Here is a 106,135-nt window from a genome sequence, read left to right as displayed (position 1 = left end):
AAATATTTTTGTGGGGTGGGGTAAGGGGGAAGGTTTAGAGGTCACTGGTTTCCGCTCTCTTAGGAGAGTAGAATTGAGTGAGCGATTACTTCAGAAATACGCACTTGAATCAGCCATTTTCAAAATCACGTTCAGTTGCATAAGTCCAGTCAATTTTAACGGCTTCATTGACCAAAGTATATGAAAAAACAAAATTGATAACCTTATCCTTTAAAAAATTATATTCAAGTTCTTACTCTGACAAATAAAAAATTGAAAAATAAGATCAAAGTCCCGCTCTGATTCGCACAGACGGTTGTTTAAAGATGAAATTCACATAACATAAAGCAAGTTCGTCAGTGATAAATATCTTATTATTTGTCAAGTTTTTTTTTAAGTGTTAGTAACGTTTCTTGGAAATATAAAAGCTCTTGTGATTTAAGATTAACGTTTAAGGATTAGTCCAACAATTTTAGTGGTTACGTACGTATATCAGATCTATGACGTATAGGCTTTGAGACACGTTTCGCGCGCTTTTTATTTTTTATGACCCTCTCGGTAAAGTAGACAATCCGATCTAGTGGACGAATTTCCCCTAGTAAGAGAGAGAGAGAGAGAGAGAGAGAGAGAGAGAGAGAGAGAGAGAGAGAGAGAGAGAGAGAGAGAGAGAGAGAGAGAGAGAGTGTTGGACTATAGTCTTACGATTCAGACTTTAGTTATGTGTATATATATACATATCTGTATTACATGTATGTATCTGAGAGCGTAATGGTTTACGTAGGTGCATGTGTGCAATAATGCGTGCATGCATTAACGATAAAACTAAAACAAAAATGGACCCCAAGATCTCACTGATTTCACGGAGTAGGCCTACTACATCACATGAAGTCGACAGTTTTTGCATACGTTTCAGTATCGCGTAGGCCTATGTGTTTATCCGTATACAATATCTCTTGACTTATTCATATTTCATCGTTGTTCAGCGCTTGTCTTGTTCTTTCAGCCCGTGTACAAACACACAATAGACTGACAAAGCAGCATTCGAAGTTATTGTCATTTATGTCAACACGTTGCGTGTAGGATTACTTTCCCACCCGCATGCATAATTTTTACCTGATAGCCTTCTGTTTATTTCATGGTTACTGTATTTTTCTTCTTCTTATTCTGGCCCCTGTTTAAAGTGTCAACGCTATATGTTTCCCCGAGATGATATAAATAAAATATTGCGACCACTAGTACTAGAGTAAGTAATTCTATTTAGCCCATATTTTTTTCTGATATCCATTAAACTCGAAGAATCGCTACATATAATTCTATTAAGTATCCTTTTCTTTCTCCCCACCCCCTCCCCCTGTCTCTTGTTTCTCTCTCCCCTAAACCCCAGCAAGACCCCTTTCACTTGCATCTTAAGAAACATGCGAGGAAAATCACTTCAACAGTTCAGTGCAGTAACTTTAAAGGAGCATGTTCAAGCAACCTAGACCAAAAGCGTCCCTTTAAACCCTGATGCAAGACCAGCAGTTGAAGCGCCATCCTATTTTTAATACCAAGTGGAAATGTTTGTGCGTTTTATGTTGGAATAAGTCATGAAATCATGTCGTGGTCATTTTGAATTAGCTTCCACACCTTTTTTGGGAATGATTTTGGAAAATCTTTTTCAGAGGACTTGCATGACCTTTGGAATGACTGTTTTTGAGAGCTATTCATAGTATCCATGCTCTGTTTCATATGATGAGTCTTGTTTTAGTCTGACATCTTTCCGTTTTTTATTCTCACAATAACCTCTATAATCAGGTTATTGAACCTGAACAAAGATATTGGCTTATTACTTTAAACACAGTTTGGTAGTTTTATCTTAACTACAATTTAAATGTGGAAGTTTAGTCTCTCCGTATGGTATTTTTACATTGCATGGGGAACCAGTGATTATTCAGCAACGGAACCTATGGCTTTACGAGACTTCTGAACCACATCGAGAGTGAGCTTCTCAACCAGAAAATACACATCTCTAACCCTCAATGGAATGCCCAAGAATCGAACTCGCAGCCACCGAGGTGGCAGGTCAAGACCATACCGATCACGTCACAAAGGCGGTGGAATAGTTTAGCTAGTGCAGCTATGGAATATTCTCATCAAACCAATGTTTAAGCAAGGAGCAAATTCATTCCTACTCTCTGACATGTAAATTGGGTGTGTTGGTTTTATTTTATACTCCCTCGTACAGTATTCATTCAGTACTTAACACCTTTGTTTTTATGAGCTCGTATCTCTCTCTACAGTGATTTTCCTTTGGAGTCTTCTTGGGTTTACAGTTTGTTCACTCTGTCCATGAGGGTTTTTCAGCTAAAGATTTAAGAAAGGAACTTAATATACTTTATTATCTATGAATAATTATCATATGGACAAGAAGACAGCAAGGCAAGAATAAACTTCCAGTGCTAAACAAATGTACCTGTTGTATTAAATGAACTGGCTAGGAATGGAATCTTAAATACAACTTAGGCCAAAGGCAAAGTGCTGGGAATTACTATATGGTCATTCTGTGCTGAAAGGGGAAACGGCAAAAAGGTTTGGAAAAGATATAACGGAGGAAAAACTCACTTCTGTACTGGGAAAGAAATGTTAGGAGAGGGTGTGGAAAGTAAGACGGAATAAAGAGAATATGAACAGAGGTATAACATATGGAATGATGGGTTGCAGCTAGGGACCGAAACGGACACTGTAAAGAACCTTTAGTATTGCCTATAGTGCACCACACGAGGTGCACTGATGGGAAGTATTTATTTTTGTTACATATTAATAAAGTACAGTTCTTTTGGTTATATCATTTAACTATTTTGCATAAAATGGAAGGTTCCCAAAGACATTTTTTGGCTGGCCCTCCATTGCAAATCTGTTGACCAGTCACAAACTTTTCTTAAATGTGTCTAAATTCTGTTATCTTTGGTTTATTCCACAGAAAGATCAACTTTAATGATAAACTTTGCATAGTGACTCAAAGAATCAAGAACAAACATTTATTATAAAATAGAACTTTATTTATGAATAATTATCACATGTATAAAAAGGCAGCATTGCAAGAATACCTTGCAGTGCTAACGAAAGCATCACTGATGTTTTAAATTGGAAACTGGCAAGGAACCTATATTACAAACATCATAAAGACATAAACATCAGACACTTATTGCCATAGGAAACTATACATACTTCTACATTCGGGTATAAAAGGGTTTATTTTTGTGCCTTACAAATATAATTTATTGGTTGCTACAGAGCAAATCTTTCATGGATTATAAACTGAAAGACAGTGGGTCTGATTTTCGAAAATGAGTCTTATACTTGATGCATAACCTACTCCAGTTCTTCACTTTGTATATGTTGACATGCTTTGATGTATACACGTGCCTGGTCCTAACCAAAACAAGTAACTGAAGATAATATTTTAGTGTATTGTTCTCAAGAATACTAAAACTTTATTTTATTTGGGAATTGGTAATATACCATACTGTGACGAGTAGCCAGATATAGCTAACTTCATTGAAATACTCACAACAGAAGTCATAACTTGAGAACCAATAATAGTCTGGTACAAAAACCCTGTTAGTTGAACTTCAAATATTTGTCAAGTGCTCCTCCAGACAGGAAGCTCTGAATTGTCAAGTTTCATGAAGCTGGACAAACCCAAGATTCTCAACTACCTCATATTTCCATGTTTTAGTAAATTTCATCAGATATAAAAACAACAGTAGTGTAAATAGAAACGTATTATTAAAGTTACTCTGCATATCTCAAAATTTATGAAAAAACATACTAAAAAAAATTACAAAGAAAATAGCTGTGGCATATCTTTGTAATTTTTAAGATTTTAAAGACTTTTTCAGCAGTCTAAAATCAAAAGCAGTCTTACGCAGATTACCTAAGTGTAATCAATATGTTTTTATACAAATTAAATGGTAAAAAAATTTAGAGGATGTTTCCTAAGAAAATCTCTCCTTGAAAAAAATGAAACTATACTATGGCAAAGAATTATATGAACCAATATGTAACAAAACCTTGTTACTTTAAAGGCTAACTAAATAATTTGAAAAAGTTTATATAAAAATGTTACAAGGAAGAATCACAATAATTTGAAAAAAATAATTTATACATTTACCAAATGAAAAATCCTACATAAGGAAATACAAGATAAAAGCAACAGACTGGTTTAGTTATTATAATATTTCATTAACTGTTAAATTATGCTTTAACACTAAATCTCTATTCCATGTATTTCTGTAAAACTGCAATAATTAGCTAAACAAAAGCCAAAACCACCCCAGGATCCGACCAACTAAACCATCGGTGCCATGTTTCATCTTGTACCACCTGTGATGACTCTAAAATGTCCGTCAGTTTTTTAAAAGGATTAAAAAGCTGTAATGTTGCATGTCTCCAATCATGGATGAGCTTGTACTTTGCACGAGTTATGGCTACGTTAAGGCGACGTTCATCTTGTAAATATTTCACCAGACTGTGGACAGAATGGCAAACATGATTACAAACAAAACAAAGAATTTTCATAGTTACTTCAAGATACGCAAGACATTATACAGTATTTTACTTTTCTGGTAAACTTATATTGGTCACAAACGAACTTTCCTGTTTTGGGTTATTCCTCCAAATAAGATACGTAATCAAAATAGTTAATGACAAAACCTGTTTTCTTACCTCTGCCTGTAATATGCCTGACCGCACACATGAATAAATAATGACACTTTTGTCTCTGCCCTGGTACTGGTCAACTGTGTTCACCTCTACTCTGTGCCCCATTTCAACCTCTTTCTTTACATGGTTTGATATATTTTTGACCTGAGCTCGGTACGGAGTGATTACACCTATGTCATCTGCACACACACCTGCCTAAATTATGAGAAAGAAAGAAAAACTGAGGCAAACAAAAATTATATATGGTAATGCCATATAGTATCTTCTTTGACCAACTTTGACCAAATAGACTTTACAGTGCAGCATACCATTTCAACTTACTTTCAATAACGCTTTGATCAGGACGAGAACACAGGCAGTCTCCCTGCTGTTGATGATCATTTTTGCACAATCTCGTTCCTCTGGTGCATGACCGCAAGTGTCCATGAATACAACAGAATGTTCAATGCTGGGGTCCAGCACTATCCTTACCCAATCAGCACCATCTGATGGAGCAGCCAACTCCTGTAAAAAAAATGAATATGAGAAATTCCTATAATAAAGAGTTTGTCTTGAAGTCGTACAATTACTAATAAGGCAACATGAACAAAATCATATAGATTTCTCTTTTGTAATTCTTCATGAACGCAGAAGCATGCTATCACTCAAATACCTGAAAATGTGGTAAGTCTAGTGTCTTTCCCTCGAGTTCAGCATTCGCACACTGTAGCTGACCTTCATACATGAGGCAATTGGCCAACTTCATGATTTGTCCATTCATTCGATACTGCTCAGTCAAACAGGATGTTGCACCCATGGAATCTAGGCGCACGAAGAGAGACTCGCTCATACCAATATCCCTAACGGTAGCAAAGACATTATTACAGAGAAAGTTAATGGAATTCTTTAAAACACTTAAATGCTCTTACTGTTAAAATGGGATGTTTTATGGGAAAAATTTTAAGATATCAATTACCTGTAAGAACTTAAGACCAGAGATCTAGCAAAATAGAAGTATTCTCAAAATTACTTAATATCTAATCAATGAAATTCATGAACACTAATTAATAAAGCTTGCTTTTAAAATGACCAAATTATCCAGTAGATCATGAACCATTTTTAGAGCATACTTGGCCTGTGAGCTTTGTATCACTGGTGGAAGCTGCTGAGGGTCTCCTACTAAGACAAAACGAGAAGCATGAAATAGAGGCCCCAGTGCTGCAGCCTGAAGAACCTGAAGATACAGAGGTACAGAAATAACTATAGTGCAGTGAACAACCCCCCCTCCCCCCGAATTCGCGGAAAATATGCCTATTCGTGGTATTTTTTTAAGAGAAATATCGACAAGTTCCTGTTTTTTTTTTTTATCAATTTCATCATAAAATGCACTTTTTTTGTATAAACATTTTTAGTGGGTTTTTCTTGAGTTTTAACAAACAAAACATGACAATTTGTCCAAATTGCATTTTCCTAACTATACAAACCCTGAGGTCCTTTTACAATATGGAAGGTAACTAGCGGCAGCTGGACGGTCGTAAGCTTCGAACAAGGGAGTTCGGTAGTTAACTGCTTGTCCAACAGTGCGCGTGCCGCGCAACTGGGAGGTGAAGAATCACTTTTGCTTTAGGCCCAGGCAAAAAACGCAGAGTGAGGGGTGGCATGAGGTGGGACTATGTGTAAAAGGACCTCAGGTTTGTATAGTTGGGAAAAATGCAATTTTGGACAAATTGTCATTTGTTCCGACACGGGATACAAACCTTTCGGTCCTTTTACAATAGGAAGGCTTACTTCTTAGTGGGAGGAATCTGAGACTTTTGTGAACAGACTGGTGTTCACCCAACCTTGGATTGCCTCCCTGGTCGTAAGAACAAGGGAGGGATCCTAGCCTCTGTCCGATTGATCGGGGTGTGCACCGCAGGATCAATGGTCAGACCTCTGGACCCAAGTAATAAGAGAGAGGCAAGCGTATCTCTTAAAGCTAGCAAGCAAGAACTTGTTCCTGTTTGCAAGAGGCAACATAAAGTTAAATGTCTCTTGTTGGCTTCCACTTCCCCCCCCTTGTTGGGGGAAGTGGTGGATATTCACTCCTATCCCTAGTGAAAGGGATAGGATGGGGCTCGGTCGAGTAGCTCAACTGCATCTCATCCTTCCAGCAGGGTGACGACCGTGTCCCTCTGCCCACAGGTAGAGGGGAGAAAAAGATGGGAAAGAGGATCCAGTCACACTCTCAATCACTCATCCATTCTACAGTCACACCAGGAATCGATGCTGTTCAGCCTGCTAGGGTCTGGGTTAGCTACACAACGTGTTGAGCCGCCACCACGGATCCTAAGGGACCAGTGTCCAAGGACCTGTGGGCTATATCCTAAAGGCCGAAGGAGGTGCATGTGGTCTGGTTGGACCAGACCCCTGCCTTCAGTACCTGCGCCACGGAGAAGTTCTTGCGGAACGCGAGGGAAGAACCAATATCTGACTTCGTGGGCTCTTGGACGAAGGGTACGGATGTTGTCGCTACCATCAGCTTCGTACGCCCTCCTGATCACCTCACGCAGTTAGAAAGAAAGTGTGTTCCTGTATACTTCTTTCTTGGTCATCCCGGTGCTAACGAAGAGGCGTCAAGCATCTCCTTCGCATCGAAGGCGGTGAAGTCTATTAGGGAGGGGATTGTGAAGGACTCGAACCGATCGGCAGGGACCAAAGGGTTCTGAGTCTTCGCTACGAAGTTCGGTACGAAATCGAGCGTCACAGATCCCCATCCCCTGGATGCTTGACTTCGCAGGGAAAGTCATGCAGTTCCCTCAGAGGAAAAGAAGGGAATAGTCGCTATCTATGACTATCCCTCTTCTCCACTTCGGTGATGTCCAGTACCCATACTGGTCTATCCGTCTGCAGGGAAGTGTCTCGCATTCTCCTATTCCATTGCAGCAAAGTTTCTTCTTCTCGGTAGTGGATAGGACACCGACACTCCATGGTGGGTGTCAATGGTATGGGTGCTGGGACAAGCTATTACGACGAAGTAATGAGTGATCTAAGTCCACAGCGTAGATCGTAACTGACTCGGGCGCTCTGACAGCTGCCGACTGACTGCGTTCGGTAGTGAGGCAAGTTGTCCAAGCATCTGAGCAAGTCACGTGACCTTCGCCTTTAAAGGGTTAGGCCGAGAGACCATACAAATCGTCTATTTGTTTGCCACCAATGCTGGACGGCGAGGTGATGATTCTCTTAAGGCATGTGCCCAACAGGCGAAAGTCAATTGCCTTCTAGGGACCGAGGTCCCTGATGGCAAGACACTCTCATAGTAGTTGAATCTCAGCTAGGGAGAAACAACACTGTGTCGTTGAAGACGAGGTGGAGGGTTAGTGCAACTACGTCTTCACAGCTGAATCGAGAGAAGGATTTCAAGATTCTGAACCTGTGCTTACCCTGTGCTTACCAAGGACTGAAAACACTAAACCACTATTTCATTGCTGTCCAGTGAGGAGTCGTAGTTGCAATGAAAACGGGGCGATGCAGCGGGAGATAATTACAGACTTCTGTTACCATGCGGTAAACAGAAAGATGAAAGAGTCAAAGAGATATCTCTGTTGAAAATTCTTGCACTGTCCAAGGCGATGCAGTAGATGGTCATTCGTGTCCAAGCATCCGAGCAAGTCACGTGACCTTCGCCTTTAAAGGGTTATGCCGAGAGACCATACAAATCGTCTATTTGTTTGCCACCGATGCTGGACGGTGAGGTGATGATTCTCTTAAGGCATGTGCCCAACAGGCGAAAGTCAATTGCCTTTTAGGGACCGAGGTCCCTGATGGCAAGACACACTCACAGCAGTTGAATCTCAGGTAGTGAGAAACAACACTATGTGTCGTTGAAGACAAAGGTGGAGGGTTAGTGCAACCTACGTCTTCACAGCTGAATCGAGAGAAGGATTCTCAAGATTCTGAACCTGTGCTTACCAAGGACTGAAAACGCTAAACCGCTATTTCATTGCTGTCCGGTGAGGAGTCGTAGTTGCAATGAAAACGGGGCATTTTTCAGTAAAGAAAACAAAGGGAGTACTGCCTGAAGAACTGCTTCTCATGGGCTGATAATCTGGAAGTAGAGCTGGCAGGTCGGGGAGCAGGCGATGTCATCCGTAACATCTGTTAATTCGGGTGAACAATGAACAATTGCACAACTACGAATACGAATATGAAGACAAACTCAGATGTCTGAAGAAATCATTCCGCATTATCGCAATGCAATGCAGCGGGAGATAATTACAGACTTCTGTTACCGTGCAGTAAACAGAAAGATGAAAGAGTCCAAGAGATATCTCTGTTGAAAATTCTTGCAATGTCCAAGGCGATGCAGTAGATGGTCATTCGTGTATGCGAGAATCCCCGTTAATCAGAGACCTAAGTCCGTGATTGTTGGGCAGAGATACGGTTCGGTAGTCAATCGTTGTAAGGGAGAGAGACATAACCCGACTGTGCATCTCGGAGAGCCAGCTGGTACTGGGCTGCCATCAGCAGTCTAATACACAGTTAGCTCTCGCTCACTCGTCATCCTGAGTTGCCAGGTAATCCATTCCATGAAGGAATGAGTTCGGCTAGAACCATCGAGTGTAAATACAAAAGCTGAGGTGGTGTTGTCGTGACAATACCATAAGTATCTTAAAATCGAAACTGGTAACTCCTGGGAGGTTGCAGGCAGTCCCGAGTTGCAGTTCAATTAGGATACTAGTCGTCTTGGTCACAATCCGTAGAATTAACTACAGTATGCGCCTACACCCCGGACAATTTAACTGCTTGACAGAAACATGTCGCGAGGGTAATATACGTAGTATATTTGTAGGTTTCTGTAGAGCAACCTCCATCCCAAATTCTTTTCCCTTCGAGGAATGAGAATAAGGATTGGAAATCAACACCCTTCGTTCTCTAGTCAAGAGAGTGAAGGAGAAGTCTTCCCCGAAGGAAAGCTTCAATGGTGAACAGAATACCGAAGACGATAGTTCAAGCCAAACTGGATGTTCCCGTCCGTTCTTCTCTATTCCAGGGTTGGCCGGCTACTGTGAGATATTCTTCCTTCAGCAGCAGTGCTTCTTCAAAACGCTAGAAATTCCAAGAATTCGAGCATTCGGCGAGGTTCCCAATTATCGTAGTAACAATTATCAGGGATTCTCGTCTAGCCCACTCTGGACCGTGGTTTCGCCTAAGTGTTTGGAGATCGTGAAAAACTCGAACACTCTCAGTGCTAGAAATTCCGCAGAATTCTAAGCACTCGGCGAAACCCCCACCGAATTTGTCAAACGATCATCGGTTGGTGGTCCTCCCAATTCCCGTAGAAATCGAGGATGGGGCAGGATCCTTCCTCAACGACAGGGGCTTACGTCAGGTAGGACCCAAAGGTCTCCCCCAGTAATGCAGTCTCCAACGTGGGATCCTACAGAGAACTCTCTGCAGGATCCCTCCCCTTTCCCTCGTAGCTGTAAGGAGAGAGGGAATGGGGGAGGAATTGGTCCCCGTCTTCTTCTTCCTTGCGGAAGGAGAGACGGGCCCCGCTCCCGAAGGAGTAGGAGGACCAGCGGAAGGACCCCTGAGAGTTGTTCCCGAAGGAGACTTCTTAGGAGGGGAGGAGGCAGCCTTCTTCTTCCGCGGCTGGGTAGCCTTGGAAGACGAAGGGGAAGAGGCAGCTGCAGAAGACGATGAAGATGACGACGACACCTTCCTCCTCTTCCTCTTCTTCTTCGTCAGCTTCCTCAGGACAGACGTGAGGTCAGCCATCTAGGGCGGAGCCGGGCTGCTGTTGCCGAAGCGACAGGGCCCAGACGCACCTGTCCGGGACAGACCAACGTCTGGGGCAGCAACACCGTGAGCAGGGATGACGTCAGCAGGTACGGACACAGCGGGAACAGCAGGAATGGCAGGAACAGCCAGCACAGCATCAGACACAGGTACAGCTGGCACGGCAGGCAGCACAGGTAACACAGGAGGCGAGGCAACAGCCAGCAACAACCTGGGTACCAGCGGCAGGTCCAGGGATGAGCTTTTTTGGGCAGCGGAAGTTTGGTCGAGGCAGCATGGCAAGCCCGGGCGGCGGTGGCATGCCCCCTCCTCGGTACGGCGATCGGCCCCTGCACAGCGGCTGTAGGAGAGACAGACACCACATGTGGCAAATAAACCAGGTGAGGAGGGGCCGCGTACCCTGGAGACAGGGTGGTAGTTGTCGTGGTCACCGTTCCATGGGTGACCTCACCAGACCCTGCCAGATGATGAAGCAGCCCCTGGACACTCGGCACGCCCTGCAGTCCCAAAGACGCCCACACCTGACCAAGGTCATCCCTCATGGCAGAAGCACCTGTGGAAGCAAGAGTTGGGTAAGTAGGAGGGGTTCCCCCTCGTGCGGGGAGGGGGGGAGCCCCACCCCAAACGAACGGAAGACCCCGAATACAGCTGTACGTCGGGGTACCGAGCGCCCTCCTCTACGCTCGACGGATTGGGCGAAGAGAAGGACCTGGATCCCCCCCCCCGAAAGGGGAAGGTGCCATACGCGGGAGCTGAGCGGGGGGCAAGAAAGAAGACGAAGTGTCTGTTACCAAGGGAGTCGCGGGAGAGCTTTCCGACGACTCCTTGGCAGGCCTTCGCTTCTTCCTGCCCTCGTACAAGCCCCACTGCACCTCCGACCAATTAACACATACAACACAAGGCTTGGTGCGAGAGCACTCCCGCCCTCGACACCGAGCACAAAAGACATGGGGATCGATCTAGGGAAAACTTCTAAATTTCCCACATTTACGTCCCTCCACCCCGGGGCACAGTCGCCGGGTAATGGAAGGGCACAGAGATTCCTTCGATCCTTGGTCCATTATTCACTTGCAATAATAATAAGTGTATATGAAAAAATGAAAAGAGTACTTACAGTTCACTTTTACACACACACAAACAGTAAGAGATAATACAAATATCCAGAAAGCGGGCAGAGAGCGATGAAGAGCACGTCTACACACCAGCAGGCCGAAAGCAAAAGTGGTTCTTCGCCTCCCAGTCGCGCGGCGCGAGCACTGTCGGACAAGCGGTTAAATACCGAACTCCCTTGTTCGAAGCTTACGACCGTCCAGCTGCCGCTAGTTACCTTCCTATTGTGAAAGGACCAAAAGGTTTGTATCCCGTGTCGGAACAAAGGCAGTTTTAAGCATTTTTATAGGGGTTTCAACTATTCGCGGGTTCTAGCTATTCAAGGGGACAATAATAAGTATAGTATATCAATATACAATATGTAAGTTAGCCTTTTACTTTACTTGATCATTTTTTTTTTTTTTAATTTTAAACTTGAAACATTTTCCTTTCATTAAATTATCTTCTGTTTTCATCTTCAATAACTTACAGAACTATACATAAGAAATTTGAAACATAGATCAAGAATCTCTCGCCATATATAATAATGCTTTATCTCTCCCTTTGCTTTAAAGAACTGGCAGTTTCAAATTGCTTGGGTGAACACAGGTACAGTCAGTCGTTCCCTGGTATTCGTGGGGAATGCATACAACAAGCACCTACAAATACCGAAAATCCGCAAATACCAAAACCCCCTCTAAAAATGCTTATAACTGCCTATTTTAATTGTTCAAGCACCAAATATACCTTCAACTATCATCCTAAAACATTTAGTCATGTAAATATGAAAATACAGTAATTGCTCTATATGAAAATTCTGCGAATATAGGCAAATTTTACGCGAATAATGTGACATATTCCACAGAAAAATCCACAAATAACTGATTCGCTGAACTGCGAATAAGTGTAGATCGACTTTACACATGTTGATGGTAACCCTGCAGTTTGACCGTGAAACACTGGAAAGATAGGCACCTCACATGTTCCAGGACGAATGTTTAGCATCATACTGCATCATTCCAAGGAAAAAGCCACAAACTAGAAATATGTATAACATTACTGTATTGTAATATGAAAGCAATGAGAGGCAATAAGAACATTTTCACATTCGAATATTAATGCCGAGAAATAACATGAATGAACATCAAACAAAACTGAAGAGGCATTATTTTCTCTCCCACAGTGCTAAATATTACAGCTCCAAAAGAGGTATTCATCAAGGGGTAGTGCAATTACACTGTCTTATTTTGAATAAAGAACCAAAATGAAGTTTTCATAATAAAACTATAATATTGTAATACTTACCTGAACACCTGAATTAGCCCGGGTCACTGACCAGCCCGAACTATATCCCCACATATTTACCCACTAAGTGAGTAATTTTAACTGTCAGTGTTACAAACGCTGCAGGTAAAATCTAGTCAAATGAGTTACCTGTGTTACCGTTGGCAACGCTGCCTCAATTAAATCATTCACTATCATATTGAAGTGGGAGGAGGGTAGGAATCATTCAAGTTTTCAGGTAAGTATTACAATATTAGTTTTATTATGAAAACTTCATATTGCAATACACTCCCTGAACACCTGAATTAGCCACATCAACAACATTTACTCGGAGGTGGGATCAATCTAATTCAGCCCGACCTGTCCACGGAACATATGCAGGTAACTCATAAACAACCTACCATGTATAAAAGCATGTATCCTCACCTAGTTATCGAACTCGGAGGTGAGGATGTTTGCAAAGAAAGTACTTCAACATCAGTGTTGAGTCTAAGGTACCGTCTGAGTCAGAAGTACCTCCCATGTGATAAGCTATACTTCTTATTTATGGAGGTTAGTTTAGACAATCTCCTCACCTAGTTGTTGCAGCTCACTAAGTGAAGGATAGTGCAAAGAAAGTACTTCAACATCAGTTGTCCAGTCAGTCTGGCAAGATACCTCCATCTGAGTCAGGAACGTCTCCTCCCATGTGCCATGTAGGCTATACTTCTTATTCATGGAGGTAAAAAGCAAATCTCCTCCTGGTGTCCGCTGTGTTCAGCCTGGTTCAGCTCCAGGCCTCACTAGGTGAGGATGCTTGCAGAGGAATCATAGTGCCATACCGTCGGTGTCAAGCCCAAGGTACCGTTTTCCTGGTGAGTCTTGAAGAACCTCCATGTGGATGTTCTATACCTCTCATGTATGGAGGGGAAATGGTGAACCTCCCATGTGGCTATCTAGCCTCTCATGTATGGAGAAGTTGACTGTGCAGAACCTTCAGTTCTCTACTGCTCACTGATGTAGATGACTTGTGCTGAAGAAGTTGTAGTTATTCCAACATGACCATCAGGATCTGCCTAACCTCAAGGGCCTAAGGAACAATACACTCAGTCTAAGCCTGACCAACAGAAACACCAGAGTTCATTAGACTATCACTGCCTCCCTAAACTTCTAACACCCTAAAGTTGATTTAGACTATCACTGCCTCCCTAAACTTCTAAGACCCTAACTCTACCAAGCCAACTATAAACTGAGTTACCAATGACAGGACCCCGCGAGTAACCTCTCAGAAGAAACTGAAATTCCCTAAGGTACGGTGTTGTGAAAAACCACGCCAACTCTCAAATAACCACCAACACAATCGCCGACACCGAAACATTCCTCCGGTAGCCAAAGGGTAGCCCTCGCGATACTTTGTGCCCTTGGATTGACTAAGAACCCCTTCTTATGAATGTCTGGATAGCGCTGAGGCAATGATTTAACAAGAAGTCCCTCCTCACCTCGACAAGAACATAGTATAACCATCAGAAATGTTAGTCTGGTATGCAAACCCCCTCGAAACCAAAGTGAAGAGGTTATCAAATAGTCCAGGCTCAGAGAAACACCCATCAACTCTCACCACATCCACACAGAGTGGGACAAGGCCTCCCACTGGCTGTGAAAGGTGTCTTCCAAATACGAGCCTCATGATCCGTAACCCCTACCACATGAATCAATGAAGGAACCCAATAGGGAAAAGCCTCAACTGACTCGTATACCGGAAGTCGGACTCCGACAAAGGTGTTACCTGCTACCTCATACAGAAAGTGATGCTAGCCTAAGTCCTTCCCCAAAAACTGTCTGAGCCAAAATCAGATCAGCCTACTTGATGTTTGAGACTGCTGGTTTGGTTGAATACAACGTATCAAACATTCCTTGAATTAACTGTGAGATTCCTCCGGAACCTGGAATGCGGAAAGAGAGAATGGACAAAGTCCACAATCCTTTATACTCGCTTCCTTCGCCGGAGAAACAAAAACCCACAACTAGCAAACGAGTCTCAGACCTGTTCGGCCACACCGGAACAAGAGAAAGGCCGAACCCCCACAAGAGCAGCACAAACCCGGAACCTACTACTACGCCTGGCTGCTCGATACCAAACGACATACAAGATCCCATCATATCTGAGCCTACCGATCCGATATACCAACAAGAAGATGATAAACTGAGCAAATCGTACTCGACTGCGCAACCTGCACTCCCCCCAAACATGATGATGTAAACCCTGTCCGACCGCTCTCCACCCCCTCACAAGAGCCAACTGTCACCAGTCCTGCAAAACCTGTAAGAGTTAGTCACTCAACTGCGCATACCCTCACTACACAGTGACAATAACGTTACACCCGAGCCGAATATACCTTGGCGATGAAAAGCTGAACCATGCGATTCACTCCCACACTGTTGAGCCAAACGTGTACCAACCAAGATGATGACTTAACCTTGAACCAGTCTCACTTGACTGCGAAACTCCGCACTCACCAGTGACTATGACATGAGACCGGGCAGACTACAATAGGCGAGCAACACCCTCTAAGAGCGAAGAGGTCGCAAAACGCGATCCAACTAATGGCAGTTACCAATACTAAACCTGGACTGGAGTCCGGAGCAAGTGAGGGAAGGAAGTACTCCCAGTAGACACGGAATCAAGGTCGAACCCACATTGAAACCCCTTAAGGTGGAACAGAAAAGCAGCAGGAAAAAGTTGGGAAAATAAGCAGGAGAGAGAGAAGTCACTACGAGTAACCACTGGAGCACCTAGTGCCGACATTGTGCAGGCGGAGAACTAACTGTGCGGTACACAGTGCTTTAATGACGGGTTATGAACTGTGGAACCAATGGGAGCCACAGAAGGAAATTACCAGCTACCCTAAGAAAGGGGGCCGAGGGCACAAAAAGTGCTAACTACGATGCAGACGAACTGCCAACGGCCGTAGCCCCTCAGGAATTACCGCAGTAAGCACGTTATGTCTCACACACCTAAGGTATATAAATGGGAACAAAGAAGGAAGATTACTAACTACCCTATGAAAGGAGTGGATGATGACACTGCCGTAGCCCCCGGAAGAACTATGGAGGGCACATTACGTCTCAAAACAAGTAAGGATGAAAATACGGAGTTGCGGATACCGCCTTGAAGCATGAACACCAGCAGCCTGAGAACTACAGGACCCATGGAAGGTGCTACGAAGGCAGCCCCTCCAAAATTACTTCCTTTAACCCCAAGAGAGAGAGAGAGAGAGAGAGAGAGAGAGAGAGAGAGAGAGAGAGAGAGAGAGAGAGAGAGAGAGGTTGAAATCCCCAAATTTCAGGATGAAACGATGAAAACTCTGGCTCTGCTGAGTTATTGGCAAAGAAAACACGATGAGGGAGAAGACTCCGAAGCGACATCTGAAGAATGACCAGATAAAGAAGATTGTGTAAAGACATTATAAGTTTTAACAGAAAAACTGGGCGAGAGAGAGAAAACTAGACCGACTCTGTTCCCCACGATAATCTGACAAACATTAGAAAATCAGGAAAATTATTCAAGACATGATCGTGAATATAGTCCGTATTGAAGCTGCAGTAACTGACTTGCGTTAATTCGATTTTACGATGGGGTTAGTAATTAAAACCGGCACTACATTGCAAATAAGTCTTCCTATATCTTTCGCGCAGCTGGCGTAGGCAGCAGCGTGCAATCAACAGCGAGATTGTTGGGTTTAAAATAGAATTTAGGCCAAAGGCTGAGTATTGGGACCTATGAGGTCATTCAGCGCTGAAAGGAAATTGACAGAAAAGTGTTTGAAAAGGTGTAACAGGAGGAAAAACCTCTCTGTTGCACAATGAATCAAGTGTTAGGAGAGAGTGGAAAATAGGATGAGTAGAGAGAATATGAAATCAGGAAAGTAAAAGAGAGAGAGAGAGAGAATTACAATCGTCTAACATCACCTCCATAAATTTGCACCCTCTTCTAAGTTAAAAAGTATTATCTTAGTGATAATATATACTCGTATAACTGCGTACAACTATGAACAACCAAACGAGAACTTGTTGCTGATACGATCGAATCCGATAGCAACATCATTCTATTCTATTGATCCGGGTGTGACAGTAATCAAATCTGATAGCAACATCCGTTATTATATTCATCCGCGCGTGATAGTAATTACTGTACTGATGTTATAAATGTAGCTGAAGCTGATAAGGCAATATTACATCCATCAGCAACCTGGATAGCAGTCCCAAGCTTTTGTACGAATTCAAACGCAGCCGTGGTAAAAGAAACCAATAGCATGAAAGAGCTCATTACTGTTGTTTTCACACCGACAAAAGATTAATAAAGTAAGGTTCGTAATACCTATGAAAACGAGTGAAAATGAACGGTATCGCTAAATTTTACGCAATCTAACCTGAGGGAAAAACTAGCTTCCAATGAGACGTATTAGTCAAATTTTGGCCTTAAATTACATCGTAAGAGGAACAATATAAATTCGTTCCATATAAGTATTCATTTATGCTAACTAGGAACAAAAACATTAGCCGAGACCAAGTGATATGGTTGAATCTGGAGCTTAGGAAATAGACTAGCCAGCATCATTGTCTGTCTAAGCCACGCCTCCTTACAACAGTGCTGTTTTGATGACAAGCTTGTGTAATTGTAATTTAATTGAAAAGTAATCAATTACATTTTTTAAGGTAATTAAATGTAACTATATTAGGCCTAATATTAATTTCAGCTGTGACTGTAATTTGATAATACGACTGGTAATTATTTTTGTAACTGTAATTGACATAAGCACAATGTAATTACTGACAGCAATTAGTCTGTTAAATGTATGAAGACGTCATACAAACGAATTTCTTATATCTGATATCTGATTATATGGCACAAGATACCATTATTGACTATGTTGAATGTCAACATAGTTGAAAACATGTCTCCTTCAAGATGACAAACATGGCATAAATGAGGAAGAGTTGTTATGTTAGTCATGCTAGCCAATCAGGACAAGAATAAGTTGGATACGGCGACGCAAACTCGTATTCGCCATCAGCTGATTCCAGAGCGAGAATGACTGCCGAGTTAGTATTTATACTAACACTTAAATGCTGAAGTCGGACAGAAGCTGATCTTCCTTCCTGTTCGATTACATTCATATTGAATTATCCTAAGATCGGATTCTCGTTCATGTTCAATTACACCTGTACTGAATTATCCGAAGTCAGAATGCCTTGAGCCTACAGCGTTAGCCACTATAAAATTTCTCTACCAATATGTAGTACAACGAATACTTTAGGCTAGGCTAGGCTACTGTATATGCATACGATATATCATCGTGAACACTAGGCTAGCCATAGTTAATTTTATTCAATTTCTCTACGTACTGAATTATCGTAAGTCAATATGCATTGAACAGAGAATTAGTTGATATTAACAATTACCATATCGTATAAGTAGAGGAATGGAACCTTTAGACGAAGGAGCAGTATGAACCCTTCAGAACCCAACAGATCCGAAACCAGATCTGAACAACCAACCATGGCCTAAAAAGCTTTTGATGTAAGGAACCCGAAGCAGAAAAACCCAAAGAGGCTCTAAGGACACTGTCCCTCAATAAACTACTACTTATAATAGAAAACCGACCCGAAGAAGCCTCCACTTCTCTTCCTGAACACTATGTAGCCGATTATCCCTACTCGTCTGTATCTGAACTAAATTTTCATCATCCTCAGAACTTACACATTGAGGGAAGGGGAAATCTGCTGCCAACACTGCCTGCTCCGTGCCAGGGGGGCCAGCAGAACCTACCCACTCGGAGGCTTGCGGTTCTCCATTACCCCCAGCACCCGTTAGGGCTGGTTCTGGAACAAGCAGGGGGGCTGAAAAAGAACGATTAGAATCAACTATACTACTACTACCACTATCTCGATTTTGGTTAAATTATTCGTCCGGCTAGAAATATGCTAAACATACTAGATGATAACCTGTCCACAAATTTCTTGAATAACTATAACTAACTCTAATGTTTCCTTGTCTCCTGACCAAGACAAACATCTCTGCTAGTACTGCACTGAACCTTCCTACACGAAATAACGAAAAAACGTAGATTATGTGTGAAGGTACTCATCCTACGCTTGAAGGGTGTGCAGAGCCGATGAGCACCAACATGTCCAACAGTAGAAGGCTCGATCGTCGAAGTGTAGATGAAGTAGAAGCAGAGGCGTTTGCAGACAGCGACAACATTTATTTTCTAACTTATCCATAGCGAGTGCAAAGTAGCTATCCAAAGTCAAACTGGAGAAAAACGTTAAATCACAGCCCAAGGTCGTAATCTGTATCCAAAATACGAAAACTCTTTGAGTGGGGTCGGGCTAAATGACCAAAACTTCGCCTGATGTGGGACTAATCCGCACAATATGGCGAACAAGAAACAATTGAGGAGACCGGCCTCTGGTGGCCGGTATTTGCGGCAGCATTGCCAACGGTAACACAGGTAACTCATTTGACTAGATTTTACCTGCAGCGTTTGTAACACTGACAGTTAAAATTACCCACTTAGTGGGTAAATATGTGGGGATGTAGTTCGGGCTGGTCAGTGACCTGGGCTAATTCAGGTGTTCAGGGAGTGTATTGCGATATATATATTGCATTAGTTTCAATGAAAGAAACAATGAAAGTGCACAGACAAAATAGGAAAAAATAATTACTGTATCATATATATATAATTTAATCTTAGTAACAAACCTGAGAAGCTTCATCTACAATGCAGAAATCAAAGGTCCTCTTTGTAAACAGTACATGGTTTGCTCCTAGGCAAGTAGAAGCAATAACCAGCTGGAATGAAATGACATAAAAGGATAAATCCTAAGGTGGAATGAAATGACATAGAAGGATAAATCCTAAGGTGTTAAGTTTTGACACTTATTATTATAAAGATAAATTAGCTTCACCAGAACCACAAAATGTCAAGACACTCAAGGTTTGCCCAAAAATTTGTTGCAGATTGTTTTTCCGAGTAGTAATTGTTGAAACTGGAATACACACTGTACTACTGTCTAGATGAGAAGAAGTTGGACAGCTGAGTGAGTGATTAGGCAAAAGGAACACTGTATCAACTACTCTGTGACATGTAAGGCACAGTCTAATAAGCAAAGCAGGGTTTACCTTAGTGAGGCCTTACTGCTTTATACATTTTAACCAGCAATTCTACATTCTTCGTTTCTCTTCCTACACTGGCAAACAAAAGGCATTGGCAAAAGAAACATGAATGAATTTTCAATGTATTAAGAGGCATGCCGACCACCGAATTTAGAGGAATTACATAATTTTAGTTTTATTAAGTTTTTGTCAACTGCTTTATATCTAAATAACATCCTGAAGCGATAATGCTGAAAAAAAATTTTCAGATTGGTTTACTGACAATTTTGTGCATCACTTGTATGACACTGCAAACCACAAATTGTGAAAAAGACTTGTAAAAATCATGTGTATGAGTAATTCAGGATGGGATAAAGTAAGTTATTCTCTGTTTTGGGCTGCTTTATGTGTAAATAACATATCTAGAAACATTATTACTAAAAAAGAATATTTAGATTGGTTCAAGTACAATTTTGTTCATCATTTGTGAATGACAGATTGTGAAAAACGTTAAGAGTTTATGAACGATCATAGATTGCATCTAGTTTTAGATATAGTACACTATTTTTGGACCATTTTACAAGTAAATAAACATATCTTGAAATGTTATTACTAAAAGAAATGTTTAGATTGTTCATGGTCAACTTTGTTCATTGCTTTTACGGCACTGAGAACATTTGTAAAAAAAAAAGCATGAAAAATAAATGTGCAAAAAATTTATTCAAAAATAATTGTTCCCCATTGAAATAACTTATTTTCTCTAGTGTTACGTGTCATACAGAGAAAACGGCTTATAATGATATAGGGATAACTGGCCTTAGGAATCAAGATATTCTTGATTATTTCTAGTTTTTGAGCTCAAAATTATTGCTCTTTTGCTGTTTCCTGAAAACTTTATTTTTTTCAAACTAAATGCTTGAATCACCAAGAAGACTGAACAAGACTTTTGTCTATTCAGTAATATTTGTACCATAGGTGGTAAAATTGAAGCAAGTCCCTTTAATCATAGGTAGAATGAAGCACTTACTTTATAATGGAGCCTTGTGGCGTTCGTGTGCCCCTTAAACAGTACACACCATTTACCATTAAAGTCAATGCACAACTAACCCCTGCACGCGAAAAAATTTAAAGTGTCATGATTTAACTGTTGTATATTCAAATTCTACAATAATATCAATAAAGTACAGTAATATACTATTTGTTGTAAAAGTAAAAAACAAAGACTTCTGAACACACTTGAGGCAGAACACTGTTAGGCATTTGAAACCCTTTGTGTTTTACTTTTACAAATAATGAATTATATTGATATTTGTATTATGGATTTTCAATATACAAACCACTACACACCATAATAAGTAAAAATTTTATGCTTTTCAGTACTCAAGCCATGAAATTAAAAATATCTCCTAACCCACCTTATAGATTGAATTCTGACAATGAGGCTACATCCTTGAAATCCTTTATAATCACTTCATCAGCATATGAAGTCAAGTCTGGATGGATACGAGCTATTCTTCCCAGACGTAGAAAATCGATGTTGAGGGACTTGAAAAAGATAATTTAGAAGTGCACAATCAGTTGCAAACAACTGCCATTAATATTGAGAACAACAAAAAGCAAGTTAGCTACACTACTGTCTTAAAAAATAGAATTTTGAGCTATAAGTAAAAATTTGCCATCTTACTAATAACTAAAACAAATATAAAATTCATTAAAAATTACTACACAAAATGTTCAAAATATTTACATGCATCTAACAAACCACTGAGCTATACATATTTACTTTCAGATAGTATGAGAGCTGAAAGCATACTAAAGAATTAAATTCATTAACCCTTAAACGCCGAAGGGGTATAATAAAAATCGTCTCCCGTATGCCGAGGGGGTCTTGGAGTGAGCGCCGAAGCGGAAAAAATATTTTTGTCAAAAAATCACAGCGCGCTTAGTTTTCAAGATTAAGAGTTCATTTTTGACTCCTTCTTTTGTCATTCTGAAGTTTAGTATGCAACCATCAGAAATGAAAAAATATCATTATCATATATAAATAATGAGATATATGATAGCGTGAAAACAAAATTTCATATATACTAATTGTATTCAAATCGCGCTGTGAGCAAAACGGTTAAAGCTAACGAGTTAATTTTTTTGTTGTTGTATTGTACACTAAATTGCAATCATTTTGGTATAAAACACATTGTAAAACGATCAAAGCAATGCAGAGAAAATATTAACACAAAATAATGCAGGAATTCGTAATGCGCGGACGTAAATTTTTTTTTTTTCAAAAATTCACCATAAATCTAAATATTGTTCTAGAGACTTCCAATTTATTTCAAAATAAAGATAAATGATTGAATATTACTATACTGTAAGAGCTTCAGCTTACAATTGCAGTTTTCTACCATTTCGGACGAGTTAAAGTTGACCGAATGTCAATTTTTTTAATATATTTTTTTTATATGCAAATATTTCAAAAATGAGAAAAGCTACAACCTTCAATTATTTTTTGTTGTATTCTACATGAAAGTGCACACATTTTCATATATAAAACTTTATGTAACGACTAATTTAAAATGGTGCAAACATTACGACAATCGCATGTATGATTTTTTAGGAAGTTACTGCGCGGACGTAAGGAAAATTTTTTTTTTTTTCATAAATTCACCATAAATCGAAATATTGTGCTAGAGACTTCCAATTTGTTGCAAAATGAAGGTAAATGATTGAATATTGCTAGAATATAAGAGTTTTAGCTTAAAATTGCGTTTTTTGACCATTTCGGTAGAGTCAAAGTTGACTGAAGGTTGAAATTTTGGCACTTATTGTTATTTATATAAAAATATTTCAAAACTGATAAAAGCTACAACCATGGATTGTTTTTAGTGTATTGTGCATGAAATTGTGCACATTTTCCATATATAAAACTTTATGTAACGGCTAATTTAAAATGGTGCAAACATTACGACAATCGCACGTATGATTTTTTCGGAAGAGTTACCGCGCGGACGTAAGGAAAAAGTTTTTTTCATAAATTTACCATAAATTGAAATATTGTGCCAGACTTCCAATTTGTTGCAAAATGAAGGTAAATGATTGAATATTACTAAAATATAAGAGTTTTAGCTTATAATTGCGTCTTTTGACCATTTTGGTAGAGTCAAAGTTGACCGAAGGTTGAAATTTCGGCACTTATCGTTATTTATATGAAAATATTTCAAAACTGATAAAAGCTACAATCATGAGTATTTTTTTGTTGTATTCTACATGAAATTGCGCATGTAACAGCTTATTTAAAATGGTGCAAAAATTATGTCAAAGTGACGAAATAATTTCTGAGATGTGTCACTGATACTTTTTAGTGCGATAAGAAAGAAATTCACGCTTGCGCGCCTGCGTAACGATTGTAAACAAAACAACACCTTGCCTCTCTCTTAGTACTTGGTCCAGAGGTCTGACCATTGATCCTGAGTATGGGCCTGAGTAGCATGATTCTTAAAATGGAAAAACAAATTCACAGTTATGTATATGTACATATATATTTATAGATAAATCTGTGCAGAACGTTTTCGGGAAACTGTTCAACTGAAAAGGGGAACTGAACAGTTTCCCAAAACCTTTATGCACAGATTTATCTTTAAATATATATGTACATACACATAACTGTGGATTTGTTTCTGCAATTAAATATAACAATTTGTCAAAAATTGTATTTTTCCTAACTATACAAACCTGAGGTCCTTTAACAATAGGAATTAACTTACGGCGTAGCTGGAATTATGGCCCTTGAATCTTGAACAAGGTGGTTAGGCAGTAACTACCGTGGGATGTAAAACACTCCACTTTGCCTTTCGGCCCAGGTTCAGATTGAGGGGTGGGTGGCATGAGGTGGGCATCTTTGTTAAAGGACCTCAGGTTTGTATAGTTAGGAAAAATACAATTTTCAACAAATTGTTATTTGTTCCGATATGTAATACAAACCTTTTGGTCCTTTAACAATAGGAAGACTCACTGATTGGTGGGAGGAATCTGAGTGAGCCTCTAGAACTGACTGGAGTTCTGCGCACCTAAGCTACTCCTGGTCATAAGAGAGAGGAGGAGTGCCCTGCTGCCTCTGACAACTTGATCAGAGTATAGGAGCTGCGTGATCAAGAGTCAGACTTCTGGGCCTTTTCGAAATGAGTGAGGGATCGTGACTCATCCAAAAAAAGGGCTGTGAAGAATATTGGCATCGGAGACATTAATTCAAAGTTCTGGGAAGGGTTTGCATTATTGTCAGTCTCCTTCCTCCCCTTGCTAGAAGAAGGAGCGGGATTGCTTCTATGATTCTGATATGAAACATAAAAAGGAGCTTATGTATAGGCTTACCGCATCAATCGTCCGACCGGCCAGTGTGAGTTCGAGTCCTATCCTCAACCCGAAGGAGAGGAATGGAGAGACGAGGCGTGGAAGGGGGAGAGCCAGTCACTCTTGCATCATTCTTACCTCTACAACTGCACACCATGGACGAGATGCAACTTGTCATGTCGAGGAGCTGGGTAAGCAAACACATCTTGCAAGCACCCACCACTGGTCCAGGGAAATGAGGTTCCAAGGACCTGTGGGCAGTCCCGGAGGGAAAGAAGGATATAGTCGCCATGACCTATCCATCTTTCTGTCCGACATATTCTTCGGAGTGATGTCCAGTACCCATACTGGTCTATCCGTCTGCAGCGAAGTGTCTCGCGGTCTCGTATCCCACTGCAGCGAAGTCTCTCGCGGTCTCGAACCCCACTGCGACAAAGTCTCTTCGTCTCCGCGGTGGATAGGACACCGACACTCCATGGTGGGTGTCGATGGTTATGGGTACCAGAACAAGCTAGTAGGACAAAGTAATGATTGATCTGGAACAACCGAACTAGGGTCCACAGCGTAGCTTGTGACGGTCGTGTGAGGCGAGCTGTCCAAGCATCCGAGGCGTAGTCACGTGACCCTCGCCTTTTGAAGGGTTATGCCGAGAGACCATACAAATCGTCTATCTGTTGCCACCGATGTCGGAAGGCGAGATGATGATTCTCTCAAGGCATGTGCCCAACAGGCGAAAGTCAATTGCCTTCTAGAGACCGAGGTCCCTGATGGCAAGACAGAAGTTCTCATAGTCGTTGAATCTCTGCTAAGGAAAAACAACACTATGTGCCATTGAAGACGAAGGTGGAAGGTGAATGAAGACCTACGTCTTCACAGCCGAATCGAGAGAAGTAACTCTCAAGATTCTGAACTTAGAAAAGTCCCACCGATGACACCAACCCGTGAGGACGGTTTAATCCCTGTGATTTACAAAGGACTGAAAACGCTAAACCGCTACTTCATTGCTGTTCGGTGAGAAGTCGGAGTTGCAATGAAAGCGGAGCGCTTTTCAGTAATGAAAACACAGGGATGTACTGCCTGAAGAATCGCTTCTCATGGGCTGAATCATCATCTTCTTCTTCCCAGGTTATCCAGGGAGGACATCTATATACTTGGAAGTAGAGCTGGCAGGGCGGGGAACAAGCGATGTCTTCCATTATACATCTACAATTCGGGGTGAACAATGAACAATTGCACACCTACGAATACGAGATATATTTAGAAGACAAACTCAAATGTCTGAAGAAATCATTCCGCATTATCGCAGCGGCGGCAGGTGCGATGCAGCGGGAGACTAGGCTACAGACTTCTGTTACTGTGTGGTAAACAGAAAGATGATAGCGAGTCTATTGAGATATCTGTCTGAAAATTCTTGCAATGTCCAAGGCGATGCAGTTGAGATGGTCATTCATGTATGTGAGAATTCCAGCCAACCAGAGAACTAAGTCTGTGATTGCCGGGCAGAGATTCGGTTCGGTAGTCAATCATTGTAGAGGAGAGAGACATAATCCGACTGTGCTATCTCGGAGAGCCAGCTGGTACTGGGCTGCGGCAGGGCAGCCCAATACACTGCTAGCTCTCGCTCACTCGTCATCCTGAGTTGCCAGGTAATCCATTCCAAGAAGGAATGCGTTTGGCTAGAACCATTGAGCGCAAAAAAATATGCTCGAGCATTTGCATTAAATCGAAACGGATTTCGGTGAATGCAAACGCTGAGGTGTTGTTGTAACAATACCATAAGTATCTCAAAATCGAAACTGGAACTTCTGGGAGGTTTGCAGGGCAGTCCCAAGCTGCAGTTTAATTAAGAAGATACTATTCGTCTCGGTCACAACCCGTAGAGTTAACTATGGTATGTGCCTACACCTCGGACAATTCAACTGATAACAGAAGCATGTCGCGAGGGCAATATACGTAGTATATTTGTAGGTTCCTGTACATAGACCTCCATCCTAAATTCTCTTCCAATCGAGGAACAAGAATAAGGACTGGAAGCTGACACCCTTCATTCTCTAATGAAGAGAGTGAAGGAGAAGTTTTCCCCAAAGGAAGACTTTTATGGTGATAACAGGATACCGAAGACGATAGTTCAAGCCAAACTGGATGTTCCCACCCGTTCTTCTCTATCTTGGGGTTGGCTGCCTACTGAGGCGACGGACCGTCAGGTCCATCCAGGCTGAGCCCTTCCTGGAATATTCTTCCTTTAGCAGCAGTGCTTCTCTCAAACGCTAGAAATTCCAGGAATTTGAGCATTCGGCGAGATACCCGATTATCGTAGTAACAATTATCTGGGATTCTCGTCTCGCCCACTCTCGACCGTGGTTTCACCCAAGTGTTTGCAGACCGTAGAAGACTAGAACACTCGGAGAGTGCTAGAAATTCCGAAGAACTCTAAGCACTCGGCAAAATCCCTACCGAATTCGTCAGACGAACATCGGGTGATGGTCCTCCCGATTCCCGTAGAAATCGAGGATGGGGCAAGATCCTTCCTCAACGACGGTGACTTACGTCCGGTAGGACCCGAAGGTCCCCACCAGGAACGTAGTCCCTAACGTGGAATCCTACGGAGAACACTCTGCAGGATCCCTCCCCTTTCCTTTGCAGCCATAGGGAGAGAGAGAATGGGGGAGGAAGATTGGATACTCGTTCGCCTTCCCAGCAGAACTAGCAGTCGGAGAAGCGAGTACGAGCAGCCATCACCGTGCAGTGATGACCGCTCAGAGACTAGGAAAACGTTACCGTCTGGAGAAAACGTTTACTCGAGGAGGGTTACGAACTCGTACTGTAGGCTTAACGTCTACCGCCACCGGGACCGTCGTTTGGGTGGGGCTGAGCGAGCACCTGACAGGAGAGAGCCGATACCGTCCTCTGACGCGTCCCAGTCCTTGTTGAGGTCGAAACCTCTCAAGAGACCCGAAGGGGGAGCCCACCCTGGTCTCTGAGTGCGTGGTCCAGATGGACCGTCATGTGAATGGCGGTGATGGTCCCTCCGAGAGTCTGGGAAGCGTCATTCGTCCTAGCCAGCCCCCCCACGATCTCCTCCAACCACTCAAGCGAGGATCTGTTGGTCCCAAGACCAAACCAGGCCCGTGGCCAGACCGTAAGAAGTGCATTCCTCATGGTCACTACTGTTCACCTCGTTCCTCTCGGTGTAGTCTGAGGAGGTTGAAGGGACAGGTGAGGGAGACCTAATGCTCCTACCCTGCCTACTAGCAGAACCAGTAGGCTGGGAGGACTGCAGGCGATCACCAACCCACGGTGGCGATCGAGCTGCAGGTCTGGTCCAGCAGCTTCTTGTGGAGAAACACTGGACGAAGGAACGGAGCGTCGGTCTCTTATGTCAGGGGAGCTGTTACGAGAGCTCTTCCCCTGCCTACCAGCAGAACCGGTAGGCTGGGAGGACTGTAGGCGATCATCAACCACGGTGATGATCGAGCTGCCAGTCTGGACCAGCGGTCTTCTTGCGGAGAAATGCTGGATCAAGAACGGAGCGTCAGTCTCTTCAGGAGAGCTGCTGGCGATCGGGCTGCACTGGTTGAGCGGCTAGCCCGAGAGCAGCGGCAATGGTCCCAAGCATCAGAAGAGCAGCTGCTGGTTCCCCTATCCGTCCGGTCCTGGTGGGAGCGCGAGAAGCGCGCCCCTCATGATCACTCCTGATCGCCTCGCTCTACCCAGTGTAGCCCGAGGAAGTTGAAGGGACAGGAGAGGTAGGCCTGAAGCTCCCCCCCCCCCCCCCCAACCTACCTGGGGGGGAGGGGGAATGCAGATGCTCGCCAACCCGTGGTGGCGATCGATCTGCAGGCCTGGTCGAGCAGCTGGAGCGAGAACCGCGGCGACGGTCCCGAGCGTCAGAAGACCTGCTGCTGGTCCCCCCCTCTCCACCCGGTCCCGGTGGGAGCAAGGCCTGTCCTCACGGTGCGTCACGCCGCCTGGACAGCTGAGGCTGGTCAAGGCGACCGAGGAGACCGCTTCCTCACCTCAGCCTGCGGCTGGTCTGGGACCGTCGTGTCGACCCTGGGTAACGGCGACTCGCCACGAGAGCGATCGCTGGCCTGGTGGGAGTCACCTGGGCGACTCCCACCAGTCTTCCGCTCCGTGCCTGGATCCTGGCGCCGAGCGAACTCGGTTGCCTGGGTCTTGGCTGCACTGTCACCCGCAGGTGACTGTACACTCAGTACCTCTCACGAACAAGAGGCCAAGACGGTACCTGGCGTCGAGGCGGAACCTCTGGCGCCAGGAGAGGAGGTACCGGTGTTAGCCGTTACCCCTCCGGTACCCGTCATCTTCTTCCTTGCGGAAGGAGAGACAGGCCCCGTTCCCGAAGGAACTGGAGGACCAGCGGAAGCCCCAACTGTTCCACCGGAGTGGGACAGACCCTTAGAGGTCTCTGAGTGAGACTTCTTAGGGGGGGAGGAGGCTACCTTCTTCTTCTTCGGCCGGGGGGCCTCAGAAGTCGAAGGGGAAGAGGTGGCAGAAGACAACGGCGACACCTTCCTCTTCGCCAGTTCCTCAGGACAACCGACAGGTCCTCCATTCAGGACGGAGTTGGGGCAATTGCTGAAGCAACACGGCCCAACTGCACCTGTCCGGAGGGACCTGCGGGAGTAGCAGTGGAGAGAACGCTTCCTCGAGGAGGGCTACGAAACTCCGACCTGGCAGCTGAAATGTCTGAACCCCCGAGACTGGTCGGTCGCGTTCGCCGCGACCGTCGTCTGGGTGGGGCTGTCTCTGAAACAAAAGGATTAATTAAAAGAGGGCTGGATGGCCCGCCTCCACCAGTCTCTGCGTGCACAGACCCGCGGGAACGTCACGTTAACCCTGGGCACCGGACGATCGCTGCGAGAGCGATCGCCGGTCTAGCGAGAGTCACCCGAGCGACTCCTACCATCTTCCACTCCGTGCCTGGGTCCTGACACGGGGAGCGAACTCCGCAGTCTGGACCCGGCTGCACGGTCACCCATAGGTGACCGTACACTCGGTAGCAAGCGAGCGGCCGAGACGGTTCCCGGTCCGGAGGTGGAACCTTCGGAACTGGGAGAGGAGATACCAGCAGTGGCCGATACCTTCATGGTCCCCGTCTGCTTTCTCCCCGAGGAAGGAGAGACGGGCCCCGTTTCCGAAGGAACAGGAGGACCAGCGGAAGACCCACCTGTCTCACCAGAGCGAGCCCTTAGAAGTCCCGTGACGAGACTTTTTAGAGGGGGAGACCACCTTCTCTTACGGCAAAGCCTAAAAGTTGAAGGGGGGGGAAGGCATGAAGATATGAAGATCTCAAAGAGGAGGATGCAGACACTTGACGAGCTCTCTTCCTCTTTGGTTTCTCCTACTGCCAGACTTCTACCATCAGGAGTAGAAAACCTCTCAGGGCAGTGCGACAGCTTCGTCCAGTGACATATAACTCCCAGGAGTAGTGGTAATGAAAATGATTATCAGCAGGGGGATCAGTACACACACTCGAGGATCGGTACGCAACATGCCACGAGTTATAGGTACAATTCCAAGGTTAGGATCCAATACGAAGAGCATCCAACCAATACTGCTGAAAACACAATCACCACTAGTCTGTAAAATAAGGGGAAAAAAAATGATAAAAGTAATGAGGATACTCCTCACACATCCAAGGGCGCCGCCCTCCGAAGTGAGAGGAGATCCCCAAACACAACACCCCACACCCATCCTTCTACCTTCTTCCGATAGTAAGTGAAAGGAAGAAGGAGAAGAGAAATTACCATAACAACAAAACACGGACAAACCTTTGAAGTTCCCTTGGTAATTCCCAAGCGTAAGCGTAATTTCTGGATGAACACATGTTCCATTACAGAATCAATATCACTTACGTTAAATACATGTCTCATCCTCATGATAAATACATATCTCGTCCTCATGCAGGTCTGAGCCAGTGTTAAAGGGCGAAAGAATGTAAATAATACGTTAGCATACCTTAGCCACTGACTCTTAACAGAAGTAGAGGGGCGGTTACAAAGGCTATCACAAAAAGTGGGTTTGTATATTAAATGAAAAACCAAGGACAAACCTTTGTTTAGTATTAATATTAAACACTGTATATGTATAACTATTTAAATAAAAAAAAAATTAACCAAAAGGATCCCACCAGGATAAAAGATCAACGACCAGTCAGCCGGAGCTCACAAACATACATCTTCATCGGAAGATGGCCGAAAGCAAAGTGGAGTGTTTACATCCGGGCAGGCTAGCCTGCCCCACGGTAGTTACTGCCTAACCACCTTGTTCAAGATTCAACGGCCGTAATTCCAGCTATGCCGTAAGTTAATTCCTATTGTTAAAGGACCGAAAGGTTTGTATTACATATCGGAACAATTATTATTACCAAGTAATTTCAACAAACCTCTGACTTACAATACTTAACTCTTATATGGCTCGACAAAACTTTTACCAGATTAAAAGCAATCACTTCAATTTACAGTGCTCCCCCCATATTCGTAGACCCCCAGTGAATAGCTAAAACCCCCAAATAGTTGGAACCCCCTACACAAAAAATCCTAGCTGGATCCGGGTAAATCGCAGATGAAAAGCAAGGAATCTAGTAAGATCTGGCAACGCATGCGTATATCGGGTGAAAACTGGTCAAGGACCATGCACAAGAAAGCCCACAAATTTTTTTATACATACCCAGTTTTTTTAATAGTTTTATCACTAAAAGTACATTTTGTGATGAAATTTATAGAAAAAAAAAACAGGAATATGTGGATATTTCTAAAAGGAAAATACTGTGAATAGGCAAATTTCCTGCGAATAATGGGTAGCTATGGTCCAGAGAGAAATCTACGAATGTGAGTCTGCAAATACAGGGGCCCCACTGAAATGTTTTACAAACCACATGTGGACTACTATACACTATACACTTACCTTAAGCTTCAGAAGAATGTTATCCACTGCAGAATGGGTGTAACTAGTTAGTAAAACTGAATGACCTAGGGCAACCATCAACTCAACCAAGGCAACAATTGTTGATGTTTTACCTGTGAACAAATATTGAAAATATACTTGTACTGAAGATGTGAAATGAACAAGATTTTATCCCTTAAGAGGCAGGTTAAAAAATCAATATGCAGCACCCCAGGTAGGGGGAACTTTGAGGTTGCTCAATTTAAGAAAAAACATATCAATGGAAAGAGGATGATATGCAAATGCACCAGGTGTAAGAAAAAATATATTTAAAAATTTCCCCTACCTTCTACAAGAAGTTGAAAATGACTATTTGCAACCCCTTGTAGGACCTCTTTTTAACCCTCTTACGCCGACTGGACGTATTTTACGTCGACATTTTTTGTCTCCCATGTGCCAACTGGACGTATTTTACGTCTACTTACAAAAGTTTTTTTTAAAATTCGTGAAAAAATTCTTATAGCTTCTTATAGGCCTACCAGCCTAAAACTTGAATCACGCGCCTTGGGGGATGCTGGGAGTTCACGGATCAAGGTGTTGTTTTTGTTTACAATCGTTTACGCGCGCGCAAGGCACGAATTTCTTTCTTGCCGCACTAAAAAGTATCAGTGACACATCTCAAAAATTATTTCGTCACTTTGACATAATTTTTGTACCATTGTAAATTAGCCGTTACATGAAGTATTATATATGAAAATGTGCGCATTTTTATGTAGAATGCAACAATAAAATACTCATAATTGTAGCTTTTATCAGTTTTGAGATATTTTCATATAAATAACGATAATTCCCAAAATTTCAACCTTCGGTCAACTTTGACTCTACCGAAATGGTCGAAAACGCAATTGTAAGCTAAAACTCTTATATTTTAGTAATATTTAATCATTTACCTTAATTTTGCAACTAATTGGAAGTCTCTAGCACAATATTTCGATTTATGGTGAATTTATGAAAAAACTTTTTCTTTACATTCGCGCGGTAACTCTTCCGAAAAAAATCATACATGCGATTGTGGTAATATTTGCACCATTTTAAAATTAGCCGTTATATAGTTTTATACTATATGGAAATGTGCGCAATTTTATGCACAATACAACTGAAAACAACCCATGGTTGTAGCTTTTATCAGTTTTGAGATATTTTCATATAAATAACGATAATATGACAATTTGTCCAAAATTGCATTTTTCCTAACTATACAAACCTGAGGTCCTTTTACAATAGGAAGGTACTAGCGGCAGCTGGATAGGTCGTAAGCTTTCGAACAAGGGGTTCGGTAGTTAACTGCTTGTCCGACAGGCTCGCGCGCGCGACTGGGAGGTAAACAAATCACTTTTGCTTTTGGCCCAAGCAAAAACTGCAGAGTGAGGGGTGGCATGAGGTGGGACTATGTGTAAAAGGACCTCAGGTTTGTATAGTTAGGAAAAATGCAATTTTGGACAAATTGTCATTTGTTCCGACACGGCATACAAACCTTCGGTCCTTTTACAATAGGAAGACTCACTTCTTGGTGGGAGGAATCTGAGTCTTTTGTGAACAGACTGTGTTCGCCAACCTTGGAATGCCTCCCTGGTCGTAAGACGCAGGGAGGGATCCAAGCCTCTGTCCGATTGATCGGGGTGTGCACCGCAGGATCAATGGTTCAGACCTCTGGACCAAGTACTAAGAGAGAGGCAAGCGTATCTCTTCGTACCAGCAAACAAGAACAAGTTCCTATTTGCAAGAGGCAACATAAAGTTATGGTTTGTCTCTTGTGGCATCCACTTCCCCTCCCTTGTGGAGGGGAAGTGGTGGATATTCGCTCCATCCCTAGTGAAGGGATAGGATGGGGCTCTGTCGAGTAGCTCACCGGCATCTCGTCCTTATCCAGCAAGGTGATGACCGTATCCCTCTACCCACAGGTACAGGGGAGGGGGAGAAAAAGATAGGAAGAGAAGCCAGTCACTCTCTCATTCACTTATCTATTCTTACAGTCACACCAGGACTCGATGCTGTTCAGCCTGCTAGGGTCTGGGTTAGCTACACAACGTGTTGAGCAGCCACCACGGGTCCCAAGGAAAACGATCCAAGGACCTGTGGGCAATATCCAAAAGGTAGAAGGAGGTGCAGTGGTCTGGTTGTACCAGACCCCTGCCTTCAGTACCTGCGCCACGGAGAAGTTCTTGTGTAACTCGAGGGAGTGTACTTCTAGGTCATCTTGGTGCTGACGAAGAGTCTTCAACACTCAGCCTGGGATGTCGAGTTTCTTCAGTAAGCGCGGTCGCGCTTTCACAGGAAAAAGCAGCATCTCCTTCGCATCGAAGGCGGTGAAGTCCATTAGGGAGGGGATTGTGAAGGACTAACCGATCGTCGGAGGACCGAAGGGTTCTGAGTCTTCGCTACGAAGTCAGTACGAAATCGAGCGTCACGAATCCCCATCCCCTGGATGCTTGACTTCGCAGGAAAAGTCATGCAAATTACCTCAGAGGAAAAGAAGGGAAATGGTTCGTATGACCTATCCCTCTTCTCGACTTCGGTGATGTCCTGTACCCATACTGGTCTATCCGTCTGCAGCGAACTGTCTCACATTCTCCTATCCCCATGCAGTGAAGTTCTTCTCGGTAGTGGATAGGACACCGACACTCAATGGTGGGTGTCGATGGTATGGGTACTGTGACAAGCTATTAAAACGAAGTAATGATTGCTTTGTAACAACAGAACTAAGTCAACAGCGTAGTTCGTAACTGACTCGGGAGCTCTTGACAGCTGCCGACTGACTACGTTTGGAAGGATGGCCAAGTTGTTCCAAAGCATCCCGAGCAAGTCACGTGACCTTCGCCTTAAAAGGGAAAAGGGTTATGCCAAGAGACTAAACAAATAATTTGTTCGTCACCGATGCCAGAAGGCGAGGTGATGATTCTCTTAAGGCATGTGCCCAACAGGCGAAAGTCAATTGCCTTCTAGAGACCGAGATCCCTCACGGCAAGATATCTCATAGTATAGTTGATTCTCAGCTAAGGAGAAACAACACTATGTGCGTTGAAGACGAAGGTGTACCTACGTCTTCACAGCTGAACCGAGAGAAGGATTCTCAAGATTCTGAACCTGTGCTACAAAGACTGAGAACGCTAACCGCTATTCATTGCTGTCCGGTGAGGATCGTAGTTGCAATAAAAGCGGAGCGCTTTTCAGTAATGAAGAGACAGGGAATACTGCCTGAAGAACTGCTTTCTCATGGGCTGAACATTTGGAAGTAGAGCTGTCAGGTCGGAGAGTAGGCGATGTCTTCTGACACATCTGTTAATTCGGGGCGAGCAATGAATAATTGCACACCTACGAATACGAGATATTTTGAAGACAAACTCAGATGTCTGCAAAAATCATTCGCATTATCGCGGTGCGATGCAGCGGGAGACTAGTACAGACTTCTGTTACCGTGCGGTAAACAGAAAGATGAAAGAGTCGAAGAGATATCTCTGTTGAAAATTCTCGCAATGTCGAAGGCGATGAAATCGAGCGTCACAGCAGTAGATGGTCCTTCATTATTGCGAGAATCCCCGTTAATCAGAGACCTAAGTCCATGATTGTTGGGCAGAAGATACGGTTGCGGTAGTCAATCAAACCAGGTAGAGAGAGACGTAACCGACCGTTCATCTCCGAGACCTAGCTGATACTGAGCTGCTATCAGGCAGTTCAATACGCAGTAGCTCTCGGTGACTCGTCATCCTGAGTTGCCAGGTAATCCCATTATTCCACGAAGGAATGCGTTCGGCTAGAACCATCGAGCATAAAGAATACGCTCGAGCAATTATATTTAAACGAAATGGATTTCGGTAAATACAAAAGCTGATTTGGTGTTGTCATGACAATACCAAGTATCTAAAATCGAAAACTGATAACTGCTGGGAGGTTGCAGGCAACCCCGAGTTGCAGTTCAATTAAGATACAATTCGTCTCGGTCACAAACCGTAGAGTTAACTACGGTATGCGCCTACCCCCCGGACAATTCAACTGTTAAAAGAATCATGTCGCGAGGGTAATATACGTAGTATATTTGTAGGTTCTGTACCACGACCTCCATCCTAAATTCTTTCCTCTCGAGGAATGAGAATAAGGATTGGAGATCGACCGCCTTCGTTCTCTAGTCAAGAGAGTGAAGGAGAAGTCTTTCCCAAAGGAAAGCTTCAATGGTGAACAGAATACCGAAGACGATAGTTCAAGCCAAACTGGAAGTTCTCGTCCGTTCTTCTCTATTCCAGGTTAATCGCCTACTGTGAGATACTCTTCTTTCACAGCAGTCTTCTTCCAAATGCTAGAAATTACAGGAATTCGAGCATAAGCGAGGTTCCCGATTATCGTGTAACAATTATCAGGGATTCTCGCTCACTTTGGACCGTGGTCTCGCCTAAGTGTTTGGAGATCGTAAAAAACTCGAACACTGAGTGCGCTAGAAATTCCATAGAATTCTAAGCACTCTGCGAAACCCCCCACCGAATTCGTCAAACGATATCGGCTGGTGGACCTCTCGATTCCCGTAGAAATCGAGAAAGGGGCAGGATCCCTCCTCAACGACCGGGGCTTACGTCAGGTAGGAACCCGAAGGTCCCCCCGGTAGCGCAGCCCCTAACGTGGGATCTTACAGAGAAATCTCTGTAGGATCCCTCCCCTTTCCCTCGTAGCCGTAAGGAGAGAGAGAATGGGGGAGGAATTGGATACTGGCTCGCCTTCCCAGCGGAACTAGCAGTTGGAGAAGAAAAGGAGCAGCCATCGCCTTACGGCGATGGCCTCTCAGAGCCTGGGAAAACGTATCGTCAGGAGAAAACGTTTTCCCGAGGAGGGTTACGAACTCATACTGTAGGTAAGGGTCTGCCGCCACTGTGAACGTCGTCTGGGTGGGGCTGATCGACACCTGACAGGAGAGAGCCGATACCGTCCTCCGACTCATTCCAGTCCTCGTCGAGGTCGAAACCTCTCAGGAGGACCAAAGGGGTATTCAAATACGGTGTCCGAAGACATGTAGAAACGCCTCTGTCACAGTAGAGGAGGTGAAGTAGCTTGTTCGACCGGCCAGAACTGAGAGAGCCATTCTTGTCCGGAGACGAGAGACTACTTGGTTCAACACAGTCGGCAAGCTCCGATCGCGGCAGACCCACCGTCGATTTGGGTTCCCTCTCGGGCCCCAAAACGACTCGAGCCGAGACATGGCTCTGCTGGTGGGAGCGGCGATCCTTCCCCGAGGTCGTTGTGCTGACGAATCAGCGCCATAACCTCGGCAAAGTTCCTCTGGATCTCGGAAGTCACAGCATCTTGCAGAGTAGGACCGTTAAGCCCTTCGAACAAGAGCATATTCCGAGAACCTTCCTCCTAAGAAGGGGGAACAGCGACAGCCCTCTCAGTCTTCTCCATCCATTGCGCATACGTCCTGGCCGTTCCAAGAACCGTGCCTGGCACGTAGGGCGTCGTGGTGGGATCATGAGGGGCGCACCCCTCACGATCACTCCTCAATACCTCGCTCCTTCCGGTGTAACCCGAGAGGTTTTGAAGGTACGGGAGAGGCAGACCTGACGCTCCCTCCTCGCTCGCTGGCAGAACCAGCAGGCTTGGAAGGGCTGCAGGCGATCGTCAACCCGCGGTGGGTGGCGATCGAGCTGCAGGCCTGGTCGAACCGTCTCGCTGTGGAGAACGGCTGGACTGAGCACAGCAGCCCCGATCTCGAGTGTCAGACGAGCTGGTGCTGGTTGCCGTACCCGATCGCTCTCTGTGAGAGCGACGGTCAGGCGACCTGCAGGCTCCACTGTCACGTGAGACCGGTGCTTGTCCTCACGGCACGTCACGTCGCTGGTTCCAGCCGTGGCTGGCACCGGCGAACTGGGGGGGGGGACCTCTTCCCAGCTTCAGCCCGTGGCCGGTCCGTGGACCGTCACGTCCCCACCGGGTAGCCAGTTCTGGTCGCCGCGAGAGCGAGAGCTGGTCTGGTGAGAGTCGCGTGAGCGGCTGTCACCAGTCTTCCGCCCCGTGCCGTGAACCTGACGCTGAGCGGACTCAGAGGTCTGGTTCCTGGCTGCACGGTCGCTGGTAGGCGACCGTACACTCGGTACCTCCCGCGAACGAGAGGCCGAGACGGACCCTGATGCAGTGGCAGATCCACTGACACCAGGCGAGGAAGTACCGGTGTTAGCCGGTACCCCTCTGGTCCCCGTAGTCTTCTTTTTTCCTTGCGGAAGAAGAGCGGGCCCGCTCCCGAAGGAGCAGGAGGCCAGCGGAAAGGAAACCCTCCCGTCCCACCGAGGTGAGACGGGTCTCGAGAAGAAGCTCCCGAGGAAAGACTTCTTAGGAGGGAGGAGGCAACCTTCTTCTTCCTCGGCTGTGAAGCCTTAGAAGTCAAAGGGGAAGAGGCGGCAGCCGACGACGATGAAGAAGATGAAGACGACGACGACGACACCTTCCTCCTCTTCTTCGTCAGCTTCCTCAGGACAGACGTAAGATCTGCTATCCAGGGCGGAGCCGGGGCTGCTGTAGCCGAAGCCACAGGGCCCGGACGCACCTGTACAGACAGACCAAAGTCTGGGGTAGTACCACCACGAACAGGGACGACGTCAGCAGATATGGGCATCTCAGGAACAGCAGGCACAGCCAGCACAGCATCGCAGGGACAGCCAGCGCAGAGCAACGGCAGGGACAGCCAGCGCAGCAACTGCATGGACAGTCAGCACAGAATCGGCAGGTAACTGCAGGCAGCACCGGAAACACAGGAGGTGAAGCAGCAGCCAGCAACATCCTGGTACCGGCGGCAGGTCCAGGGGGCGAGCTCTAGGGCAGCGGAAGTGTGGTCACGGCAGCGCGGCAACCACGAGCGGCGGCGGCACGCCCCCCTCTCGGTACGGCGAACGGCACTTCACAGCGGCGTAGGCAAGACTGTTACCACGTGAGGCGAGTATACACCAGGGGTGAGGGGGAGGGACGTCGTCACTGGAGTCGATATCGTTGTCGTGGTCACCACTCCATGGGTGACCGCAGCAGGCCCAGACATAGAACCGCCGCCCTTGGACACTAGGCACGCCCTGCAAATCGACGGACGCCCATACTTCACCAAGGTCCACCTCGTGGCAATGCACCGCGGAAAATGGGTAGTAGTGATTAGTGGGGGGGAAGTCCCCTCGCGCGGGGGGGTGAGCCCCACACCCCGAACGAGCGGAAGACCCCGAATACAGTGGGGCATCGCTTATTCACGGATCAGTATTCACGGATCCAGTTAATCACGGGTTTTTTCTTGGACCGTTTCTCATGTTACATCACTGGTATGAATCACTGCATCACGGGTTTGTTGTGCTGCGTATGCGATGTTTTTTCGGTAGGCTAACCCTCGGCCGTGGTCCGATAACTACCAACATTCATTTAAAGACTCATATAATGATATTAACTGACAATAAAGGTAATAAAACCATTCTCACCTAATATATTATTGTCCTATCTTCGAATAAATAGCCTATTCAAGGTTTATGTACGACGTTTCATTGGTAGGCTAAGCGTAGTTGCAGTGTGATACCACCAACGTACACAAACATTCACATTATGATATTAACTGACAATAAAGGTAATAAAAAACCATTCTTACCATATATATTATAGTCATATCTTCATAATAAATAGCCTATTCGAAGAATAATTCCACATCATTGCACTCAACTTATCGTGGGAGTGGCCAGCCACAAAAGTAAGCATATACCTTTACGTACGAAAATGGTTTATGTATACGGTTGCGTTCAAAGCGACATTTTTTGTTTGATAAACTTTTAGAAATTTTAATAGTAGTGGTAGTGTAATTACAGTAGTAATAACATTAAGGCTAAAATTAATTCGAACTCATTATTATTTTGGCAGTATTCGTATATAACTTCTCTGAACAATGAAGTCATACAACGCTATTTGTCATAGATTATCGAAGTATTGCTTTTTGTTATTGGCGACGAAGCGTAAACGAAATACATAAAAGCATTTTTTTACCTTATATATTATCGTCATATCTTCATAATAAAAAGGCTATTCGGGTGGAGTAATTCCATATCAGTGAAATCAATTTTATCTATGCGAGGCCAGCCAGCTGACAAAATGTACGTACGTATATGAAAATCAAATTATGGTAGCGTTCACAGCAAGATTATCTTTCGAAATTTTTATAGTACTATTCATGCTACGTCGTAGTAATGTTTGGAATATACGTAATATTAATTTTCAATACAAAATATCATCGTTATTTATGTAGTGAATAATAGTTTAGAATTATCATACATACACTGCATTGTTATGGGTTTGTGGCAGTGATAACCAAAATAACGTTCTCCTTTAAGTCGTCATATCTTCATAATAAAAAGGCTATTCGGTGAAGTAATTCCATATCAGTGAAATCAATTTTATCTATGCGAGGCCAGCCAGCTGACAAAATGTAAGTACGTATATGAAAATCAAATTATGGTAGCGTTCACAGCAAGATTATCTTTCGAAATATTTATAGTACTATTCATGCTACGGTTAGTAATAATGTTTTGGAATATATGTAACATTAATTTTCAATACAAAATATCATCGTTATTTTGGTAGTGAATAATAGTTTAGAATTATCATACATACACTGCATTGTTATGGGTTTCTGGCAGTGATAAAACAACCAAAATAACGTTCTCCTTTTAAGAAGTCAACGCGTTTAGGAAAAACATGACATAGAATCGACTTTGCGACTTCGTTCACTTTGATATTTTTAACGATACAATAACTATCATTTGTACTACTAAAACCCATCTTCACAAGTAATTTTCGTAAGATATGTGTTGTTACAAAAGCTAGCTTATACATTAAAGGCTTTTATAATTTAAGTCATCTTAGATATACATATGTACCCAAACTCATTATGGGGAAATTTACTACTGTTTCCTCGGATATTGAAATACTTTAGCATCATTCAAACACTTTAATAATATAATGCATAATACTAGGCTATACATATTTACATCGTATACAAATACTACATACAGTTATATACAACATACTTTTATATACAAAGTTAACAGTTATATACACATACTTTTATATACAAAATTAATCATATGAGTAGTGATCAGACGACAGCTGTGCACTGGACTACGTACGTACTACTTGGAAGATAAAACGAACAAAAATTTTGTTGTTGTTTAGTCGCCGGGATAGATTAACATTTTTCCAGAGATTAAAGAGCTGAATTTTGTTTTGAAGGTATGTCAACCACGTCAGTAAATAGGTATCATCTTCTAAGGAATTTTTTTTTTTTCTCTTCTTTTTGCGGAAGAATCTTCAAGCCATTTTGCATTCAAAGTAATGAGAAGGAATCATTTCTATTCTTTCATGAAATCAGTAAAAATACTTACACTAATAATAAAAAACTAAAAAACTACGTACTGTATGCAAAACACATACATCATCGTTAGCTTCGTGTGTGTAAACGTTCATTCTAAGAAATTACAGAGTAGTATAACTAACACCTGATTGGTTGGTTGGTAGCCATGGAGATCTGTTATCCAATGACTGCCCTCTGCTTCTGTTCTATTTATAGACATATGCCATGGATGGCACTAGGTTTGAACGTTACCATGTTCGTGATTTTCTTGACTGCTGACGGCAAAAATTACTCAATAATTTTCTTTATATAATTATTCCTTCGTGAAAACAATAATATAATAACGCGGTTGACATACCTTCAAAACAAAATTCAGCTTTTTAATCTCTGGAAAAATGTTAATCTATCCCGGCGACTAACAACAACAAAATTTTTTGTTCGTTTATCTTCCAAGTAGTACGTACGTAGTTCCAGTGCACAGCTGTCGTTCTGCTCAACTACTCATATGATTAACTTTGTATATAAAGTATGTGTATATAACTGTTAACTTTGTATATAAAAGTACGTATGTGTATATAACTGTATGTAGTATTTGTATACGATGTAAATATGTATAGCCTAGTATTTATGCATTATATTATTAAAGCGTTTGAATGATGCTAAAGTATTTCAATATCCGAGGAAACAGTAGTAAATTTCCCACAATGAGTTTGGGTGCATATGTATATCTAAGATGACTTAAATTATAAAAGCCTTTTATGTATAAGCTAGCTTTTGCAACAACACATATCTTACGAAAAATTACTTATGTGAAGATGGTTTTAGTAGTACAAATGATAGTTATTGTATCGTTAAAAATATCAAAGTGAACGAAGTCGCAAAGTCGATTCTATGTCATGTTTTTAACTTTAACGTATAGTGGTATGAAAAACACCAGTGTGTCGTAGCGATGTGTCATCAATATAGTGGTATGAAAATACCACATGGTGTTGTAGCGATACATACACAAAGTACAATCCTTTTCCCGGACCATCCTCAGAATTTTACGACTCTTCAACTTCAAGATCGATATGGTAAAATATATTATATAGTCATACTTATTGTTAAAATTCACAAGTTGAACTGCAAAACATTATATTTTGATTGTTATGTACATATATTTTTTGTGTTTTACGGAATGTTTGTTTTGAAAATAATACCTATTAGTGAACATATGGTATTAATTGTCCCACTATTTTATTATAGGTGATCTTAATTATCTCACATTCATTTAACAAGTATTATATTAATATTTATTTAAATAAACTGTAATTAATAAATAACAATAATGAAAAAACATAAAGGGAAAAAATGTTTTTTGCTGCAGTAGTGGTGTTTGTTTGATTATGCATCTGACCTCACATTTCCGAAATCTTGAAAAAATTCCAAAAACCGAAAACATCGGAATGTGTTTTACTGCACATTTTTTTAAACGCACACAATGTCTACACATTTACTGATACCCGTTGGTGAAGACAAATTACAGTACGTACGTATTTATTCCTGAGAGAGAGAGAGAGAGAGAGAGAGAGAGAGAGAGAGAGAGAGAGAGAGGAGAGAGAGAGATGAGAGAGAGAATGATTAAGGCTCCAAGGCGTGTTTACAATTATTACTTATCTTGGGATTTTTTTTAATCTTGAGATTTTCTATTCAATTCTCGAGATTAATAAGAAAATTACCGTAAATTGACTAGCATCACACACATCTGATGACTCGGCCATTAGCAGGCTAAACCACCAACCTTATGAACTTGCATGATACATGAGATACATGACAAAACACAAAACCACTGTTTATTGGTGAAATTGGGGGTTGCACGATATGGGAGATTGCACGTTATTCGAGTATATACGGTATGTGATTTTTTTTAGCCTTTATGGAACAAAATCTAGCAAGAAATTGCCATTCCCAGTTGGCACACTGGCCTACTCACGGTTGTTTGTTGTTGTTATGAAATGTGGTGTGCGGCGCGTTCTTTAAATTGTACCCATATAAACGAGTTAATTATGTGGCATCCAAAAGCCCTGATTCTTTTACTCTTATGGGAAAGACGCCTAAAGGTCAGATGAAGGTTTTTACGTGGAATATACTCTTAACAGTGTTTTGACAAAGAAGGGAGATGTTTCGCTGCATACTGTTTGGTAGCATTATCGTTATATACTTACGGATTGCACTGCAAAATCGTCGCCATCTTTTATCAACATAGATTGTGGTGAGTACCCATATGATTACATAATTTTGATAGTTCTCTTACCACTCATCCTCTCTTTCCTTGTAAAAAAAAAAAAAAACGAGGCCCACCATGCGTATGTAGGCTTCTAGCTGTAATCCCTAGGTTCTAGTAGGCTACATATGTACAGTAGTACATATACTACATTTATTTTTTAAGGCTAATTTTGTACAATAACTTTAAAACTGTCTTGAATTTAGTTTTAGGTGATAGTTGAAAACATATTTGGTGTTTGAACTAAAGTAGGCAGTTATAAACATTGGAATAGTGGTCTTGGGTGGGTTAACTATTAAAGTAGGCAGTTTTAAGCAATTTTGAGGGTTATCAGGATAACACGGGTATTTACTTATCACGGGGGGGGTTGGGGTTCTGGGCCCTATCCCCCGTGGATAACGAGGCCCCACACTGTACAATTGTACATCGGGCGAGCGCCCTCCCCCGCGCTCGACAGATCGGGCGAGGGAGGAGAACCAGATAACCTCCCCCCCGAAGGGGAAGGGCCATCTGTGGGAGCTTAGCGGGGGGGGGGAGGGATTCTCGTTCCCCACCCCCGCACAGCACCCATGTACCCAACAATAATAAAAAGAGCCCGAGAGCAATCGTGCCCTCGGCACCGAATGCATGGGCATAAGGATCAATTCCCTGACTGAGCGGAACTTGAACCAAAATAAATATTGATGCAATCAATAATAAAAGGAATAACATGAAAAAAAATCTTGCATTACGATTCACTTCACCATGAATAAGGGCTCGAGCGAGCGCATTTGCGCCCTCGGTACCGAGCGCAAGGGTAAAAGGATCCATTCCCGATTATGAACGGAAACCTTGATCCATAATGAATTGATGCAATCAAAATACAGGCGGTCCCCGGGTTACGACGGTTCCGGCTTACGACGTTCCGAGGTTACGACGCTTTTTCTTAAATATTCAATGGAAAATCCAATCCGTCCTGGGTTACGACGCTTGTTCCGAGGTTACGACGCTGACGCTTCCGACGCTCCGAGTTAACGACGCTTTTAAAAACGCATGCTATGATAAAAATCCTTTATAGTTTAGCACAGTATATAATAAAAATATGTTTTTGGTTACATTACAACAAAAATTTTGAGGTTATGATGATTTTTGACAACTTTTTTTTTTCGTATTTTTGAATTTTTTTAGTGACGCCGCATATGCGGAACTAGTTTGCGGGCGAATGAATACACTAGCTTGGGATGCGCAGTTTAAAACAGTCCAAAAGCGCAAATATAATGAAAAATCATTGCTTGTTTCCAGTACATAATTAAAAAAACTAAGTTTCTGGTTAGATTACAACACAAATTCCAAGGTTACGATGTTTTGTTATGCTTTTTAACGATACCTCATATGCAGAACTAGTTTTTGAGCGGAGGTGCATAAATTAATTAACGCTATTAAACTGTATGGTAAATTGACCGAACAACGACCTCGGACGGTCGAGGACGCAAGCGTAACAATACGAAAGGACGCCACTTCAATCGCGTGTCTGCCTGAAGTTCAGTCGGTTTTGTGTGCTAAGACGTTGCTGAAATTCCTTGCCATTTTCGCAAATTTACAATGGCTCCTAAAACGCCAAAGTACTTCCTCCGATGATAGTTCATCCAAGAAGAGGAAGGTCATCACGATGGAGGTCAAATATGACGTGGTAAAGCGTTCGGAGAAGGGAGAAACTAACACCGAAATAGGCCGTTCTTTAGGCTTGAGCAGGACCACGGTGGTAACCATTGTGAAGGAACAATTAAGGAAGGGGGGGGGGGGGGAAGGAACGTATTCTGAAGCATGTTAAGGATGCTGCACCGATGAAGTCAACGGTGATAAACGAGAAGCAACGTAGCCAGAGCATTGTTGAAATGGAGAAATTGCCCATGATCTGGCTGGAGGACCAGAACCAGCGACGTGTTCCGGTGAGCTTAAGTGTGATCCAGGAGAAGGCTAGAGCGCTGCATGAGGCAGTAGTGAAAAAGTTTGGCGAAGGCAGTGCTGGTGGTGAATTTTCCGCGAGTAGAGGTTGGTTTAACCGTTTTAAGGCTCGTGCAAATTTGCATAATGTGAAGCTGCAAGGGTGAAGCTGCTAGTGCTGATAGCAAAGCACAGAAAGTTTTCCAGGTGGTTTGGCTGAGATAATTAAGGATGGTGGTTACACGGCTGACCAAGTCTTTAATGTGGATGAGACTGGATTATTTTGGAAAAGAATGCCAAAATCGAACGTACCTTTCCAAGGAGGGAAGAAGTCAGCACCTGGCCATAAAGGCTGGAAAGGAGCGACTGACTTTGCTGTTTGGGGCCAATGCAAGTGGTGAGATTTGAAACTGAAGCCCTTGCTGGTGTATTTGGCCGAGAATCCCAGGGCTTTCAAGGGCATTTTCAAGAGTCAACTCCCTGTGATTTGGAAATCAAACAAGAAGGCTTGGGTTACCTTAATGGTCTTCGAAGATTGTTCAATGACCATTTCGTGCCAGCAGTGGAGCGGTATTTGACTTGCGAAGGGTCTGCCTTTTAAGGCCCTCTTAGTCCTGGACAATGCCCCTGGTCACCCTTCAAATTTGAGCGACATGCATCCTAATGTGAAGGTGGTGTACCTCCCACCCAATACCACATCGCTGATACAGCCAATGGACCAGGGAGTAATAGCTAATTTCAAGGCTTACTACCTTAGAAGGACCATACGTTTTGCTTTGAGGGCCATAGAAGCTAACAAGGAGTTGACACTGAAGCAATTCTGGAAGGGCTACAACATTGCTGATGCAGTGAAAATATTGCAAGTGCTTGGGACGAGGTGAAGACGACCACTTTAAATGGGCCTGGAAGAAACTGTGTCCACAGTTTGTTGCACAGTTTTGAAGGCTTTGACCAGGCAGAAGACGTCGAGACTGTGACGAGGAAGATCGTAGGGCTAAGCAAGAGGCTGAAACTAGATCTTGAACCTGATGATGTAACAGAGCTGCTGGCTTCCCATGGAGAGGAATTGTCTGCAGAGGACTTACTTGAACTTGAACAACAATGATTGAGGAGAGGAGGCGGCACCAGAGCCAAAACCCAGGTCATTAAACTGTGAAAGGCTTGTCAGAGGGTTTTACTCATCTGGAGAGAGCCTTGGCTCTTTTGAGGCAGAAGACCCTAACGTTTCTAGGTTTGACAAAATCAAGAGAGGAATCATGGATTTGGTGACTTTCTACAAGGAGACCCTGAAGGAGAAGCAGACGAAGAGAAGTGTGCAGTCCAGGCTTGACACTTTCTTTCACAAGTCTCCAGTACCACCACCTCCCACTCCTAGTCCTGGTAAGGAATTCTGAACTGTTTACTAATTTATGTGTTTACATAGTGTACATATTAAAATGTGTTAATTTTTTAATGTAACAACTAAATGTAAGAGTAAATTGTAACTTCATTAATTTTCATCATTTGTAATTTTATTGCAGAAGTGGTGACAGTTCCAGATCCCCCTGTACTACCTGTGACAGTTCCAGATCTCCCTGTACTACCTGTGACAGTTCCAGATCTCCCTGTACTACCTGTGACAGTTCCAGATCTCCCTGTACTACCTGTGACAGTTCCAGATCCCCCTGTACCTGGACCCTCTGTATCAGCCCGCCCACCTGTAACGTGTACAATCAGGTAAGCAATTTCATTTTTCTCATTTTCATGTTGGAAATTGTTTACACCCTACATACATACGTACACTAACTTACATAGTGGTACAATGTGTTTGATGTTGCATAACCTTATTATTTTTTTTTTTTTTTTTTTTCATTTCAGACCCCTTTGATAGTGACAGTGACCCAGATGAACCTGAGCCTTTCCATGGTTTTGATGCCTCGCCCTATACATCAGTAAGGAATCCTTAACAAATTTGTATAAAATGTTTTATAAATTGCTAATAGAAATTTTATTAAAAGTGTACATATGCTACAATTACATCCACCTTATAATATATTTATGTACCCTATCATTCTTTCCAGATCTAGATGTTCCCTCATCAGTTGATACGAGTATCACCTCTCCAGAGCCCAAATCAGTTGATACGAGTAGTATCACCTCTCCCATTCCTTCAGGTAAAAGAATTCTTCATTTTTTATATTGAACATACGTATTACACACTACATATGTCCAAACAGTAATAACATGTGCAGTAGTTACAGTAGTAGTAACTATCATTTATATATTTTTTATCATTCCAGACTCCAAGCACCTGCCCATCCCACTCCATAGCCCAGCCACCCACTCTCATGTACCATATGGCCATCCCAGTAAGCAAGCCAACCACTAGAATTTGGTAAGGACATTTTTTTTTATTAATGTTTTATTATTACATATGTAATAACCATGTTATGTATGTAACATACATACTACAGTATAATCATATGTACTATTACATTATCATTCCAGACTGGCATGCACCTGTGACTTACATAAACCAGACCTCTACATAGCCTACATGTCTTCATTTTGCTGAAGGTAAGGAATTCTCAGTTGTGTTTAATGTTTGCATACGTACAATAAATTTTGTACACCTAAGTGGTTACATACTGTCCTTTAATATTAATTCTTCATTCCAGACTGCCCATCATCCTAGCCTGTTATCTGTGATAAAGCACATGAAGTTAGGTTTGGAATGCATCCTTATCATGAATGCTCTACACCTCCACCTCCATCTCCCACAACCTAGGTAACAGCTTTGAGACTCACTAAAAGTTGGTAAGTTATGTAAGGAATTTCTAAATTAAGTTTTATACTACGTACATGTTATATGTGATATTAAACCACTGTATGGTGCATATTACTGTATGTAACTTACTCTGCATAGAGGACTTACTGACAAAATTATTTTTTGTACATTTCCAGAGTCCCCACCTTGAATGATGTAGGCTATGGGGCCACATAAGACTTTGTCCATCCAGGGTTACATTGAACGACAACTTTAACTAAAAGTAAGGAATTAATTAACATACATTAACTCTTTTAGTACTCTTGATATATCTACAGTAATTAACATATTGCATTCACAACTTTCTGTAGTGTATATTTTGTACACTAATTTTGTTACCTTTTCCTTCCAGAACCAACATTTTTCACACAACTCCAGGTTGTTACTAACAAATTACTACAAGTGTCATCAAGGGATAACTACAAGTAGAAGCACCATTTTTGGATGGAAAAAACCCTTCAGGAAAGTATACGTATCACATGTAACATGTAGTGTAACAAGTATGAACAGTAAGGTTTTTAAATACAGTAGTATTACATACGTACATAACTTTTTTTACAGGAATTTCCAACCAAGTTTGATTATGTACATACATGTTTACCACTGTACGTATGGTTTACTGTATGTAACTTACTAAACATACATACATGACTTAACTTTGATACTTTTTTGGTACATTCCAGAAAACCAGGACCCCCTCCAAGATGCAGGCTATGGGGCCACATAAAAACTTTGTCCAGGGTTACTACATAACATAGCACGACAACTGTAAACTATGTACTACTGTACTAAAGGTAAGGAATTATACATAGTAGTAAACATACATTAAGTAAGTTTTTATACGTACATACTAAAAAAAAAAGTGACCAAGATCTCTCACATGGATAAGTGATCAAGGTTCCCTCATGGAAGTTACATACTGTACACTCCCTTGCTGAACAGGGGGTGTTAGACCATCATTTACAATATGCATACCAGTTGATATTAAACCACTGTATGGTGCATATTACTGTATGTAACTTACTATGCATAGAGTACTTACTGACAAAATTATTTTTTGTACATTCCAGAACCCCGTGAATGATTTAGGCTATGGGGCCACATAAGACTTTGTGCATCCAGGGTTACATAGCACGACAACTTTAAACTAAAGGTAAGGATTAATAAACCATACATTAACTAAGTTTTATACATGTTTATATATGTGATATTAAACCACTGTATGGTGCATATTACTGTATGTAACTTTACTATGCATAGAGTACTTAGTGACATCTAATTATTTTTTGTACATTCCAGAACCCCCTGAATGATGTAGGCTATGGGGCCACATAAGACTTTGTGCATCCAGGGTTACATAGCATGACAACTTTAAACTAAAAGTAAGGAATTAATTCACATACATTAACTTTTTTACTCTTGATATAACTCAAAGTAAGGAATTATAAACTAAAAGTAAGGAATTAATTAACATACATTAACTCTTTTACTCTTGATATCTATAATTTACATATTGCATTCAGGACTTTGTGTAGTATTTTGTACTAATTGTGTTATACTTTTACCTTCCAGAGCTACCAGACTGGGATTTTAGTGTACTCCAGGATCTACCAAAGGATTACATACGTACTACGTAGTGTACAGTGCATAATAGTGTTTAGTGTATAATCTAACCTAAGGATTAAGTGTAGTACATTGTGCTTTATAGTGTCACAAGAGTTTAATAAAGAATTATACCTTCAAGAACCATCCTTTGCCATTGAAATAACCACACTACACATCATGCAATACTTGCATGTCACACAGGTAAGGTCTCTCTAACTTTTTCTTAGTTTAAGGCATATTTCCAAGTGTCGTTCCGTCTTACGACGCGCCTCAAGAACGGAACCCCCGTCATAACCCGGGGACTGCCTTATATATATGAAAAATGAAAAAGAATACTGCGCTTGCGATTTCACTTCATACAAATAAAAAGGGGAAAGGATCAATTTCCGGGTAAGAGCGGAAACTGATCCAAAATGAGTATTGCTACAATCAAAATAAATATATGAAAATGAAAAAGAATACTGTACTTGCGATTCCACTTCCATACAGAATAAGTTTTCGTGCCGAGCGCATTCGCTCGGCAACGAGCATACAGGTCAAAAAAAAAAAAATAAATGAAAAGGCACTTACGTACTTATGATTTTCATCTACACATTTTCAACCAAAATATAAGCTCGGAGCGAAGCGCTCTCCCGCCCTCGGCACTGAGCATACACAATACGAGGATCATTTCTGGGAAAATGAATTCCCGCACTTACGCCCTTCAATCCTCCCCCCGGCACTCGGGTAATCGGAGGGCGTGGAGAAACCAAGATCCTTTAATTCACAATTGAATTCATGGAAATAAATATGAAATGATTGTACTTACAATTCAGTTTCACTAGATAAATAGAAAAAAAAAAGAAAAACAACCATGCGAAAGCAACAACGATGAAGCGGGCAGAGAGCGATGATACACGTCTACACGCCAGCAGGCCGAAAGCAAAAGTGGTTTGTTTACCTCCCAGTCGCGCGCGCGCGCCTGTCGGACAAGCAGTTAACTACCGAACCCCTTGTTCGAAAGCTTACGACCTATCCAGCTGCCGCTAGTACCTTCCTATTGTAAAAGGACCGAAGGTTTGTATGCCGTGTCGGAACAATGCCAAAATTTCAACCTTCAGTTCACTTTGACTCTACTGAAATGGTCGAAAAACGCAATTGTAAGCTAAAACGCTTATATTCTAGTAATATTCAAGCATTTACCTTCATTTGCAACAAATTGGAAGTCTCTAGCACAATATTTCGATTTATGGTGAATTTATGAAAAAATAACATTTTCTTTACGTCCGCGTGGTAACTCTTCCGAAAAAATCATCACATGATTGTGGTAATGTTTGCACCATTTTAAATTAGCGTTACATAAAGTTTTTATATATGAAAATGTGCGCAATTTCATGTAGAATACAACAAAAAATAATTGAAGGTTGTAGCTTTTCTCATTTTTGAAATATTTGCATATAAATCACGATAAATAGAAAAATAACCACGTTCGGTCAACTTTGACTCTCCGAAATGGTCGAAAAACGCAATTGTAAGCTAAAACTCTTACAGTCTAGTAATATTCAGTCATTTATCTTCATCTTGAAACAAATTCGAAGTCTTTAGCAAAATATTTAGATTTACGGTGAATTTAAAAAAAAAAATCTTTCCTTCCCTCCGCGCGCGGATTCTCTGCCACAAATCTCCGAAATGCGTACGTCCTATTCTTGGAATATTTGCTCCGTTTCATATTAGGCATTTCATAGAGTTTTATATATGAAAATGTGCGCAATTTCATGTAGAATAAAACGAAAAATATTTGAAGGATGTAGCTTTTCTTATTTCCGAAATAATTGCATATAAAAAATATATATATATAAAAAATTCGACATTCGGTCAACTTTAACTCGTCAGATATGGTCAAAAACTGCAATTGTAAGCTAATACTCTTACAGTATAGTAATATTCAATCATTTGTCTTCATTTTGAAAGAAATTGGAAGTCTCTAGGACAATATTTAGATTTATGGTGAATTTTTGAAAAAAATATTTGTTTACGTCCGCGTTACGAATTCATGCATTATTTTGTGATAATATTTTCTCTGTGTTGCTTTTATCGTTTTACAATGTGTTATATACCAAAATGATCGCAATTTAGTGTACATTACAACGAAAAAAAAGTACCTTGTTACCTTCAACCGTTTTGCGCACAGCGCGATTTGAATACAATTATATATGAAATTTCGTTTTTGCGCTATCATATATCGCATTATTTATATATGATAATGATAATTTTTTCATTTCTGATGGTTGCATACTAAACTTTAGCCAATGACAAAAAAAGGAGCCAAAAATGAACTCTTAATCTTGAAAACTAAGCGCGCTGTGATTTTTTGAAAAAAATATTTTTTCCGCTTCCGCACTCACTCTGAAACACCTCCCGCACACGGGAGACAATTTTTTTTTTACCGCTTCGGCATAAGAGGGTTAAAAGACATTCATAAATTTTACCAGTTATACATGTTTTTTTCTGATAAATAAATTTACTTTATTTTGTAAAATTATAATGACAGCTCATACCATACCAATACAGACAGAAACTAAAATCAGTTACAAATTCTGAGCATATTTGTTGTAAAATATTTAGGTAAAATTACTGGGATCAAAGATGCAGTATTAACTTTTTTAATTATATATGTCTTTCTAATATTTCTTTGCACTTTTTTTTTTTTTTTTTTGCAAAATTACAATTAAAACTGACATACTATCATAAAAGATATGAACTAAATCCAACAGCAACCCCTGGGTATATTTACGAGCAAATTAATAAAAAATGCCATGTGAGAGAGAGAGGTAGTACATGCTCCCTTGAAGTCAAGATCACAACTAAGTCATGAGCTGCTTGCTTCTTGATCTTGGCTAGTCTAAAAATTGCCATTAGTGAATTTATGGGCTATAGAAATATTGAAAATACTTTCCTGCCTGATTCCTTCAAATCAATGGAGAGTAATATTGAAGCTCACGATGAGTGGGTCTGTCTGCCACCCAAAACCTGTTATGTATTGCTACATATGAGGGGTTAAAGAATAAAAAACTTTCTTTCTAACCTAAAATACGACACCATTACCATCCACATTTTTAGGTGGATTTTTCCCAGTGTGGGATCAGACTTTAACCGAGTTCTCTCCACTTTAGAATAAGACCTTTTCCAACCAAACATTGGACATAAAATACAAAGCAATAAGGAGTTAAAATTTCCTCAAAGTAGGCACTAAATGTATTTTTACTCACCAGTGCCAGGAAAGCCCTTAAGAAGGCTATAATCATCTGCCATCAGTGTCCTAAGAACTGCACGCTGCTGGATTTTGTTCAGCCGCTTCAAGATGTGCTTCCCTTTACTCACAACCTCTTGTGGAAGGCCTTTCTTGAAGGATGGTACAGTTCTGAAATCCAAGGAAGGAAATGTAGGTGATTCTGAAGAGAGATGACAAAAAAGTGCTTTGATTCAAGGCTGGAGGAGGCAGGACGGTCATAATTAGCTAGGGGATGTGGTATTCGATAATAAGAATACAGTCTGCAATCTCAAAAATCATAATGTTTTGGCACACTGGTACAAATACCTAGATGGCAACCAGAAGGAATAAACATGTCCTGGATAAAGGGCATAAATAAGGACTTGGAAAAAAATGGATACAAACAGAAAATACCCAAGAGTCAAGAGTGGAAGGAACCTAGAAAACACAAAATCAACTTACTTGTCAATAATCAGTGACCTTAAAACAGTGGCCCTTGGGGTGTCCATCAAAAGCCTGGCAATATTTGTGAAGTTAATACTCATTGTGTTCTGGTACTCACACCGGTCAACAGAAAAAATTTTGCTTCGCCAATTGGGATAGTCGTTCAGATTTCTGTGAATAAAATGAGAAATTACATTATACTGGGATGAACATGTAACATCATTAATATGTCCATTTTAACCAAATAGAAAATAAGAAAATAATTCAAGTAGTATCTACATTACAGACATTAAAATTATAAATAATGTGAGGAAAACAACCTGACAGCTCAAAACATGTTAGTAAGCATGTGAAGAGTACACATTAGCTCCATGCAGTAAAATTAAGAATGCATATCAGACACTATAAGTACTTTGAACAGAGGTAGACTTGAAAACTATGAGATAAACAAGTCTGATGCTTACCGGTCCATGATGACACAAACTCCTCCATTTCTGAAGCTTGAAATAACTCCTAAACATAGAGCAAGTTCAGTCTGAGATGAAATTACAACACTCTCTGAAGCCTGAAAGCAAAAAATTAATTTTAAGTCTTGTAGTATACTGTAAATTTGAATGAACAACCTATAAATTTTAATTCTTAAACATTGCTAACAAAGCAAATGACTTTTTGGGAACTTCTTGGACATGGAACGTGAAAGAATATGGAACTTAATTAGTACAGTAACAGATTTGGAAGCAACATGACAAAGGCGCGTTTGAAAGCTGTGTGTAACCCAAGAGGGAAAAGTAGACTGAAAAACATAAGATGAAAAATGACATCAGATTGAAAATATTCTGTAGAGAATAGAAGAATGCTTATAAACATTATACTTGCCCCATTGTCCACAGACAAGAACCTCTCACAATAACAGCTGTATATCCAAAAGTCTACTGGCAGCCTTCTCGCAATAAAAAAAATAGTACTGGTGGTAAAATAAAAGTTTGTCTTTTGTATGAACACCATGTGCCTCCTAGCAACATACACGCCCATTAATTTTAATAATTGTCATTAGCAGTTATAATTTCTGCTAATGAATTACATCATGTTACACCTTTAGTCCATAAACAACTATGCATATCATAACAATGTAAAACCCAAAACTGCAATAACTGTGCGCAAAATGGTATTAGGTTAACAAGGAACACATCCATGGTATATAAAACAGCAAGACACATTATGGGCATATACACACACTGCATTAAACAGCAAGGCACACACTCACCAAAGCCACTATACAGACTACACAACACATCCTTGATCACAGGTAACAAACCAAAACTAAGCGGCCAATGTGAGGTCCCACTAGCAAATGAGATTCCTAAAGCAGTGCGAGACCCAACAGGAGACCACAGTCCTGAGGATATCCACATTCAAATCACTAAAATAAACCTGTACACAGTACTTTTAACATAAAAAACAATAGCAACCCCCAGATGGTACATATTCAATTAATAATAGTAGTGACCACAATCTAATTTGCTGTTAAAATTCATGATCACAATAATGTACAAAAATCACCTATTCCAAATTTCAACCATTTGTCTAACTTAAAAGCTCAACCAAAGTTTGATATCCATTTCATCATTTAAAAATATCGAACAAAAAGTGTATACCTGGAGGCCAACATCTTCCAAATTCACATGGTTAGGGTGACAAGGGGAACGAATGAAAGTATGGAGAAAATAACCTGCTTCGTATTCTTGAACCTCACAACTTGAGTCTAGTATCAATGAGGATAGGCAGTCACCTGAAGCTTCCCTGAAACAAAATTACATGTATACAATCAAAAATTTCAAAAAAATTTTGTTCAAGAAATAAAGAAGCATAATCTACTTATGCTGTACTATCTCCTTAACTACTCATTTACAAAATAACAATTTGTCGAAAAATGATATTGTTAAGATACAATAAAGTTTGTTCATACTTACCTGGCAGATATATATACTATAGCTGTATTCTCTGAAGTCCGACAGAATTTCTAAAAACTTACGACACACATAGTGGGAGTAGGGTGGTTAGTACCCATTCCCGCCGCTGGGAGGCGGGTATCAGGAACCATTCCCATTTTCTATCAGATTTCTATCTCCACTGTCTCCTGAGGGGAGGTGGGTGGGTACTTAAAATATATATATCTGCCAGGTAAGTATGAAAAAACTTTATTGTATCTTAACAATATCATTTTGTTCATGAAACTTACCTGTCAGATATATATATAGCTGAATCCCATCTTTGGCGGTGGGAGAGACAGAAAAGGATTTTAGGAAACATATAAATGTAGATGATTGACATCTTGGTTCCTTACCTGTTAGCATAGCTGACTTCGTGATTACTGTCACCCAAGCCTGCATCTGCTTCACTAGAGTTACCAACAAGGTAGTGACCTGTGTAGTTGGTGCGCTCTAGATGATCTGTCAACGGGGACGAGACCACAATGTGACTAGACCATGACAATACTTCTGAGGGCAACGAGGCAAAACCACCACCTAAGTTAGCCTGACAAAATACTCCCATATACCAAAGGCTAAAAGAAGGGACGGAACCGCAATTCGGTCGGCCGACCCTACAACCATAAACATGTTATTGTTATAATACAATTAAGTTTGTTCATACTTACCTGGCAGATATATATATAGCTGTATTTTCTGACGTCCGACAGAATTTCAAAACTCGCGGCACACGTAGAGGGCGGCCAGGTGGTAGTACCCATTCCCGCCGCTGGGAGGCGGATATCAGGAACCATTCCCATTTTCTATTCATATTTTATCCATGCCACTGTCTCCTGAGGGGAGGAGGGTGGCACTCTAATTATATTATCTGCCAGGTAAGTATGAACAAACTTAATTGCATTATAACAATAACATTTTGTTCATGAAACTTACCTGTCGATATATATATATAGCTGAATCCCACCTTCGGTATAGGTGGGAAGAGACAGAATAGGATTTTTAGGAAACTTAATTAAGTTAGATGATGTACATCTTGGTTCCTTACCTGTTAGCAAAGTAGACTCTGTGATTACTGTCCACTCAAGCCTGCTTCTGCTTTAATCAGAGTTGCCAGCCAGGTGGAGACCTGTAGTGCTGGTGCGCTCTGGATGCTCTGTCAACGGGGACATGACCTCAACGTGACAAGACCATCGAGCCAAACATATGAGGGCTACGAAGCAACTGACCACCACCTGACCAACTAACCAAAAACCCCTGACAGTTAATCTAAAGAATGGGAGATTTTCACAGAAGATCTCACCATCAACCAAAAAACACAACAATAAAACTAACCTATTCTAAGCTAAGGGATAGGGAGAGAGCTACCTTCAGCCCCCAAAACTGTGTCCGCAGAAATGTATGGCCCCAAAGAACTACAGTTCTCGTAAATCGTTCTCACATCCCGAAGGTAATGTGAGGCGAATACGGAATTGCTCCTCCAAAAGGTGCTATCAAGGATATCCTTGATAGACATATTCCTTTGGAAGGCAAGAGAGGTAGCTACGGCTCTGACTTCGTGAGCTTTCATTTCTTGTAAGAGGCTCAAATCAGTCTTCTGGCAAGATGAATGAGCCTCTTTAATGACGTCCCTCAGAAAGAAAGGCCACAGCATTCTTTGACAAAGGCAATTCTGGTCTTTCCACCGAGCACCAGAGATTACCCGAGGGACCTCTTACCTCTTTAGTTCTGTGAATATAGAACTTGAGAGCCCTGACAGGGCACAGGGCTCTCTCTGGTTCTTGACCCACGAGACTCGACATACCTTTGATCTCAAAGCTCTTGGGCCAAGGGTTAGACGGGTTCTCATTCTTAGCCAAGAAAGTTGGACTCAATGAGCAGACAGCGTTGTCCCCCTTGAAGCCCACTTGGCTACTGAACGCTTGGATTTCACTAACTCTCTTCGCCGTCGCCAGAGAAGTTAGAAAAGCGCTTTCTTTGTCAAGTTCCGTAGAGAACGCTTTGTGGAGAGGCTCAAAAGGACTTGACATTAAATGTTTAAAGAACCACATCGAGGTTCCATGAAGGCGGTCTCGCTTGTGGGAATCTTGGTGGTTTCAAATGATCTCAAGAGGTCGTGGAGATCCTTGTTGTCAGAGAGGTCCAGTCCTCTGTGTCGAAATACGGCTGACAACATACTCTTATATCCCTTAATGGTCGGGACTGCCAATTTTTGCACATTTCGTAGGAAAAGCAAAAAATCGGCTATCTGGTTCACAGAGGTCGTGGAAGAGGAAATTCCCTCCTTTCTGCACCATGCCCTGAAGGAGGCCCACTTTGATTGGTAAACAGCTCTTGAAGAGGCTCTTCTAGCATTAGCGATTGCTCTCGCAGCTGGCCAACTTTTCGATAGTCTGAACGCAGTCAGATCCAGAGCGGAGAGGTTTTGGTGATACCTTTCGAAGTGAGGCTGTTTGAGTAGATCTCTCCTCCAGGGCAACGTCCTTGGGAAGTCCACAAGGAATGTCATGACCTCTGTGAACCATTCTCTTGCTGGCCACATCGGGGCGATCAGGGTCAACCTTGTCCCTTCTGAAGCTGCGAACTTCCTCATGACTTCCCCCATGATCTTGAATGGAGGAAAAGCGTAAAGGTCTAGGCCTGTCCAACTCCAGAGCAATGCATCCACAGCAATTGCTCCTGGATCCAGGACCGGGGAGCAATACAGAGGAAGCCTCTTCGTCCTCGACGTCGCGAACAGGTCGACTAGAGGACGTCCCCACAACTTCCATAGTTGTTGACACACTTCTTGGTGTAAGGTCCACATCTGTTGGCAGGATTTGATCTTGTCGACTGAGAAGGTCCGCCCTGACGTTCTGTACCCCTGCGACGAATCTCGTCAGGATCTTGATCTGCTTCACATCTGCCCATAGCAGAACTTCCCTTGCCAGGTGAAAAAGGGATCCGGAGTGAGTTCCTCCCTGATTCTTTAGATATGCAAGGGCTGTGGTGCTGTCCGAGTTGACTTGGATGGACTTTGCCTGTCCACTTTTGTCTTCAAAGAACTGCAGCGACAGTAAGATCGCTGCTAGTTCTTTCACATTGATGTGCCAGGCTACCTGTTCCCCTCTCCAGGAGCCTGACACTTCCTCCCCTCCTAGTGTTGCTCCCCAACCGGAAATGGAAGCGTCTGAAAACAACACTAGGTCGGGGCTCAGAAGATTTAGGGATAAGCCCTCTCGCAACTTCTGAGGGTCGAGCCACCATCTTAAGTGGCCTTTCACTGTATTTGAGATCTTCAAGATCGCATTCAGATCCTCCTTGGCTTTCCATTCTTCCGCTAGGAAAAATTGAAGAGGCCTGAGGTGCAGTCTTCCAAGGAGACAAACTTTTCCAGCGAGGAAATGGTGCCCAGCAGACTCATCCACTCCCTCGCCGAGCAAGTCTCTCTCCCTAGGAAGGCTGAGACTTTCTCTAAGCCTAGACGCTGACGTTCCTGGGACGGAAACGCCCGAAAAGCCACTGAATCCATCTGAATCCCCAGATACACGATGGACTGTGTCGGGGTCAGATGTGACTTTTCGGAGTTGACTAAAAGTGCCAGGGACTTTGCTAAGGCTAAAGTTGACTGAAGGTCCTTCAGACATTTTCCTTTCAACGACGCTCTGATCAACCAATCGTCGAGGTATAGGGATATACTGATCCCTGAAGAATGTAACCACCTCGCTACATTCTTCATTATTACGGTAAAGACCATCGGGGCCGAGCTGAGACCGAAACAAAGGGCTCTGAATTGCCATACTCTGTTTCCTAAGACGAATCTCAGGTACTTCCTTGAAAGAGGGTGGACGGGGACGTGAAAGTACGCATCTTGCAGGTCTAGGGACACCATCCAGTCGCCAGGTCTCAAGGCTCCTAGCACTGACTGAGACGTCTCCATCTTGAACTTGCTTTTTTCTACAAAAAGATTGAGCCTGCTTACATCCAGGACTGGGCGCCAACCCGACGACTGCTTCGGTACCAGGAAAATCCTGTTGTAGAAGCCTGGTGACCCCAGGTCCACGACTCGCTCCACCGCTCTTTTTTTGATCATCTGATCTAAAAGATCGAAAAGGATGCGTTTCTTCTCTCCCTGATAAGACGGGGAAAGGTCTCTGGGAGTTGATGTTAGAGGAGGAGGATGCAAAAAGGGGATCTTGTACCCTTGCTCTACGATCTTGAGAGTCCAAGGGTCCGCCCCTCTCTGTCTCCATGCATCCGCAAAAAACTTCAGTCTGGCCCCGACTGGCGTCTGAAGGACATGTTCTTCATTTGGCTGATTTAGGTTTAAAGGAAGCTCTTCCTCTTGAAAGTCCTCTCCCTCGAGGAGCTGCTCTCGAGGGAGGAGCTCCGCGAAAGGGTTTAACTTTCTTCGGAGGTCTCACAAACGATGATGTAGAAGGAACTGCTGGACGCCTCGAGGACTGTGCTAATAGGTCCTGGGTCGCCTTCTCCTGCAAACTAGTCGCTAGATCTTTTACCATCGTCTGGGGGAAGAGATGGTCCGAAAGAGGAGAAAAGAGCAATTCCGCTTTCTGAGCGGGAGTAACCGACTTTGCGGTGAAATTACAAAGAAGAGCCCTTTTCTTAAGAAAAGCTGTTCCGAACCATCCCTGACGGCCTTGTCCATACATGACAACACACTGGACAGCTCCCCCAGACTGAGAGAGTCAGGGCTTCTAGATTGAAGGTCCAGAACTCCCAAGCACCAGTCCAAAAAGCTGAAGACTCCTAACGTGCGCAGCAGTCCTTTCAAGTGGTGGTCCGTCTCCGAAGGAGTCCAGGACACCTTTGCAGCTGATAAAAGGGACCTTCTCTGGGCGTCCACTAAGCTGGAGAAGTCCCCAAGTGCAGACGAAGGAACCTTCACACCCACGTCTTCCTTGGTCTCATACCAAACGCCTCCTTTCCCGGCGAGTCTAGAGGGAGGAAGGGCGAAAGTCGTCTTGCCCTGATCCTTCCTTCGAGTCATAAAGTCCTGGAGCTTCTTGAAAGCCCTCTTGGTTGAAAGAGAAGTCTTCATTTCAACAAACTCCGGTGTCTTGAATGACTTGGAAGACGAAAGTTGCGAGGGAGGAGACCTAGGAGCTGCCGGCTGAAACTTGTCCCCGAAGGACGAACGTAACAGCCGCACAAGAACCTTATAGTCAGAGACAGACGAAACCAAAGGAGGTTCCTCATCCACTGAGCTCGCTGGACTACTATGTTCTCCTTCTTCTCTAAGAGGAACCGGTGATCGTCCATCCGGAGAGGGCGTACGTCCAGCAGGTCTAGGCTTAAACAAAGACTTCCGCTGCTTAGAAGTTGACGCTTCAGGCACGGACTTGTCCTTACGATGATCCTTAACACTTGCGGAAGGAAGAACGTCTTGGGTGCGTCGAGCGTCCTGTGAAACAATGGAGACTGCCTTACTTCTAACTGAAGATATCTTATGCTTCTTGATAGCACTACTAAGACCGGAAGGCAAAGAGTCTCTATGCGCTCTAAGAAACTCCTTATGGGGAGACACGTCCCTCTGAGCGTCCACACGAGCGTCCTGACGAGAGGCCTCAAAAGCGTCCCGCTTCTCGTGAAAAACGTCCTGCTTAGCATGGAAAGCGTCCTGTCTTGTTTGAAAAGCATCCTGCCGAGCGTCCTCAAAAGCGTCCTGCTTCACGTAGAAAGCGTCCTGACGAAAGTGAAAAGCGTCCTGCTGAGCGCAAGCTATATCAGGAGAACGAGATCGGCGATGATCCGAAGGCGGGGAAAGAGACGAACAAGGAGAGAGAGAAGGAGACTGCTTCGTCCTCTTGACGGGCAGCCTGACGTCCTTTCTCCGCTTAGGCTCGACTGCTGCTGGCGAGTCCTCTGAGCCTAAGAGTAGAAATCTGGTCCTGAAGGGACAAAAGAGTATTCTTCGTAGGTGACGAACTAGAAGGGGCCAGGACTGAACCTGCGAGAAGGTGAGGGGCGAGGGGACGCTCCTTACCTTCCTCACAGGTACAGCTACCTGCTTCTCAGGGATATGCGCCTGTGCGCGCAACCCAGCGTCCTCGTCGGAAGAGATTTTACCTCTCTTCTGAGGTGGAAAAGCGTCATAAGCGTCCTCCGAAGAAAGCGGCGATGCAGGACGTGAAGCGTCCTCAACACGAAACGTCCTTTTCAGCGGACGAGAGTCTCTCCGAGCGCTCCACCCCTTGCGCGGGGAGGACGCTTCGGAGGACGAAAAGCAGTCCTTAAGGATGCAAAATCTACCGGTGTTAGAGGAAAAATGTTACATTCCTTACCTTTTGTAGAACTGCTCTTGGAGGAAGCCCTCCTGACTCTATCACGCTCCAATTTACGCCGATAGGTCTCATACATCTTCCATCCATCATCGGTCAAATCCTTGCATTCATTGCACCGATCATCAACCAAACAAACATGCCCCCTGCATTCCATACAAACTGTGTGAGGATCAACTGAAGGTTTAAGAAGCCTCACCTTACATTCACTCCTCACACACACTCTTAAACTCCCTGTACTTGATCCTGACATCATGTACACAGAAAAGCCAATCCAATTAAAAAAACAAAAAACAGTCCACTATTACGCGTGCCAATCCAACAATCCAGAGTCGATAACCAAAAGTCAATCCAGATACTAAGAAACGAGATAATCCAAAAATCCTAGACGGAGGTACTGCAAACAGTTGTTTACAGCACCGGCGACAGAAAAAATACGAATAGAAAATGGGAATGGTTCCTGATATCCGCCTCCCAGCGGCGGGAATGGGTACTACCACCTGGCCGCCCACTACGTGTGCCGCGAGTTTTGAAATTTTGTCGGACGTCAGAAAATACAGCTATATATATATATCTGACAGGTAAGTTTCATGAACAAAATTACAATGATTAAAACTCACCTACCCTTTTCTATGGGAAAGGATAAGCGCTACCTCCTGCCCCTAAAATAGTGTCTGCGGCGACGTATGGTCCAAGAGAGTAACAGTTTTCTTATGTCGTTCTCACCTCCCGTAGGTAGTGCGAGGCGAACACTGAGTTACTCCTCCAAAAAGTGGCACTTAAAATGTCTTTGAGGGCCATATTTTTCTGAAAGGCTATCGAGGTCGAAATAGCCCTTACTTCGTGCGCGTTAACTTTTAACAGCCTAAAGTCACTGTCTTTGCAAGAAGAGTGCACCTCCTTTATGGTGTTTCTTAAAAAGAATGCCAGTGCATTCTTGGACATGGGCATATTTGGTCTCTTGACCGAACACCATAAGTTCTCCGCAGAACCTCTACAATCCTTTGTTCTACGAAGATATTCTCTAAGAGCCCTAACAGGACACAGGACTCTTTCTGGCTCTTGACCAATGATCTTTGCCATACCCTTGATCTCGAACGTTTTAGGCCAAGGATTGGAAGGGTTTTCGTTCTTAGCCAGAAAAGACATACCCAAAGAGCAGACTGCATTATGCCCTTTGAAGCCGACGTATTACTAATAGCCTGTATCTCGCTAACAATTCTCTTTGCCGTTGCCAGAGCAGTTAGGAATACAGTTTTCTTCGTCAAATCTCGCAACGATGTAGAGTAAAGAGGTTCAAAGCGACTTGACATTAAAAACTTGAGGACCACATCCAGGTTCCACGAAGGTAACTTTGGTAGCGGCACCTTGATGGTCTCGAAAGATCTCAATAGATCATGGAGATCCTTGTTATTAGCAAGGTCAAGACCTCTATGGCGAAAAACCACAGATATGACACTTCTGTAGCCTTTAATGGTTGACACTGCAAGCTTCAGATCTCGTCTAAGATAAAGTAGGAAGTCGGCGATCTGGCTCACAGAGGTCGTGGTAGAGGAAACTCCTTTCTTTCTACACCAGCTTCTAAAAGCTGCCCACTTCGATTGGTAAACCGCGATTGATGAAGGTCTCCTCGCGGTGGCGATAGCTTTAGCCACAGGTTTCGAAAAACCTCTCGCTCTGGCCAGCTTCTGGATAGTCTGAACGCAGTCAGACTCAGAGCGGAGAGGTTTTTGTGGTACCTCTCGAAGTGGGGCTGTTTGAGTAGATCTCTCCTTAACGGAAGAGATCTCGGAAAATCCACCAGGTAGGACATCACCTCTGTGAACCAGTTCGCTGTGGGCCAAAAAGGGGGCGTTAACGTCAACCTCGTCCCCTCCGAAGCTGCGAACTTTCTCATCACTTCCCTCAGAATCTTGAAGGGGGGAAATGCGTAGAGATCTAGGTCCGTCCAATCCCATAAAAGGGCGTCTACTGCTACTGCCCCTGGATCGAGAACCGGGGAGCAGTAAAGAGGAAGTCTCGCCGTTCTTGATGTTGCAAAAATGTCCACCAAAGGACATCCCCAAAGACCCCACAGCTCCTGGCATACGTCCTGATTGAGGGTCCACTCTGTCGGCAGCAACTGTCCTTGTCGACTGAGGAGATCCGCACGGACGTTCTCGACTCCGGCAATGAACCTTGTCAAGATCGTGATCTCTCTCGCCTTCGCCCAAAGCAGAATCTCTTTCGCTAGAGCGAACAGGGAGCGAGAGTGTGTTCCTCCTTGTTTCTTCAAGTATGCCAGGGCTGTGGTGTTGTCCGAGTTGACTTGGACTACTCGACGGGAGACTGTCCTGAAAGAACTGGAGCGCTAACTGAACAGCTGCCAGCTCTTTGAAGTTGATATGCCAGGCTACCTGTTCCCCTCTCCAGGTGCCTGACACTTCCTCCCCCCTAGTGTTGCTCCCCACCCCGTGGATGACGCGTCGGAGAACAACACTAGGTCGGGGTTCCGAAGCTTGAGGGATATGCCCTCTGACAGCTTCCACGGATCGAGCCACCATCTTAGATGGCTCTTTACCTCTTCTGAGATGGTTAACATCATGTCGAAGTTGTCCTTGTCTGTCCAGCTGTCCGACAGGAAGAACTGAAGAGGTCGGAGGTGTAGCCTCCCCAGGGAAACAAACTTCTCCAGCGAGGAAATGGTCCCCAGCAGACTCATCCATTCCCTTACTGAGCATGAATCCTTACCTAGAAAGGCTGACACTTTTTCTATAACTTGTTGCTGACGTTCCTGGGCGGAAAAGCCCGAAAAGCCACTGAATCCATCTGAATCCCCAGATACACGATGGACTGTGTTGGGGTCAGATGTGACTTTTCGAAGTTCACCAGAAGTCCCAGGGACGCAGCTAAAGACAGAGTCGTTTGCAAGGCCTTCAGGTACCGGGTCTGCGAAGAGGCTCGTATGAGCCAGTCGTCCAGATAGAGCGAGATCCTGATGTTGGAAAGATGGAGCCACCTCGCCACATTCTTCATTAAGATGGTGCAGACAAATGGGGCCGTACTCAGTCCGAAACAAAGAGCCCTGAACTGAAAGACCTTCCCTTTCAGGACGAACCGAAGGTACTTCAAAGATTGGGGATGTATCGGGACGTGAAAGTAGGCGTCCTGAAGGTCGAGTGATACCATCCAATCTCCAGGTCTTAAGGCCCCCAGAACTGACTGAGGTGTCTCCATCTTGAACCTCTGCTTCTCTATAAAAAGGTTTAGACGACTTACGTCCAAGACCAGCCGCCACCCTCCCGATTGTTTCGGTACAAGAAACAATCTGTTGTAAAATCCTGGCGTTGCCAGGTCTAAGACCTGTTCCACTGCTCGCTTCTCGAGCATCTGCTCGAGCAGGTTGAAGAGTATCTTCCGCTTTTCTCGAGGATACGACGGGGACAAGTCCCTGGGAGTGGAAGTTAGCGGGGGCGGCTTTACGAAAGGGATCTTGTACCCCTTCTCTATGACGTTGAGAGACCAGGTGTCCGCCTCTCTTTCTCTCCAGGCCTCTCCAAACAACTGCAGCCTGGCTCCTACCGGTGACTGAAGGAAGGATCTCTCACTTCTTGCCCCTAGACTTAGCCGGGGCTCTACCTCTAGGAAGACTCCTTCCTCGGGGTGACGATCTAGCGGAAGTCCCTCCACGAAAGGGCTTCTGCTTTCTATTCGATTGGACTCCTGAAGACGTGGAAGGGCCAGCAGGACGTCTCGACGACTGGGCCAAAAGGTCTTGAGTGGCTTTTTCCTGAAGACTTACTGCCAGATCCTTCACCATAGCCTGGGGGAAGAGATGACTCGAAAAATGCGCATACAAAAGTTCTGTCCTCTGTGAGGGAGAGACAGACTTAGCCACAAAGTTGCAATAGAGCGATCTTTTCTTCAACACGCCTGCTGAAAAATGAGAGGCTAACTCCTCTGAGCCATCCCTGACGGCCTTGTCCATGCATGACAATACACTGGACAGCTCCCCCAAGCTGATTGAATCTAGCTTACGAGACTGGTTGTCTAATACTCCGAGACACCAGTCTAAGAAGTTAAAGACTTCCAAGGACCTAAAAAGTCCCTTCAACAGATGGTCAAGTTCCGAAGTCGTCCACGACACTTTAGCTGAGGCTAAAAGAGATCTCCTTGAGGCATCCACAACGCTGGCAAAATCTCCTTGCGCTGAAGTAGGAACCTTCAATCCTAACTCTTCACCGGTTTCATACCACATCCCTGCCTTACCGCTAAGTCTAGACGGAGGCAGGGCGAAAGTGGTCCTTCCCTTTGCTTTCCTAGACTCCATCCAGGTGTTAACCTTACGGAAAGCTCTCTTGGTAGACAACGACGTCTTCATTCTCACAAACCCTGGCGTCTTGCTTGCTTTCGACGACGAAAACTGCGATGGGAGGAGAAGGAGGGGCAGAAGGAAGGAAGGTATCCCCAAACGAATCACGAAGCAGCCGAGCCAATACTTGGTAGTCTGAAGAAGCCGACGTCGAAGGTTGTTCTTCGTCAACATCCTCAGAAGAACAGCTTAGTTCCCCTTCTTCCTTACCCGAGTGAAACCCCGAAGGAAGAGGCAAAAGTCCTTTCGCTCCAAGTCTCATGTCAGAACGATGTCGAGAAGAAGAGGGTAGCAGACCCTTAACAGAATCCTTAACAGTCACAGGGTCAGAAATCACAACTTGAGGAGAACGTGAAGTTGTAGGAAGACGTGAAGCGTCAGCAAAAGACTCGGGAACAGCGTCCGAGTGATAGCGAACTTCCACATTCGCGTCCAAAGTGCTTTTACGACTATGTTTACTAGCGTCCATCGGAGCGTCCAACCTAGCGTCCCTCCGAGCGTCCAACGAAGCGTCCAAATCAGCGCCCAACCGAGCATCCAGCGAAGCGTCAAGCGGAGCGTCTCTCCTAACGTCCCGCAAAGAAACAGGGCCTGCCACCTGACGAGCGTCCCGTTGAGCGTCCACACAAGCATGTCGAAGAGGAGCAGAACGTACTGAAGTTCGTCCGACAGGAACAACATCGTCGCCAGCAGAAACGTCGAGGTCGGAATGCCGAGCGTCTTCTCGTCGAGAAGAGAGGGGAGCGTGATGAAACCTCTCTCTATCATGACGTCTACCGCCACCTCTAGACGAACACTTGGGAGAAGAACGAAGTCTAGAGGGCGAAATACCAGGAGACGGGGACGAAAGAGGAGCAGGCAGAGAAGACTGTCTTGTTCTCTTGATCGGAAGTCTGTCGTCTTTCTTGCGACGAGGAACCGTCTCCTTCTGCTTAAGTAAAGCGTCCAGTTGCCGTTGCATAGCAAGGATTATCTCAGTCTGAGAAGTCTCCTTACGAGGAGACGAGCTGTGCCTGTGAGAAGGCGAGGGGCGAGGGGACGCCTTCTTCCTTCTCCCAGGAACAGCCTTGGCTCTAGAGCGACTGGGGCGCTCGAAGGCGTCATCATCAGATGATGTCCTAGACTTCTTCTGGGGCGGAAAGGCTACGCTTTCCGGAGAAGAATGCCAATCAGACAGAGCATGACGTGAAGCGTCTTGATCTTGAAAAGTCCTCTTCAAAGGCCGCGAATCCGGACGAGATTCTTGCGCGCGGGGAGGACGCGTCGGAAGACGAGAAACAATCTTTCAGGATGCGTGCTCGAGCACGCTCCTTAGCAGCCTGGGATGCGTCCACAGGAACTGCTGAAGGGACGTCAGATTGGTGGGGGATCCCCGTAACCCTCCTTCGGCCTTCGACATGCCCTCTCCCTGAGTCCTGGGAGTCCGGCAGAGGTCCCAGCCTAGAGGTGCTATAGGGCCGATCTGACGCCCCCTTCACTTCACTAGGGGCACTATCACTGCACTGAGCACTTTGCCTGTTTTCAAGGGCAAGAACTTTAGATTCAAGCGTTTTCAATGAATCCAAAATAAGCGAAAGGGCATTACCCTCCGCAGACACCACTTGAGGGCACGAAGGCAACACTACGGGGTTAGGAGACACAAAATCTAAAGGAGGGTTAGAAGGGGTTACATTAATACCCTGTCTGCTACCCGATTTACTCCTGGAGGAAGACCTCCTGATCCTGTCACGCTCTAATTTATTAACGTAGGATTCATACGTCTTCCATTGCACATCACTCAAACTTTCGCACTCATTGCAGCGAAAATCATACCTACAAACTTGTCCCCTACAACCTTTACACAGTGTGTGAGGATCAACCAAGGCCTTTGGTAGCCTCACCTTGCATTCATCTTTCATAAACACCCTGGTGCTAGCCGAACTAGATCCAGACATATTTAAGGAAAAAAACCAAGCCAAAATCAAAACAATCCAAAGTCACGTATGCCAAGCTATCGCTCCAATAACAAAAAAATGAAATTGTTAAGATACAATAAAGTTTTATACATACTTACCTGGCAGATATATACTTAGCTAATGTCTCTGACGTCCGACAAAATTCAAAACTCGCGGCACACGCTACAGGTAGGTCAGGTGATCACCCCCTACCGCCGCTGGGTGGCGGTAATAGGAATCATTCCCGTTTTCTGACAGAATTTTCTTTCCCCTATCTCCTGAGGGGAGGCTGGGTGGGCCATTAAACGTATATATCTGCCAGGTAAGTATGTGTAAAACTTTATTGTATCTTAACAATTTCATTTTTACACATGCAACTTACCCGGCAGATATATACTTGGCTGATTGGCACCCTTGGAGGAGGGTAAGAGATAGTTACTCAATATAAATAGCAATTCAAAAAACAGGGAAAACAACTTTTGTTGTAGGTACTATAAATAAACTTAAATACCTTGATTCCTACCTTATTGGGCAGAAGACTTCATGAATACTGTCTATGAGTCCGCTTGCCTCAAGAGTTCCAGTGAGGATGAGACCTGTCACTTGAGAACTCTTCTGGATCATGTCAATGGGGGCTAGCCCGCTTACTCGACAGAGCCTTATTTCGGATCGTACCAATGGGGGCCTATCCCACTTACATGGTAGAGCCTTCACCTTTGTCATATCAACGGGGACTAACCCTCTTACAAGACAGAGCCTAGGTCCAAACCATTACAAGGAGCATGAAATAACCAATCTCGACCACCTGACCACACTACTTTGTTATAAACTACGATTTGAAAGTGGTACTTTTCCCTGACCACTTTCAATCGACCATAAAAAACAACACCACAAGATTAAAATTCCTAATCTATCTAAACTAAGCAAGATTGGTTTCAGCCCCCTGTCCCAGCACCGAATCCGCAGACAGTAAAGGTACCGAGAGAGAAGCACTTATCCATAAGTCACACGTACATCTCTCAAATAGTTAGATGCAAACACAGAATTGCATCTCCAATATGTGGATCCAATTAAGTCCTGTAACGACATATTCTTGTGAAAAGCTAAGGAGGTTGCCACGGCTCTGACCTCATGTGCTTTAACTCTCATCTGTCTGAGATGTTCCTCTTCACAGGAAGCATGTGCTTCTGTAATAATATCTCTGATAAAGAATGCCTGTGCATTCTTCGACATCGTTCTTCTCGGATCTCTTACTGAGCACCAAAGGCTCTCTGAGTTTCCTCCCAATTGCTTTTTCCTCTCTAGATAGAACTTGAGGCTCCTTACCGGACACAAGGTTCTCTCTATCTCTCTCCCTACTAGGGAAGTCAATCCTTTAACTTCAAACGTCCTTGGCCAAGGCTTAGAAGGATTCTCATTTTTGGCTAAAAATAGGGGGTTAAATGAACACACTGCAGAATCCTTCCTGAAGCCCACTGTGCCTTCTAAAGCCTGGAGTTCACTTATTCTTTTAGCTGATGCTAATGCAAAGAGAAAAATAGATTTCCTAGTCAAATCCCTAAACGATGAGTTATTGGGAGGTTCAAATTTATCTGACATAAGAAACCTTAACACCACATCCAGGTTCCAGCTGGGTGGTCTAGCTGTCTTGGACTTCGAAGTTTCGAATGATTTAATCAAATCGTGTAGGTCCTTGTCCTCAGTGATGTTTAGTCCTGTATGTCTAAACACCAAGGAAAGCATACTTTTATAACCTTTTATAGTCGAGACTGCAAGGTTACATTTCCATCTCAAATACAACAGGAAATCTGCTATTTCCGTCACAGAGGTGCTGGAAGAGGATACATTCTGATTCCTGGCCCACCTTCGGAATACTTCCCACTACTGGTACACGCGTATAGTTGAACGTCTCCTGGCTCTTGCAATTGCCTTTGCAGCCGCGCGTGAAAATCCCTTCGCTCTGACGAGTCCTTCGACAGTCTGAAGGCAGTCAGACCGAGCACGGGGAGGTTTTTGTGGTATCTGTCGAAGTGGGGCTGTCTGAGAAGATCGTTCCGTAAAGGAAGGTACCTTGGAAAATCTATCATCCATTCCAGTACCTCTGTGAACCACTCTTGAGCTGGCCAAAATGGGGCGATTAGGGTCAATTTCGCTCCTTTCGTCAAAGTCTCCTATGATCTTGAAAGGAGGAAAAGCGTAGCCGTCTATTCCTTCCCAATTTAGGAGGAGACCGTCTATTGCTACTGCCCTTGGATCCGAAATCGGAAAGCAGTAGTTCTCCAGCCTGGCATTCCAATGTGTTGCAAACAGGTCTATGTTTGACCTTCCCCATAGGCTCCAAATCTGATTGCAGACCTCTGAGTGCAGGGTCCACTCCGTGGAAATGACTTGATCTTTCCTGCTCAACAAGTCTGCTCTTACGTTTTTCTCGCCTTGGATAAACCTCGTTAAGAGCGTGATGTTCCGCTCCTTTGACCATAGAAGAAGCTCCTTCGCCTTCTTGTACAGTGAGAGGGAGTGAGTCCCCCCCTGTTTTCTTATGTAGGCTAGAGCTGTCGTGTTGTCTGAATTTACCTGCAACACTGAGTTCGCGACTTGGGATTCCCACTGCCTGAGAGCTAGATGCACTGCCACTAAACTCTTTCTTGTTGATGTGCCAGGACACATGTTCCCCACTCCAGGTGCCTGACACTTCTCATCGGGCCCCAACGTCGCCCACCCCCATCCCATTTCCGAAGCGTCTGTAAACAACACTAGGGAGGGGTTCGGTAACTGCAGTGATAATCCCTCGTTTAGTCTGCCTGGTTCTAACCACCAGCTGAGGTTTTCCTTTATTTCTCTGGACAGAGGAAAAGAGTCCCACAGATCCTGATTCCTCTGGTCCCAATTCTCCTTCGAGAAGAATTGAAGTGGTCTTATGTGAAGCCTCCCTAGAGAAACGAACTGTTCCAACGAGGGGAGGGTCCCCAGAAGACTCATCCATTCCCTCGCGGAACATTGTTCTTTCTCTAGGAAGGTCTTCACTTTTAGAATACACCGTTCCTGTCTTTCTATGGACGGAAACACTTGAAAACCCCGAGAATACATCAGAATCCCCAGATAGACAATGCTTTGCTGGGGATCCATATGGGATTTCCCGAGGTTCATTAACAGTCCCAGGGACTGAGTCAGATCCAACGTCGATCTTAGGTCCTCCAGACACTGATCCCTGGATTGAGAGCGAATCAGCCAATCGTCGAGATACAGAGATATCCTTATTACTTTTAAATGTAGCCAATGGGCTACGTTTTTCATCAATCCCGTGAAAACTTGGGGAGCTGTGGAAAGACCGAAACAAAGGGCGCGAAAATGATATTGTTAAGATACAATAAAGTTTTGTACATACTTACCCGGCAGATATATACTTAGCTATAGACTCCGTCGTCCCCGACAGAAATTCGAATTTCGCGGCACACGCTGCAGGTAGGTCAGGTGATCCACCGCCCCCGCCGCTGGGTGGCAGGAATAGGAACGATTACCGTTCTAGAACCAGATTTTCTCTTCCACCTGTCTCCTGAGGGGAGGTTGGGTGGGCCATCAATCGTATATATCTGCCAGGTAAGTATGTACAAAACTTTATTGTATCTTAACAATATCATTTTTGTACATGGACTTACCCAGCAGATATATACTTAGCTGATTGACACCCTTGGTGGTGGGAAAGAGACAACTATTTACTGAATAGACAGGTAAACAACATACGTTGTAGGTAATAAATAAATAAAAACCAACCTTGGTTCCTACTTGATCAGGCGGAAGACTCCATGGCTAATGCCTAGGAATCTGCTTCGCCTCAAGAGCCTCAGCGAGGATGTGACCTATGGCTAAGAGTTCTTGTGGGTCTGTCGATGGGGTCTTATCCATTTACTCGACAGAGCCTCTTACATGACAATATGCCTATGCCTAGTGGCATAATTAAGGAGCACAACACCAATCCCGATCACCTGATCCTAACACGAGGGTTAGTGCTTAAGTTGAAAAGAGTTATCTACAAACTCCTTTCAAAAAAACCCAAAAACAGAAAAAACACGACGTTAAATAAAATTTAACTCACTAGTTAAGGATCAGTATCTGCTCCCTATCCCAGCAATGTATCCGCAGACATGTATCAACCAAGAGAGAAGGATCCCTCGAAGGTTATCTTGACATCCTTCGGATAATGGGAAGTCAACACAGAGTTGCATCTCCCGTATGTGACAGCTAATATGTCCTTATGACATATTGTTAGGGAAAGAACAAGAATTCGGAAAAGCTCGCACTTCATGCGCTTTTAATTCTCAGCTGTTTGAAGGAATCATCAATGCACTTATCAAGCGCTTAGGAGATCACAATGTCTCAAAGAAGGCCAGGGCGTTCTTTGATATAGATCTCTTCTGGGTGAAGCCTGGAGACCTGGCTAGCGCTTCGTGCCTGGCAGGCGCCTAGCGCCTCGCCTGGCTGGAGCCTTGTTACCTGAATGGCGCCTAGAGCCTGGCTGGAGCCTCGCGCCTGGCTGGTGCCTGATTGGCTCCTCCTTCCTGGCTAGCGCCTCGCGCCTGGCTGGAGCCTTGCGTCTGGCTGGTGCCTTGCGCCTGGAAGGCACCTGGAGCCTGGCAGAAGACTTCATGATTACTGTCTATGAGTTCTGCATGCCTCAAGAGTTTCAGCGAGGTAGGGACCTATGACTGACAAACCCTTCTGGATCATTTCAATGGGGGCTAGCCCGCTTACACGACAGAGCCTTCTCGGATTGTGCCAATGGGGGCTGACCCACTTACATGGCAGAGCCTTACCTGTAATCATATCAATGGGGACTATCCCTCTTACATGACAGAGCTTTAGGTTTCTCTTTACTGGAGGAGCTTGCGCCTGGATGGATCCTCAATCCTTACTGGAGCCTAGCCTTGAAGGAGCCTGGCACCTGGATGGCACCTGGCTGGCTTCTAGAGCCTGGCTGGCTCCTAGAGCCTGGCTGGCGCCTTGCGCCTGGCTTGGCTCCTCCACACTTGCTGGAGCTTCGAGCTTGGAAGAGTCTCTAGGCTGTCTGGCGATGTCCACATCGGACACTCTTATATCTGTCCGATTTGTTCGCCTCTGGCGCATTTGCGCCAGGTTGGAGGCCCGCTCCTTCTCAGTATCCAACCATGACAGAGTTCCTTGGAACTGTCCGCCTCTGGCGTTTTTCGCTTGTATTGGCATTTGGCGCTTGGCTGGCGCTACATTGTCCGAGAGTCCTGAAACAACCACATAGTTATCAGGAGACTGGAGAAGGGTGGAAGAAATTCTTCCCCTTTGAGCTTTTGGCCCCTGGCAAGGGGAGGTGATTTTAGTCAGCTACACCCAGTAGACGACAGGATATCTAACAATACGAGAGAGAAGAGTCTTCCTCCGAGGAGGATCCTTCGTGAACAACACTTCTTTTGCTAACGAGATCTCTTCTTACATGTTGATGAGGTTCCTCGTTGCAGAATCTTCCCTATCCTTGCCCGAAGGAAGGGAGGAGTCTGGAAGTCGAAGGAGACTCTGAGCTGAAATTGGGCGGAACCCTGATTTCTAGCTCTTATTGTATCCTTCTGAATACCTTCTGGGAAGCATTTTTGAGCCCTCATCGCACCCCGAAGACTCTGTAGGCAAACTCTACGTTTAAAACCATCTCTTCTTCTGTAGATGAAAATGTAAGTACCCTGCCTGGGCAAACGAAACTTCTATCTGAAAGCGTTGCGTCAGGAATAGAGGGATTTAGTTCTTTTGCCAGACATACTATGCTGGCAAGAACCCATTGCCGAGTCTCCATTGAATCTGATGCGAGATTGCCAATGCACAAAAAAATTCACTTGTCTTCTTGGTCGTTTAGGGCTAAGAGAAACAAAGAATTCCTTCATAAACTTCCTCAAAGAAGTTTGATGAGGAGCAGTTCCATTTTGTCGGAACACGGAATCTGTGGCCACAAAAAGATCCATTCAAAGTACATGATATCCTACTCTTGTCGTTTATTGCGGTATCGTATAAGATCCCGAAGATCTTAATCCTCTGTTATCTCTAATTCCCCTTGTAGAGACAGAGTATAGCCTTTTACTGCGTTCTTTGATAGCAGATATATACATAGGTGATTCTTCCCTCTGAAAGTGAAGAAAAAACCTCGCTATGTGGTTCACAGAGGTATCGGAAGAGGACAGTTTCCTCATTCCATCTAGCACGATCTGCAGCAATTCTATGTCTTAGCCATGACTATTGTCATTTACATTGAAAAAACCTCTCATTCATGTCCACTTCTGGTCAGTCTGCACGCGGACAGACTCAGAGTGGAGAGGTTTTATAGGTATATTTATAATAGATTCTGATAGAATATCCAGACACTCATGGAAAAAGCCTTACGAAACATGCTGTGAGAAGAACGTGACTTCTGTGAATCCAACCTCTCTAAGGCCAAAATGAGGCATACATCCTCTCTTCCTTTGACGCCCATTTATCTTAATATCTGTTAAGAATTTGTAACTAGGGAAAAAAAAAAAAAAACTAAAGTTTATTCCCCTTCTTTAAATTTAAAGATGTCTTATATTGCTACCTCTGTTTGGTTCGAGGAAAAGAAGCAGTCTAAAGAAAGCCTGTTCGTCTTCTACCTTACAAAGAGATCTATGAAGAAGACTTTCCGCAGGTTCTCACAACTCTTTTCAATAAATGTTAGACATACGTTAACAGTTATTATCTTCGATCAAGAAGGTTCTCACGGACATGCAAAATCTTGCATCGAACCTCTTAAGGATCGTTACGTTCCGTGTCTGTTCCTAAATAGGTTCTCTTTTGTTAACGCGAACAGGGGCGAAAAAAGAGATTCTCGATGCTCTTTGCGATATGAGAGAGTCGTGGAATTGGCCTAAGTGATTAAAATAAATCATTTCATCATTCCTTGTAAGCGACCCCTTTTCGATTAAATGGGTAACTAAATCAGGAACGAATCTTGCCGTTACCGAGCCTGCTGTCCGAGAGGCTACTGGACTCTTAGGTTAATAACTCGCTAAAACGAGAAAATATCTTGGCTGGTGCTTCTGGCGCAATTGGCGCCAGGCTGGCGCTTCCTTCTAGTTCTTTTTAGGTTATGTGCCATAACATCTATGCCTTTATGGTACCCGACATCCTTCACATGTTAATTCCGTCTTAGTGGGAAAAAACTTTTATATCGTAGTATAGTCCATTCAGGGAAACAACTTCTGCCACTAGAGAATGTTTCCCATCCGACTCACCCAACTTCTCTTGAGCAATATCCGATTCTAAAAGGTTATGTGCGTTTCTCGAAAGGATGAGAGAATTATATATATCGCGCTCTGCCGTATTAGAATCCTTTATATACTGTCACATTGTGGTAAACAGCATTAATCTAGGAAACCTTTGTAAGGATACTAGGAATTCTGTAGTTAACCTCGGTATGTGCATAAGACTTGACCATACCGTAGTCTTAACGTGAATTCTATACTACATTCATCTTCTCACTAAGCATGTACTCTAATAAGCCATGCTTTCGTAAGCATGAGAGCATTATACAATATTTTATTTATGTTTGCTTAACTATCCCCTCAATCCGAGGCTAAAACCACGATTGTAGGGGAGAGACACGGTCAGTCATTCCATCCCCGCAGGAGAGAGGACATGTAACCGACCACTCATGACCGACCACCTACTGATACTGCGTTGGTTGTCCTAAAGCTGATTAGCAGTCTCGTTAGCCGACTGGCCTACTCTTTCCAGAGTTGCCAGCTACTCCATTTAATAAAGGAATCTTATAAAATTATTATCGAACTTCAGGAAGTTCTTATAATGCATATCTAAGCGAAACAAGACTTCGATAAATCTAGAAGCTAAGTAGGTGTTGTCTTAACAATCCCTTTAAGCGTAGTCCTTCCTAGGAAATTCCTGGAAGGATACTGGTAATTGAGTTGCTCAGCAAAGAAGTAACTACGGTGTGCTTATGATTTGCCGTATCGTATTCTCATACAGCAGATACTCTACTACCTTCTTTCCCTGCCGAGGCAGATAGAGAAAGGAAAAATTTTTACTATCTTCGTTCTTTTCGTTAATAGAACGATAGAAGAGTATATATATCTCCTTAAGGAAGGAAGTTAATCCAGGAACTCTTTAAATCTTCGTGATTTCCTCATAAATCGTGGAAGAGACAGAATTCCTGTTCATCTGTAGGGTTTACGGAAGGAAGTAGATATTTCCTATCCGCCATCATACCCAAACGTCGATGAGATTCTTATAAGAAAACTCCCAAAGCTCTTGCGTCTTCATAACGAGGGAAGAGCATGAATGAAGGAGAGAGTCCTCTGAATAATGCAAAAATGGCTTCTCTTAGTATCAGAATCCTTCTGGCAAAAGCGACGGCCGCCTGTGCGACATCTTGCACCTTTGCCAGGGGAAAGTTGCTCAAGTTGAAAACTCAAAGAGGAGCCTCGCGCGACTGACCTCCTCTCATAAGAAGATTAGGAATATTCTGGCGCCTGGCTCCTTGCACCTAGCGCCTGGAATGTTCCGCGCGCCTGGAATGTTCCGCACGCTAGAAAGGAGACTCGCTCCTGGAACGTTCCGCTTGTGTGGAAGGTCCCGTGCGCCCTGATAGTTCCGAGCGCCTACTAGAACCCCTTTTAGAAAGAGCCTCTTGCCCGGAAACGTTTCAATGGAAGGATCGTTCTGATTGCCACTCTACTATAAGGCTCCTTGCTCTAGCCGTCTGTTTTTCTGGCGCAATTTGCGCCAGGCTGGCGCTTCGTCTCTTTGAAGGCGCCTTGCGCCAAGAAAAATTTCCTAGAACGCGGCTCGCGTTTGGTTGTAGGAACGCGACTCGCGCTAGTCTGTTAGCTGGAACGCGCCTTGCTGCTGGCTATTGGAACGTAGCTCACGCTAGCTTGCTGGAACGCGGCTTCCTGGCAGCGGCTGGCTCTTGCTCAGTGTTCTCTTAGTTTTCAGAGAACGCGCTAGATCATCAAAACTCCAAACATACATTCTTCGTCTTTTCGGATGTAAGATGAAGAGACGCACTTTTTTAAGGATGCCTTATCAATGGCTATCCTTGGCAGTCTGGGACGTTCTACAGAACCTGCCGAGGGGACGCCTGACCGGTGGGGGTTGCTCCCTCCTAACCTTCCTGCGGCTGTCGACTTTCCTCCTCCACTGGGTCTGGGAGTTTGGAAGAGGTCTAGGCCTGGAAGCGCTACGGAGCCGATCAGACGCACCCTCCACTGCACTGGGAACACTATATTCACTTCTTACCTTTTTAGAGCTCGCCTTTTGAGCTCCATCCATTTATCTATTTATCTTCAAATTTGCACATATGAATTTGTAGATTCTGTGGAGTAAGAAGGTGATGAGGATGCAACAACTACTAGAATTGTCAATACTCTAACTGCTTGTTAGTACGAGAGCTCTTAAAGCTTCTAAAGGAAGCATATCTAGTTATATGCTTTCTGACTTCCTAAAGTAGGAAGTTAGATCTTATATTTCCTTCATCAAGTTCTAACACTTATACACGTATAGTGAAAAAAAAAAAGAAAAAAAATCAATATTTCCCTTATTGCAAAATATATGAGTGTCTACCGAAAAATTCGGTAGTTTCACGTAATGTATTCTTCGAAATTTCGAAGCCAAATTCATTAAAAAGTTAATAAAAGCGTATGCCAAACCAAAGACCCAGTACTTCCCTGCCAAAGACAGCCCAGAAGGTCGATGGCGATGAAAAAACGAAAATCAAGTCAGGAGGTAGCAACAACGTATGTTGACACTACCGCGACAGAGAAAATCTGATTCTAGAACGGTAATCGTTCCTATTCCTGCCACCCAGCGGCGGGGGCGGTGGATCACCTGACCTACCTGCAGCGTGTGCCGCGAAATTCGAATTTCTGTCGGGGACGACGGAGTCTATAGCTAAGTATATATCTGCTGGGTAAGTTCCATGTACAAAACCGAAATACTTGGCCCTGTACCATAAATCTTAGGTACTTTCTGGACGAGGGATGAATGGGTACATGAAAGTATGCATCTTGCAGATCCAATGACACCATCCAATCCCCTTGTCTTAGCGCTGAGAGAACTGAAGACGTCGTCTCCATTGTGAACGTTGTTTTGATCACAAAGTGATTCAGGGCGCTTACGTCCAGCACTGGTCTCCACTCCCCCGAGGCTTTTGGTACCAGGAAGAGGCGATTGTAAAAGCCTGGAGATTGAAGGTCTAATACCTTTTCTATAGCCTTCTTTTCTAACATCTGTTGTACCAGATGTATTAGTGCTTGGTTCTTTAAAGGATCTCTGTATCTTGCCGCTAACTCCCTTGGAGTGGTGGTTAAGGGAGGTTTTTCCCTGAAGGGGATCAGATATCCTCTCTCGAGGATAGAGAGGGACCAGTTGTCCGCCCCTCTCTGAGCCCAGACCTTCGCGAACCTCAAAAGTCTGGCTCCTACTGGAGTCTGGAGGACTCCTGTCTCACTGCGGCTTTGAGAATGGTCTTCGAGAAGATCGTCCTCTCTTAAACGGTCTTCTACTTTTAAGTACGGGTCTCGAGGTTGTTCTTCCTCGAAAGGGCTGTTGGAAGGACACTTTATTCGTAGCTCCCTCTCTCTTAGCCATCGGTACAGCAGGTTTAAGCCTCTTGGCGGACTGGGCAAGAAGATCTTGCGTAGCCTTCTCCGAAAGTGACCTAGAAATGTCCTTCACTGTCTCCTGAGGAAACAGGTATTCTGAGAGTAGGGAAAAAAGCAAAGAGGCTCTCAGTAAGGGAGAAACAGACTTGTAGAGAAACGAGCTATATACTGATCTCTTTTTGAGCACTCCTGCTCCAAAGAGAGAGGCCACTTCTGTGGATCCATCCATGACTGCCTTGTCCAGGCACGAAAGGACATTGGATAACACCTCCATCGTCACAAACTCCGGATCCTGCGCTCTTTTTGCTAGAGCTCCTAAAGCCCAATCCATGAAGTTGAAGACTTCTAATGTGCGAAATAGACCCTTGAGTAAATGGTCTATCTCGCACATTCCCCAAGTTGCTTTAGCTGACAGTAGAGAGCGTCTTCTAGATGAGTCCACCAATGCAGAAAAATCCGCGTTTGCAGAAGCCGGAAGGCCTAACCCCATGGGTTCCTTCGTGTCGTACCAGACACCCGGCTTACCTGTTAATCTAGACGGAGGGCACAAAAACACCGTCTTACCTGCCTCCTTCTTAACCAGGAGCCAGTTCTCTAGATTCTTAATGGCCTTTCTCATAGAGAGAGTTGGCCGCATCTTGACAAACGAGGGGGATTTTGCCAACTTAGTACTTGACAGCAGAGATCCTGGAGAAGGAGGATCAGCCGAACACAGCGAGTCCCCAAACTCCTGAAGTAGCAGTGACGAAAGTCTCTTATAATCAGAGATTCCTACTTCTTTCGTTTCTTCCTCCTCCGAGACTTCCTCCAAGGTTACGTTCGGAGAGGGAGACTTCTTAGGAGAAGAAGTCCTGGCAGGTATGCAACTCTTATCCTTCAAGAGTTCGCCAGATGAAGCCGCCAGTTCAATACCCGGGATATGTTTCCTCGGCAAAGAAAAATCCTCCGCTTTCTGCCGCTTCACAGGTTCTTGATACCTGATAGGAGAGGATCCAGAGCCTACCTTCCCAGGCTCTTGGCACCTATCCGGAGAAACACTTGTTTCCACTCTCGAGCGCCTACTATGAGTAGGGCGCGAATCCAGAGTCAGGATCTTTTCAGGCTCTTGGCGCCTGTGAGGAGAGGCGCTTGAGCCTACTCTTCTGTGACTCCCAGGAGTAGGGCGCGAGTCTGAAAAGAGGCTCCTTTCAGGCTCTTGAAGCCTACGAGGAGAGGCGTAAGAGCCTACTCCTGAGCCTCTTCCAGGAGTAAGGCGCGAATCCCTGGCAAGGCTCTTCTTAGGCTCTTGCTGCCTTTGAGGAGAGGAGCTTGCGCCTACTCTTGCTCGTCTTACAGGCGTAGGGCGCGAATCCAAGATTAGGCTCCTTTCAGGCTCTTGACGCCTGCTAGGAGATTGGTAATCGTCCACTCTAGATACTCTTCCAGGAGTAGGGCGCGAACCCATGTTTAGGTTCTTTCCAAAATCTTGGAACCTGCTAAGAGAGGCGCTTGACTCCCTTGAGGAAAGCCTATCACGAGCTACCGGTCTCGTAAGTAATTAAAGGGCTTTCTTATTCCTCCAGGCGTCCTATCGAACGTTGGCGCCTTCTAGAAAAGTCATCATTCGAAGGAGAGCCCTTCTCGCTTCTATCCCTCTGGGCAGAGCATACCCTCTCTCGTTCCTTCCTTCCACTTGATGAGGAGATCCTACTCCTAGGAGATCGTTCGACAAATACAAATCGATCACTACCTTCTCGCATGAAGAATTTCTCCTTACTCCTACCAGGAGAGGATCTAGAGCCTACTTCTTGGCGCTTTGCGCTATGACTCTTTCTAGCATCCGAGCTTCTGCGCGGGGAATACAATCTTCCCTGTCTAGACGAAGCATAAAAGGAGTTGTCTACTCTCGGGGGAGAAGAGGTTCTTACTGGTGAAGATCTCCTACTATGCTCCTCCTTCCTACTAGGAGAAGGCCTCCTAACAGATCTCTTAACTGGAAGAGAGGCGTCCTTCCTGCGAGAAGGCTCCTTGCGCCTACTAGTCGAAAGAGAGCCTACTAGAGATGATAGATGCGCTTGAAGGTCCAACAGGAATTTCTTAGTAGAGGACCGAATCCCTTCTGGTGAAGATTCAGGAGACTTCATAACCTTCTTAGGCGAAGGAGAATACTCCGGAAAAGGCTCCGGGCTGGAGTCAAGAGCGCCTTCTCCTGACGGTTTCCAGGCTCTCTTGAGAGGGCACGATTTGGAAGATGAGCTCCATCCTCGCTTAGGAGAGGACGAATCAGAATCGGAAAAACTTCCTTAGGAGGCTTTTCCTATAGCTCTCCAAAGCAGCCTGGGACGAGCCTACAGGATCTGCTGAAGGGACGCCTGACCGTTGGGGATACTCTACATCCCCCTTGCGGCTTTCGACATTCCTCCTCCCTTGGGCATGGGAGTCTGAAAGAGGTCTAGGCCTAGGAGCAATGTGGAGTCGGTCAGACGCCCCCTCCACTGCACTGGGGACACTGCACACGTCACTACACACTTCACTCTTACCTTGGTCTATATCTCGCAATTGCTGTTGCAAATTGCGAATTGACGCTTCCACAGCGGCTCTCTCGGCAGACGCATCTACGAGTTCGCTGCGGGGGGAAGGAGCTGAAACCAAAAAGGAAGATGGCGAAGCTACTGCAGGGTTAGAAATACTATCCTGTTCCGCAGAACAGGATCTACTTGAACTTCTAGCCGAAGCTTTCCTAATCCTATCCTTCTCTAATTTTTTCACATATGCAGTTAGATCTTTCCATTGCACTTCAGTTAAACTCTCGCATGCATCACATGTATCCTTAACTGAACAATCCCTTCCCCTACATTTTACACAAACAGTGTGAGGGTCCAAAGTAGCCTTAGGTAACCTCACCTTGCATCCTTTATTTATACATACTCTAAACAGAGTTCCAGGTGTTAAATCAGACATATTATCCAACTAAATCCAAAAAACAGCGTATGCCAACAACCAAAGATCAAATACTTCCCAAATAATCCTCGGCGAAGCAAGCAAGAAATTCTAAGCAGGAGCTACCAACAAAGTTGTTGTCAGCACCGGTGACAGAAAAATTCTGTCAGAAAACGGGAATGATTCCTATTACCGCCACCCAGCGGCAGTAGGGGGTGATCACCTGACCTACCTGTAGCGTGTGCCGCGAGTTTTGAATTCTGTCGGATGTCAGAGACATTAGCTAAGTATATATCTGCCGGGTAAGTTGCATGTGTAAAACCAAAAAGTCAAGAGGATACTCAAGCCAATGAAAAGTTTTCCAAAATCCTGAGGCGGAGGTGCTGTAAACAGTTGTTTACAACACCGGCGACAGAAGAAATCTGATAGAAAATGGGAATGGTTCCTGATACCTGCCTCCCAGCGGCGGGAATGGGTACTAACAACCCTACTCCCACTACGTGTGTCGTAAGTTTTTAGAAATTCTGTCGGACTTCAGAGAATACAGCTATATATATATCTGACAGGTAAGTTTCATGAACAAATTGTATTTTTCCTAACTATACAAACCTGAGGTCCTTTAACAATAGGAATGTAACTTGCGGCAGCTGGAACCGGTCGTAAGCTTCGAACAAGGGAGTTCGGTAGTTAACTGCTTGTCCGAAAGTCAGCGCACCGCGCGACTGGGAGGTGAAGATTCACTTTGCTTTAGGCCCAGGAAAAACACAGTGAGGGTTGGCATGAGGTGGGACTGTGTAAAGGACCTCAGGTTTGTAGTTAGGAAAAATACAATTTTCGACAAATTGTTATTTGTTCCGATATGAATATATACCATCGGTCCTTTAACAATAGGAAGACTCACTTCTTGGTGGGAGGAATCTGAGTCAATGAACAGACTGGTGTTCGTCCAACCTGGTTCCCTCCCTGGTCGTAAGAGCAGAGGGAGGGATCCTAGCCTCTGCCCAATGATCGGGGTATGTGCCACAGGATCAATGGTCAGACCTCTGGACCCAAGTAATAAGAGGGAGGCAAGCGTACCTCTTAAAACTAACAAGCAAGAACTTGTTCCTATTGCAAGAGGTAATATGAAGTCATGGGTTTGTCTCTTGTTGGCTTCTATTTCCCCCCCCTTACCCTTGTTGGGGAAAGTGGTGGATAATCGCTCCTATCCCTAATGAAAGGGGTAGCATGGGGCTCGGTTGAGTAGCTCACCTGCATCGGTCTCCTATTCCAGCGTAGTGACGACCGCGTCCCTCTGCCCACAGGAGAGGGGAAGAAAAAGATGGGGAAGAGAAGCCAGTCACACCCTCTTTCACTCATCCATTTATGCAGTCACACAAGGATGCAATGCTGTTCTGTTCGCTCGGGTGCTGGGTAAGCTACACAACTTGTTGAGCAGCCACCACGGGTCCCAAGGAAAAAGTGTCCCAAGGACTTGTGGGCTATATCCCGAAGGTAGGAGGTGAAGGAGGTCTGGTTGGTCCAAACCCCTGCCTTCAGGACCTGTGCCACGGAGAAGTTCTTGCAGAACACAAGGGAAGGACCGATACCTCTGACTTTGAGGGCTCTCGGACGAAGGGTACGGATGTCGTCACTACCATCAGCTCGTAAACGCCCTCTTGATCACCTCACGCAGCCAAAAAGAAAGTGTGTTCTTGGAGACTTCTTTCTTGGTCACCCCGGTGCTAACGAAGAGGCGTCGACACTCAGGCCTGAGGTGCCGTGTTCTCTTCAGATAGCGCTGTAGCGCCCTCACAGGACAAAGCAGCATCTCATCCGTATCGTTGTTGGTGAAGTCCAGTAGGGAGGGGATCGTGAATGACTCGAACCGGTCAACAGGGACGGAAGGATTCTGAGTCTTCGCTACAAAGTTTGGGACGAAATTGAGCGTCACAGATCCCCATCCCCTGGTATGCTTGACGTCGAAGGATAAGCCATGAAGTTCCCCTACTCTCTTTGCTGATGCCAGGCCCAGCAAGAAGAGGGTCTTGAGGGTCAGATCCCTGTCTAACGACTCTCGGAGTGGCTCGAAGAGTCTTCGAGTCAGACTCCTAAGGACGAGAGTCACATCCCACCCCGGGGGCCTGAGTTCCCTGGGTGGGCAAGACCTCTCGAAGCTCCTCATTAGCAAGGAGATCTCGAACGAGTTCAAGATATCCACTCCCCTCAGTTTCAGGACTAGGGCCAGGGCGGCCCTGTATCCTTTTGACTGTGGGGACGGAGAGGAGCTTCTCTCGCGAAGGAAGATGAGGAAATCCGCTACCTGCAGAAGAGTGGCTCTGAGAGGAGATAGACCCCGTCTACGACACCAACCAACCCAGAAGACGGCCCACTTTCCCTGGTACACAGCTGCAGAGAAACTGTCTGATGTACCCAGCCATCTCTGCTGCTGCTCGGCGAGAAAAGCTTCTCGCTCGCAAGAAATGGTGGATAACAACCAGCTGTGAAGGTGGTACCGTTCCACGTGTGGCTGGACAAGAAGGTTGTGCCAAGGGGGAATCTCTCTCGGTGCTCCTGCAAAAAAGAGCCAGCAGGTCCGGATACCATGGGAGCTACCAGGATCATCCGGAGATTCGGGGTGGCCAGCACTTGGCTGATCACCTTGCGAATCAGACAGAACGGGGGAAAGGCGTGAACGAAGAGGTTGTCCCACGGGTGTTGAAGAGCGTCCTCTACAGCCGAGTAGAAAATCTGAAGTTTCCTGTTGTGCCGGGTGGCGAACAGATCCACGACTGGACGCCCCCACAGGTTGAAGAGCCTTTCCACCACGTCTGGGTGTAGGGACCATTCGGTCCCTATCACCTGATCCCGACGGCTGAGCTTGTCTGCTACTACATTCCTCTTGCTGGAATGTAGCGGGCTGACAGCTCTACCAGAGTGAGCCACGGCCCACTCGTGCACCTGCAACGTCAACTGGTGCAACGGGAGGGATACTAGGCCCCCGTTTGTTGACGTATGCCAGTACCGTGGTGTTGTCGCACATCAACACCACCGAGTGTCCCATCAGGCGGTCCTGGAACTCTTGGAGAGCGAGGAACGCTGCCCTGAGCTCCAGGACGTTGAAGTGAAGGTGCATGTCGTGATGATCCCACACTCCTGCAGCCAGCAACTCCTCCAGGTGTGCGCCCCATCCGTCGGTTGATGCGTCTGAAAACAGCAACATCTACGGGGAGGGGGGGGAGAGAGAGAGAAAAAAGAAGAAGAAGAAGAAGAAGAAGAAGAAGTGCGGAGAGGCACTCCTCTTACGAGGTTCCTGTTGTCCAGCCACCAGGCTAGGTCCTGCCTCACCTCCTCTGTGAGGACGCGGGGAAGTACGGTGGGTCTCTTGCCTGTGACCAAGTCTCCTTTAGTCTCCACTGGAGAGACCGCAGGTGAAGACGCCCATGAGGGACTAACTTCTCGAGTGACGACAGGTGGCCGATCACGACTTGCCACTGCTGAGCTGGCTGTTCCTCCCGAGACAGGAACTGGTAGGCTCCCTCCCTGAATCTGCTGACACCGAGAGTCTGTGGGGAAGACTCATCCTACTACCATATCGATCAGCATACCAGGTACTTCATCCTCTGCTTGGGCTCGAGATCTGACTTCTCGAAGTTCACCACGATCCCCAGATTGCAGCAGAAATCAAGGAGTCGATCCCTGTCCCGTAGCAACTGTGAGTGGGAGCTCGCCAGGACTAACCGGTCGTCGAGATACCTCAAGAGACGTATCCCTGATGAGTGGGCCCAAGCAGACACCAGAGTGAACACTCGCGTGAACACCTGTGGGGCGCTTGAGAGACCGAAGCAAAGTGCCCTGAATTGGTACCACTGTCCTGTCGAGGATGAAGCGGATGGTACTTCCTGGAGGACTGATGAACGGGTATCTGAATATACGCATCCTTCAAGGTCCACCGAAAGCATGAAGTCATTCTCCCTGATGGAGTCGAGCACAGAGCATGCCGTCTCCATCATGAACCGAGACTGGCGAACGAATCGGTTCAGGGGAGAGAGATCTATCACCGAGCGCCAGCCCCCCAAAGACTTCACCAGGAAAAGATCCCTGACGATCTCCACAGCTCCTTTGCTCAGCATGGCTAGGACTTCCTGCCGAAGTGCTACGTCCTTGGATGTTCCGGGTACGTAGGTCTGAAGGTGGACCGGGTTGAGGTGAGGGGTGGCCGAGACTCGAAGAGTAGTACAGTAATACTTTGGGTTACGAACCGATTAGTATACGAATTTTTTAACTTACGAAGTAACGCCCTCATTCTGGAATACGAATTTCACTTGGAATACGAATGCGCGGAATTTCCATCATGGGAGGCCGCCTGCTTTGTTTACATCGGACATCGGATGAGCGTGGGATCTGCGAACGCATTTTTTTCGGCCAAAACTTAACGAGGGTCACATGACTTCCTCCCACGCATCCCTTGACCCTTTTTAAACCATAACTCTTTCACTATCTCGCTGGTGGTAAGATTGAACGCATCTGTCCGTGATACGCTCTCAAATTTGCTTAGTGATTTGCGCACGTGTTGTGTTTTCCGTGATAGTGCTTATACATTACTATGACGAAGGCAAGCAGCAAGAAGGAAAGCATAAGAAAGAAGGAGTTGATTACAGTCAAAATGAAGAAGGAAATTATCCAAATGCATGATAAAGGCGAGCGCGTGAAAGACATTGCACCATTCTTCAAGCGGTCGCAATCAACGATCTGCACTATTTTGAAGAAAAAGGAAGAAATTAAAGCCAGTAAAGCATCAAAAGGTGTCACAGTATTGACGAAACAACAGCCTTATATTCTCAACGATGTAGAAAATATGCTCATGGTTTGGATAAACGAGAAGCAGCTGGCAGGAGATTCCGTAAGTGAGAGCATCATTTGCGAAAAGGCTCGTAAGAGTGCAACAAATTTGTTTATCGATAATGGGGTGGGTCATTTCTATAAAATTTTAAAGAACAGGCAAAAGCAAGCCTCCATAGGAAAATGATATTATGTTACAATAAAGTTTCATACATACTTACCTGGCAGATATATACATAGCTAAGACTCCGTCGTCCCCGACAGAAATTCAAATTTCGCGCCACTCGCTACAGGTAGGTCAGGTGATCTACCGGCCTGGCCTGGGCTGGGCTGGCCAGGACTAGGAACCATCCCCGTTTTTCTATCATATTTTCTCTCTTCCACCTGTCTCCTGCGGGGAGGCTGGGTGGGCCTTTAATTGTATATATCTGCCAGGTAAGTATGTATGAAACTTTATTGTAACATAACAATATCATTTTCATACAATCAACTTACCTGTCAGATATATACATAGCTGATTGGCACCTTTCGCTGTGGAGGGTAAGAGACAGCTACTATATGGAATAGACAGGTAAACAACATATGTTGTAGGTATAAATAAAACCTTGGTTCCTACCTGATAGGTGGTAGAACTTCGTGGGTGTTTGCCCAGTAGTTCTGCCATCAAACCTCAAGAAAACGTTTAGCGAGATATATGATCTATGGCCAAGAGTTCTTGTGGGTCTGCCGATGGGTCTTATCCGCTTACTCGGCAGAGCCTGAAAGGACTTTGTCAATGGGTGCTGATCCACTTATATGACAATACACCTTATGAAGGAGCACACAACAATCCCGACCACCTGATCCTAACCATATGTTAGAACTAAGGATTGTTCCGAGTTATCCCCGAACTCGTCACAACAACCGTAACTCAAAACCACTACGCACACATACATAATTTCTAAAAAAAATTATACTCATCTAATTAGATATGACAAGATTCTCTTACTGAACAACATAGACGGCCGCCCGTGCTAAACCAAGTCCTCCATTGTTTCGAAGAGACTCCAGACCATATCCAAAAAGAAGAAAAGTATATACTTTTAAGGATTGGTGTCGGCTCCCGTACCAGAATCGTATCCGCGATACGAAAGGACCTAGAGAAAAACACTTCTCATATGTCACACGAACGTCTTTCAAGTAATGAGATGCAAATACTGAGTTGCATCTCCAAAATGTCGTATCTATGATGTTTTTAAGCGACATATTCTTATGAAACGAGAGAGACGTCGCTACTGCTCTCACTTCATGAGCTTTAACTCTCAACAGTCGTAACTGTTCGTTAGAACAGACCTTATGCGCGTCTGTAATGACGTTCCTCACAAAGAATGCCAGCGCATTCTTGGACATCAGTCTTGTGGGGTCTTTTACGCGCACCAAAGACCTTGTCTAGAGCCTCCCATCCTGATGCTTTCTCTGAATGTAAAACTTTAGAGCTCTTACAGGCCATAGAGATCTTTCTGCTTCCTTCCTTCCTACGAGACTCGATATGCATTTGACTTCCAAATGACTTAGGCCAGGGATTCGAGGGATTCTCATTCTTAGCTAAAAACAGTGTCTTAAACGAGCAAATAGCTGAGTCTCCCTTGAAACCTACTTTATCTTGCAGAGCATGTAATTCACTAACTCTCTTTGCCGTAGCTAAAGATAATAGGAATAGGCATTTTCTGGTGATGTCTCGAAACGAAGCCAGATGAGGAGGTTCGAATCTTTCAGATGAAAGAAACTTGAGGACCACGTCTAGGTTCCAGTTCGGAGGGACCGGTTCCTTTAGACTTTGAAGTCTCAAATGACCTTATGAGATCGTGGAGATCTTTATTATCTGCCAGATCTAATCCTCTATTCCTGAAGACAGCCGAGAGCATACTTCTGTATCCCTTTATTGTGGATACAGCTAGATGAGATTGCTCTCTCAGGAATAGAAGGAAATCAGCAATTTTCCGCTATAGAGGTTAGTGGAGGAGGACAACTTCCTTAGATCTACACCACCTTCTAAAAACCTCCCACTTCGATTGATATACTTTCGTAGTGGAGGTTCTGCGTGCTCTCGCGATCGCGCTTGCCACTTCGCGAGAAAACCCTCTCGCTCTGACGAGTCTTTCGATAGTCGAAAGGCAGTCAGAGCGAGAGCGGGGAGGTTTTCATGGTACCTCTTGAAGTGCGGTTGTCTGAGAAGATCCGTCCTTCTTGGTAGGGATCTTGGAAAAGTCTACGATCCACTCTACCACCTCCGAGAAACCAATCTTGGGCTGGCCAAAAGGGGGCTTATCAATGTCATCCTCGTCTCCTTTGACGCCACCAACTTTTTCATTACTAATCCCAGGATTTTGAAAGGAGGAAAAGCATATACGTCTACTCGAGACCAATCTAGCAGGAAGGCGTCTACCATAAGAGCTCTTGGATCTTCCGCGACCGAGCAAAAGACTGCCAGCCTTTTGGAAATGAATGTGGCGAAGAGATCCACATGAGGTGTCCCCCACAGCGACCAGAGATCTTGACACCTTCCTCGTGTAGGGTCCACTCTGTATGAAGGACCTGGTTCCTCCTGCTGAGTCTGTCCCCCTCACATTCTTTACTCCCTGCACGAACCTTGTCAGAAGGGAGATGTTCCTGTGAGACGTCCAAAGCAAAAGGTCTCTCGTCAGTTCGTAAAGGAACGAGGAGTGAGTCCCTCCCTGTTTTCGAATGTAGGCAAGTGCGGTGGTGTTGTCCACGTTTACTTGCACTACTTTGTTCGACACCAGAGGTTCTAGACTCTTCAAAGCCAGATGCACGGCGAAGAGCTCTTTGCAGTTTATATGTGCCAAGTCACCTGCGCTGGTTCCCAGGTGCCTGACACCTCCTTCGAGCCTAATGTTGCTCCCCAACCTTTCTCCGACGCGTCGGAGTACAACACTAGGTCTGGGTTCTGTGTCCTTAAAGAGATCCCTTTGTTCTCTTCCAGAGGGGGCAACCACCATTCCAGGTGCGATCTTATCTCCACTGGAATGGGAAAGACGTCCGAAAGTTGTCCAGTTTTCCAACTCCAAGACTTCTTGAGGAAGAATTGAAGCGGACGTAAATGAAGTCTTCCTAGTGGGAAGAACTGTTCGAGCGAGGAAAGGGTCCCTAGAAGGCTCAACCATTCCTCGCGGCCGACGTATGTTCCTTCCTTAAGAAGAGAGAGACTATCCGCAAACCTTTTGCGATTCTCTCTTGCGAAGGAAATACTCGAAAAACCCCGAGAATCCATCCGAATCCCCAGATAGACTAAGTCCTGTCTGGGGGTCAGCTGCGACTTCTCGAGGTTCACGAGCAATCCCAACGCTTTGATCAGATCTAAAGTTAACTTCAGGTCCTCCAAACACTGTCTCTCTGATCTGGCCCTGATGAGCCAGTCGTCCAGATACAGAGAGATATTTACTCCTTTGAGGTGAAGAAACCTCGCCACATTCTTCATCAGGCTTGTGAAGGACCTGAGGAGCTGTGGACAGGCCGAAACATAAGGCTCTGAACTGAAAGATCCTTCCCCCGTCATGAAACGGAGGTACTTCTTCGATGAAGGGTGGATCGGGACGTGAAAGCAGGCGTCCTGGAGATCTAGAGACACCATCCAATCTCCTTGTCGTAATGACGCCAGGACTGAAGCAGAAGTCTCCATGGAGAACTTCTCCTTCCGAACAAATTTGTTCAGAGAGCTGACGTCCAGTACTGGTCTCCAGCCTCCCGAGGCTTTCGCAACCAGAAAAGGCGATTGTAAAACCCCGGGGGAGTTTTGATCTAGTACTTAGTTCTATCGCTCTCTTGTCCCACATTTGTTCCACCATCGATCGAAGAGTATCCCTCAGCACAGGATCCTTGTACTTGGCTGTTAGTTCCCTTGGTATTGACGTTAGGGGAGGAGTGTTCAGGAAAGGGATACGATATCCCTTCCTTATTATAGCCAATGATGACGGCGTCTGCGTTATAAGTGTCCAGGCCTCCACAAATCCCAGGAGCCTGGCACCTACTGGTGTTTGGAGGAGAGAAGCTTCATTTTCCCTTTTTAAAGGGACGAAAGGCAGACCTACCTCTCTTCTCCGGAGCCTTCCTTCTTGCGGGAGGTCTGGAGGTCGGACCACCTCGAAAGGGCTGAACCGATGTACTCGGTCCTTTCTTGTCAGATGTAGAAGCAGGCTTCTTCTTCCTTGCTGACTGCGTCAGAAGATCCTGAGTCGCCTTCTCAGTTAATGAATGAGCAATGTCCTTCACCAACTGAGAAGGGAACAAAAAGTCAGACAACGGCGAATACAGCAGCGCTGCCCTCTGAGCGTGGGAGACTGCCTTGGTTAAAAAGGCACCATATACCGTCCTCTTCTTTAGAAGACCTGCTCCAAACAAAGAGGAGATTTCAAAAGAGCCATCCTGTACCGCTTTGTCTATACAAGACAATATGCACAAAAGGGCTTCCGGTTCGATTCCTTTTCCGAATCATGGGCTTCTTGGACATCACCCCAAGTGACCAATCTAAGAAGTTGAAAACTTCCAATACATGAAAGAGTCCCTTGAGGAGATGGTCCAGTTCAGAAATGCCCCACGTAATCCGTGCCGAGTTGAGACCTTGTCGACGTGAAGCGTCAACTAAGGTCGAAAAGTCTGCTTCTGACGTAGACGGGAGAGCAATACCCATATTCTCTCCCGTCTGATACCAAATGCCTCTTTTACCAGCTAGTCTCGCTGGAGGCATGCAGAAGACCATTCTTACTAAGTCTTTCTTAGACTTCATCCACGAGGTTCTAGGATTGTAGAGCCCTCTTCATAGAAATGGTGGGCTTCATTTTGAGAAAAGACGAAGACTTCTTCGTCTTAGCACTCGAAAACAGAGAGCGCGGAGAAGGAGGAGCGGCAGGAGTCAATTCGTCTCCATACTCCTCAAGAAGCAAGGCAGTCAAAACTTTATAGTTCGACAGTCCTTCTCTTCCTTGATATTCATCATCCGAGTTTCCTTCCAACTCGGGATCTAAATGAGTCTCCGCTCCCCTTTCTGTACGTTCCTCCTCTGGAGGAGACAAACTCCTAATAGGAGAGGGGCTAAGGGAATGATATTCTTTCCTCTTCCCCGCTTTAATAGCCTTGGAAGGCGCCAAAAGCTCAGGCTTCTCTCGAAAAGAAGAAGACGCTTCCCGTCCGCCAAGCGTCCTGGCTGACGTCTCCTGCTTACTTGGCTGCTGACGTCCGGATGACGCCTCGCGCCTGGAAGACGCTCCGCTCTCAAAAGGCGTTCCTATTTGGCGCCAAAATATTGGTCGGAGCTTCACGTCTACCAACAGCTTTCAAAGACGCTTCATGTCTAAAAGACGTCTCACGTCTCTCTGGCGTTACGAAACTTTCGTAAGCAACCGCTCTCGCTCTCGAACCCGAAGCTTCTGTAAGATGTTTGGAAGCTTCACGTCTGCATGACTCTTCTCGTTTAGCAGGGGAGAGAGGACGAGACTTCTTGATTGGAAGCGCAACGTCCTTCCTACGAGGCGCTAAACTCCCACTAGAGAGGTCAGTTGCTCTTGAACTGCCATAATAATTCTCCTTGAAGCTTCTCCCACGTCAACTGCATGACGCCTTTCGTCATCACTCGGGGGAGAAGTAGGAAAGGGTACTTCTGCGTACTCGTCGGGTGACGCTGAGCCACCTTCGCCTTCTTAATAGAAGAGGGAGCGTCATCTGAGAAACGCTCTGGGCTCAGAATCAATTTCGGGTTCTTTCATATGACGCTTCAGAGGTCTCGATAACTTCGACTCCTTCCACCCTCGTTTAGGTGAGGGAGAGGGAGAGGATGAGAAACACTCACAAAGGACGCTTTTTCTAGAGCGCCCTGAGCAGCCTGCCACGAAACAGAGCTAGCTGAAGGGACGTCTGACCGTTGGGGATTCCCCACGACCTCCTTAAGGCTTTCGACTTTCCTTCTCCTCTGGCATGGGAGCTTGGAAGAGGTCTAGGCCTGGGAGCGTCGCAGGGACGATCAAACACCCCCCCTCCACAACACTGGGAGAACTCACTTCACTGTAATGCTCACTTTCACTAGCCTTACCTTGTAAGTCCGCCATTTTGGACTTCATGTCTCGAATCGTAGCTTTCAGATCGGCGATTTCCGAGGCCGATTCCGAAAGTACACTTTGTGAATGAGAAACATAGGGAGAATCTAAATCAGTAGGATTAGAATTATCAGTAAAAGGCTCAATAGGCCTTGAACTCACACCTTTCAGACGTCTAACCCTATCCCTCTCTAACTTCTTCAAATAAGAAGTTAAAGTCTTCCACTCTTCTGCATTTAATCCCTCGCATTCATTACAAGTATTATTAGCAGAACACTGAAACCCCCTACATTTACGGCATACAGTGTGAGGATCAACCGAAGCTTTCGGTATCCTCACCTGCAGCCTACATTCACACACATTCTCACACTCACATTTGAATCAGACATACTGAGAAAAATCCAAAAAGCAATTCCAAAAACAGTCCACAGTAGCGAATGCCAAAAAACACGATCCAGATACGTCACCAAAAAGCCGAGAAACGATGATCAAAGGATGAAATAAGAATCTAAGTCAGGAGGTAATAGCAACAATGTTGATACCACCGGCGACAGAGAAAATATGATAGAAAACGGGATGGGTTTCCTAGTCCTGCCGCCCAGGGCAGGCGGTAGATCACCTGACCTACCTGTAGCGAGTGGCGCGAAATTTGAATTTCTGTCGGGGACGACGGAGTCTTAGCTATGTATATATCTGACAGGTAAGTTGATTGTATGAAAATATTTTTTCAAAATTGTGAAAGACGACACAGTGTCGCGTAAGCGTAAAATTAGTGATCGTAGTGAAAAGTGCTCTCTAGAGAAAGAACCAGAAAGTCTTCCAGAAGTGTTCACGGAGGGAGATTTCCCCCCCAAGCCCTAATCCTCTCCTCCTCACCCTTCCCCTCCTCCCGTCTCCGTCAAGCCAGCAGCCACACTCGCCAAAGGTAAAGTTCAGGTTTTACTGTGCATGCATATTAAATCTAGTGTTTATATTTAATTTCATTCTTCAATTTTGTTATAATTTTATGTAATTCCTACACGAATTTTCAACCTTAGTGAACAAAAATAAATGGAAAAATATGAATTGAAATGGTCATTCATGGTCGGGTGGAACGCATTATTTGCTTTTTATAACATTCTTATGGGAAAATCCATTTAGGTTACGAATTTTTTAGGTTACGAAGCAGGTTCTGGAATGGATTAAATTCGCAACCCAAGGTATTACTGTAGATACCCCTCCCGAAGGACGTCTACTATCCAGGTCTCCGCTCCAAAGCGCTGCCATGTTGCCCAATGGCTCGCCAAGCAGCCCCCTCACTTCCGGCAGCAGGTGAGGGAGAACGCCGTCCCTAGCGTTTCCCACCTCTCTCAACTTCTTCCCAGCTCCCCCTCGTGAGGAGGAGGGCTGGTTAAGGTCGCTCCTAGAAGAAGTCGAAGGCAGAGTCTTTCCCCTGGGCCTCGACGATGCGATCGTCTTGGCCGCAGAGGAAGCGCTAACCAAACTCTTGGGCTTGGCCACAGTAACTAGAGGCTGCCCAGATGCCTTCGAGACTAGACGGTCACTGTCATCAGTGCGCCATTGCTCCACCGCAGCATCCACCATCTCTCCTGGGAAAAGAGAGGAGGAACTCCGCACCGGTCCGTTGCGAAGACCCAGAGCCGCCTCATGCCCAGCCACCCTGGTCACTCGGGTGAGGGCTGCGTCCCTACGCCGAAGAACCAGGTTGGCTCACAGGTTTGCCGTCTGGTGGGCTAGGTAGGAGATGGCTCTACCTCCAGACTGGCACAGTCTCCCGAAAGCCGGGTCACCTTCAGGAGTGATATTTCCCGAAGTGGTCGCGACCTTAGACACCGTGAGGGACCACAGGTCTAACCAGGAGACTGCTCTGAATGCCGCCGTGGCAGTTGATTCCAAGGCGAGTGCCTCTTGCTGCGAGTAAGTTCTCCGACAGGAGCTGCTGTAGAGACACCTCCAGAGTTAGCCTAGCTAGTTCCGGGTTGACATGTTTGGGCGGCAAAGGGTCCTCCGATGGCACGTAGAATCTCCTCTGTCACAGTAGAGGCGGGGGAAGTAGCTTGGAAGACCTGCCAGACCGTAGCGAACCCTCCTGTCTGGAGACGAGAGAGTCCACCTGGCCCAGCACCAAGTCAGCCAGAGCCGATCGTGGCAGACCCACCATCGTCTTGGATTCCTTCTTAGGACCCCCGAACGACTCGAGCCTGGAGGTAGGCTCAGAAGGTGGGAGCAGCGATCCTTCCCCGAGGTCATTGTGGTGACGAATCAGCGCAATAACCTCTAGATCTTGGGAGTGACCACGTCTTGTGGAGTAGGACCGTCAAGTCCCTCCAACAAGAGCACCTCCCGAAACCCTCCTCCTTCCAAAGAAGGAACTGCAACAGACCCCTCCTGGTCTCCTCCTGCCACTTGCGTGTATGACCTGGTCGGTCCTAGGACCATGCCAGGCTCGTAGGGCGTCATGGTGGGACTGAGGAGTGCGCTCCTCATGGTCACTCCAGATCACCTCGCTCTTCCCGGTGTAGCCCGAGGAAGTTGAAGGGATCGGAGAGGAAGACCTGACGCTTCCCCCTCGCTCGGCGGCAGAACCGGTGTGCTTGGGGGGCTGCAGGCGATCGAGCTGCAGGCCTGGTCGCGCGGCTGGACCGAGAACAACAGCTCCGGTCCCGAGCGTCAGAGGAGCTGCTGTTGGTTCCCCTACCCGCCCGGGTTCGGTGGGAGCGGAGGTCAGGGGACCTGCAGAGTCTGCTGTCGCTGTGGGAGCGGGGCCTGTCCTCACGGCGCGTCAAGCTGCTGCCAGCGACCGAGGAGACATCTTCCTTGTCTCAACCTGCGGCCGGTCTGGGACCGTCGCATTAACCCTGGGAGCCCGCGTATCGCTACGAGAGCGATCGCTGGCCTGGCAGGAGCCACCTGAGCGACTCTCACCTGTCTTCCGCTCTGTGCCTCGGTCCTGGCGCCAAGCAAACTCGGAAGCCATGACTTTGGCTGCATGGTCACCCGCAGGCAACTGCACACTCGGTACCTCTCGCGAACGAGAGGCCAAGACGGAACCTGATGTCCCCTGGAGACCCAACGAGCACCACACCTGGCCAAGGTCATCCCCCGCGGCAGTTGCACCTGAGGAGGCAAAAGTCGGGTTAGTAGGAGGGGTTCCTCCTCGCCCGGGGGGGGACAAGTCCCACCCCGAGCGAATGGAAGGCCCCGAGTACAATTGTATGTTGGGGTACCTCGCCCCCTCCTCCACGCTTCGACGGATCGGGCGAGGAGAAGAGCGAGACCCCCCACCCCCCCCCTCCCAAGGAGAAGGAGCCATACGCGAGAGCTGAGATGGAGGGAGGAAAGAAGACGACGTGTCCGTGACCAGGGGAGTAGCCGGAGAACTTTCCGATGACTCCCTGGCAGGCTTACGTCGCTTCCTCCTCCCCTCAAAGCGCGCCCACTACTCCTCCAACCACAAAACACAAATATCACAGGGCTCGGCGCAAGAGCATTTGTGCCCACGACACCGAGCACACAATTCATGGGGATCAACTTCCAAGAAGGAGCGGAAGGCCCCACACTTACGGCCCTCCGCACCAGGGCAAATCCTGCGGCTGATGGGGGGCGTGGGGAACTCTCCAGCTCACGAGAATCCATAATAAATTGGTAATAATACAAAGCACACGTACTTACAGTATTGAGACACAATTCACACAAAAGCAAAAACCAAGGTTTGGAGAAAACAAAGCATACGACGAAAGGCGGGCAGAAAGAAGTGGAGAACACGTCTATCACCCAGCGCGGCCGAAAGCAAAAGTGAATCTTCACCTTCCAGTCGCGCGGTGCGCTAACTGTCGGACAAGCAGTTAACTACCGAACTCCCTTGTTCGAAGCTTACGACCGGTTCCAGCTGACGCAAGTTACATTCCTATTGTTAAAGGACTGATGGTTTGTATTCGTATCGGAACAATTAAATGTTTTGCTTCTGTCATAAATTGACTTTCCCTCCAGGAGATAACCTTACTTAGCAAATCATATATGCCACTGTTTTCTGAGTAAACAAAAGATCATATCTTCTGGACTAAACCACAAACTTGGCCATTCTTAACCATTCAAACAAGAAGTCAGCAGACTGGAGCTGAGTAAAACATGTCTGAATTTGTGTAAACATACAAAAGACAAGTGACAAAAAAAAATTAACACATTACCTTTTGGAAGCATCCTGACACCAAAGATTTCGAATGGCACCATCCTTCTTGTTGACAGCTATTTCTAAGTGCAGAAGTAGGCACCAAAGTCGGAAATAGTCTAAATGACTCTAAAAAAAAAAATAATAATAATATAGCATCAAAAGCATTACATAAATTTTTCATCTAGTCAAAAGCAGTACATAAGGATGAATTGTTTCGCTGTAATGACCTGCAATACAACAAGTCTTACATAACTATTAACTAGTGCTTCATTCTTTACAGTAAATAATTAAACTTTGGCTAAAAAAATTTGACCTGGCACAATGGGAATGCTTAGCACAATGGGAATAAAAAAAGTAACACTTCATAAGACACAAAGTTTGCTATCAGATTTCCTATGGTAGAAGCTTTCCCATAATTTCATAAAAGCTAAAATTGAATAAGAATTCACTAGGCCAAAAAGTAGGGACTTCTAATTTTATAACGCAACATCTCGACTGGAAAAGTTATGATTTTTAAAGAAATTTATACTGTAGACTAACATCTGCAATAATTCAAAGCTATACACACTACATTATCAACTTCTGGGGAAACAACAATGGGCTAGGAATAATGTTCTCACTTAAGATACAACACTTTCCCTACCAATGAAGGTTAAGTGGCCATTTACAATCAACATTCTTGATGCAACATTTTGCACATCTATAATTTTCACCAGTATAACCCTCATGTCCCTTCAATACAGATTCCATACTAAAAAAAATTTTGTGTTAAAAACCACACAAACATTTTAATCATCTAGGGCCACACTTGAGCAAATTCTATGAAATACTGCACCTGCATAAGATGTCCTGTTGCTTGTGGAATCAGTGTGGACATGGCGTGAGATGGGTCTGGGGTTATTTCTTCGATGCTCTTCTGATATACTGAGCACGTTAACAGATGGGCACATCTGCTGCAAGCCCTTTCAAAACTAATTGGTTCCGGTAGGTTTGGTAATTTTGGAATCTGTAATTTCACAAATTTTTTACAGTAACTTTATCAGCTTTAACAATACATACAGGGACCAGTTTTACTAGGTACTAAAAAAAAAATTTTAAGACATTGAATTTTGTCAATACAACCCACTTTATTTTATTTGTGCTGAAACATATAAACTGTCAACTCAGTTTCCTTGTGCCTAATGTTACCATAAAGTTTCCATTTAGTAATTAACGCTGATGTATATACAACTGATACCGATGGAGTAAGAAGTGATACTGAGCTTGCTCAATACCAGCCTGTCTGCAACTACATGTCTATCAATACCTCACCTATAAACTGTTGAATAGAATGGCAAAAATGTTGTTTAAAAAAAAAAAAAAAGTTAATTTTTTCATACAAACCCATAACAGTATTTATAACCAGCCCCTTCATTCCATGGTCAAGAAAAGGCTTTATTTAAGAAACACATCTCATGATAATTAATGGCAGTTTCATGATAATAATACCATAAGAAACAGAATATAAAATTAATCAAGACAATGTAACAGGACCTTCCTCTAGTTCTACCACATCTGCGTTTACACTAAGGCGAGACAATTAGAGTTTTGGGCCAGTAGCCCTGGATAAATAAATTCCATTAAAGAACCTCCACATAGGTCAACACAAGGACTAATGGATATCTATCTCCCCAAAAGAAAGCATCAGCCCTCAAACAAAGGAAGTTATATACGTAGTATAATGTCTATAAATTTTTCTCCAAGGAAATTACCCAAGACAGAGCTTTAAAAATACATGAGAGAGAGAGAGAGAGAGAGAGAGAGAGAGAGAGAGAGAGAGAGAGAGAGAGAGAGAGAGAGATAGAGAGAGAAGGAGAGAGGAGAGAGAGAAGAGAGAGGAGAGAGAGGAGAGAGAGAGAGAGAGAGAGAGAGAGAGAAAGCATTTCCAATGCATAGGGATTATTCTTCAAATGACATATGTGCAATCATGAAACAACCTCGACAGTACGTCAGATGCAAGAAAAAACAAAAAACTCTACTTATTAAAAGGGACAAACTAGACTAATAATTACTGAAAGCAATATGAAAAAACGGTCTAAAATTTTGAATCTATATTTAAAGAAGGGAGAAAGTCACCTGGTGATAGTTAAGATTTAAATTTAATTTAATCTATGCTCACGTCTCCATTATCATAATGTTTCTAAAAGAAGTTAGCTCTAAACTCCGTTGTTTACAAGAGAAAGAGAGCCAGGAAATACCAAAGAGGATTACAACAGGTCAAGGTCTTAGGAAGAAAAGGGTATCCACAATCCATGAGTTACCCACAAGAAATGGAGATATGTCAATGTTGTCAAGCGATTGGAGGCCCCCATTTTAACCAAGTATACTAAGGAGGCTATAGACCATGTCATTTGAACATTTCTGCACAAACAAATAAGTCGGCAAATTTTGAAACGCATTTAGCTCATTAAGTAATGAAATACTTTCAGAAACAGTAATTACATTACAGTTGACCTAATCGCATTCGCGGGGGTCAGGTACCACAACCACCTGCATATACCGAAAATCCATGATATATTGGAACCCCTGTAACACCGCTTACAACTGTGAATTCTAATAGGTGGAACACCAAATACCCCTCTAAAAATGCTTAAAACTACCTATTTTTATGCAATTTCCATGACTAGTACTTACATTGTAATACAATAATCAGTGATTTTTTTTTTACGAAAAGTCTGCGAATTGCTGAACTGTCTGCGATTTAGTACAAAATGTTACAGAAAAATCCACAAATAACTGAATCTGCAATTGTTGAACAGCAAATAAACGAGGGTCCGCTGTAGAAAGCAGTACATATATGTATTGCCTAATCAATGATTGTACTGAAAAAAGGAATGTTATGCTGATTATATGCAACCAAGAATTCTCAGATACTGCAGACTGGCTCCTAATGTTGTACTATTAGACTAACATATAAAAAAAAACACATTCTTTAAGCACTCATCACAATTGTAAAAACGAACTTACACTACTTCCTTCCACAACTGTTGGGTGAGCTGTTAGGTAATATATCATCTCATTTCTCAGCTGGATAAGACCTTTCTTCTCCTTTTCACCTGCAGGAACTTCCTCCATAGCTCCATCCCTAGAAATTTTAGAACAGTTCCACAAAACAAACATCTTATGTTCTTTTCAACTATGTTAGAATTAGAGACTATACATATGACACCATCAGTGTTCAGCAAGAAAGAAAGGGTTAATTCTTAATGGACGGATACCATCACGAGTAACAATATACAGGCAGTCCCCGGGTTATGACGGGGGTTCCGTTCTTGAGACACGTTGTAAGCCGGAACATCGTAAAAAATCCTAAGAAAACCTTACTTTTAATGCTTTGGGTGCATTGAAAACTATGTAAACTGAATTCTTATTGCATTTTTCATAAAAAAAACCCTTCAAATATTGATTATTTTGCATTTTTGGTATCATATTTCATCTGCCAGATGAGCGTTGTAGGTGCCGTAACTCTGGAACATGCGTCATAACCCTGGAAATAATGTCTGATGAATATAATTGAGAAGCGCCTTAACCTCGGGAATGGCGGTAACCCGGGGGACTGCCTGACATTGAAACCCCTATAAAAATGCTTAAAACTGCCTATTTAGTTAGTTAAAACTCAAGAAAACCCACTAAAAATGTTTATTCCTGGATTTTTAAATTGTTCTATCATGAACAGTGCATTTATGATGAAATTGATGAAAAATAAAAACAGGAATTTGTGGATATTTCTCATAGAAAAACACTGAGAATAAGCAAATTTTCCGCAATAATGGAGATATATGCTCCAGAGAGAAATCCGCGACTATGTGAGTCCGCGAATATGGGGGGAGGGGGTGTTCACTGTAACAAGTTTTGAGTGGTGGGCGGATTCACTCAAGGTGAGCATCACTATTATGTGCCATTGATTTGGAAGAATCGGGCGGGAAAGAGGTTAGTTGTGTTTTTTAACTTCAAGAGGGCATATTGGTTTCTCTTTCTCCCATGACATATTTTTTTACTATTTGCTCATAAATATACCAGGGGGTTGCTGTTGGTTTTAGTTCTTATCTTTCATGATATACTATGTCAGTTATAATTGTATTTTGCAAAGAAAAGAGCAGAGAAATATTAGAAAAAAACATGTATGTATAATCCAAACATGTTACTGCATCTTCGATCTCAGTAAATTTATATAAATATTTTACAACAAATATACTCAGAATTTATTACTGATTTTAGTTCTTAGCTGTATTGATATTGTGCGAGCTATAATAATAATTTTAAAAATAAATAAATAAAATAAACTACTAGAGAAATGTATAATTTGGTAAAACGTAAGATTTTTTTGTAAAAGAGCCCCCAAAAGGGGTTGTAAATAGTCACTTTCAACTTCCTATGAAAGGAAGGGAGATTTTTTTTTCTTAAACCATGTGCTGCATTTGCATATCTTCCTATATCCATTGGTGTATTTTTTTTTTTAAATTGGCTGACTTCAAAATTTGCCTGGTCTGGGGTGGTGCATATTGCTTTTTGAGCTGGCTCTTAAGGGTTCATGAAGAATTTTTGAACAGCTGCAGATATAGAACACAATATTGAATTTAGACTTAGAGCTGGGGCTTATGAGGTTATTCAGTGCAAAACAGAAGCTATCAGTAAAAAGGTGTGAAAGGTGTAACAGGAGGGAAACCTCGCAGTTGCACTATTGATTGTTAGGAGAGGGTGGAAAGTAAGATAGGAGAAAGAAAATATAAAATGGAGGTACAGTAAAAGGAATGAAAGAGGTTGCAGCTAAGAGCCGAAGAGATGCTGTAAAGAACCTAAGTAATGCCTACAGTGCACCTTATGAGGAGCACTAATGGCATTACCCCATTTGGAACGATGCAATTATAACATGATCTTGCGAAGGAGGGGAATAAAAAATATGAGTGTTTTACCAAACTAGTGAGGAAATTCCTCACCTTAAGGAAAGTCCAAGATTTTGTCTGTCACTTTGTCAATTTGTGAAATATATCAATGCATGTAATACATAATAAGGCAATGGCTTGTATTTCACATAAAATGATATTGTTATGATACAATAAAGTTTGTTCATACTTACCTGGCAGATATATATATAGCTGTATTTTCTGAAGTCCGACAGAATTTCAAAAACTTCCGGCACACGCAGTGGTCGGCCAGGTGGTTAGTACCCATTCCCGCCGCTGGGAGGCGGGTATCAGGAACCATTCCCATTTTCTATTCATAATTTTTATTTCCACTGTCCCCTGAGGGGAGGTGGGTGGGTACTTGATTATATATATCTGCCAGGTAAGTATGAACAAACTTTATTGTATCATAACAATATCATTTTGTTCATGAAACCTACCTGTCAGATATAAATATATAGCTGAATCCCACCGTTGGAGGTGGGAAGGGACAGAATAGAAGGATTTTGGGAACAAATCATGCAGATGATTTACAACTTGGTTCCACCTGTTAGCATAGCTGACTTCGTGATTACTGTCACCCAAGTCTGCTTCTGCTTTACTAGAGTTGCCAGCGAGGTAGAGACCTATAAAGCTGGTGCACTCCAGATGATCTGTCAACGGGGGCGTGACCACAATGTGACTAGACCATATTGACCATACCATGAGGGCTAAGAAGTAAAATAAATAAAATAAATAAACAAATATATATATATATATATCTATTATATATAATATTAATATATATTATATATATATATATCACCACCTGACCAACCAAGCCAAAGTTAAGGTGTTTTAACTAAGCTTAAGAGTTAAGAAGTCGCCATTGGCGGCGACTCAATAACTAAATTAAGAGCTCTTCCTAACCATTTTCTACAGGATAGGATGAGTGGTACTTCTTGCCCCCAAGATTGTGTCTGCAGACAAGTATGGCCCTAGCGAGCAGCAGATCTCATATGCCGTCTTCACATCCCGCAGGAAGTGTGAAGCGAACACAGAGTTGCTTCCCTAAAACGTGGTACTCAGTATGTTACTGAGTGCCATGCTCTGTTGAAATGCTTCCGAGGCCGCGCCCTCACCTCGTGAGCATTCAGATCAAAAGATTTCAAATCTTTGTGCAAACACAATGAAGGAGCCTTTTTGAAAGAACTCCTTAACACTAAAGCCAGGGTGTTCTTTGATATGGGCAAGTCTGGTCTTTTTCGGAACACTGCAGATTGTCCGAAGGACTTCGACTTTCTTTAGTTTTATGTAGATAAAACTTGAGAGACCCGACAGGGCACAGGACTCTCTGGCTCTTGCCCAATAACTTTTGCCATCCCTTGATTCCAAGCTCCTGGCCCAAGGACTAGACGGGTTTCCATTCTTAGGCCACAACGGAAGGTTTAGCGAACACACTGCATTGTGTTCCCTAAAGCCAAAACTTCTGACGATGGCTTAAAACCTCACTAACCCTCTTTGTCGTATCTAGAGTGGTTAGAAAATAGGCCTTTCTGGTCACGTGCAATAAGTTAACCAAAAGGAGAGGTTCGAAATGCTTTGACATCAAGAACTTCAGACTACGTCTAAGTTCCATATAGAAAGCTTCGATCTGGACATGCACAGTCAGTCCGTCTGTACTAAAGTCAGGTGACCAGTCAGACAAATCAAGGACAGCAAGGCTGTACCCTGAAGACTATAATGCACTATTCTTCGCTGAAGGATGAGTGTCTGGACTGCCTGGGCGATTCAAGCTAAGCAAACCTTGGGGGTGTATCAACTCAACCCAACATCGTCAGCGAATCAACTCATGAGCCACTCCTGACTCGAGCTTCTGGTGCCAGAAGAAAGGAGCGCAGAGCAAACAGGCGATTCAGTCCTGAAGGACGAATGCCTGACAGTCCAACCTGGTCTCATGTTACACGATCATCGGGGGGTGTATCAACACAACCGACTTCGTCAACAAGAAACTCAGGGCTACTAAATGTCGCCTGATCTCGCACGAGTGTCTGACTCCGAGAAAACAGGTGAGACAAAAAGTAGATGGTGAGCGAGTTTCGAGATTCCACAGAACTCAAAGATCGTGAAGGGCTTTGTTGTTTGACAGAAGCAAATCTCTGAGCCCAAAGGCCGTCAACTACATATTTGCATATTCTTTAATAGTTGTGACTGCCAGCTTATCCCATTCTTCAGACGGAAAGGGAAGACAGTAATCTTATTCCTGTCAACATCTCGATAGTCTAAACGTAGCCAGACTCAGATCGGAGAGGTTATAGGTACCTTTCGTGTTAGAGTAGACCGACTCTCTCGGAAAAGGTCCTTGGAAAATGAACTAGGAAGGACATGACCTCTATGAATCCAGGATCTAGAAGGCCAACATGGGGGCGATCAGCGTCCATTGTCCCGCTCCCTGTGACGTCCTTTAAATCCATCTTATTGACATTTCCTAAGCGTTCGAAAAAAAAAGGGGCGGGGAAAGAGACTAAACATCCATCCCATTTCAATACCATAGGATGGCGTTTAATGCTACCGCTCACGAATCGAGAATAAGGGATCAGAGAAGAAGCCTCTTCCTCCTCAACATAGCAAAGAGATGAATGAAAGGACGTCCTTAAAGTCTCCACAACTCTGCATACTTCTAAACAAAGATTCCACTCGGAAGTCAGTAGTTGCTGCCGTCGATAGAGAAGATTCGTACGGACTTTTGCAATCCTGTAACGAACCTCTAGAGGATCGTTACGTTCTATGCCTGTTGTTATAATACGGTCTTTCTCGTAAACTCGAACAGGGACCGAGAGAAGATACTTCTTAAGATATGAGAGCTGTGGAATATCCGAGTTGATCTGGACCACTGGTTCCAAAAACTCGTTTCGAGGACTGGAGGGACAACTGAATTGCTTCCACTTCTTTCAGATTATGTTCCAGGACATCTGAAAACCTCTCCAGATGTCCGGCGCCTTCTCTCTATCACCTCAGTGATACTTAACGCACTGAAAAGATGTTCAGAAATCATTCCTAGATCTTGGATAAAATTTCAGTTTTCCGGTAGGAAAAACTGTAGAGGTCTGAATTGCAGTCTATTCAGGGAAACAAACTTCTTCAGGAAGGAAATGGTCCCCAGCATGCTCATCCATTCCCTCACCAAGTATGCTTACTTCCCTAATAAGGCTGCGCTTTGCCTAAGCAGGAGAGCATATAAAAGTGCAATGTTGCGGTAGACTCGTAGTCCTATACCGTGCGGTAACGAGCACCGAAAGAAGTAAGAGATATCTCTGGTGAACATAGTAAGGCAAAACGAATGCAATGTTTATTCATTCATGTAAGAAATCCCCTCAATCTTAGGCTAAAGACCATGATTGTAGGGCAGAGATACAGTTAGTCAGTCAAACCCGCAAGAGAGAGAGACGTAACCGCCAGCACAGAGATACAGTTAGTCAGTCAATCTCGCAGGAGAGAGACGTAACCTACATCATGACAGCGAACGAGCTGCTACTGGCTCGGTTCAGTCGGTTTGGACTGGAGAACAGTGACAGCAGCTTACTTCGTCGTCTCTTACAGTTATGCCTGGGTTGCCAGCTACTCTATTCTACGAAGAAATATGTCCGTATTTTTTTTGAGCAGAAAGAGACTCTCAAGCTGGTATATTTAAGCGAAACAGAAAACGCTAAATACAGAGGTGCGTTTGTGTCGTCATAACACTACCATACAACGGTAAAAGATAAATCGGAAACTCCTGGAAGGCTGCAGGGAGTAACGATTAAATGTCCTTAAAATCATAGACAATAGACCTCTCGGTTGCCATCCGAAGAGGTAACTACAGCAAGCGTAAATGACTTGAACCAACCAGTAGTAAAATAACGCAGGCAAAATATGATATTATGATGATACAATAAAGATTGTTCATACTTACCTGGCAGACATATCTATAGCTGAATTCGGAAATACAGCTACATACATATCTGACAGGCAAGTTTCATGAACAAATCTTAGAGAATCGAAGCGGACAGCTCAAGCTTCTTATGTTATTGGACATAAGCGTTCATTGACGTAGTCTACAAGTCTATTTCTTGTACAAGTCTGCGATTGATGAATGAGAGCTCTTCCGAATCTTGTCAATAAGAGCTTATCCGCTTACGCAATATAAAGTTATTGAGATGTTTGTCAATGAGAACTAACCCATTTACGGGACAAAGAGATATTTTGTCAATGAGGGGATACCACTTACCTCGACAAAACGATAGTATAATGTCAATGGGGGAAAGTCACTGAATTGACAAAACGTAATCCAGGAAGTCGAGCATATTATTTTTCCGATTCACGTATCAATCGAGGAAGGGGCAAGAATCCTGTTAAGAGACTGGGCTTACAGCAGGTAGGACCCCGATGTTCAACTTCAGCAGCGTAGTCCCGAACTAGGAACTAACAAAATCTATCATCTGAAAAGCCCCTTCAGATGGACTAAAAAGCTTGCAACATAAATTTATTGGCAGTATGGCAAAGGAAGTCCTGTCTTGCGCTTTCCTGAAGATCGTCCTTTTGATGAGTGCCTTTGCAAGATTCCTACCGAACGTTTTCGAGCATCATGTTTGGAGGACGTCGAGCTTTTACATAACCCGTAACTGCCTTATCGCAAAGTCTTGACTGCGGTAGAGCAAACGAGATCTTCCCTTGAGCTTTCCTTAACTCCATCCACCTTTGCGAAAAGCAATATAATATTGACAGAGACCTCTTGAATTCACAAAACCCGAGGTCTTGCTGGGTTTCGAAGACGAAGTTGTCTGTTCACTTTAAGCTTCCTCCGAAGCACTGCTTACTTCACACTCTTTGCAGGTGAGGTATAAGGTATCACCGAAGGTAGAGGTAAAAATTCTTTAGGCCCAAATCGTAAACAAGAGCTTGAAGAGTTCAACAGAAACGTTCAGCCTGGCGAAACACCTGGCCGTGCGCTGGCACGCGCTCGCGTGCGCTGGCACGCGCTCGGCGTCCACGGCACGAGCGCTCGGTATCCACTGGCGCGCGCTCGGCGTCCACTGGTGCGCGCTTGGCGTGCCCCACCCGCGCGCGCCTGGCGTCCAT

The 106,135-nt window shown here is 44.3% G+C and overlaps 1 protein-coding gene across 1 annotated transcript; it reads right to left on the bottom strand.

Annotated features, from left to right (window-relative positions):
• Nucleotides 1-4,272: 4,272 nt before the first annotated feature.
• On the bottom strand, nucleotides 4,273-99,254 carry LOC135202112 (DNA replication ATP-dependent helicase/nuclease DNA2-like). Its single transcript, XM_064231363.1, has 15 exons — nucleotides 99,102-99,254; nucleotides 96,931-97,101; nucleotides 96,112-96,221; nucleotides 54,557-54,701; nucleotides 53,366-53,466; nucleotides 52,920-53,072; nucleotides 52,456-52,607; nucleotides 31,226-31,338; nucleotides 21,374-21,499; nucleotides 19,562-19,651; nucleotides 5,793-5,896; nucleotides 5,336-5,522; nucleotides 5,005-5,187; nucleotides 4,580-4,878; nucleotides 4,273-4,489 (listed from the first exon to the last, which is right to left on the bottom strand). Exons 1-15 carry the CDS (start codon nucleotides 99,252-99,254, stop codon nucleotides 4,273-4,275), a joined length of 2,304 nt encoding a protein of 767 aa, XP_064087433.1.
• Nucleotides 99,255-106,135: the final 6,881 nt, after the last annotated feature.

The sequence above is a fragment of the Macrobrachium nipponense genome, chromosome 30, assembly GCF_015104395.2.
Source record: "Macrobrachium nipponense isolate FS-2020 chromosome 30, ASM1510439v2, whole genome shotgun sequence".
Taxonomy (NCBI): domain Eukaryota; kingdom Metazoa; phylum Arthropoda; class Malacostraca; order Decapoda; family Palaemonidae; genus Macrobrachium; species Macrobrachium nipponense.
The sequence above is the reverse complement of the archived record's forward strand: the minus strand, read 5'-3'. Positions and strand labels throughout refer to the sequence as shown.

What these genes read in the sequence shown, in the direction of transcription:
- LOC135202112 (XM_064231363.1), bottom strand. Translation starts at nt 99,254, where the DNA reads ATGTTTGTTTTGTGGAACTGTTCTAAAATTTCTAGGGATGGAGCTATG. An exon ending in AGGTCACTGATTATTGACAA is followed by an intron (nt 52,608 to 52,919) that starts GTAAGTTGATTT and finishes CTTGGATTTCAG; the next exon opens with AACTGTACCATCCTTCAAGA. An exon ending in TTGTAGATGAAGCTTCTCAG is followed by an intron (nt 5,897 to 19,561) that starts GTTTGTTACTAA and finishes CTGTATCTTCAG; the next exon opens with GTTCTTCAGGCTGCAGCACT.